Here is a 113,646-nt window from a genome sequence, read left to right on the forward strand (position 1 = left end):
TCAACCTGGGGTCCTTAGAAATCCCTCACCCCCACCTTTGCTACTATAAACACTCAACACTAACTGAGCTCGGGACTCTCCGATTACTCCAATACGTTGGACACACGGAGAGTTCGAGTTTGCAAACTTGTTAAGAATAAAGGCTCTTTGCTTTTACATACAGGACTCAGTCTCTTGGTTGGGTTTAGGGGGACTCCGTGATCTGGGCACAACAATCGTCACCATCATCATCATTATTTGCTTTTTGACAGGGTTTCTTTATGTATGTAGCTCTGGTCATCCTGGAACTCGCTCTATAGACCAGGCTGGCCTCAAACTCAAGAGCTCCACCTGCCTCTGCCTCCTGAGTGCTGGGATTAAAGGCGTGCGCCACCACCGCCTGGTTTATTATTCTTAATTCGTTTCCTGAAAATTATGCATGTATTGTCCTGATTCATTCACTTCAATATTTACCTTAAATTACTCAAGCACTGCTTCACTGAGTTTTCCTTGGCAATCGTTTCCTTCGGACGAAAGAAAAAGTTAAGCTTTGGTGTATTTACAAGTTTAAAAAAATATGAGACTCACACGAGTCACCCAGGTACTGGTAAATTTGTAAGACCCCACTCCCAGCTCCCATTTTTTTCTGGGTTTTCACTGTCAGGAACTCCGATCTGTGTTTCTAGCCTGTACCCTGGATGACTGAGAGGCCAGAAGCCCGAGAACCACAGCTTGAGAGCGTCCCGTTGCCAACTTCCGATACTGCAGCTTTGAAAAAAGTCTTGTGAGGCGTCTAAGGTCGTAGGGTGCGATCTCGGGCGAAGACACAAGAATGAGCTTGCCCACGTTGTGCCCCTTCGTAAAACTTTGCCTCGGCTTCTAGAGCTACGTCTGGAGGAGAAACCAGCAATTTCTCCGAGCAATTAACCATTTTTCCAGCCCGTCCGCCTCACACGTCCCCCACCAGACAAGCTTCCGAGAGCCCCGAACTCCGAGCGGGCCGCGAGCGTCCCAGGTCAGCCCTCCCGACCTCCGCTTCCCGCCACCGGGGCTCCACCTCCTCCGCGCGCCCGCTCGGCCGCCGGCCTCCCGGAGGCGCCCGCGCGGCCAGGTCTTGGCGCCAAACGGGTGGCGGCGCTGTCCACCCCGGCGCGCGTCCGCGTCGGGCCCGAGGGAGGCGGGGGTTCGGCCGGCGGAAGAAGGGGCGGGAGCGAGGCGCGCGTTGCTCTCGCGTGCTCTCGCGCCGCTCGCGTGACGGGCCCTGGGTGTGCGCGAGGCTCCCGCTCCGCGGGGCACGGGCAGCCGGGAGCGCGCCGCGGCGAGAGGGCGGCGGGTGCGGGTGGGCGCGAGGTGCGGGCGAGCGAGCGGGCCGGCGGGCGGGCGAGCGCGGGGGGCGCGCGGGCGTGCACCCGCGCGCGGGCTCTCGGTGGAGTCGCGGCCGAGGCTGCGCTTCCTCAGCCCGACGGAGAGCGGCAGTGTCGCCCCGGCCGGCGCACGCTCGGCCCGCGTCTCCCCCCGCGGCGGCTGCTCCTCGGCACCGCCAGCCCCAGCGCCGCTCCGGGGCGGGCGGGCGGCGGCGGCGGGACCCGCGGAGCCGCTTTGTGTGCAGGCCGACGAGGGGCGGCGGCGGCGGCACAACCACCTGACAGAGGCCTGGCGCTCGCTGCACCGTCCGCCCGCATGAGGAGGAGGTAAAGCGGCGGCCAGGCTCGCGCCCTCGGCGGCGGCAGCGAGGGAGGGACGGAAGGGGGAGACCGCAGGGGAGGGCGCGCGCCGAGGCCCGGCGGGGTCGTCCGGAGCGGCCACTCAGGCCTCGGCGGTGCCGGGTGGCGCCGGGCGGCCGAGGGGCGGCAGACGCCGCCGGGCTCGGTTGCTGAAGTTACGGAACAAAATGTGAAGTGCGGAGCCGCGTCCTCCGCTTCCTGGCGCGGGGCTCGGGCCGGGGGCGGCTGCCGGGGGTGGCGGGCTCTCTGGGGAGGGGCGGCCGCGAGGTGGGGACGCCGGGGGCCCGGGGCTCGGCGCGGCCAGGGCGTTCTGCTCCCGGGCGCCGGCGTCGCGCGTGGGTCCTCTTGGGGACCTAGTTTTGCGGCCTAAGCTGAACCCTCTAGGCCTCGCGTCTCATTTCCCGGAGGGGACCGGCCAGACGGGGACCCGGCCGCTTCTCCTGGGCCGAGTTGGGGCCTTTGGGTCCTCGCTGGTTCCTCGAGGCCACCAAACTTCCGACCTAGGTGCCCGGGGGTGCATTTCATTGTGAAAAGAGGGCTAGGAAACTCCGGGCGCTGTTCGGTACCTCCCGCGGCCGCGGCAGCCGGGAGTCCGGTGGCTCTGGGGCTGGAGCGGGTGGGGGCGGCGGACGCCTAGCGGGGTTCCGAGTCCCAGAGGTGGAGCGAGTGGTGAGGGGTTCCCCGGTCTCGGGGAAAGAAAGGACTCTTCCCAGATTAGAGATTTTTGAAATGAAAAAGAGGTTACAAAGTCGCCCCTTTCCCGCTGAACTTTGGTTTTCTGACCGATAGAGGCCGGTAGAGGACTGTGAAAGAAAAGTTATCCCCCAGGATGGACTTCTCGCAGCCGAAGCCTGCCGCTGCCCTCTGTGGCGTCGTGAGTGCGGACGGAAAGATCGCTTACCCCCCGGGAGTAAAGGAAATCACCGACAAGATCACCACCGACGAAATGATCAAACGGCTGAAGGTAAGCTTCTGGGTCGATGATCTGCGCTCCGGATGGCTGGGTGACTCGTGGTTCCACTGGACTATGCGGCGTGGCCTTTGGAGTTTTGAAATACGAAGTTTTTAAAGATAGCTTATCGTCTTCTCTCTGGAAAGTATTCCAACTTGGATAGGTTCTGAAAGGACCTAAGTGAAAGGACATTTAAAAGGAGTGTGATTGTTTACTGTTCCTGTTTATTAAGCATAAAAACTCAGATTTGGTTGCTTCTCATCTCCCTGTGATCCTTTTCATTTACTGAATATTGTGGTCTGTACCCTTAAGTGTAGGCAGTGATTTGCCCCGGAAAGTTCCTTTTGGGTTTTTCTGTAGCCTTGACTGTACTGGAATTTACTTTGTAGACTAGGCTGGCCTTACATGGTCCGCCTGCCTCTGTTTCCCAAGTGCTGGTATTAAAAGCGGTCAGTACTGCTCGCTGAAAGTTACTGTTTTTATCAACTCCAAATAAGACTGATGTGAGCATAGGCAACCTTTTTTTTTTTATAGCCTTATGTGTATTGGTGTTTTGCCTGCATACATGTCTGTGTGAGGATGTTGGATCCCTGGAATTGGAGAGTTACAAGCAGTTGTGAGCTGCTGTGTGGGTGCTGGGAATTGAACCTGGGTCCTCTGGAAAAGCAGCCAGTGCTCTTAACCACTGAGCCATCATCATCATCCATATAGCAACACCCCCCACTCCATTTTCACACTACTTTCGAATAGCTCGAAGCTTAACTATGTATACAGTGTGGCTAAATTTGAACTTAAAGTAAAATGATTTAAGTACAGACGCCCAGGAAATTTGAGGACTGTATTATCGCTATTTCTGTGAGGTTTATCTTCCTTGGTGTAAATGTGATAATCCTTAATGTCAGTGTCGTATGCTTCAATTTTGCATTGGTCGGTGTTGGGCTTTCTTTTCTGTGGACATAGATTGTGGATGGAGCCTTACCAAATGAGGGCAGTTTTTGTTAGTGAGTCAGTTTCAGGTAGTGATTGTCACTTTAGGGCAACTTACATTCACCAGGGAATATTGTAGGCATTTTGGTTGCCATAGTTGGGGCTTGTTTGGAATAGGGAGACGGGGGCAATGGGTTCTGCTAGGAAACTAACTAGTTTAGGTGAAAGATCTTAAACTTTGTAAGTAGGGCATTGACAGTGGAAATAGACAAAGAATGGGTCAGATGAGCTGTTGGAGAGAGGATCTTGTGTAGCCCTGCTGGTCTTGAATTTACCACTTTCCTGCCTCACTTTCCAAATGCTAGAATTACACCACATCCTGTTAAAACAGTGATTCTCAAATGAGGGGTTGAGACGCCTTTGGGAGTCGAACCACCCTTTCACACGTGGCATATCAGATATTTACATTTACTGGTAGCAAATTTCAGTTATGAAGTAGCAACAAAAATAATTTTGTGGCTGGTGTCACTACAACATGAGGAACTGTATTAAAGGGTCCCAGCATTACAAAGGTTGAGAACCGTTGTACTAAGATGCTTCGAAGTTCAGCCAGACGTGGTGGAAGGCCAGACAAGAAACATGGTTGACAACTTTTCTGCCTTGTACAACTTTATTTTATGTGCATTGGTGTTTTGCCTGCATTTCTGACTGTGTGAGGGTTTTGGATCTCCTGGAACTGAAGTTACAGACAATTTTGAGCTGCTGTGTGGGTGCCGGGAATTGGACTGGGGTTCTCCGGAAGAGCAGCCCGTGCTCTCGATTGCTGAGACATCTGTCTAGCCCCTTTGTGCAACTTTATTCAATGTATTTTTAGGGCCTGATTTTAGAATTGAGTATAATATCTAGTAAGTTTTGTGTGTTTAAAATATTCCTGTGGTTTCCTTTCCATTTGTTGCCATTTTGAAAGAATCAGTTTCTTTAATTAAAACAGGTCTTTTCTGTTTTCTTTCCATTCCCTTTTACTGGGGTGGGGAGGATGCATGTGTAGGCAGTGCATATTAAACCCAGGCCCTGCTCTACCTACCACCCCAGCCTAAGGCAGGTAAATCTTTTTGTTTTGGCCTAAAACTTGCTATGAAAATGAGGCTGATCTTAAATTTCCCTCAGTTCTCTCGATTCTCTCTGTCTTTGAAGTGTCACTGTGCTCAACTAAAATTTTTGTGTGAGAATGCCTATATGTCTGTGTTTGTGTGTGTGCGTACTTATGTGTTTATGTGTAGGTACATAGGCACTTTTGTGTAAGTTTGTGGAGGCCTGTGGACAGTCTTGGGTATTATTTATTACCTTCTGTCCTCTGGCCTTTGAGAGAACACCTGTGAAGTCCACCTCCTTTGAGACAAGGTTTCTGATTGTTCTGGAGTTCACCAATTAAGCTAGATTGGCTATCCAGTGGGTCTGGAGAATCCTCCTGCTAAGATTGCAATTGTTGTGTCCACGTGGAGCTTTTTATGCTGTCCTGGGGATCAGAGCACAAACTTAGATCCTTACACTTGGAAGAAAAGCACTGGTCACTTTGTTTCTCCTTAGCTCTCCAAAGTGAATCTTGGTACTTGTACTGAGAGTTTGTTAATGCTTCATAAGATTATATTGGGCAGTAGTGGCGCATGCCTTTAATCCCAGCACTTGGGAGGCAGAGGCAGGCGGATCTCTGTGAGTTCGAGGCCAGCCTGGTCTAGAAGAGCTAGTTCCAGGACAGGAACCAAAAGCTATGGAGAAACCCTGTCTCAAAAAAAAAAAAAAAAAAAAAAAGATTATATTGGGTATTTCGGGTAAGACTGAATGACTAAGAAAAATAAAGCTGTTCGATAAAATTAGAATTATACCTGTATGTGTGTGTTTTGTCCTGTTGTATTTTATTCCCTACCCCAGTTTGTTTTTTAGTGTTTTTGAGACAGGGTCTCTCTATTTGTCCCTGGCTGTCACAGAACTCATTATGTAGACCAGGGTGGCTTCCTCTGCCAGGGATGCTGGGGTTAAAGATGTGTTCCAATAAGATCAGCGACTCAACCCAGGTTTTTGACCAGTTTTGAGACAGGCTCTTTTTTGTTTGTTTTTTGATACAGGGTTTCTCTGTGTAAAAGCCCTGGCTGACCTAGAACTTACATTGTACACCGGGCTGGCCTCAAACTCAGAAATCCACCTGCCTCTGCCTCCCAAGTGCTGGGATTAAAGATATGTGCTATTACTGCTTGGAATGAGACAGTGTCTTACTGTTTAGCTCAGGCTAATCTTAGAGTCACAGATCCTTCCTTGGCCTCCTGATATGAGTGTGCTGGGATAACAGATATGTGCCACAAACCTAGAAATCATCTAGTTTTGATTAAGTGTTTAAATTAAGAATATTGAAAAATGTCCCCTGATCATGCCTTATATCCCTGCAATTCGGGAGGCAGAAGCAGGTAGATCTCTGAAGTTGAGGACAGAGTGAGTTCCAGGACAGCAAGGACTTCACAGAGAAACCTAGTCTTCAAAAAACAAAACAAAAATTGAAATAGCGAGGCATGGTCGTGTTCACATTTAATCCCAACACTCAAGGAGAGCAGGTGGATCTCTGTCATTGCCAGGCCAGCCTAGTCTACATAGCGAATTCTAGGCCAGCTAGGAGTACACACTGACACCCTGTCTCCAAAAAATAAATAAAATTAGATAAAAGAATATTAAAACCTTGAATTCTTAGGGGTGAGCAGTCTTTTTTTTTAATAAGAAAATTTGGATCCAACTTGGATCCTTTATTGTGGAAGGAGAATGGATTCCCACAAGTCCTTAGACCTTCACCTGCAAGCCATGTATATTCTCTCTCTTTTTCTTCTCTCTCTCTCTCTCTCTCTCTCTCTCTCTTTCTTTCATACACACACACAGTAAAGTGCAATGAAAATTTAAAAACAGGAAGTTATGACATACTTTTCCATTTAAAGATAAATATTAGAAGCATTCTTGACTGCAAAAGGTCAAGGACAACACTGGGTTAGCTATTCATTTATTATGAATTCTTTTGCAAGTTAGTTGATACACATTTTTATAAATTTTACTTTCTTTTTGGTTTTTTGAGACAGGGTTTCTCTGTAGCCCTGGCTGTCCTGGAACTAGCTTTTGTAGACCAGCTGGCCTTGATTTCACAGAGATCTGCCTGCCTCTGCTTCCCAATTGCTGGGAATTGAAGATGTGCATCAGTTTTTGTTGTTGCTGTTGCTGTTTAATAAAGAGAAAATCACATAGCCCAGGAGACCAGGCTGGCCTTGTATTTAAGATCCTCCTCACTCCACATCTGAAATGCTGTGATTACAGGTATATACCACCACGCTTGAGGATTGAGTCTAGTGCTTCATGCATGCTAAACTGGCACCCTACCAACTGACCCATAGCCTCAGCGAGAGATGATCTCTTCATGCCCAAACTACTCCCAGAATTCTGATCCTCTTATATCCTAGGGGTCACAAAAATGTACCACTACATGAGCTTGGCTCCATACTTTAAGAAAAAAGTGTGTTTCTGTATATAGGTGTACTGTGCCTTGGTGTGCATGTGAAGTCAGAGAACAACTGAAAGTAGTTCTCTTTTTCTACCCCTTGGGCCCCAGGGATTGAACTGAGATTGTTTGGCTTGGTTGCATCTTATTGCTAAGCACTTTTATTTATTACTGGCTCCATAATTTTACAGTTAGAAGGATCCTAAAAAATTCTGGAACCCACTCTTAGCAGATGACAAAAGTTATGTCTGTTGTATCTAAATGACTCAGTAGCTGGTTAGTGGCAGATTCAGGGCAGTGGCATTGTATTTGTTTTGGTTCTGATGTAACTTGCATCTAAGGCGTCTTTAGTAGATACGGCTAAAAATTTGTGATGTTTTAAAAAGTGTCGGGAACCAGCCTCGGACAAAAATACCTCTTACCAGGGTAGAGGCGTGTGTATTTAGAAAATATTAGTAAAGGATATGAAGACGTGAAAGAAATTAATAGAGCGGAGAAACAACGTATAGTACCGGGAGGGAGTTCCAGTGAGTGTTTAAAATTAAATATTTCAGTTTAAATGTCCACAGCATATGTGTGGAGAGGTAGGACAATTTTTAATAGTTGTTTCTCTCCATCTGCTTTTAAGTGTTCCAGGGATCAAACTTAGGTTGTCAAATTTGGCAATCGCCTTTGCTCTCTGAGCCATCTCACCAGCCCAAGAGTTGTGATAGAGAGAGGAAGAGGGTGGGCTTGCTGGCTGACTTATCTGATCCCTAGCTAAGGATGACCTTGAACTTCTCATTCTGCTTCTACCTTCCCAGGTATTCTAAAGCAGGCACACCTCTTTGCTAGGTTTCTTTAGTCTACTCAGGACATCCTCAGGTTTGCATAGTAAAAAATATATATATTTTTTATTTTTTGAGACATGGTTTTTCTACATAGTCCTGGCTGCCTCTGAAGTGCTGAAATTGAAATTGCGCACCATAATGCCTGGGCATAGTAAAATTTCAGTTTGGTGTTTCTCAGGAACTACTCTATTTTGTTAGATTTCATTACACTTGGTTTCCTTTTGTTCCCCTTGAATATACTAGGTTCATTTCTGCTTTAATAGATTGTTCACATTGTATAGCCCAGAACATCTTTTGCTATAGGTATCAGTTTTTACTAAGGGAAGTGTCTTGTGTCTTAGATTTCTTAATGGGTAGTTTTTTTGTTTTGGAAGGAGGGTTGTTGTTTTGGTTTTCCTGCTTTTTCCAGTTAGTGTTTGTCTGTGTAACATCCCTAGCTATCCTGGAACTAGTTCTGTAGACCAGGCTGGCTTCGAACTCAGAGATCTGCCTGCTTCTGCCTCCTGAGTGTTGAGACTACAGGCATGTGCCGACTCCTTCAGGACATATCCCTGAAGTTTGTTTTTTTTTTTTTTTTTTTTTGGTTTTTCGAGACAGGGTTTCTCTGTGGTTTTGGAGCCTGTCCTGGAACTAGCTCTTGTAGACCAGGCTGGCCTCGAACTCACAGAGATCCGCCTGCCTCTGCCTCCCGAGTGCTGGGATTAAAGGCGTGCACCACCACCACCCGGCCCTGAAGTTTTATTAGTACTGGACATTTGTTTCTTTGATTTGTCTTCTGTGCACTAGATCACATTTGTTCACTTATTGATTCTCACAGCGTATTCTTCCATCTTAATACCTGGTACATATACATAACAAATATTTGTTAAATGATTAAGTACTTTTCATGTAGGGGGATTTTAGTCCCTCCTACTCTTAATTTAAATTTTTAAGAAAATTCTATGCTGTGCTCACTTGCAGATGTCAGACTATTCTTGGGAGTCAGTTATTCCCTTTCACCTTGTTGCAGCAAGGTCTCTTTCTGCCATCTTGAGTACTCTGAAGTAGCTGTCCTGCAAGTTTTAAATAATTTTCCTGTCTTCCATTTTGTAGTAAGAGTACTAGAAATATGTTGTTTTGGGGGGAATTTAAGATGTTAAAAGTTCACTTTCCCCCTCTACCTTAATCTAATATAGGATTATAAATATTTATAATTTCTTCTAATTTTAGTCATTTCTCCATATCCTCTTTTGATTCTGGCCTTTTATTCTTTCATATTTATTTATTTAATTTTTTTAAAAAAGATTTATTTATTTATTATGTATACAGTGTTCTGTCTGTCTGTATGTCTGCAGGCCCGAAGACGGTACCAGATCTTACTACAGATGGCTGTGAGCCACCATGTGGTTGCTGGGAATTGAACTCAGGACCTCAGGAAGAGTAGTCAGTGCTCTTAACCTCTGAGCCATCTCTCCAGCCCTCATATTTATTTTAAATCTTGTTCCATGTGCTGGGGTTTGAACTCAGGGAGTTGTTCATGCTTGGCTAGTATTCATTACGGCCTCCTGAGCTACAGCCTCCACCCTGATGTAATCTTTTTTATTTTTAGATATATTTATTTTATGTGTATGAATATTTTGCTTGCATGTATGTCTTTGTACCATGTGTGTGTTTTGCGGCCTCTTGGTCAAAAGAGGGCATTGTATTTCCTAGAATTGGAGTTACAGATGATTGTGGATTGCCATGATGGTGTTGAGACTGAACACCAGTCCTCTGGAAGAGAAGCAAGTCCAGCCCAGCATAACCTTTTTAATGCATTCATCTAGTATGTCTTAAGGTTCTCTTACTATTCTGATTCTCTTATTTTATGGCAAGTATACTATTTAGGGAGAGTTGAATAGAATAGTCTTTTTTACATTATATTGGGAAACATGTCACTCGTCCTTCTAGGTATAATATTTGGTCTTTTTTTTTTTTTTTTGCTTTTTGAGACAGGGTTTCCTCTGTGTAGCTTTGGAGTCTGTCCTGGAACTCGCTCTATAGACCAGGATAGACCAGGCTGGCTTCGGACTCACAGAGATCTGCCTGCCTCTGCCTCCTGAGTGCTGGTTTTAAAGGTGTGTGCCACCACTGCCTGGTGTGAAGCAAATTTTTTCCCTTTGCAATTAGTAAGTAGTGCTTTAGAAAATAATTTATTAGACTACCTTGTTTTTTAACTGTTTTATTTGCTTTTCTATTGCTGGGTTAAATGACTGACCCAAAGCAACTTAGGAGAGGAAGGTATTTATTTTGGTTAGAGGTTACAGCTCATCTAGGGAAGCCAAGGAAGTAACTGAAGTAGAGACCAAAGAAGAGTTCTGCTTACTCAGTTGCTCTCTATGGCTTGCTCAGCTCTCATATATAACCCAGGACTATCCGTCCAGGAATGGCAGTGCCCCCAGTAGACTGGGCCCTTCTAAATCAGTCATTAACCAAGAAAATACCCTCAGTGTGGCAGAGACAAGCAAATCTCTGAGTTCATGGCCAGCCCTGTCTGAATTAGCATTTTCCAGGCCAGCCAAAACTACACAGTAAGACCCTCTCTCAAAAAACACAAAAAGCAAAAGCAAAGAAAAGAAAATGCCTCACAGACATGCCTACAGGCCAGTCTGATGGAGGCTCTGTTTGTGTCAAGTTGTCCAAAGCTATCACAATTAGCCATGTTTAGAAAAAGATGTCACACTGTATTTTTTGAGTTGAGGTTCAGGCTGTCCAAATTTAGCTCTGGTATCCTTTTTAATATTAATGTCTTTTTCTTTTTGAGATAGTGTCTTACTGTGTAGACTAGACTGGCATGGAACTTGTATTAATTCTCCTGCCTCTGAGATTTCTTGAATCACTTTGTCCAGCTAAAGAATCTCCCCTTTCCAAACTGAGAATTAAATCAAGGCAAGAGCTCCACTACTGTTGAGCTGCATTATTTCTCAGCTCGCGCTCCCTACTGTCTTTTTTGCATTCTCTTTTACCTCCCTTTGACTGGGCACAAGTCTGTATTGATCACAGCTCCTTCAGGAGACTGAAGTGGGACTACCAGGTTGCACTGATGTAGTCCAACTATGCTTTATGAGCTGATGTAGGTAGTGGAAATGGTTGAAGATCTTGTCATACAAGCCCACTATGCTTCCTAGCGTATATACCTCCAGCAGGATGATCTTGTCACAAAGGTAGATCTTCACCATTTTTGGCTTCTTCGTGGGTGGTACCTCCTTGGCCTTGTTCAAGCTGCTGAATACAGTGAGTGCAGCATCCACTGCAGGCCTTGGTTTAGGGGTCACCTCTGGCAGGTGCTGTAAATTATACCAACTGCTCACAGGACATGTCCAGCATAGTAGGTGAAATTGAAGAAGCTCTACTTCTGCTCCATTTTCAACATCTTGCCAGGTGCTCAGAAAATAACGCATCACCTACACCCATGCGATTGTCTTTTAAGAAGTGAGCCCTTCACTTCTTGTCTAAGGTGTTATTTATCGTGTGCTTCCTGGCCCAGATTTGGGAAGCTCTTTTATTCCGGTGGCCCTATTTTCAGTTTTAATAGAAGGTGGCATTAATAAATCAAAATCTAGGGTTTGTATTTGCCTGTAGGATATAATCCTTTAAGTTCTCAATATACAGAGCTAGGAAATGAATTTAAGTTTATTTAATCAGTAAGTCAAATGCCTGTTTGGATACCCCCGGTTGAAACTCATCACATAATTCTTCCTAGGCTTTCCTCCTTTTCATATTTAGATTTTTTCTTTTTATAAAGTAGGCCTGGTTTCTATAACATTTTCATACTACCCTACTGTACGCACAAAAGTAAATTCACATCTTTTTTTTTAATCAGTATCAATCATAAGGTTTCTTTCTTTGATTAAAAGTTGAAGAGCTAGGGATTGTGCCCAGGATCTCAGGCTCATTCTGACTCAAATACTTCCTGCCTACAAGATTTCCTTGCAGTTCATTTTGCTTTATTATTACTGTGTATGTGCATGGGCACATAGGTGCTATGGCATGTGTCAGAGACAACTTTGTGGAGTTGGTTCTCTTTGATCTTTATGTGATTTCCTGGGATCGAACATAAGTTGTGGGTGTTCATGGCAAGCAAGCACCTTTACTCACTGAGACATCTTGCTGGCCCTGCAGTTTTGTTTTCCCCATTAGAGAACATGTGAAGTACAGTGTTTCTTAGTTAACTTGAAATTGAAACTTTTAACTGCTTTCTGATGTGTGTGTGTCCAGTTATTTAGAATATATATCTTCTTGAAGAACACTCATAAATATCTTTAAAGAATGTGGTAAAACTAGGCAGTAATAAAATGAAGTTGCTTTTAGATTCATGTAAAATAATTCTTTACCAAAATGGTAATTTTGTCTATTCAGTTTTCATTGCTTCTTTAATTGTAATTCTTAATGTTTTTGTTCCATGTCCTACTATTACTATCTTATGGTTTACTTTTTTAATGGACTATTGTTTTTAGAGTAATTTTAGGTTGACAGAAAAGTTAACTGGAAGGGACAGAGTACCACTCTACCCTACTGTGATACCTTTGTGTCCAAATTATCACATCATTATCACTCAAGTTCATATCCCTATTTTTTTTTTGCTTTTTTTAAATTGATATTTATTGAGCTCTACATTTTTCTCTGCTCCCCTCCCTGCCTCTCCCGTCCCCATTTCAACCCTCCCCCAAGGTCCCCATGCTCCCAATTTACTCAGGAGATCTTGTCTTTTTCTACCTTCTACTTCCCATGTAGATTAGATCTATGTATGTCTCTCTTTTTTTTTTTTTTTTTGGTTTTTCGAGGCAGGGTTTCTCTGTAGCTTTGGAGCCTGTCCTGGAACTCCCTTTGTAGACCAGGCTGGCCTCGAACTCACAGAGATCCGCCTGCCTCTGCCTCCCAAGTGCTGGGATTAAAGGCGTGCGCCACCACTGCCCGGCTGTAAGTCTCTCTTAGTGTCCATATTGTTGTCTAAGTTCTCTGGGATTGTGGTTTGTAGGCTGGCTTTCTTTGCTTTGTGTTTAAAAACCACCTATGAGTGAGTACGTGTGATAATTGTCTTTCTGTGTCTGGGTTACCTCACTCACAATAATGTTTTCTAGCTCCATCCATTTTCCTGCAAAATTCAAGCTGTCATTATTTTTTCTGCTGTGTAGTACTCCATTGTGTAAATGTACCACATTTTTCTTATCCATTCTTCAGTAGAAGGGCATTTAGGTTGTGTCCAGATTCTGGCTATGACAAACAAAGCTGCTATGAACATGGTTGAACACATGTCCTTGGGGCACGATTGAGCATCCTTTGGATATATACCCAAAAGTGGTATTATTGGATCTTGAGGAAGGTTGTTTCCTAATTTTCTGAGAAATCGCCACACTGACACCCAAGGAGTTATACCAGCTTGCATTCCCACCAGCAATTCAGACGTGTTCCCTTTCCCCCACAACATCTCCAGCATAAGTTGCCATCAGTGTCTTTGATCTTGGCCATTCTTACAGGTGTAAGATGGAATCTCAGAGTTGTTTTGATTTGCATTTCTCTGGTGACTAAGGATGTTGAACATTTCCTTAAGTGTCTTTCAGCCATTTTAGATTCCTCTGTTGAGAGTTCTCTGTTTAGGTCTGTACTCCATTTTTTTTTTTTATTGGATTATGTGATTTTTTGGTGTCCAATTTCTTGAGTTCTTTTTGAGTTCTATTTTGGAAATCAGACCTCTGTCTGATGTGGGGTTATTGAAGATCTTTTCTCATTCTGTAGGCTGTCATTTTGTCTTGTTGACCATGTCCTTAGCTTTACAGAAGCTTTTCAGTTTCAGGAGGTCCCATTTATTAATTGCTTCTCTCAGTGTCTGTGCTGCTGGGGTTCTATTTAGGAAGTGGTCTCCTCTGCCAATGTGTTCAAGTGTACTTCCCACTTTCTCTTCTAGAAGGGAAGGCTCAGTGTGGCTGGCTTTATGTTGAGGTCTTTGATCCATTTGGACTTGAGTTTTGTGCATGGTGATAGATATGGGTCTATTTTCATGTTTCTACATGTTGATATCCAGTTATGCCAGTACTACTTGTTAAATATGCTTTCTTTTTTCTATTTGACATTTTTTGCTTCTTTATCAAAGATCAGGTGTTCAAAGATGTGTGTATTGATATCTGGGTCTTCTATTTGGCTCCATTGGTCCTCCTGCCAGTACCAGGCTGTTTTCAGTACTGTAGCTCTGTAGTAGAGTTTGACATATTTCTATTTTTGCCTTATTTAATTTTTCTTAGCCTCATTTATGTTTACTCCTTTAAAATAACTTTTTAAATTTATTTAGTGTTTGGGAGGGTGTGTGCGTACATATATGTGGAGGTCAGAAGACATCTTATGGGAGTTTCTTCTTTTGTAATACTGTGTTGGTTCTAGAGATTGAACTCAGGCAAAGGAATGTAACCACAGAGCCAACTTTTACTAGCATTTTATTTGATTTTTAAATTTAATGATTGGAGACAGTCTGATTATGCAGCCTTAGACTAGTCATGAGCTTTCTTATGTTTCTGCCTCAATGCTAGGATTACAGTTAAAACCTGTCATGCTCACCTTCCTGTCCTTTTTAAATTTTTAAATTTTGAGACAGAATCATGCTGCTGAGGCTGGCCTCCAACTAACCATCCTAGGATGAACCTGAACTGCTGCTCTGATCCTCCTGTCTCCACCTTCTAAGTGCTAGAATCACATGCATTACTGCTGTTGTTCACTCGTTTTTTGTGTATATGTTCACATCGACTTTTTTTTGGTGCTGTTTGTTTTTATCTGCACAGACTAGAGTTATCTGGAAAGGGGAACCTAACTTTGGAAAATGCATCCATCAGATTGCCAGTAGGCAAGTCTGTATTTTCTTGATGATTGATATGGGAGGGCCCAGCCCGCTAGTGGGTGATTTCACTTCTGGACACGTAGTCCCGGTTAGTATAAGAAAGCAGGCTGAGCAAGCTCCTTTGTGATCTCTGCTTCAGTTTCTGCCTCCAGGCTCCCACCTTGTTCTTGCCCTGAGTTTCCTTGATGATAGACTGTAAACTCTAAGATGAAATAAACCTTTTTATCCCCAAGATGCCTTTAGTCATGGCGTTTACCATAGCCATAGAAACCTGTGGCTGTGAGTGTTGTATGGTGGTATTTGTATTCTGTATCTTTATACTTGTATATGTGTGTACCTGGATGTCCATATATGTATATCTGCATATGGAGGCCCGGAGTCAGTTACTGTTGGGTGTCTTCCTCTATCACCCCTCCTTTCTTCCCTCCCTCCCTCCTTCCCTCCCTCTCTTCCTCTCTCTCTGCCTCTGTCCCTTTCCCTCCCTCCTTCTCTCTTTTTCTCCTTTCCTTTGAGACATAATTTTTTCACTGAATATGGAGATCACCAAATATCAAGATTGCCTGGTTAGTGACACCCTTCCAGTCCTCAGTCTTCCAATTTCTGCTGTTAAAGGTGTAGACTGCCATGCTAGCTTCAGTTTGGGGTGTGTGTGTGTGTGTGTGTGTGTGTGTGTGTGTGTATGTGTATTTGAGCATATGCACATATATGTGAGTGCCCATAGAGGCTAAAAGAGAAATTTGGATTCTCTGGAGCTGGAGTTATAGGTTGTTAGGAGTTGCCTGATAATAAGGGTACTGGGAACCAAACTTTTATCCTGGAAGAACAGCAAGGCAGCAAGTGCTCTTCTGAGTTATCTCTCAGTTGTTTCTGTCTGGAACTCAGTCTGTAGATCAGCCTGACCTCGAACTCACATCCACCTGTTTTAGCCTCCCAAGTGCTGGGATTAAAGGCATGTAAGGCATGTATACCACCACCTCCTACTGTCTCCACTTTATTTCTCAACATACTAAAACCTGCACACTCTATACTTACATATTGTTTATATTATTTTTGACTCTAAGTGGGGTTTATCACCCGGTTCTACAAATTACATTTATTTATTGTACTTGTTTGTGTGTGCACATGTGAAGTCAGAAGACACCTTGAAGGAGTCGGTTGTCTATTTTACCTAATACAAGTCCAGGACTTCGTACTCACATGGTTAGTCCTGAGAGAAATTACCTTTACCTACTACTGAATCATTTTTCCAGCCCTAAATTTGCCTTGTAATACTTTGTAGGTTTAGCTTATGTGGCCAAAGTGAACATTTAAGTGCCAATTTACTCATTTTAAATGGATATTAGCGGATTTTTATTTTTAAAAGATTCATTTTTTTTTTTTTTTGGTTGCCGAGAGACAGCCGTGGGTGCTGGTGACTGAAGTCTTACATTTTTGGTTGTGAGCCTAGTAAAATTTAATTTAATTTAATTTATTTATTTATTGGATTTTTGAGACAGGGTTTCTCCGTAGCTTTTGGTTCCTGTCCTGGAACTAGCTCTTCTAGACCAGGCTGGCCTCGAACTCACAGAGATCCGCCTGCCTCTGCCTCTCGAATGCTGGGATTAAAGGCGTGCGCCACCACCGCCCGGCTTTAAAATTTTATTTTTAAAAGATTTAAAATTTTTATTTATGTGCATGACATAAATATGTGTACCATATGTTTGCCTGGTACATACAGAAGCTAGAGTGTGGAACTGGAGTTACTGATGGTTTGAGTGGCCATATAGTTTCTGGAAACCAAACCCAGGTCAGGAAGTGTTTGTAACTGATGAGACACCTCTCTAACCCCTCTCCCAAAGGATTTTAAATACTCTTGATGAACAGCATGCTGTAAAGTAGATTGGTTGTTAAGTTTTTGAGTTCTTAAATGGCACCTGGTATTGTGTGCAGGTGTGTCATTGATCGTCCATGAAGTGCACATGAGTGCATGTGCCTTCATATGTGTAGAGGTGCCTTCAGAGGCCAGAAGTGTTGTATCCCCCTGGAGCTGGAGTTACAGGTGGTTGTGAGCATCATGCATTTTGGCCACTGAGCTTGGGGTCTCTACCGGATTAATACATGGTTTTAGCCATGAACCATCTTTTCAGCCCTCCTTTGTTCTGTTTTAATTTATGTGTAACAGTGTATTTTCTGCATATGTGTATTTGTATCATGTTCATGCAGTGCCTGTATAGGGTCAGAAGAGGATGTTTTATCCCCAGTGACTGGGTTACAGACAGTTGTTAGCTGTCCAGTGGTTGCTTGGAATAGAACCTGGGTTCTCTGGAAGAGGTGAAACCATCTCTCCAACCCCTTAATATAAAATAAGCCCCGAGTTGAGTTTTGTTTTTTCCGAGATAGGGTTTCTCTGTGTGGTTCTAGCTGTCCTGGAACTCACTCTGCAGACCAAGCTGGTCTTGAACTCAGTGAGATCCACCTGCCTCTGCTTCCCTGAGGGCTGGGATTAAAGATGTGCACCACCACTGCCCAGCGGTGATCTTGATACAAAGAAATGATTGAGAACTCTAGAAATAAACTTTATAACTCTAGAAATACACTTTTTAGATATAATTTTGTATCTCTTTGTTAAGTGTCATTTTGCTTTTCTCAGACATACTATTTAAAAGGTGGTATTATTGTTATTATTGTAATGGTTACATAGCACAGGATGGCCCAGAACTCATAATTATCAAGTACAATTTTACTAGTGATTTTAAAAAATGGTATTAAATGAAAGTAGTCTTCAAGTTATTTATTTGTGAAGGCAGAAACTGGGTCTCCAATTGTTTTTCATGCTATCCTGTTACTTCTCAGGCTACAAGTACAGCACATTAGCACTTAAAGGAGAAGTTGAAGTGGCAGTTTCTACACATTTTGCTAAAGAGATTTGACATAGGGTCTGATATTGTAGCACAAGCTGGCTTTAACTTTTGAGCACAAGCCTTCTGCCTTAGCCTAGTGATATATGACTAGAGTGTTGGGATGTGTCATTTTTAGTTTCCCTTTTTTTAAAGTGGGCGTCAAATAAAGACTTGCCTGTTTTTCACTGGTTTATTGCATTCCAGAAGTAATCATTCTTTTTTTTTTTAAGATTTATTTATTTATTATGTATATAACATTCCTTTCATGTGTGCCTGCAGGCCAGAAGAGGGCATCAGATCTCATTATAGATGGCTGTAAGCCACCATGTAGTTGCTGGGAATTGAACTCAGGACCTCTGGAAGAGCCGCCAGTGCTCTTAACCACTGAGCTATCTCTCCAACCCAATTATTATTATTTGTATAGTAGATGCGATCCCAGTTGGACTTCTGAGTCTTCAAAAATGAAATCTTTATATGACTTTATTACTTTTCTGTTCATTAGCAAACTGGTAATACTTAATGTTGTTATTTAGCAGAATATTTGGGGCAGCATATTACTTGAGTGAGAGCAGTTACAGCCAAGTATGATAGGACATGTTGGTAATTCTAGCATTCAGGAAACAGAAACTGGAGAAGCTTGGCTTTGAGGCTAGGGTGGGCTACATGCAGCAAAAAGAAAGACAAGATCAGGAGAAGAGACCTTTGTTTTGTAGTAGTTTTTAATATTTTTTTTCTTTGCATTTAGTTTGCTTGGGATGCTCAGTTATTGTATCTATAGTTTATCTTTTGTTATTATTGGCTATGTGAGTGTGTGCACATGTGTATGTGTGTGTTTTTTTTTTTTAGTTTGAGTAACAAGTTTATTTTTCAAAAGGCTTATATAGACAATAAACAAAGTAAACATTTAAAAGGTTGTAACTGCCCTAGACGCTGCTCTGTAAGTCTAAACATTTCCTCTCAGTAATCATCATCTTCATCGGAGTCCATTACTTTTCTTCTGTTGAATTTAACTGTTGTTTTCTTTTCTGTCTGTTGGCTGACTTTCTCAAGTATTTCTATTAAACCTTGTTCTGACACCTTCCCGCTTAGTTGTCCATACCGAGCCATCTGTATAAGGTAGTTCTCTACTGCTTTAGTTTTCTCAGGCTTTACAAGTGCTAAGTTACTTAACCTGGCCCGGGCTGACTGATCCAGAACTTGGGCTAAGATACTGTTTCTCATTTCTGCTTCCCTTTGTTTTGCTTCCTGTTGGGCTGCATCACCAGGATCCATCACTAGCGATGGCCCTGAGACTCGTTTCCAGCCCACTACTCCCTCCTAGACGGCACCGCGGGGGCTGAGCACCGACTCTGGGGGTGTCCTCCGCGCTCAGGGCTATGTGTGTGTTTTGAATAGGATTTCTCTCTGTAGTCCTGACTCCTAGAACTTGTTGTGTAGACCAGGCTGTCTTTGAACTCAGAGATCCCCCTGCTTCTGCCTTTGATGCTGTGAGAAACATTTAATTGCTGTCTCTTCAAATGTTTCTTCCTTATCCCCCCCACTTGCTTAATGTTGTTTGACAGTTTAATATCTATTCCATTTCTCTGTTCAAATTACCCTTGTTAATGTTTGTTGTTTTCATTCATTTTCTACTTTAAATGCCTGGATGCACATTAGAGTGGAGGCCAGATATCACTGTTTAGTATCTTCCATCTCCACTTTGTTAGTTGACACAGGGTCTTACACTGAACTTGGGGCTCATCTTTTTTTTTTTTTTTTTCCTGGAATGGCAAGCCCTTGAGATATTCTTGTCTTTACCAGTTCTCCCACCTTTCCTTCCTTGGATTATAGTTGTGTGCCACCACACCCAACTTTTACATGAGCACTGGTAATCTAAACTTAGGTTGTCATGCTTGTATTTTATCAACTGAGCCATCTTCCCAGGTCTCATCCCTCACCCCCCCCCCGCACTTTTTTTTTTTTTTTTTTTTAAAGCAGTAGACCCTGGAACTTGCTGCCCTCTTACTCTGAGATCATTGCTTTTGCATCTTGAGTGCTGGGATCAAAAGCACACACCACCACACCTGGCATCACATAAGAGCTCCCCCCCCTTATTTCTTTAATGTAAATAGGAGTTTTGTCTGCATGCATGTCTGTACATCATGTCTGTGCCTAGTGCCTGCAGAAGGCATTAAGTGCCCTGGAACTGGAGTTATAGATAGTTGTGAACCCTTGTGTGTTTGCAGGGAGTCGATCCCAGGTTCTCTGGAAGAGCAGCCAGTGCTCTTCGCCACTGAGTCATCTCTCCAGCCCTTTTAGTATTGTGTGTTATACATTAGCTGATAGCTTGCAACAGGATAATTGTACAAATTGAGAGGAGCCAGAAATGTTACAGGAAATTGACCATTTTCCAATGCGGTAGTGTATTGACCGAGTGCACTATTTTTTTTACTTTATACATGTATTAGAATTAAAAACAAAATACCTCACTTGACCACTTAAGATTTTTGAAATATTTCTACACCATCTGATTTCCAAAGACATAATCTCTTGCTTGTTTTTCAGGGCCACCTGGCTTTCTTATAGTACTAGGGATCATTCAGCTGAATCCTTACTGTGAAATTCTCTTCAGCTGCTTCATTTGCTTGAACAGCTCAAAGTGTTTGGGTGACAGTCTCAATTTCAGAGTGTGCTGTATTCTATGGTAACCAAAACCATAAATTAGCTTACCAAATGTTAAGGTGGAAGCAAAACAATTGACTACAGTCTTAGGTATAATAGTGAAAGGAGCACTCTGATTTCTACCCTTCAGTAGAGAAGTAGCAGTTTGTCACTAGTCCAGAGCATATATTACAGTTTAAAAATAGAACTTTACTGTTTCATGGGTGAAGTCACATATCTGACACTGTAACAGTAAGCCATTCTGCTGGACTTTTCTCATTAGTGGTGCTGTGGAATAGGTGCAAAGATCATGGGGTTCTAAGACTTTGAACTCCTTACCAATTAAATTCTAGCCTTGTGAATTCTAACAGAACTCTTTTTTTTTTTTTTTGGATTTTTTAGGAAGAGTCTTGCCAAAGTAGAAAATGACCTTGAACTCATGATCCTCCTGCCTCAGGATTACAGATAAATGCTATGCTTAGCAGCGCAGGGTTTTCATAGTAAAATTTGTATAAAGATATGCTACAAGTTTTTTGTCTTTGCCTCTGCTGCCACTTACTGTGATCTTGTAAAACACATCTCTACTCTAAAAGTATTAAAATAGGAGCCTTAGAATTGATGGAGTATGGGAATTTTTGTAGGACTGTCACTTTGTTTCTGTCATGTCTAAATACCAGTGTTACATGGTTATGCTTCTGTCTTTTACAGTCAAAGAAAGAATAAGTAACATATATTTGATTTAGGTCACCTGTCATTAAAAGGCTACCCTGAATTGATACCTGGTATCTGACTAAACCCAAATTGTGTCCTTTTGTGCTGTAAGGAAGGGGCTAGTTTTGGAGAGTGGAGTAGAGTGTTTATGTATGACACAGTGCGGTGGTAGGCATGGTGTATTTAACCAGTAGGAACGATCTGGGGCTGAAGATTAATGAAGTCCAGGGTGGTGATGTAGGGAAATGATTGAAATGGCTATCTTTAGCTCCACATCATTAGGCAGTAACTAAGGCAAGAGTGACTACACAATTTGATTGGAGATTTAGAATTTATACTGAAGTAAAAACCTATGTAATTACTAAGGACAAATAGAAGAGCTATAGGTAGACTTGTTCTTGAAAGGAATTGTGCAGTAAAGGATGCTAGAGGTAAAACATTTTTGAAATCTGAGTTCCAGGCTCTACTAAGGTTTGATAAAGGTGAACACTGATGAGATAAATTAATGAGAGGTGCTTTCAATAATTCAGCTGGACCACAAGTATAAATTTGGCCTTTCTGGAGCAGATCAAGGCACATGGTCTTCCTGTGAAGAGTTATGAAAGCTAAAGTGTTAATTGGGTTCTTGATCTCCAGTGAACTGGAAATCTGAATTCTTAGTTTAGGAGCTCTAGACTTAGAAATTTTCTGAGGATTTGTATTCTTGGATTCAAAATTTACCAACAATAGGAGATACAGATAAAAATTCTCTTTCCTGGAGTTCACTTTTTCTCTTGTAGAGAAGAGTTCTATTCAGTTTCTCCTTTTCACATTAAGGGATATAATATCTATACTACAAGCTACTCTATTATTTGTACCTGGGTTTTGTGGTATTATTATACTGATACCTGGAGAGATAGCTCAGTGGTTAGTGCTTACTGATCTGTTCCCAACACTCATATTGGGTGGCTATAGCCACCTGTAACTCCAGCTCCTGGGCATCTGATAACTTAGTGGCCTTAAACACCCAAGTTCACATGAACAGACCTGCACACAGGCAAATACATATATACATAATTAAAAAGAAATTTAAAATCCTTTTAAAATACTGATATGTCTTTGGGCTTTTTTTTTTTTAATTTTTAAAAGGAGTGTCCAGCTAGGTGGGGACACGTTCCTGTAATCCTAGCTCTTGAGAGGCAGTGGAAAGAGGATCAGTTCACGGCCAGCCTGTGCTACTTGAGACCTTGTCTCAGAAATAATTTTCTAAAGCTAATATAGATGTCATGCATGGTGTAGATAATTTTGCTCACTGTTCTAGGGAAATTATACCTTATTTTTGAAAACTATTTTTTTGCTGTCTTTATTTTTTTTTTAAATATTTATTTATTTATTATGTATACAATATTCTGTGTGTATGTCTGAAGGCCAGAAGAGGGCACCGGACCTCATTACAGATGGTTGTGAGCCACCATGTGGTTGCTGGGAATTGAACTCAGGACCTTTGGAAGAGCAGGCAACGCTCTTAACCTCTGAGCCATCTCTCCAGCCCCCTTTGCTGTCTTTATTTTGAGTCAGGGTCTCACTAAGTAACCCTGACTTTCCTGGATCTCTCTCTGTAGACCAGCCTGGCCTCAATCTCAGAGATCTACCTGCCTCTACCTCCTTCCCAATTGCTGGGATTAAAGCTGGGCACCACCACACCTGACTTTTTTGTGTGATCCCAGGCTGGCCTGGAACTTCCTTCGTAGTCAAAGCTGGTCTTGAACTCCTGATCGTTCTGCCTCTGCCTCTTGAACCCTGGAATTAGAAATGTGCCACTATATCCAGCTTCCTTGTGGTTTTTATTTGCTTTCCCCTGGTGAGAATCTTTTCATGTTTTTATTAGCAGCTTATATATTTTTCTTGGGTAAAAGATTAAATGCTTTTCCTGTTAACAAAATTTTAAAAAATACATTTGCTTATTTGTGTGGTGCAGAGAGGAGGGGTGTACATGTATTGCAGCACACATGTGGAGGTCAGAGGATAACTTGAGGGAGTTCTGGGGATTTCACTCAGGTCACCAGGCTTGTTGGCAAATGCCCTTACACTCCATACCATCTTGTAAGCCCTCTTTGCTCATGTTAAGTACATTTTAAAAAATCTTTTCATTATTAGTTGCAAGTTATTTATACATATACACACATGTAATGAAGCACTTAAGCGTGATTTCAATTAACTTGTAAAGTCTATTTTCTGGTTTTGAGTCTAGTTTCTCTGTTTTCCTTTATTGGTATTATATCTAAGAAACCCTCACCTTAACAAACATTTATGTATACTTTTGTTTCTAATATTTTTGTAGTTCTAATTCCTTTTTAAAAAGATTTTTATGTGTGTGAGTGTTTGCCTGCTTGTATATATGTCTTGGTTCTCAAAGAAGACAGAAGAGGACATCCTCTACAACTGCAGTTACAGATGTTGTGAACCACCATGTGTGTGTTGATAATCAAATCTAGGTCTCTAAGAACAAGTGCTAGTAACTGCTGAGCCCCAGTTTAAATTCTTGAATCCTTTGTCCATTTTAGACATTTTTATGTATTTCAAACTAAGGGTCTAAATTTAAAGATTTTTATTTTTTCCTTATAACATTTATTAAAAAGCCTTTTTCTTTCTCCATTGTTTTGGCACTGTTGAAAATTAGTTTCTGTTGAACAGAATTTTAATTCAGTTCCATTGAGCTATATGTCTTTGGATCGTACCATACTATCTTGATTACTGTTGCTTTGTAATATGTTTTGAAATTAGTTTGGGCTCTTGTACTTTGCCTTTTTACCAGGATTCTTTTGGCTCTTCTGAGTTCCTTGTACCTTATGGTCAGTGTATCAGTTTCTGCAGAGTAGATGGCCCGCCAGCTCAGGTTCCGATGAGGTTTGTGGTGAGTCTGTAGATTGGGAGCATACTGTGGGTTTTTTGTTTGTTTTTGAGACAAGGTCTGTAGCTCTGCTAGTCTAGAACTCAATCTGTAGATCAGGCTGGCCTCTACAGAGATCTGCCTGTCTCTGCCCCTGGAGTGCTGGGGTTAAAGGCCCAGCCAAAAAGATTTCTTTTTCCTTTAGTTTACTCTTCTAGCACCATTGTCAGAAATTAGGACTGTTGGACTGGTTTATGTTTGGACATCTTTTTTGTGTCAGTGACCTATTTTTTGTTGTTTGTGGTTTTAAGGTATAATTATAAATCAAGGGTTGTAATACATCCACAGTTACTCTTTTGCTTAGACTTGCTTTGGCTTCAGGGTATCTTACAGTTTCCTATGAATTTTAGGATTGGTTTTTCTATTTCTATAAACTCAGCCATTGGAATTTTGGGATTGCGTTGAATATGTGGATCACTTTGGGTAACATGACCGTTTGTTTCCCTAAGCGTGGAAAGCTTTTCTGTCTTAGGACATCTTCTCAAATGTCTCTTCAGTGTTTTAGAGTTTTTATTGTAAAAGTCTTTCTCCTTCATTAGGTTTATTTGTATTTGTAGGATGAAAAATACATTTTTTATATAATTGTTTGTAGTGTGCTTATGGAGGACAGAGCCTACTCTTCCCTTTCACTGGATCCCAGTTTCAAACTCGGGTCCCCAGCCTGGCAGCACGTGCCCTTACACAAAGAACAGTCCGTCCCTGAGAGCAGTTGGTATGAACTCCAAGCAGAAGTGGAGTGTGCTGCTTACTGGTTTGCTCAGTCTACCTGCCTAAAAATGGGCACATCAATTAACACCTCACAAGACCCCCCCCCCCCCAGACTAATCTAATGGAGGAAATTCTTCAGTTGAGGTTCCCAGGTCAGCGTGACACCTCTTTTTGGTTATTTTTTTTACAGGCACATTAACTTTAGAAATGTCCTTGCCACTGTTTGTGGAGTAGTCAGGTTCTCACTGGCTCCTGAGGTCTACTAGCTTGTTCAGGGAAGAGGGCTGGGGCGGGGTGGGGTGGGATAGTAGAAGTCAGAGTTGAGGGATGTGGTAAAAGCAAACAGAGCACTGAACTTTACATCGGAGCAGATCTGAGGGAACCAGACACTTAGTTTGCTAGTGTTTTCAGACTTTGTCCAGCTGTAAGCCATCTTGTGGAAGGGGGAAGCTGGATAATGCAGTCATCTAGATTCACCAGGCTTGGCCTAAGGGTCTCGGTTGCAGCAAATTGTACTTGGTAGTGAGGTAGCGCCAGAGGTTGGGCAATATTCTGGACTTGACTCAGAGCTCATAGTCTCCATATTAGTCCACAGGTGATTGGTCTCACTCCTTGACACAAAGGGCAGGATCACCAACAATCTTATGTCCATGGCCTACATTCTGCTGTTCCAACTTCTCAGTGGGTCTACGGCTGATCCTGTATATTGTGGCATGGTGTCCTTAGGCTCCCTGACTTGTTTCTAGATTTCTAGAATAGCTCAGTCCTCAGAAAAACAGAAACAGAAGGTCCCCTCTCTTGATGGTGCCAAGCTGAACACATTCAGAGCTGAGCTAGAGCGGTAAGTTGATTTAGTGCACCCCTCAGGACAAACCTCTGCATCTTACATATTACTACCACCACAAACTTCCTGTACTGAAATTTCAGTTTATTGGGCTAATCATAGGAATTTGGATGAAGGGTTACCTATAGGAACATGAGAGATCCCAGCAGGACTGTCTAATAGAAACTTGCAACATAGGAAGTTCTGATTTTGCATTGTTCAGTATAATAGTTACTGACCATGATAGAAATAATGACTTTTCTTTTCCTTTTTTTCTGTTTTGTTTTTTTTTCTTTTTTTATTACTTTCTTTTTTATTGATATTTATTGAGCTCTACATTTTTCTCTGCTCCCCTCCCTGCCTCTCCCCTCCTCACTTTAAGCCACCACTCCCCCAAGGTCCCCATGCTCCCAATTTACTCAGGAGATCTTGTCTTTTTCTACTTTCTACTTCCCATGTAGATTAGATCTATGTAAGTCTCTCTTAGTGTCCATATTGTTGTCTAAGTTCTCTGGAATTGTGGTTCGTAGGCTGTCTTTCTTTGCTTTATGTTTAAAAACCACCTATGAGTGAGTACATGTGATAATTATCTTTCTGTGTCTAGCTTACCTCACTCAAAATAATGTTTTCTAGCTCCATCTGTTTCCATTTTGAATTTGCAAAATTCAAGCTGTCGTTATTTTTTCTGCTGTGTAGTACTCCATTGTGTAAATGTACCACATTTTTCTTATCCATTCTTAGATCGAGGGACATTTAGGTTGTTTCCAGGTTCTGGCTATGACAAACAAAGCTGCTATGAACATGGTTGAACACATGTCCTTGGGGCACGATTGAGCATCCTTTGGATATATACCCAAAAGTGGTATTATTGGATCTTGAGGAAGGTTGTTTCCTAATTTTCTGAGAAATCGCCACACTGACACCCAAGGAGTTATACCAGCTTGCATTCCCACCAGCAATTCAGACGTGTTCCCTTTCCCCCACAACCTCTCCAGCATAAGTTGTCATCAGTGTCTTTGATCTTGGCCATTCTTACAGGTGTAAGATGGAATCTCAGAGTTGTTTTGATTTGCATTTCTCTGGTGACTAAGGATGTTGAACATTTCCTTAAGTGTCTTTCAGCCATTTTAGATTCCTCTGTTGAGAGTTCTCTGTTTAGGTCTGTACTCCATTTTTTTTTTATTGGATTATGTGATCTTTTGGTGTCCAATTTCTTGAGTTCTTTTTGAGTTCTATTTTGGAAATCAGACCTCTGTCTGATGTGGGGTTATTGAAGATCTTTTCTCATTCTGTAGGCTGTCATTTTGTCTTGTTGACCATGTCCTTTGCTTTACAGAAGCTTTTCAGTTTCAGGAGGTCCCATTTATTAATTGCTTCTCTCAGTGTCTGTGCTGCTGGGGTTCTATTTAGGAAGTGGTCTCCTCTGCCAATGTGTTCAAGTGTACTTCCCACTTTCTCTTCTAGAAGGGAAGGCTCAGTGTGGCTGGCTTTATGTTGAGGTCTTTGATCCATTTGGACTTGAGTTTTGTGCATGGTGATAGATATGGGTCTATTTTCATGTTTCTACATGTTGATATCCAGTTATGCCAGTACTACTTGTTAAATATGCTTTCTTTTTTCTATTTGACATTTTTTGCTTCTTTATCAAAGATCAGGTGTTCAAAGATGTGTGTATTGATATCTGGGTCTTCTATTTGGCTCCATTGGTCCTCCTGTCTGTTCTTATGCCAGTTCCAGGCTGTTCCAGTACTGTAGCTCTGTAGTAGAGTTTGAAGTCAGGGATTGTGATGACTCCAGAAGTTCTTTAATTGTACAGGATTGTTTTGGTTATCCTGGGTTTTTTGTTTGTTTGTTTGTTTGTTTGTTTCTTTTCCAAATGAAGTTGAGTGCCATTCTTTCAAGGTCTTTGATGAATTTTGCTGGGATTTTGATGGGCATTGCGTTGAATCTGTAGATTGCTTTTGGTAATATTGCCATTTTTACTATGTTAATTCTGCCTACCCAAGAGCATGGGAGGTCTTTCCACTTTCTGGTGTCTTCTTCAATTTCTTTCTTCAGAGATTTAAAGTTCTTGTCATACAAGTCTTCCACTTGTTTGGTTAGAGTTACTCCAAGATACTTTATGCTATTTGTGGCTATTGTAAAGTTGGGTGTTGATTCTCTGATTTCTTCCCCAGCCCTTTTATCATCTGTGTACAGGAGGGCTACTGATTTTTTTTGTGTTAATCTTGTATCCTGCTACATTGCTGAAAGTATTTATGAGTTGTAGAAGTTGCTTGGTAGAATTTTTGGGATCACTTATGTAAACTATCATATCATCAGCAAACAGTGAGAGTTGACTTCTTTTCTAATTTGTATTCCCTTGATCTCCCTTTGGTGTCTTACTACTCTAGCTAGGATCTCAAGAACTATATTGAATAGATATGGAGAGAGTGGACAACTTTGTCTTGTCCCTGATTTCAGTAGAATCTCTGGGAGTTTCTCTCCATTTAGTTTGATGTTGGCTTTTGGCTTGCTGTATATTGCCTTAATTATGTTTAGGTATGTTCCTTGTATCCCTGCTCTCTCCAAGGCCCTCATCATGAAGGGATGTTGATTTTGTCAAATACTTTTGTGGCATCTAATGAGATGATCGTGTGGTTTTTATTTTTCAGCTTATTTATATGGTGGATTACAGTGACAGATTTTCATATGTTGAACCATCCCTGCATCTGGGATGAAACTGACTTGGTCATGGTGGATGATGGTTCTGATGTGTTCTTGGATTTGATTTGCCAGTATTTTATTTAGTATATCAATGTTCATGAGTGAGATTGGTATGTAATTCTCTTTCTTAGTATTGTCTTTCTGTGATTTGGGTATCAGGGTAATTGTAGCCTCATAAAAAGAGTTTGGCAACGTTCCCTCTGTTTCTATTGTGTGGAATAATTTGAGTTCCTCTTTGAAAGTCTTGTAGAATTCTGAGCTGAAACCATCTGGTCCTGGGCTTTTTTTGGTTGGGAGGCTTTTGATGACTGTTTCTTTTTCTTCAGCAGTGATAGGTCTGTTTACTTTGCTTATCTGTAGGTTTTGATTTAATTTTGGTAAGTGATATTTATCCAGAAAGTTGTCCATTTCTTTTAAGTTTTCCAATTTTGTGGAGTACAGGTTTTCAAAATATGACCTGATGATCCTCTGTATTTCCTCCTGTCTGTTGTTAAGTTCCTCTTTTCATTTCTGATTTTGTTAATTTGGATATTCTCTCTCTGACTTGGTTAGTTTGGATAAAGGTTTGTCTATTTTGTTGATTTTTCTCAAAGAACCAACTCTCATTGAGTCTCATTGATTCTTTGTATTCTCTTTGTTTCTATTTTGTTGATTTCAGCTCTCAATTTGATTATTTCCTGTCGTCTAGTTCTCTTAGGTGAGTTAACTTCTTTTTGTTCTGAAGTTTTCAAATGTTCTGTTAATTCACTAGTGTGGGATTTTTCCCCTTCTTTATGTAGGCATTTAGTGCTATGAACTTGCCTCTTAACACTGCTTTCATTGTTTCCCATAAATTTGGGTATGTTGTGTGGTCATTTTCATTGAATTTTAGAAAGTCTTTAATTTCCCCCTTTATTTCTTTCGTGACCCGTAGATGATTCAGTTGAGCATTGTTTAATTTCCATATGTTTGTGGGTTTTCTGGAATTGGTATTGCTGTTGGCTTCTAGTTTTAAAGCATGGTGATCTGATATTGGGTTATTCCAATTTTTTTTTTTATTTGTAGAGGTTTGTTTTGTTACTGAGTATGTGGTCAACTTTTGAGAAGGTTCCATGAGGTGCAGAGAAGAAGGTATATTCTTTTCTGTTTGGATGGAATATTCTATAGATGTCTGTTAAGTCCATTTGAGTCATAACATCTGTTAGTTCTCTTATTTCTCTGTTCATTTTTTGTCTGATTGACCTGTCCAGTGGTGAGAGGGAAGTGTTGAAGTCTCCCACTATTAGTGTGTAGGGTTTAATATATGATTTAAGCCTTAGAAGTGTTTCTTTGACATATGAGGGTACCCTTGTATTTGGGGCATAGATGTTCAGTATTGAAATTTCTTCTTGATGGATTTTTCCTGTGACTAATATGAAATGTCCTTTGTCTCTTTTTGACTGATTTTAGCTTGAAGTCTATTTTGTTAGATATTAGGACAGCTACACCCACTTGTTTCTTAGGTCCATTTGATTGGTATATTTTTTCCCAACCTTTTACTCTGAGACCATGTCTGTCTTTGAGGTTGAGATACGTTGTTTTTGTATGTAGAAGCGGGATGGATTCTGTTTTCGTATACAATCCGTTAGCCTGTGCCTTTTTATGGGAGAGTTGAGTCCATTTACATTAAGGGATATTAATGACTAGTGATTGCTATCTCCTGTTGATTTAGTTTTCATTGTTGGTGATGTTAATTTGTGTATTTTTTCTTCGGAATTTGCTCTAATGAGATCATTAATTGTGTGTTTTTGTTGGGTTGGAGTTTTCCTTCTAGTATTTTGTGTAGGGCTGGGTTTGTGGCTAGGTATTGGTGAAATCTAGATTTGCCATGGAATATCTTGTTTTGTCCTTCTATGGTAATCTACAGTTTTGCTGGGTATAGTAGTCTGGGCTGGCATCCGAGGTCTGTATAATGCTTGACCATGACCTTCTGGCTTTCATTGTCTCCACTGAGAAGTCAGGTGTAATTTTGATAGGTCTACCTTTATATGTTACTTGATCTTTTTTCTTTTCAGCTCTTAATAAATTTTCTTTCCTTACTCTGTTCGTTTGGTGTTCTGTAAGCTTCTTGTATCTTCATAGGCATATCTTTCTTTAGGTAGGGAAAGTTTTCCTCTATGATTTTGTTAAATAAATTTTCTGTGCCTTTGAGTTGAACTCCTTCTTTTATACCTATTATTCTAAGATTTGGCCTTTTTTGTAGTGTCCCATATTTCATGGATATTTTGGGTTAAGCTTTTGTTAGGTTAATGTTTTCTTTAACTGATGAGTCTATTTCCTCTAGTGTATCTTCAGCGCTTGAGATTCTCTCTTCCATTTATTGTATTCTGTTGTTCATGCTTGCATTTGTGGTTCCTGATCTTTTTATCATAATTTCTGTTTCTATTATTCCTTCGGCTTGTGTTTTCTTTATTTTGTCTATCTCAGTTTTTAAGTCCTGAATAGTTTATTTTATATGTTTGAGTTCTTTTTCTTGGATTTCTTTAAGTGATTTTCTCATATCTTCCAATTTTTTGTTAGTTTTTTTTCTCCATTTAAGGTAATTTCTCATTTCATCTTTAAGAATTTCAAACATTCTCTTGAGGTTATTTTTTAGATCATTTTCTTCTGGTCCATCCATATTTGGTTGTTTAGGTCTTTCTTTTGTAGGGTCTTTAGGTTTTACTGGTGTTGTGTTGCTCTTTGTGGTGTAGCGTGTGATCTTACCTTTTCTACTCATCTTTTCCTCTAATAGGTGTGGTTGGGGCTGTCTGAGATTCTGTTGAATGATCTTCTAGGTGCTAGTCAATCCAAAGCTCACATGGTTGTTTCTTGTGGTATAGTCCATGTCACAGTTCTAGTTACCCTGTTGGTTATTTGGTGTTCTTGGAGGTAGTTCAGTGTTCCTGTGCTTTGGTCTTCTCCCTTGAAGTTTGCTGTCTCAGGCTGGCTTTGATCTGTTTCTGTAAATCTTGGTCTGGATCTCCTCCTGCAGAAGTCCCTGGCTTAGTGTTGGACCTGTTGTTGTGAAGATTGCTGGCTCAGTCAGTCCTGATCTGCCCCTGTCCCGGAACTGGCTTCGGCTCCTGGTGGAGCTTGTTCTCTCTGTGTCTTAGGTAACTGGTTCAGTCCCGCTCTGGTTTTGGTGGGTCGTAGACTCTGAGTCAGGCTGTTGGCTCAATCCTGGTCTGCCAATGTCCCAGGACTGGATTGACTCCTAGGGCTGGATTTGCTCCTGGCTTCTGCTCCCGGTGGAGCTTGTTTACTAAATAGCACATTTTTTAAATGAACTGCATCAGTACAATAGTTTAATAATAAAAACAAGCAGGGTGAGGTTATGCACACCTTTAATCCCAGGACTAGTGAGGCAGAGGCAGGCCCATCTCTGTGAGTTCGAGGCCAGTTTGGTCTACAGAATGAATTCTAGGACAGATTGCAAAGCTACAGAGAAATCCTGCCCCCCTCAAACAAAACAAAACAAAAAGAATAGAAATAAATATAACAAAAATAACCTTAAATTTTTATCATATACAAAAATCAGTACCATTGTAAAATATTTAAAACTAGTAGTTACTTTTTTAGTTTAAAAGTTAATAATCTACACTTTTATCCTATTATTCCTGCATACCTTTTTTTCTTTTCAGAGCCAGGTCCCTGAATCTAATCTCCTTTGTTCAGCTTTTTTCCTTATCATGAACAATAACAAATTGTAACCAACCCCCCTAAGCAATGACAAACATCCATAACCTACTGAATGATCAAAAACCATCCGCTCACCTCTTGGGAATGTGGGCATTGTGTTCTCTAGACTGCTTTCTGTTGTGGCGTTGGCATCTTTATGGAACCCTGAAAAAAATCAAGGTAATCATCAGGTCCTGGGGATGCTAGCTGTTGTCCAGTCTTGGTATAATGAGATAATGCAAAGCTTATCTGAAATTTTGGCTGGAGTAGTCTGTGAGGGTGGATTATCTCAGCCAGCAGACTTAAAGCTGATCTGGATGCAGACTCTGAGGAAACTGCAACAGAGGTATTCAAAGAGGTTGGATCACATGGGCCACGTATTTTCTTTGGTGTTTGATTCCCTTGCTATGAAAACACATAAACTTTTAAAGGTAACATACATATCTGCATTAACACATGTATGGACTATATGTTATTTACAAGGTAGCCAAAGATAAGTTTTTCTTTTATGTTTGAGCAGGTAAAATATACATTATTTGTCTTGTAATGTTTCTTGTTTTTTTGTTTGGATTTTCGAGACAGGGTTTCTTCGTAGCTTTTGGTTCCTATCCTGGAACTAGCTCTTGTAGACCAGGCTGGCCTCGAACTCACAGAGATCCTCCTGCCTCTGCCTCCTGAGTGCTGGGATTAAAGGCATGCGCCACCACCTCCCGGCTTGGTTTATTTCTTTATGTCTGAAGCCAGAATTTACTAGGGGTCTCCCTCAACCTTGAATGGATTCTACAGGTTTTTGTTTTCTGTGCAAACAATAGCATAACCTCTTCTCCAGTGCAGCATATTTTTTTATTTCCATTTTGAAGTTAAGCCATTTTTAAAATATGTAGGTTGGTTTAATTTAGCAGTTTCCACATCCAATGTCTCAGAAGCTATTGCTTGTTCATAAAATAATTCAGTCAGTACAACACAATACAAGATCCAGTTTCTGTCTATATTTTCTTTTTTTCCCTTTTTTTCTGTCTGTATTTTCTATCTTTATGTGACTTATCTTTTTTATAGTATTTTTTCCTTTGGAGACTTTATCTTACTATTTATAAGCTTGTTTTTATGACTGTTATTTTCATTTTTATGTATGTTGTTAAACACACTGTAACCTATTTTAGAGTTTCTTTTTTGTCTGAACCTGCTTTACTGCATATCTTCATTTTTTTTTTGTCTGAGTGAAACCTTAAACTGCTGTGCAACTTAGCTCATGGCATGCTGGCAGATCAAGCCTGTAGGCAGTGGCTGGAAGATGCGTCTTTTTTGCTCAGCCTGCATGAAAGACTGTGGTACTACAAAGCCATGTTGGCTCTATTTTTGTGTGTTTGGAGCCTTTTTTAAAAAAGCTTTCTCGGGTTCTGTGTAGGAATACATGTTGGGTGCCATGTGTAGTCAGACTTTTCTTTGAGCTGCCAGCTCACAAAACATGACAAACTTACTTATTAATTATGAAAGCTAGAATAACAGCTTAGGCTTGTTTTTAACTGGCTCTTATAACTTAAATTAACCCATTTTTATTAATTTACTTTCTGCCTTGTGGCTTTATTACCTCATCTCCTAATAGCCCATCCTGTTTGCTCTGTGTCTCACTGGCTATTCTACCCTCTTCCTAGAGTTCTCTATGTCCAGAAGTCTCTGTTATACTTCCTGCCTAGTTACTGGTCATTTAGCTTTTTATTAAACCAGTCACAGTGACTTTTAAAAGTAGAAACAAGATCGAGTCTTGCTGTGTAACTCAAAACGGCTTCCAGCTATTTCTTTAGCTCAAGTTTAGCTCAAACTCAGCATAAGTTATTTATAATTAAAACTTTCCATCAGAAATAGAACTACATGAAGCTTATAATATGGTTTTATATTATACAAAGGCCAGTAAAATTCAAGTGAAGGTTTAATGAGGCTATAAAATGCAACTTTGATTATAAAATGAAAATGATATAAAATGCTAAATACCTTATCAGTTGTGTACATGGGGTCAAAACTGTTTTAGTTAAGTTACATTTGAGTAATGAAATCAAATATGTTGACATATACCTGAAGTTACAATTGCTTGAGAATCTAAGGAGGAAATTGGGAGAATTACTTGGTTCTGCTCTGACAACTTAGCAAGATATCATCTAAATAAATAGTTCAGTACGATCACAAATGGAAGTTTTTAAGTCATAGAAATGTGGTGTAAAACAGATAAGGTGTCTGAGTAATCTACAAGTTGATTCTTGTTTTTTATAAATTTCCTTGTGACTGTGCTTTTCATGATTATGATTGTTTTTTCAGTGTGTGGGTGTTGGTGTGCATGCTTATGTGGTGGTTGGTAATGAACCTAAGACCTTTTGCTCTTCCACTGATCTAAACATCCCCAGCTCTTTTCCCAAGTTCACAAAAGGAAGGGGAGGAGGGACATCTTTAACTGATTACTAAGTATGATGGGTTGATTTTTTTTTTTTTTTTTTTTTTTTTTTACAGATGGTAGTGAAAACTTTTATGGATATGGATCAGGATTCGGAAGATGAAAAGCAACAGTATCTCCCACTAGCCTTGCATCTCGCATCTGAATTCTTTCTCAGGAACCCTAATAAAGATGTGCGCCTTCTTGTAGCATGTTGTCTGGCTGATATATTTCGAATTTATGCCCCAGAAGCTCCATATACTTCCCACGATAAACTTAAGGTAAATATATTGTTTGCAAAATACCATTACTTTTATTTTGTCACATAAGAGGTCTTTTGACCACAAGTTTCATATAATTATTTATTATCTACAGATATGACTGGTACAGAATGAGGCTTTGGAAGGTAAAGATCAGAGCTTGTCCTGATCTGCTTATATTTAACCTTCCTGTTCGTCCCCCAGAAAGCCCAGTTGGATAGATGGAAAGCATAAATAGTGGCTTAATGATAGTTTGTGAAACAGTACTATACTAGAATTTAGACAGTGAGATAATTTTCCCCTTACAGGTTATTAAGTAGTGGATATTCAGAACTGCTCGTTTTTGTGGTTCTATCTTTTAAAAACAATTGTTAGGGTTGGAGAAATGGCTTAGAGGGAAAGAGCACTGGCTGCTCTTCCAGAGGTCCTGAGTTCAATTCCCAGCAACTGCATGGTGGCTCACAACTGTCAGTAATGAGATCTGGTGCTCTCTTCTGGCGTACAGTCATAAATGCAAACAGAACACTGTATACATAAAAAATAAATCTTTAAAAAAATTGTTAAGGTGATCCATTGAACTGGTTTTATACTGTTTTTGAGTAATTCTTGGGGAAACGGTAATCTTATTATTTATGTGCATGTGCCTGCATGAGTTTATGTGTATGGCATGCATGTATATGCTGGCAGTGATAAGAGGAGGCTTTCATATTTTCTGAAATGAGTTACAGATGGTTGTAAATCCCCAGACGGATGTGCTGGGAACCAAACTCGGGTTGTGTATAAGGGCAGCAAGTGCTCTCATTACCGAGTTGTTGCCCCTTTTAGTACAGTTAGTATTGCCCTTTCATCTCTTTTGTTTCTTTTTCCATACTTTCAGTCACTTGTGATCAACCAAAATATTAAATGGGAAATTCCACAAATGACAACAGTTCACAAAGTTTCAGTTTGATAAGTTCACTGTCATGCTTTCTCTTGAGACATATGGTGTCTGCCCATGAATCACTTAGTGGCTTTCTTTGTTACCTGAGAACTGAACTAGTGTCTTATTGTTTACGTTCAAGTCATCAGTACTTAAATAATGACCCCTTTTATAACTTTGTTTTGTAACTTTTATAATACTGTTCTGTCTCATGGTTATTTCTGTTCATGTTTTACTGTGCCTTATAGACTAACCTTTATCATGGATATGCATTTAAGGAAAAAACAAAATATATGTAGATTACAAGCATCCACTGTCCGGATTACAACAAAACATGTCATTTTATGCTATACTAATATTAGTTTGAATGAATGAAAATGTCTCAAGGAAACTTATTAAGGAACAAAGCACCATCCTCAGTCCTCAGGTCAATGCCTCGCGTTTGTGCCAAATAGCTTTTCATTATCAAATTCAAAACCATGGACTGAAAACTACTTGCTTACATGTCAGGAGAAAAGAGTAGTTTTCCATGATGCAATGCAGAGACAGTGAATGACAAGTGTAGTAAGATGAAGAATGTTCTCAGATGAGTGTACAGTAAAAGTCTGTAGTTTTGCTTCCAAAGGATGTTGTTTTGTTTGTTCTAATCTATTCCAGTCATTTAAAATAATGCTGTCCCACAGCATTCAAATAAAGGGGAACTTTGTTTATTGTAGTTTGTAATGACTTTAGATATCTATCCCTCTATATGTAGATATAGATATGCACTTAGTGTATTGCAAAAATGAAAAGTAATAGTGTTTAAGCTAATAAATTTTTTACTTTTTTATTTCTTTAACAGGACATATTTCTCTTTATTACCAGACAGTTAAAAGGTTTGGAGGATACAAAGAGTCCACAGTTTAATAGATACTTTTATTTATTAGAGGTAACAATAATACTTTATTTAATAAATATGATTCCATGTAGTTACAAATTCTTAAAATTATAATGTAAAGTAAAACTGTTATATATAACTTATTTAATAAATTGTCTTACATTTCCTAAGGAAAATATCTCTATGTTTCCTCCGTCTTTAAAAGATGAAGTATATCTGGTGAAAAAAATAATTTGATATTTCACTGTCATTCTTAATCTAAAAATGAATCTTCACAGCTTCTGAAATTTTATGCCTATATATATATATATATTTGTAATAACTCCTAACTATTCAGTACTTTTCAACCTGAGACAGTTGATGCTGCCAGTTAAATTTTTAAAGATTGGACTGATTTTAATTGTGTACATTGAGTCTTTGTAGACTTCACTGTAAACAATTCTACATGTAAAAATTAAATTGTACTCGTGTGCTTTTGTGTGACAGTTCTACATGTATGTGATTAACCAGTTATTTTTATTTGTTGATTTAAGAATTTAGCTTGGGTTAAATCATATAACATCTGCTTTGAGTTGGAAGATTGCAATGAAATTTTTATTCAGCTTTTTAGGACTCTCTTCTCAGTAATCAAGTAAGTTTTTTTAAGCTTTTTAAAAAAATTTGTGTTTATTGAAGTGTTATGTACTCTAATATATAAGCTAAATTCTCTAGATTTCTAGAGAAATTTTTTTCTAAGAATATTACAAAGGGGGAAATAAATCCTGTTGTTTGAAAGCTGTGGTTACCATTTTTCAACTAATTAGTTAATTATTTCCTTGATATAGGGGCTCCTTTGTAGCTCTGAGATACCTGGAACTTAGGTAGCCAGGTTGGCCTCAAACTTGCAGTTTTCTGCCTAACCTACTGAGTGATTAAATTATTAGGATTGAGGCAGCATACCTGATGTTACACTGCCTCTTTAAATTTGCTGTATTGAACTGGTTGACTTTTCGTGTGTTTCAGGCTAAATAATATTAGAGGATCATAAAACAGTCCTTGGAGTTTTTTATCTTTTTAAATATTTAAATATTTGACAGTTGTGTACATATATACATTGATTATTTCACCCTCAGGATACTCACTTTTTTATGTTGGGCACTCCTCACCCCCCCCCCCCCCCCCCCCGCCCCGTAATTCACTGAGTCTTGTTAGTACTTCCTGCTGGATTATTTTAAGGCTTTTGTTAGCTTGTTCTTCCACAGATGACCATAGAGCGAGTTCAGCAGTACAGTGCCCATGCCACTTTGAGAAGACAGAGTCCACAGCACTCTTTCTCCTTCTCTTGTATCCTTTCTAGCCCCTCTTCTTTGCTGTTCCTTACTCAAGTCTTGACTAGGAGAGTGCAGTGAATGGTATAGGAATTTCATGTTGAGCTGGTCTCAACCAGCACTTATTCTCAACACTTTGACTAGTTAAGAGTCTGCATTATCTGTTGTTTACTTTAGAAACTTGTCTGACCAGGCTTAGAGCAACACTGACCTATGGCTATAAACACAAACATTTAGGGCACGGTTCGATCACTTGTCCATTTAGCAAAACAGCAGGAGTAGGCTCTCATCACCAATCATCCCCATGAATTTCTGAACCATGGGTTTTTGACCAGATTTATTATACTGGGCATGTATTCTCTCTTGTGGAACAGGCCTAAGATCCAATCAGAAAGTAGTTGGCTACCCTTTTCCCTCCCAGCTGTTTGCATAGTACTTTGTGCCACTATGAAAGCTAGCTATTGGGGGAAGTTTTCGTGTCAGTTCCAGCTTGATTTCTCTAACTGTCCTGCAGCCACAGTATATGTGTCTCCAGTGGTAGTGGTAGTGGGCAATCAGAAGCAATAGAAATGGTCTGTGTTATGGGATGTGGGGGCGCTCTTGGGCCTCCCCGAACAACAACTTTGAAGGAGGTTGAAAACACCTTGTTTTGAAGAAACTTAGCCATAGAAGCAATGGCATCATAGTGTAAATGGCATGAGACATTAAACAGTGAAGTACTAGGTATTTTGTGCTTCAGTGATGTGGAACAGAAGAGATTAATTAGTTCGTTCACTTACTAACTTTGATAATGTTTTCTTTTTGGATGAAGATAATATGAGTATGTATGTAACATGTATTTTATGAAAGTTTTGGGATGAAATCTAGTGCCTCAAACTTGGTAGATACTAGGCAAATGCTCTACAACTGAACTGTAGCTCTGACTCTTGAAAGTCATATATGTTGCTTGAATCAGCTTTTCATAGAATGGAGAAACTAACAAGAAAAAAAAAAAAGAATCAGTATACTTCCTGGTCAGGAAAATCCAAACTGATTCAGTCTAGTTTTTTTGTGGGTTTCTTTTGGAGGTGGTGAGAGGGGTTGGATTTCTTGTTTTGTTTTTAAGACAGGGGTTCCCAGTAGCTATGGAGCCAGTCCTGGAACTCACTCTGGCCTTGAACTCATAGACCTATCTGCCTGTCAAATACTGGAATTAAAGGTGTGCATCACCACCGCCCAGCTTTTTTTTTTTTTGTCTAGCACTTTTATTATTTGTTCATACCTAATATCTGAGATGTGTCTTAAAGTATTATATTATATGCATACATATCTTGTGTCAGTTTTAAATTCTCTGCCACATTAAGAAATGGCAGTTAGGATAAAAAGCAGTTGAATTTCATTTTATTGATTCATTGTATCCAAAAGACTTAACCTTTCAGTATGTGACTGTTGGGTTGCATGTGAATTTCTAGAAATTTTTTCTTTCTCCTTTAGTATAGTGAAGGTTTTATATTAACTTAAAGTAAACAGATTTGATTAGTGTACTAGCTAAAACATTTAGATCATAAGAGCTTCCTGTGTCATTTTACTTCCAGCAAACCATTGGAATAAGTGACAAACTTTTATGCTATTTACCGTCTTCTATATAACAAAGCCTACTAGGAACTTGATTGTATGAGAAGCCACCATTATTTTGCCCATGATTCTGCTTGGCAGTTTGTCTGGTTTGGGTTCTCTGTGGAGTCTGTAGTTTTTGTAACTGGGCACCTAAGCAGTAGATTGAAGTAATGCAATAATAAAATCACATGTCAGTATCTTTATACACTGAATAGGCTTCAGAATTATCAAGAAAGGCAAGCTCTTCAATACTAGAATTTTTGCTAATCCTTTAGTAGCTTCGGACTTATTAGCTAAGCTAGATGTATAGTCAAACCCAGATTAGATTGTTCATATGGACTTCATGAATGGAACATCATTGTAATGTGACACAGAGGAACAATCTGTGGAGATTACTCAGTTGGTAAAGTGCTTGTTGCTTGTCTTTAACATGTGTTCAAATGGGTATTTGTACACTATGAGTATCTACAATAGACACACTAAAATAACTTAAAAAGAACAACTTCTAACTTTGCATTGTAACAACATTTCATAGACTTTACTTTTGAAATTTATGATTACTATCTCCAATACTTGTGAAATTATTGATTTGTTCCCCCTATACCGTCTACAAAATCTACTCGAGCTGCATTGAAGCCTTTGTTAATTCATTTCAGGAAATTTGTTACAATATATTTTAGAACTTTTCTTCTGCTTTGATTTGATTTGGGTTTTGTACTTGGCTCCTCGAGTTTCTAGATTCTGGGCTTATCTTCTTTTGATTACTCTTCCAAACTCTCATAGGACGTTCAAAGATTATTTCCAGATTTAAGGAACATCTCACCTGTGTGTGATGATCATTAAGCACTTGAATCTTTAAGTTTGATTCCTGAATAATTTTTTGTTTACTGCTATGCAGCTCTGCAAACTTTATTCTGTACGCACTCCGCGGAGAGAACCTAACATAAGGGCTGTCTTCCCTGGGCTAGCCTGTTAGCCTACCCAGAATGTGATACTGGTTTTTTGTTTTTAGTTTTTTTTTCATCAGTGTGTGAATGAATCCCAATATCAGAACTCTGTTGTTTCTGTATTTTTCTCTGTTTTTAGTTGTTTTGGATAAAAGACAAAACATAATCTTGTTACTACATCCAGATTCAAGTAAAGTCTTAAGTTTACTGACTTGGATTGGTGAAATTATTAAAATAATTTGTTTTTGAGACAGGATCTCATTGTGTAGACCCTGACTGGCCTAGAACTCCTTATGTAGCCCTGGCTGGCCTTGAATTCACAAGTGTTTCTGTCTCCCAAGTATTGGGGTTAAAGGTGTGCATCACTAAGCTTGACCATGAATAATTTTTGCTTAGGTAATATTGACCATGAATAATTTTTTAAAGTCTTTTATCTGTCTTCCTTGTATTTTTTCTTTCCCTCTCTTGATACATGGATCTGAGGACTAAGCACTTAAGATTTGTGTGTGTTGTTTTTTTGCATCAAGCTGAATATCTATATTCTTCAAGTCATTCCACTGCCACACACAAAACATACTGAGAACTGTGCCTCAGTAGTCCTTCATAGTTGGCATTTTGTAAAGTGTGTAAGATATTTTGGAGAGTACACATGAAAGGACTGTCTTTTTAAACATTGTAGAAATTGTGGCAATCTCCCCCCCCCCCCCCCCCGCCCCCAACTTTTAAAAGCTACAAGAGCTAGTTCCAGGACAGGCTCCAAAACCACAGAGAAGCCCTGTCTCGAAAAACCAAAAAAAAAAAAAAAAAAAAAGCTTACATGTTTTCCTTCATTAAATGCTAGATGGGTCAATTCTTTAAAAATAGTTGTTGCGTCGGGCGGTGGTGGCGCACGCCTTTAATTCTAGCACTCGGGAGGCAGAGGCAGGCGGATCTCTGTGAGTTCGAGACCAGCCTGGTCTACAAGAGCTAGTTCCAGGACAGGCTCCAAAACCACAGAGAAACCCTGTCTCAAGAAAACCAAAAAAAAAAAAAAAAAAAAAGTTGTTGCTTCAAGAAAAATTTTAATCACTTAGATAATCCAGTCTTTCAATTTTGTTTCAAACTTCTGTATTTATACTATAATATGTGGTTCTATCATTCCATAGATTATACATTTTAAAGGGATTTCTTTATTGTATGTATGTGTATATAGGTAAGTGACTTGTAGAAAATACTTAATTAGAAATTAAGGTGATGTTTGTTTAGAGTACTTTATAATATGATTCAATTATCAAAGTAGACCGTTGCTGGGTAGTGGGAGAAGTAGAAATCCTTTAACACCTGAGATTGTTCGTGTTGTAATGTGGTTGAATCTAGGGCTTCATGTGCATTTAGCAAGTACTCTACCACTGAGCTCTATTTCTCAACTTTGTTCTCTCCCTAGAGAGAATCTTGCTTATTTGTTCAGCTGGCTTTAAGCTATGATTTACCCTTCTTACTCTCCTGAATGTATAGGATTAAAGACCTTTGCCCCTAGGTCCTAAGGTAATTGCTTTAAACTGAAAATTTTTATTGGCATAGTGGCACTTAGGGTAAGGAGGTGCAACCTAAGTTTGAGGTCAACCTGGGTTACAGAGCAAGACCTTGTCACCAGTAAATAAACAAGTATATGAAAGAAAACAGACCATAGTGAACTTTGTCTTTCTAGATGCCTTAATTATTTTCCCTTCTTTTTAGCAATAGCCACAATAAGAAGGTACAAATGCACATGTTAGACTTGATGAGTTCTATCATCATGGAAGGTGATGGAGTTACTCAAGAGTTACTGGATTCTATTCTTATCAACCTCATCCCCGCACACAAGGTCTGTATAGTATCAAGATACTAAAGATCAGTTTACCTAAAGAAATCAGCTATTAGCCTTTTCCTTTTACGATTTTATATAAGAATTCCTATTCTGACGCTAGAATCAGTCTACAATGTCTAAAATATTTAATAGTTTTTATTCGCTTTTTTAAAAATGTGTATGGGCTTTTTTTTTTCCTGCTTGTATATTTGTGCACTATCTGTGCGCAGTGTTCACAGAGGCCTGAAGAGTGCCTGGAGTTACAGACAGTTGTGAGGCACTAAGCGGGTGCTGGGAATCAAATTCCTATCTTCTGTAAGAGATGCCACTGCTCTCAACGACAGGCCCCAGAAATGTGGTTTTAGCTTCTTTTTGAGAGGTGTAAGATGAGAGAGATGTTAACAGGTGTTTTTTGAAACATTTTTTTTTTTTTATTTTTTTTTTTTGAGACAGGGTTTCTCTGTAGCTTTGGTTCCTGTCCTGGAACTAGCTTTTGTAGACCAGGCTGGCCTCGAATTCCCAGAGATCCGCTTGCCTCTGCCTCCCGAGTGCTGGAATTAAAGGCGTGCGCCACCACTGCCCGGCTTTTCGATAAATTTTTAACATTTAAATATATGCCATGGCTACCATCTTTCTTAGATCCTTTATTTGTTATAATACATTGGTACTTAAGGAAACAAGTAGTCATCATTTCAGAAATAGGTGATCTGGGTGTGATGGCTCACACCTTTACTACAGTCGCTTGGCAGACAGATCTCTGAGGCCAGCTTGATCTGTGTAGTAGTTCCAGGCTAGCCAGTGTTACATAGTTAGGCCCTGTTTCAAAAGAAGGTTGATCAAGGCCCTTCCCAGCCTTTCCTTGTTGTGGTTTAGGAATTTGAATCTTTGGTGATCGGTCTACAATATAACTGAATGACACCCTCAGGACTTCTTCAAATATAACTGATTAAACAATGAAATATTTAGTATTTGGGGATGGGGAGGGAGCATGCATTTAGGATAATGTGTTTAGTGAGTTCATGTTGGTTTTAGTTTAGTAAAACTTTCTATAGGTTGGATTTTTGGCAGCCTGTCATATATATTTAGAGTTTGTTTTGTTGAGTTCATTTGGCTGGCACCTTTTGTGTAAAACCTTGAATGGAATTCATGTAACTGTTTTCATATTTTGGTAAATTTAAATACATAATTGTTCAAATGATATTATTTCATCAATTCATTTGTAACTTTGCATGATTTGTTTTTCAGAACTTAAATAAACAGTCTTTCGACCTTGCAAAAGTCCTGTTGAAAAGGACAGTCCAGACTATTGAAGCATGCATTGCCAATGTATGTATCTCTATACATTTATTTCAGAACTCTGATCCTTGGATTATGTGGATTTATTATAATCATATGCAGATACATTTCTCGTGAAGATGGTTTTTTTTTTTTTTAATTTTTATTTTCGAGACAGGGTTTCTCCGTAGCTGTTGGTTCCTGTCCTGGAACTAGCTAGCTCTTGTAGACCAGGCTGGCCTCGAACTCCCAGAGATCCGCCTGCCTCTGCCTCCCGAGTGCTGGGATTAAAGGTGTGCGCCACCACCGCCCGGCCTGTGAAGATGGTTTTATTTAGATAAAATATGAAAACATACATAAATATGATCACAGTTGGAAAACATGTAGCATAAATGTAAAATGCCTTTAAACTGGCCCAATGATAGATATAACTAAAATCTAACCCCTTCTGCATCTGTATTCGCACTTGCCATATTCTCCCAAAATTGTGAAACTTTAAATTCGTTTCTGGAATTTTTTTCCTTTTTTTTAAAAATGGGTCTCATTCTATATCTCTGGCTGGCCTGGAACTTTCTAAGTAGATCAGGCTGGCCTCAGAGATCTGCCTGTCTCTACTTTTTGGGTCTCTGTCTTTATCTGTATGCATTTGCCTCTTTATGTCTTCTGGGTCATCTTTCTAAAATAGTTTCTTCTTTAATAGATGTTTACAAATATATATTTTAAAAGACAGTGTGTGTTATGGGGAGCTGGAGGGTCACAGGATAATCTGTAGGAATCAAACTAAGCTCATCAGGTTTGGGAACAAATGACTGTCTCCAGACTTACAGTGTTTTTAAAAAATTCATTGACAGCTGAACTGTGGTGGCACGTGCCTTTAAGGACAGCACTTGGGAGACAGAGGCAAATGGGTCTCTGTGAGTTCTGAATTCATGGATAGCCAGAGCTATACAGAAAAATCCTATCTTGACATGCATCTTCCCCCCCATACACACGCAAGCATGTGCATAAGTTAATTCTGTAAAGGAAAAATTAAAATTAATTGAGCGTAATTTGTTCTTTGTCAAAAAGTAGAATTTTATTTAAAAAAATTTTACTACCTTAAAATAATAATTCTTTTATAAATTTACTTATGTACATCTATTATATTCTATGTCTAGCTCTATATTTATTTAGCTTTTTATTAATAATATAAGTGAGTATAAATTGACACTTATTTTCCTTATTGCCTTGTATTAAAGGTTTTTATCAATGCTTTCCTTTACTGGTCATCTTTGAGAATGCAGTTCTATCTATTGTGGAATTACCTCCTTATAATAAAATAGGGATTATTTAAATTGTATTAAATTGTTATGTCTGTTATTAAATTAAGACTTTGGTAGGTTGCCTTGAATGTCCTGTTCTCACTTATTGGAAATAACTATCGATAGTTAAGATACACTTCCATAAGTATCATATCATGCTTATTTGTGTGTATACATATATTCTTTTATATGTATAGATGTTTTTACTACATGTATGGGGGTCAGAAGAAGGCAACAGCCAGCTCCCTTAGGACTAGAGTTACAGATGGTTGAGAGATGCCATGTGGATGCTGGAAACAGTACCTGAATCCTCTGGAAGAGCAGCCAGTGCTCTTAACTGCTGAACCATCTCTCCAACCCCATTTGTGTATATTTTAAGACTGTATTTATTCTTTTCAAAGACTCCATTGAAATATTGAAATTTTATGACTCATAATTTAGCTATCTAAAAAGATATATGTAACTTTATGATTTCTGAAACAAATGCTAGCCGGGCAGTAGTAGCACACACCTTTAGTCCCAGCCCTTGGGAGGCAGAGGCAGGTAGTTCTCTGTTTGAGTTTGAGGCCATCCTAGTGTACAGGACAGGCTACAAAGCTACAGAGAAACCCTGTCTCGAAAAACCAAGAAAAAGAAATGCTGATTTGTATAGACCCGTTTTTTAACATTTCAAAGTCTGGTTCCCAGCTGGAGAGATGATGGGTCAGTGATAAAGAATGCTTACAGAGGACCCAAAATTCTCTTCTTAACATCCATGTCTCATAACTGCATATAACGCCAAATTCAGTGAATTCAGCACCCTCTGACCTCTGTGGTCATATTCTCAGAATATATATACACAAATGAAATCTATAAAAATTAACTAACATTCTCCTATGTGTATGTATGTGTGTGACAGTTGTGACAGTTGTAGTACTTTGGATATTAAATATTCTTTTTCCTGTATTCCTTTAGTGTATCCATGTATCTCTGGTGAGGGGGTAGGTGCACACAGTGCAGTTAATTTTCTTTGGAGAAGACCAGAAAATGGTATCACATCACCTGGAACTAGAATTACAGGCAGTTATGAGCCACACTTAAAGATCTTTGGGAAGTAAACATGGCTCGTTTATAAGAGCAGTGCATTCTCTTAATTCCTGAACCATTTTTAAATTACTGACTTTTGTGTCTTCAACCTTTATTTTTATCATCTAAGTCAAATTGTATTTGGCTTTCACTAGAAATAGAAAACAATAGAACACAGAAACTTAAAGCCTACCTTAAAATATTTATCACTCAACTCAGGAAAAATAGAATTCTTTAAAATTGAAATCAATTTAGAGTTTAAATTGTGTCCCTATAATGAATTACACGTGTTGTCTAAATTTTCAGATATGTCATCCTTATTTGAAGCACAACAGTAATCATTATTTTAATTCATGATTTGATAATATTTGGAAGTTTGTCTCTTGTTTAGATGTCTATCCTCTTACATGTTAGTAATTCAATAGCAATCTGCTGTTCCTTTCAGTTGTATGTATAATGCTCATAGTTCTCTTTGTGCCTATATTTATAGAAAAAAATTTAAAAGTAAATTAACCCTTTTTATTGTAATGTCTCCTATAGTTTTTCAATCAAGTCCTGGTGCTGGGAAGATCGTCAGTCAGTGATCTGTCCGAACATGTATTTGATCTGATTCAGGAACTTTTCGCTATAGATCCTCATTTATTGTTATCTGTCATGCCACAGCTTGAATTCAAACTGAAGGTACCCTATAGGCTTTACAGGGGAAAAAAAAATGTATATTTTGAAGATTTTTCACTATTTATCTTAGTTATCTTCTCAACATCGCAGCATGTCTACTTGTTATCAATTGATAAACACAGTGACAGAGATAAAGTATTGTTGTCTTTGAAATTTACAATATTCAGTTTTTTTATATTAAATAATATCCATATTTAAGTAGATACTAAGTTAATTTTATTTATTTTATAAATAATGGATTTAATCATTTTTTGCCAAATCAGTATATTGGGATATGCCATACACTCATACATATACCAAATAAATAAGTATTATATTATACACAAACTAAATAAACGCAACATTTAAAAAATTGATAAACTATTAATATAGAATGTTTTAAACTTTGTTCCACTCATTCATTAAAATGGATATTGTCAGTTCAACATATATCTTCATGAGATAATACTTTACTTAGATCAACACACTGTATATCAGCAATAAAAAGCTGTTTTACACCTGAAGGCCATTGCAGTTCACTTGAGGAACATCTTAAAATGAGTGCTTTAGGTCATCTTAGCAGTTTTATTTTAGTAGTTATAAAGTATTACGTGGATTGAAATAAATGGATCTGTAAATTAGTCATTCACAAGATTTCCTTAGATTCTATTGTTTGACATTTAAGACGTTAATTTTTTCTTAAAAGGTTAATGTGGTTAACTAGTAAATTTTGGAGGTACTAAACATTGATATTGCTCAGCATTGTTTTATTTATTGCTTGAGAAAAGTTTTTTTTTTTTAATCCATTTTGTTACTACTGTGTTAAAGCCTTAACACAATTGTCATTTTACATTCATTTTACACAAATGTAGATATTTTTTATTCCTACTCTCCAAAAATTTTCTGAAAGTGATTAATTTGATTTTTGAATTTTCAATCTCTTTAGTAGTATTGTTCTTCTTTATCATGTTTTTTAGTCAGTGGAGAATCATTGTTAAAACTGTCTATCAAAACCTTAAGTATTCTGTATTCATGTCGCTGTTTCAGTTGTCAGAAAGAGTCTTTATGAAAGAAGCTCACTAGGGTAGGAATTACTTGTTACTTTGTCCTTTGTGAAATTTTCTAAAGTCTTAGACAATGTAAAGATTTAATAAAGTGCTTATATTTGTACAAAATCTCTATAATCAATGTGTAAATAAGTTGAAAAGTAGGCATGAATTAGCACTCTGGAAAATAGAAACAGGCCAAGAGAACACGCAATCTAACATGGAATCAGACAAAATTTCTCATAGTAAACAAAAGCTTGTGCTAGTTCACATTGTTCATCATGATAGTTGAAATATAAAATGGTTTCTCCTTGAGAAGTAAAATGCAGCTCCCTTCATTGTGTCTTTCTCTTCGTAGAGCAACGATGGTGAAGAACGATTAGCTGTGGTTCGACTTCTGGCTAAATTGTTTGGCTCTAAAGATTCAGATTTGGCAACGCAGAATCGGCCTCTTTGGCAGTGTTTTCTTGGGCGGTAAGAGAAATAACTTAGAATTTTGTATGCTCCCAGAGTCCATATGATTGAGAATACATACACCAAAACATTAGTTGATATTTGTTGGCTTTTAGGATAAATTGTGGAGCAAAGTATTTATGAGGACAGTTTATATATTCATTGTACCACTTTATGTTTGAGTGTGTTTAGTGCAGCCTGTGGGTGTATGCTGAGTATTTTTATTTTGTAGCAAAATTTCAACCTTTAGTAATTAAGGTCATCAAAATCTGTTTTCTGAATTGGAGAATATTATTTATGGTAGTTTTTGTTTCAACATGATAAGCACTACTGTTTGCAAAAATGTTTCTATAGAATTGTGCATCTTCTCCCCCCCCCCCCCCCTTTTTTTTTGAATATAGGGTCTCTATTATGTAGCTCTGGCTGTCTTATGCTCACTCTGTAGACCAGGCTCTGTCCTTGAACTCATAGATCCACCAGCCTCTTCCTCCTAGTGCTGGGATTAAAGGTGTGGGATACCATGCTCAGTTCTTTTATATTCTCTATAGAATACATCAGCTATCAGTAACCATTGTTGTTCATAAATATTTTTATATTATTTGAAAATAATTATTATATTTATATCAGTAACCATTGTTGTTCATAAACACTTTTATATTATTTATTTGAAAATAATTTGCCTCATTAATATTTAACAATCTTCTATTTAGCTTTAATGACATTCATGTTCCTGTGAGATTAGAAAGTGTGAAATTTGCCAGTCACTGTTTGATGAACCATCCAGATTTAGCAAAGGACCTTACGGGTAAGCTTTCCTTTTTATAAGATAAAATTTTAAAAAACATTTATTTATTGATCATTTGGAATTTTTTTAGAAATTATAAGTTGAGATAATGTAAGCCTTATGGCATTGGAGTTAGATACAGAACACATGTACATTATTATAATATAGTAATATCCCTAATATGTGTAGAAAAAAGGGGATTATTTAGTTTAGATTGCAATGTTTTATTATTTAATTTAAAGTATTTAATCCTACCCATTTGGCAGTAGCAAATGAAAAGCTTTTATCAGCATAGTGCTACGTATTAAAAACCTAGTTAATTGCTTTTTTTGTTTTGATTTTATTTGTATTATAATTTGTTTAGAAATTTAAAGGGTCATTTTGTGTTTTATGTTATGGAATATATATATGTGTGTGTGTGTGTGTGTGTGTGTGTTCTCATTTGACCTTCCACAAAAAAAAAACCATTTCTTAAAATGTACTCTGAAGTAATAAGCCTAGTTTTATGTCTAGTAAAGGCTACTTAGTGATGTCTTATAGTAAATTTTAATTTATCTTGTATTTTGTAAATATTAATACAGACAAAGCTTAAAGTTTTTGGCTTTTTTATCATCATTCTGAACCATGAAAATTTATGTGACTAACATTGTCTTAATTGTTCCTTTTTAATCATAGAATATTTGAAAGTTAGGTCACATGATCCAGAAGAAGCCATTCGTCATGATGTCATTGTTACTATAATAACAGCTGCCAAAAGAGACCTTACCTTAGTAAATGATCAGTTACTTGGCTTTGTCAGGGAAAGGACACTGGATAAGCGGGTAAGATCTGGGAGTTTTGCTCTTCCCTCATTTACCATGTTCAAATTGTTTGCTCTGTATGTCTGGTATTATAACACCAGTTCAGCTTTTCTTTGAATAGCAGAATAACACTAAATCTGTAGAACTATTAGTTTTTATGTTTCAAGTGCACATACTACTTTTGGAGACAGGGTCTCACTGCTGTCCTGGAACTTGCTGTGTAGAACATGCTGACCTCAGACTTGCAGAGATCTGCCTGCCTCCATATGCATAGTCTTTGCTTATCTCTATTAGCAAGTATGTGGGTTCTGAATCTTTTTCCTATTATGGCATGGATTTTTTTAAATAATTTATTTTTAGTTTATGTGCATTGGTGTTTTGCCTGCATGTATGTTTATGTGAGGGTGTTGGGTCCTCTGATACTGGAGTAACAGACAGTTGTGAGCCTCCATTTAGATTTTGGGAATTTTACCTTGGTCCTCTGGAAGAACAGCCAGTGCTTTTAACTGCTGAACCATCTTTTCAGCCTCAAGGGTATGGATTTTTCTTATAGCATTTCTGTATAAAGTAGAAATAGGTAAATGAAATAATTTGATTTTCTGCACATTTCAATTTGCAAAGGGCAAGTCATTGGTTATGTATATTTACTTATATTTGCTTAACTTAGCTGAATCTGTCAATCAATTCAGTTAAAAGAATATCTTACTTTCTAAGAAAAAATATTGTTTGCACAATGCCTGCTGAGCTAAAAGCAGAAATGGTTCTGTAATTACTTTATTTTGCTGTTTCTGTCATTGAACGCAGTTAGAAACATGGCCTGATAAGGAAAGGTAATGTTTTAAACAATGACAGTAGTTACTAAAGAGGAGATGAGTCTATCTTAAGAGCCAGACTTAACTATGTGGCACTTGCCTTTAATTTGGAGGCAGAAGCAGGGGCGTCTCTGAGTTCAAGGCCAGCCTGGTCTACAAAGTGAATTCCTGGATTGCCAGGACTACAGAGAGATACCCTGTCTTAAAAAAACCAAAAATTTAAAAAAAGAAATAAGTAAAGAAAGAACCATACTTGTTTTAGCAGCAGTTGCAGTATAATTAGAGTATACTGGTCCGACTGACATTTTTGAAGAACTATTGTTTTCTAGGAATGCATAATTTAGGTGTTTTCAGGGTATACTAGTATGTTGTGACACGCTACCAGAGGTTGTCTTTATCTTCTTAGTTTTAAAATAGTCATGTGACAGATGTTGAAAAAGGAAAGGACACTAATTTATTTAACGATGACAGTAATTAAAACTTTTGAGTGTTGGTTTTGGCGCTAAATTTTCAAGTAATGAATTCACATTACTGAATCTCCTCTTCCCCTTGACTTGCAATTACCTATCAAGGGCATAGATGGTTAGTGTGATATTTCTTCCTTTGTGAAAAATACTGCCCTTACTAATTTTTATCTCATATTTTCACAGAGGTAAATAAATTACTCTTCCTGACTGCATGATCTGCTCTATCATTTATGACACATTTTTAGTTCATGATTTTGGTCTCTTCAGTTAGTTTGACGTCCATTACGGAAAATGGTGGAACAGGAATAAATCTTAGATTTCACTGCTCACATTACTGAGTTTCATTCCATGCATTCAGTAGACTAAAAAAATTATTCAAAAACTTAAGAGAAAATACTGATTTAAAATTAGCCAGAATGTTTTCTCTCCCCTTGTAAAAACAAGGATTATTTCCCCCCTTCCCCCCCCCCCCCCCTTTTTCCTTGTACCTCTGGCTGTCCTGGAGCTCTCTATAGACCAGGATGTCATCAGACCTACAGACATCAGTCTACCTCTGCTCCTGAGTATAGGAATTAAAGGTGTTCACTATCATTCCTGGCCTTTTTCCCTTTTTCTTTTAAAGACAAAGTCTTGGGGCTGGAGAGATGGCTCAGTTATAAAGAGCATTGGTTGCTCTTCCAGAGTTTCTAAGTTCAATTCCCAGTACTCATATGGCAGCTCCCAAGTGTCTATAACTGTAGTATTACCTCTTCTGGTGTGCATACATGCATGCTCATATATGTTAATAAATATTAAATACAAACAGGCTTTCTTAAAGCCCAGGCTGACTATCACAGCTAACGTTGACCTAGAATTTCTAGTTTTATTTTCTCTACATTTGGTGCTTGGGATTCCATGTTTGCAATGATGGGAATCAAATTTGGGATTCTGGGAATGTTAAGTGAGCACTCTTCTACTGAGCTACATTCCCAGGCTCCAAACCTTTGTTTATTTTTTTTTAAAGATTTTTATTTATTATTGTTATTGGTATGTCGGCGGGGGGGTGATTCCTTGTAGGTCCCAGGATTGAAATGGTTACCATGCTTGCCAGCAAGTATCCCAACTTGCTGAACCACTGCCATTTGATGAAGTCTACAAAATGAGGAAGTTCACCAAAGACAAACAAAAATATTCTCACCAACTTTGTTTTTCCAGAATTCTTGATTCTGAACTTTGTTGTTATTTACAATTAAGCTCAAAAATATATAATTAAGAACTAAAACAGAAGTGGGGGGGAGGTAGCACACGCTTTTAATCCCAGCACTTGGGAGGCAGAGGCAGGCGGATCTCTGAGTTTCAAAACCAGTCTGGTCTACAGAGCGAGTTCAGGAGAGGCTCCAACCCTACAGAGAAACCTTGTCCCAGAAGAATAAATAAATAAATAAATAAATAAATAAATAAATAAATCAAAAACCTAAGACATTGAAGCCGTTTGTGTACAGAATATATTAATATAATTTACAATTTTCATTTTTCCTTTTATTTGCATCATTACATATTTAAAGAATTGAAGTGAATGAAATCTGTACTTTGTTTAGTTGGAGGCAAACTAAAATAAATTGGTAAATCATATAGCAATACTACCATGGAAAATTAATGAAGGAACTGGTATCTACCAACAATAGTTGTAAAAATGATTAGTAAGACAGTTTTGCGGAGCTGCTTATGAGAAGATGCACTGTGTTGCTGTGGATGACATAGTATTTACTACAGAGCCTAGTGGCTTGCTCATCTCATAAATGCTATTTTTCTAGTGGCGAGTAAGAAAAGAAGCCATGATGGGTCTTGCTCAGCTTTATAAGAAATACTGTCTTCATGGTGAGGCAGGAAAGGAAGCTGCAGAGAAAGTCAGCTGGATAAAGGACAAACTTCTGCACATCTACTATCAGAACAGCATTGACGACAAGTGAGTCTAATAGTTTGATAAAATTGCTTTTTATTTTAAAATATTTCTATATAATTTTATGTAATTTATTACTACATATAGAAATAGTTTTCTGTATATTTGTACATATGGTACTTAAATATGATTCTTCTTAATAATGTAAGTAGTGTAACAGTAGTAAAAAAAAGTCTGGACTTAGGAGTAAAGCAGGATAGAGACTAAAATCTACATCTGTCTCATCATTTTTATTTATATGTTCTTCAGTTTTAAAACTAAGGAAGTCTAATAATGAATTTAGATTGGAGATAAGAAAAGTCGGATGTGCCTATTTTCAGGAAGTAATGATGGTCGATCCTCCTGTTTTTATTACATGACAGAGTAGGCAAGGAGCTGAACTACATTCAGGAAGCTGATTAGTTTCTTGAGAATTAGCTGTCCTTGGTATTACAGTTTTCTATTAGTGCTACTTATAGTCTGTAGTTTCAGCCTGCTGAAGATTATCTGGGACAGTCAAATACCTGTGTTTACGAATGACATTTAAGAAAACAGGGCTGGTGCTACACACTTGTAATCCCAGTACTTTGGAGGCTCAGGCAAAGATTCAAAGCAAGTTTGGCTTACGTAGCAAGTTTGAGGGCAGCCTGGAATACATGAGACTTGGATTATTTAAAAAAAAAAAATGAAAAAAACAAAACACCAATCTCCCCTCCCCCAGAACTGTCAGAAAGAGAATAAACAGGACCAGTGCTGGTAATCCCAGCGCTAGGAAAGGCTGAGGTAGAAGGAACTCCCCGAGTTGAAGGCCCGCCTGTGTTACAGTGTGAGACTCTGTCACCTTGGAGTAGCATTCAAGCACTCTTGAAGAAATGTTTTATGATAGATTGTGAAATTAGCTTCAAGTATAAACTGGATACAAAGTCACTACTGAGACTCTGTGAAGGAAGGAGTAACTGTGTACTGACGCTTTTCATTATTTTGGGGCACATAGATTGGTTTAGTAACATTATACAAAATGGTTAAATTCACTTATCACCTCTTAAATAGCATAATTGTTTTTGTGTGTTTGCTTTCCATAGACTCCTGGTAGAAAAAATCTTTGCCCAATATCTTGTTCCCCATAACTTGGAAACTGAAGAGAGAATGAAATGCTTATATTATTTATATGCCAGCTTGGATCCAAATGCTGTGAAGTAAGTTACTTTTCAATGGCTCATATGTTTCCTACGTGAGTTTTTTGGGTTTTTTTGTTTTTTTAATGGGTGTCTGTGTGTGTTCGAGCGTTCATGCACACTTTTGATAATGATGTCAGTAATAGAGTTTCAAGTATTCAATTAATTGGTGTGTAAGGGTATTTAAACTACCAGCCTTGCTACATAGTGAGTTTAATTCTGACCAAGCTACTTCATCTTGACTGAAAAGAGACACACATATAAGTGGACTAGGGTGCCATTCATGGTGGTGCACAATTTTAATCCCCATGCTCAGGAGGCAGAGGCAGGTGGATCTCTATAATTTCAAGGCCAGCCTGGTCTACAGAGTGAGTTCCAGAACAACCTCAGTTCTGTAAAGAGACACTGTCTCAAAAAAGTTAAAATAAAACAAACAAACAAACAAAGAAAGAAACCTAGGGATAACTCATTGGTAGAGATCTTGCCTGGAATTCTGGCATGCCCAAGGCCTTGATTAAACATCAAACACACAGAGAATGCATAAAACACTGCAACTTCAAACTTAAAGTTGCAGGAATAGCAGAGCACATAGTAGTATCTATCATATTTGACCATGTGTAATCTGTTTAGTCTACCTAATCACATTCTTTTTCTTAATGATTGGAGAGACATTTACAGATTTGTAGCATCTTCAAAATATTTCAGTTGTTTGTGTATGAAGAAAGACCTCTTACCTACATAACCTTTATATGACTTAAAATTTTAAAATTTGGGGCTGGAGAGATGCTCAGTGTTTAAAAATAGTTGTTGCTCTTCAGAAGTCCTGAGTTCAGTTCTCAGCACCCACATCTGGCTGTCCACAACTGCCTGTAACTCCTGGCCTTTGAGGGCGTATGTTTACATGGACACATAATAAAACTGATCTGAAAAATTTTTAATTCAATATGCAATAATTTACTGTATTTAAATTTTTTAAATTGTCTATGTGTTACCTAGTGATAAACCATCTGTGATTTCATATTACATATTTAGTTTTTACATTTTTTAGAACAGTGTTGCGTAAATATTGTATCTGGTTATTTTATACAATTTGGCCTAAGTTTGGGATCTTCCAATCTATGTTTTTCTTGTTGGATTGAGATTATGCATTTTCAATAGAAATCCCATGGGCTAATGTTGTGACCCTGAGACATTTTAGCAGGTGTTATTCATCTCTCTTTGGAAGGTTCGTGGTGGAAGCTAAGGCCCCTTTCAGGTGGCTGAATCTTGCTGTTAATTGATATCTTTTGTATTTCTTTTTCTTCGCTCCCTTTCAGCAGGGCCTTTTGTAACTCAGACTAGGCTTTAACTTGCTATGTAGCTGAGGATGATCTTTAATTTCTGGTTGTAATACTGGCATTATAATAGGACACTTGGAACACACAGTTTATATAGTTCTGGGGTTGGGACCCAGAGCTTTGTGTTTGTTAAGCATGTACTCCACTGCCATCAGTCCTCCATTTATATTTATTTCTACATATCTAGACATGAGTATTGAGTCACCATAATTCTTAGAAGTGCTCTTGACAACTGGAATATAGAGGGGATTTGTGTGAGGTAGGAAATCTCTTTCTTTTCCTGTATGTCTTGACAGGGTCTCATGTAGTCCAGGCTCGTACATAGTACAGACTAATGATCTCCCTGCTTTGGCTGCCAAGTGCTAGGATTACAGGCATGCTCTACTATGCCTGGTGACAGTTCAATTCATTTTTCAATTTTTTTTCCTTTTTTTAAATATTTATTTATTTATTATGTATACAACATTCTGTCTGTGTGCATGCCTGCAGTCCAGAAGAGGGCACCAGACCCCATTACAGATGATTGTGAGCCACCATGTGGTTGCTGGGAATTGAACTCAGGACCCTTGGAAGAGCAGGCAATGCTCTTAACCTCTGAGCCATCTCTCCAGCCCTCATTTTTCAATTTTTATATGATTGTATGCATGTATGTTCAAGTGTGCATGTGCAGCAGCATGTATGTAGACATTATCAGTCCTTGTCAGGTGTCAGTCCCTGTCTTCCACCTTGTTTGAGACAGGACATTTTGTTGCCTAGTCTCTGCCAGGCTAGTTAGCCCTCAAGCTTCCAAGTATTTTTCTCTCTGTCCAGTATAATCATAGGTACACGGGGATTATTAACATGGATTACTGCTTTCCATGTATTCTGGGATATGAAGAAAGGTCTTTATTTGTATATAGCAAATATTTCCCACTGAGCATTTTTCTAGCCTAGCATTTAATTTTTTAATTATGATTACATTATATCCTCTTTCCCTTTCCTCCTTCCAACCACTTATGTATCCACCCTCCTTACTTCCACTTGAATTCATGACCTCTCTTTTTCTTTGCTTCATATTGGGGGGTATTAACACATGAGCCAAAATATATAAATACAGCCTGCTGAGTTTGATTAGCATTGTTTATATGATTTTAGGACTGATCACTTCGTACTAGATAACTAATTAGGGGGCTCATCCCTAGGGAAGACTATTTGTTACCTCTAGAATTTCTTTAGTTCATTATGGTTCTTTGTCGAGGGTAGGCCCCATGAGATTTCTTCCTTCCGTGTTAGCATGTCTATTGGTGGTACCTTGTTCAGGTCTTGTTTAGGCAGCCTATTGAGCTACTGTTAGTAAAGCTTCCCTGTCCATTGTTAAAGGTACAATCTTCCCAGATTTCCTGGTCCTCTGGCTCCTAAAAATATTTTTGCTCTTTTGTCTGTAATGTTCCCTAAGTTCTAGTTACCATGGTCATGTTGTAGATGTGTGAGTTAGGGCTAGTCACAACAGAGTCACTTACTTTTTGCGTTTTGATTGGTTGTTATTTATTGTAATGGTCTCTATCTATTTCAAAGGGAAGCTTCTTTGATGAGGGATGGGAGCTACATTTGCCTTTGGGATAAATATTTAGAATGCAGTTAGGAATTATACCAGGTTAGCAAAGTCGTGGTGTAATATGTTTGTCATAAGATTTAGGACCTCAAACCTGGCTAGGTGTCTCCCATGATTGTCTGTCTCTTTGTTGAAGGATAATGACACTAGAGAGCTGTTGGTTACTAAAGATATGAGTGCAGCTATTGCATCCTTGGGTCTGTTGTACTATCTAGTTGTGGTTCATAGGTGTCACAGCTGGGTAGGAGTATTGGTTTGCTTCCTTCCCTGGGCTGCTTGCATGGCACTTTGTGGTGCTGTGAAAGCTAGTCCTCAGGGGCTCTTGAGCAGTCTTCATCTCTCCTAGGTCTATTTTTCTGGCACTCGATAATCCTGTGTCGTTTATTTATCTCTACTCCACTTTCTGTATACCCCCCCTTATACTCTTTAACACCTTTCATTTTTCTGTTTTTTTCATTAAACCAGAACTCTCCAGCTCCCTCTGCTTAGAATTAAAGCTTCTTTCAGTCCATTTATGACCTTGGCAAGATCAAATTGATTCTTTGATCCAGGGGCATTCACTCAGTGGTGAAATGCCTGCTAAATTTAAACTTCTTTAAATTCTAATAAACTGTTGTTTAAATTTTTTATGTAGGAAATTAGAAATAGCACACTTAAGTCATAAAGTTGAATAGTTTGCAGTATTGTTAAATGTTATCTTTTCATGTTTATAACTATATACAGAGCTCTCAATGAAATGTGGAAGTGTCAGAACATGCTTCGGAGTCATGTGCGTGAACTGTTGGATTTACACAAGCAGCCTACAGTAGGTTTATGATTTTTGTTTTAATTTATATATTGCAAGTCACTATTTTTTCAGTAATATGGTGTAATGAAAGTATTTCAAGGTGTTTTAATTTCCAAATGTTGGTTCAGCTGTTTTCAAAGCTAAATTACATTCTTAGTTTGTTTCTTCTTTTTTTTTTTACATTTTTTTTTGTTTGTTTCTTGTTTTCAATATTTTAGCTCAAGCTAGCCTAAAAATCACTGTGTTGCCTGTCAAATTGCCAACAGTCTTCCGTTCTCAGCATTTGGTGGCTGGGATGCTAGTCATACATTAGTTTCTTTTCTTATTTTGGTGTCAGAACACCCGACAAGTTCAAAAGCAACTTAAGGAAGGAAGTATTTGTTTTGGCTTCCAGTTAGGGCACAGTTCACCTAACCAGGAATGTGTTACAGCAAGAGCATAGGCCCGCTGGTTATGTTGCCAAGGCTCACTGGGAATTCCTGGGCTCAAGCAATACTCCTATCTTAGTCTATGATATGACAAGCACATGCTACCACAACTTGCTATTCAGTCTCCTTAATTTTCCTGATAATATCTTTTTTCTTTCCTTTTTTTTCTCTTAATATATGTTCCTTTTCTACTAATCTTTGCTAAAAACTCTTTCTCTTTCTCTCATACATATAAACACATGCACGGCGACAAGTAAGGTCAGACTATGATGAGTTATTTAAAGATGATGAACATTGTTCAGTGTATTAATTTTTTTCCAAAATATTGTTAATACAAATGACTAGTTCTTTCATTTTTGTTTTAAATTTTAGTCAGAGGCTAACTGTTCTGCCATGTTTGGAAAACTGATGACCATAGCAAGTAAGTATGTTTTATTACCCAGTGAGCATGTAATAAATATCAAACAGGCTTTTTTTCATATATATCTCATATATGAATTTTTGCATGCATATATATGTATTATATATGTCCCTGTTCAGTTCCCTGGAGCTGGAATTACTTATAGATATGCTTGTGAGCCAACATGAGGCGCTAAGAATTGAAACTGGCTCCTTTCCAGGAGCAACAAGTAGTCTTATCTGCTGAGCCATCTCTCCAGCCACTTAAAACAGGTTATTCATTTATGAATAAATGATAAAAGATATTCCTTAATTTCGTTTATAAGAGCCCTTTGTCTCACTGTCTTTTACTGGGTCACCAATATTTATTTATTTTATAATATTTTGTTTTTATTTTTAATTATGTGTAAGTTGAGTTTGAGTCACATACCTGAGGAGTCCAGAGATCACAGATCCTCTGGTGTTACAGCAATTGTCAACTACCTGATAGGGGCACTGGGTCTTTAGCAGGAGTGGTAAACACTTTTTCTAATAACTTATTTATGTTTATTTTATGTGCATTATTGTTTTGCTTGCAAATATGTCTATGTGAGGATGTCAGATCCCCTGCAACTGGAGTTACACACAATTGTGAGTTGCAGTGTTGGTGATGGGAATTGAACCCAGGAGCCTCATTGTTCTTAACTGCTGAGCTATCTCTCTAGTCCCTTCCCCTACAGTGAACACTCTTACCTGCTAAATCTTTTCTCCAGCCCCCCACCAGTGTTTTAAAGATACTCTTTCTTTTCTAATATTTATTCTCTTCATTTTATAGAGAATTTGCCTGACCCTGGGAAAGCACAAGATTTTGTAAAGAAATTTAACCAGGTTCTTGGTGATGATGAGAAGCTGCGGTCTCAGTTAGAATTGTTAATCAGCCCAACCTGTTCATGCAAACAAGCTGACATTTGTGTGGTTAGTGAATTATGCTTTTATAATTTTTTTCTAATAACTTGGAGAAATCTGTATTTTGTTACATATATTTTTGTGTTTCTTTTAACCGTATGGTAGATGCTAAATTACTTAGTAATATATCCAAATGCAACTAAATTCTCCTTTCCCAAAGATCTGAGCCAGAGAGACTGGTCCTAGGGAATGACCAAGACTTTTTATTTAATGTGTGTTTCTTCGCTTAAGAAATGGAAAAGAATTTTCATAATGTTTTGTATGCATGCACTTCCTTCTTTTTTTTCTGAGCATAGAAAAAGTCTGCCAATAATTTAGTTATAATCATGCCATCATACAGGATTGGATTTGTAGAAGAAATAAATTCTTTTGTAGACTTCTCTCTTGCACTCCTTATTTTCTAGGAAACTAGTATGATAGAAACTTAGAGAAGAAAACTTTGTGTCTTCAGCACTTAATGCTGTTATGTGTTTGGAATACATTATGCAAAGATAGGCTTGAACATGAAGAAAAGATTAGTATTTTGGTTACTTATTTTTACCTTTGTTCTGAAAAGGATTCAAATTCACAATTATTTAAATATGTAATGAGGTATTAAAGATTATAATAGATGTTCTTACAAAGTGGTCAAGGAGCTAAAACAGTTTTTATTCTTTGTGGGGAACTAAACTGATCATTATGTGAGAAGATGTGCTGTAAGGTCCATTGGATAAGAGAGCTCTTCTTACCCAGGTGCATTCATTAGCCAAGTGTCCTGATATTTTCTCCTTTGCACTTACCTGAATAATTTGCTGCTTTAAAGATTACATGTACTTAGAATTTAGTAGTGTTGTAGGTTTCAAAGAATCTTCTCATATAATTGGATTGATACAGTTTAATGACTTAATTACCCATGCGACCATGTGGTTTAAAGTTTTGCCTATAAGGACAATGAAATGTTAAAGGACGTTTTTCATGCTTCATTTCATAGCAGGATATAGTGACTAAATTACAAGTAGAGCCTGTATTTCATAATGTGTGATAGTGTCATTTTTTTTTTTTGTAAGAACCAGTTCAGGGGCTTATGATCATGAGGTGTTTTGTTACTGATTAAAAAAGCATGAAGACCTGAGTTCAAGTGCCCAGATCCCATGTAAAAGGTGAATCGTGCACCTCATCTTAATACTGTAGAGGCGAAGACAAATAGGTCCTCCCTGAGGATTCACTGTTTTAGTCACAGGTGTACACATGCACACCACACACACATAACACAAAGCAAACCAAATACCACACACCCCTCCAAAAAAAATGATGATGAAACTATAATCAAGGGATACTTTGATTTGAGAGAAAATAGGGACTTTACTTGAATTTGATAATAAGAGCAATAGCATGAATCCCTTGGTTATACCAGAAATATATAATAGGCTTCAAAAATATATATTTATGGGGCTGACTTCATGACTCAGCTGATAAAAATTCTTGCCCCCAAACCTTAGAACCTGAGTTCAATTCTTGACATCCTAATGTGAACAAGAAAACTGAGTTCCAACTTGTCTTTGAACTCCACATATGTATGCATTCATTCACTCACACATGCACCGCGTGCACACAAGCACACACAATAAATATATGAATAAATAAATGTAAATAAATTACAGAGGTCTGTAATTAAAATATCCAGGAACGAATGCAATGAGCAGGCAGTGCATGCAGTCATTGCTTCTGGCTTTAAGAATCAGGAAGGTGGAGATAAAGACTATATTTGTCTGAAAAATAGCTTGATAGGTATGATAGTGCTTGTCTGTAATCCTAGCCTTTAGGAGGTGAGGGGAAGAAATCACCATGAGTTCATGTCCACTCTGCAATCCATAGTGAGATCCTGATTGTGTTTGTTTGTTTCTAATAAATGAATAAAGCAGAGCAAGTCAGATAGCTTGGTGCATAAAGGTACTTCCTGTGAAGCTAGTTGATTGAAGATTGATCCTTTACCCAAGTGGTGGAAGGAGACAATAGAATCCTTCAAGTCAGTCTCTTATTCCCACAAGACCTCAGTGATGTGCGCGCGTGCGTACACACATACACACACACACACACACACACACACACAAATACATATTTTCCCTTGATCATGTTTACACCATTTTAATTTATTGTTACTTTTAGTAATTTGTATTATACATGGTAGCTTGTAGTTTGGGTGACAGAAATAGGTCACTATTTTGATAGCAAACAACATGATAAGTGTTGTGATAGAATTATATATGGAAGAGCATCACAGAACCCTGGAGGAGAATAACTTAGTCTGGAATAAGTGGCTCCTGGGTTGAATCTTAAAGGACATGTAGGAACTAGATCACTATGTCTAGATCACTTTTCTAGTTTTGGGGAGTGAATAGTTCTTTGTAAAAATAGATCTATTGTTCAGTGGCAAGCTTCCACCTGAATTCAGTTCTAAAACCTATAATGAAGGGGAAGAGTTGACTGCTGCAAGTTATAGAATGAATGCACCTACATAAAACACATACACTTCTAATAATAAATAAAATGAAATTTAAATTAAAAAATAGGAGATGGCCGGGCGGTGGTGGCGCACGCCTTTAATCCCAGCACTCGGGAGGCAGAGGCAGGCGGATCTCTGTGAGTTCGAGACCAGCCTGGTCTACAGAGCTAGTTCCAGGACAGGCTCTAAAACCACAGAGAAACCCTGTCTCGAAAAACAAAAAACAAAAAAAAAAATAGGAGATGACATGTTGTCTGTGACTTGTGATTCGAAATCTAGTTTAGACCTGGTTGATATATATTAACACTGTTAAATCACCTGAAAGACCTAGAGACAATAAGATCAGATCCCGTTCTTGTCAGAGATAGTTAATATTACTGCCATCTTTGAACAAATAGAGACAATTACTTTGATTCATGAATTCACAATAGTGTGAAATAATTCTGTGTTCACATTATTAAAATTCTGGAAAAGTACATGCTTCAATTTATTTCTTCCTTCTGTTTTTTCAGAATTTAAAAATATTGCCAGACTTTTAAACATAGCACCTCTCTCCCATTTTTTGGTTTGCTTTTTTACGCTAGGTCTCCCTGGCCTAGGCTGTTCTGAAGTTCCTGGGCTTGGTGCTTCTGGAGGGTCTCTAGTACCCCAAATTTATGTATATGCCATTATATGTATGCTGCATAACCCCTTCTCATTTTAAAGTTTTTATTTTCTGTGGGTGCAAGGGGACAAGTAGGTCAAAGGAGACAGTTTTCTCTCCACTGTATGGGTCCTAGAAATCAGACTCAGTTTTCCTGCTCCACGCAAGCCCCTTTATCCTCGGTCACCTTGCTGCCTTTTTTTTAAAAAAAAAAAAAGAAAGAAATTAGGCCTGGATTGATAGTAGTTACAAGCTCATACTGCTCTTGCAAAAGACTATAAAGTTAATTTTCTAGAACTCACTTAGAGCAACCCACAACTTCCTGTAACTCTAGTTCCTGTAATCTTTTTAGAGAAATAGCTCTGATACTGTCCTCTGACTTCTGTTGGCACTACGTTCATGTGCACAAACGTACACTTACATACATACATACATACATACATACATAAACACGTAATACTAAGAATGTAATTAGGAAATTAACTGAAAGAAAGCCCAATATTCTATTCAATCATGAAATAATAAAACCATTTATAACTGAATAAAATTATTTTAAATAGAGCATTTATGTTGTTACAGTAAATAGAAATTGTATAGTGGAGGTACAAGTCAAAATCAAGTCATTTAAAACTACTTCATCCTTTCTTGTTTTTTTTTCAACTGTCTGGATTTTTTAGTGATTACTTACTATGTACATTTTTGTTTTCATTTCTTCCTGGTTTTGAACTTTTCATTGCTTTTCTTGTGAAAAATCATAAAGTGATGAAACTTAGAGTAAAACTTTTCTTTTATAGAGAGAAATAGCTCGGAAACTTGCAAATCCTAAGCAGCCAACCAACCCCTTTCTAGAGATGGTCAAATTTCTGTTGGAAAGAATTGCTCCTGTGCATATTGATTCAGAAGCCATAAGGTAAGCCATCAGATTTGTGCAGAATAAATACACTCTTATCCCAGAGCATGTTTGTGAGCTTAAGTGCTGGACCCACAGAGATCCGTTCCTTTAATGTAGGAAGTGTGTCCACCGCTCAAGGATGACTATTAACCTATATCTAATGCCTTTTACTTTTTATAAGTTCTTACAATTAGATTTATTCTGTATGTGCTAATTTTCAAAATCCTGGAATATATAAAAACAACAAAGAAAATTTTAGAGTTTAGTTAAGCATTTCAGTGTTCATGTTATTTTCTGTTATGTCTTGTTTTATCACTGTACTTGATGTATGAGAACAGAATGGCATATTGAAAATGAGAACTTGTTTTTTTAAAAAACAATTCACACATTTTACTTCTAAGAGTTTGCTATTGTAAATTTTGTATGAATGATTCTGTCTTGTAGAGATAATTGTTACTCATGTTGGTATACTTTGTAGCACTCATTGGTTCTTAATCCAGATATATCTGGATCTGGAGACCTAATTTGGTACTCAAGAAACCACCAGTTATTTCATCTGTATGAATCACTACTGTGGGTTCTATTGGAAGGCATGTTATACTGGTTTTCAAGGGTTACCATAACAAACTACCATTGGCTAGCAAGATACCTCAGAATGTGACAGGTGTACAGTAGAACATTTATTTTCTTCAAAAGTCCTTTTCCTTCTTTTCAAGATAGCCACCGACTTCTCATTGTGTTTTCAGATGGTCTTTTCCTGTGTATCCAAAATAAATCAGTGTCCTACTCTCCTTATTTTTTAAAAATAGCGGTCGTCGTAGGTTTACCTCATCCATATAATTTCTTTATATAATTATTCATTAATGCTATATCTCTAATATAGTCACATTGTGAGATACTGGTCACTAAAATCTGTGAGTTAGAGAGGAACAATTCAGCCCAGAACATCATTTTTACTATGATTAAATTAAGACTTCCTGATTGACTTTCCTCTTTGCAAAAAAGAAAACAAAGGAACAAAAGTTTGGATAATAAAACTTTTGTCCATAGTTAGTTTAAAAAACGTAGATATATTATTTCTTGTCAGTGAGTATCCTTTGATCTGTACCATTTACTTCTCACCTACCCTGCCCTTATGCAGCTTGCTGTGTCTGTGGTGGAGTGGAGTACAAACTAACGAGTACATACATGTGTGCTGGGGAATGAATTCAGGATCTTTACAATACTGAGTACACATCAGTATTTATCAAGTCACCCTGGCACTGTAGCATCACGTTGTATCAGATTAAAGATACAGTGTAGTAGGAATAGGAACTCCTGACTGTGCATATTAACTTTGATAGGGATATACAGTGACATCAGGGAATTTCACAGGCATCCTTTATGTCAGTAGGTTACTGTTGTTTGAGTCCCCGTGTTAACAAGTCTTCTGAAAACTCAGAAATTTTCTTGCCATCAGGAGGTGTTTGATTCAGAGAAGAAGAACATCTTGGTTAAGATTTCTAACAGAGTAATTTTGTAAGAATTCCAGTGATCGCCTTTAATATGAGCATTTAAAAAGCAGAGGAAATGGATCTCTCTTAGTTTGTGGCTAACCAAGATTGACATAGTTAGATCTGGACTAACCAGGGATGACTCTATATCCAAAAATAAAGGGACATCTTCCTTATATTTAGCTAAATCTTCAGAATAGTAGATTACAAATAAAAGGTTTTATGTTAGCTTTTGTAGGTTAGCTTTAAAAATAATAAAAAGCTATGTGTAAAGTACATTGTGTACCCAGTGAAGAATAAGTTACATAACCCAAACTCTGTGAGTGGGTGTGTTATTATAGAAGGTTCCAAGAATAAGCTGTACATCTGATGAGTGGTAAAAGGAAGTATAAATTATAGAGATTAACCAAGTAAGGACTTCTGAGGATATAATCCAGCTCACGGACCTTGAGTTTGTGGGTTACTTAGGTATTCTGAGCTTCAGTTTCCAAATCTATAAAAATTATAGCAATGATAATTACTACTTGTTTAAATCATGGAGAGGTTTATATGTATGTAAATATCATTCATATTAAATAATGCTTAAAACATAATTTGCCACACTTGTCTTTTGTATTACATGCTGGCTAATATTGGTAGTTTTTTTTAGGGAAAGAGAGAGAGAGAGAGCGCGCGCGCGCACACTAGCTGTTGTTTTGGAACTCACAATGCCTCCTGAGTGCTGGGATTATGGCATATGACACCACTATTTAGGTCTCTGGAGGCTGGATCTCACTATATGTCTAAGACTGGCCTAGAATGTGGAACTTGCTATATAGACCAGTCTGGTCTTGAACTTTTTAGCCTCCTGCATGTTATGATCAGGCCACCCGCCGCGAATAACTTACAGTGTAGAATTGTAAAACAATGTATAGTTTTACACTCCTTTAATCCCATCACTAGGGAAGCAGAGGCAGGTAGATCTCTGTGATTTGGTCTATATAATGAGTTCCAGGCTGACCAGGGTTACATAAACCCTGTTTGAGAATACAAAGAGAGGAGGAAAAAGAAAAAATTACGAGAGGCAGAAAATTATCCATCCCATAATTAATTAAAAATGTTAAAACTACAATAGTCATTGTAATAGTGGTTGAAATCTAGGAATGAAAGTAAAATTAAAGTGGGAAGAGGTGAAGAGAAAGAACTGAATCATGAGGAAATCATAATGTCATCAAATATGAAAACTATTTTGTAAGAGGAATAGCTAGAACGTAAGTTAATATTGGCTGAGCACGTAAAGATGCTTGCCAACAACTATAATGTTGGAATTTGATCTCCAGAATCCACATGGAAGAGAACTGACTCTTCCACACATGTGCCATGGCGTTTGTGTGCACACACACAGACACATGATAAATAAATGTATGTAAAATGCAAGGGTGTGGTTAAGAACATACACTGTTCTTTTTTTTTTTTTTTTTCCTTTTTGAGACAAGGTCTCTCTCTCCAGGACACTGTCTGGCCTTGAACTCAATATGTACATACACCAGACTTTTCTCAGACTTCACCTGCACCTGCCTCCTCCTGGGTGTTCAGAATTAAAGATAACAATACTACTCAGTATATGCTTGGAACATATGCTGTTCCTGCAGGGAACCTTGTCAGGGACCAGGACAAAAATACCACTTGCCAGGGTAGGGACGTGGGGATTAGAAATATAAATAAAGAGCACAAAGATGTGAAAATAATAAAACAGAAAACATGAAAAGTACAGGAAGGGAGTTCCAGTGAATACTGAAATCGCCTGCATTTAATATCCAATTGCTTAAAATACCCCGACCAAAAAAGGTAGAAGTAAGATTTAAAAAAAAAAAAACTACATTAACTTGATGTGAAGAAATGAACAGACCAGTTGACGGTCGTGGGCTACATCCAGTTAAACATTCTCTTGCTAGAACAAAACAAGTCACACTCACACACTACACCAAAAAATTCTGTAGGCAAACCAACCACTCCCTTGATGGAGTTCAATATTATCTCTTTGAGGGAACTGGAATCTTAGTTGGACCCTTAGACTTTTGTTTGAGGTAGAAACATGCCTACTTTTCTATTCCTGAAATACAAGGTCTGGCTATTAGCTACACCTGTTGACAATAACCTTGAGAAAGTAGAACTTTCTGAACTAAATCTAGGTGGGACGTTTGTTTGTTTGAGGTAGAATCAATAATCTTGGTAAATTCCAACTCTTTGACCTTTAGTCTAGGTGGAATTAGGCTCCATAGAACCCGTGTTTGGTTCCTACTTGTAGGACATCCAGTGCCACTTTCTGACAGATAGATGTGCCATGCAGAGAGAGCTGGGATATAGAGTTTATTTAGTGGTTTGTGGGTGAGGAGGGAAAAGGAAAAGGGCAGGAAAGGAAAGGGAGAAAGGGGGAGAGGAGAGAGAGGCAGAAGCTGTAGTTACCTCTTCTGAAGAGGGACTGAAAGAAAGCAGGCTGGAGATGGGGGGTGGGGTTGGGAGTGGGCGGGGTTGTGTCTTTAAAGTGACAGGGTACCCAGGTGACAGACCAGGCCAGCTGATTACAGCACAAGCACCTTCAAATAAAGAGGAAGTAAATTTGTGGCAAGTATGTATATTTGGAGAAGAAACTTTGGATTCTTTTAATAGTTGACTTTTGGATATTTAAAGATTTTATTTTAATTTTATTTGTGTATCTGTGTTGGGTTTGTGCAGGTGAGTAGTACCCTTTGGGACACCATGAAAAGGGTGTCAGGTCCCTTGAGCTAAAGTTAGTTATAGGTGGCCTGTAAGCTCACTCACTGAGACATCTTTCCACATCTCATGATTTTACTTTTTCTGTAGTCCATGCTGGCTCTCTATACTTGCATTTTCTTCTCAGGTGGTGATATTGCAATTGTGTACCACACACTTCAGGTTCATACTTTGTATTTAAACAAATAAATTCTTTACTACTAGAAGTAGTAATGGTAACATATGCCTGTAATTCCAGCTCTTACCATGTAGAGAAGAGACTATCCTCTGCTACACATTGAATTTAAGGCCACCCTGGGCTATGCGAGACCCTGTCTCAGCAAGAGCAAACATTGTTTGATTTCCGCGAGTGGTGTGCATTAGTCCCAGCTACTCTGAGACGGGCGGATCACTAAGACTGAGTTAAAGGCAAGTCTGAGCAATATGCAAAGACCCTATCTGATAAAACAAATCATAATAATTTGATTGAAACAGTTATTGCATCAAAGGAAAAGAATCTTTCTCACTCCATTCGTCACCCCCATCCCTAACTGTTTCTTGAGAGAGCATCTTGCTGTGTAACCTTAGCTGACTTGATGTTCACTGTGTAGCCCATGCTGGCCTTGAACTCATGGCAGGACTCCCACATTAGGTTCCCTTACAAAGCTGGAATTACAGGCAAGCACCACAACACCCGATTTTGTGTGGCATAGAGGATCAAACCCAGAGCTTGACAAGTTTGGCAGTCTATATAAAAACTACATTCCTGAATTTGTATTTGTTTTTATTTTAAATAGTATTAGTTTACTTAGAGAAAGTAACTAGACACCTATAATCTTACCACTTAGGAGACTTGAGTCAGGAAGGACCAAGAGAAGTCAGCCTGGGATACATGTGAGATCTTGTCTCAAACAAATAGATCTATTCTATTAGATACTGTGATTCTATAAATCAGTTATTATTCTGTTTTGTGGTGGGAAATATATGGAAAAGATAACTCGTTTACAGTTTCATGTTATCTACTTGCATGTTTATGAATACAGCATGTTTCTGATTAGTTACCTTTTGGTTATAATTTCTTAGAATTACTGATGCTAGTAAAATTAACACTATTTTCCCTGTATTTGTTCACTGCTGAATTTGATCTTTAAATTACTTTTATTTATTGCGTGTGTTAATGTGCACATGTAGCACAAATTTGGAGGTCAGTGAACAACTTTCAATAATCCTTGGCATCTCTAATGTGGGTCATGGATCAAACTCGGCATCAAGCTTGCTAGCAAGCACCTTTACCCACTGAACCATCTTCCTGCCCTAGTGTCTGAATTTTGTTTGGAGTGGCCATTTGCCAATTACTAACTCTCTTTATATGTAGAAATGAATATTGAAATAGCTAATATTAATAGCTTATTTTTTAGTCATTGTTGTTACTATTATATACACATTACATTTTGGGGAGGGTCACCTAAAAGTAAGCTTACCCATCAAGTGGTCATGCTACAGAAACTTCTTTGACCATTGTCTTTTTAGATTCTCTATGCTTATCATATTTCAGTTGGGATCCAGTTACTAATTCAAGCAGACTTACTAACTTACATTTCCTTCTTTTGATAGTGCACTAGTAAAATTGATGAATAAATCAATAGAAGGGACAGCAGATGATGAAGAGGAGGGTGTAAGTCCAGATTCAGCCATTCGCTCAGGACTTGAACTGCTTAAGGTATTTTTAAAACAATTTTATCTCTGTTTATTTCCAAAGATTCATAATGGCATTCCCTTCAGGATATGCAACAGCAGGCTTACTATACTTTAGATTATGAAAAAAAATGAAAATTTTCTGGCAGAAATTACGTCCTTTCTTTTATTTATTTTTTTATTTTATTTTATTTTTTTTTTATTTTTCGAGACAGGGTTTCTCCGTAGCTTTTGGTTCCTGTCCTGGAACTAGCTCTTGTAGACCAGGCTGGCCTCAAACTCACAGAGATCCGCCTGCCTCTGCCTCCCGAGTGCTGGGATTAAAGGCGTGCGCCACCACCGCCCGGCACGTCCTTTCTTTTAATGTTTAAAAATTAAACCAAAACAAAATAAAACAGACTCTCATTCTTTAGCCCAAACTGTCATGGAACTCTCATTTATCCTTCTACCTCTCAGACTGCCAGGTACTATGATTTCTGTTATTTATGTAGAAATTAGATCTTATAGAAATATTTTTTGCATCTTTAAAATAGTTTTTAATAATTTGCAAAATCATTTTACATAATACTGTAGCATCTTTTTTAAAAGATCTGTATATGGGGGCTGAAGGATGACTCAGCAGTTATGATGGCTTAGCAGTTGGCCGTTATTCAAAGGACCCAGGTTCAATTCCCAGCACTTGCTTGGCAGTTCACAACTGTCTATAATTACATTTTCGAAGGACCTGGCTGCCTTACGCGCAGACATACATGTAGGCAGAACCCCAATGTACATAATAAATCTTTTTAAATGAAATATTATTTCTGATTATTTTTTGCATTCCTGCTCTACTTATGACCATGTATGCCAAATAATCCTGAGTTATCTTTCAGAAAAATTGTATCTGAGGTCGTTGACTGACTACTGGAGTTTTTGACATCATCTGTATGATTGGGACATTTTAAAGCTATTCATGATCTCTTTTTTTGGGGGGGGGCTTGGTTCCAGATAGGGTTTTACTGTGTAGTCCTGACTGTCACTCTGTAGATCAGGCTGGCCTCGAATTAAAGTCATGCACCACCACCACTGCCCAGCATGCTATTGATGATCTTAATAAATGCAAAATAATTCAGTTACCTATAAAACAGACCCAGGTATGGCTCAAGAATTTTTACTGTGACTGCAAATAAGAATTGTTTTCAGGACTAGTGAAAGGATTGGTTCCACGTTACAGAGTGACATGGGAGCAAGACAGTGTTGTCACGGACTTCAAGTGTGTCTTTGTCTAACCACAACACTGGATGGAGCTCTCACTGAATCGAGTACAGAGGGTGAGGCAAAAATACACTGAAATTACAACAAGACAAAATAAAGAAAAGACAGACGTGTGCTGAAGAGAACAGTGGAGGTGCCAGGGATCAAACCCAGAGCCCTGCTCGTATGTGTCTAGCACAGAGTTTAATCTACTGCTTTTTGTCCAGTTTTTAAATGGATTTCTCTAGTTTTTCTGCAAGTAAAAAACCTCACTGAGCCCATTTCTGTACTTTTATGATGTATTTAATGTTTACTTTTTAAGAACATGAAGATGGACTGTCGATTTTCTACTTCTTTACTTAGCTCTTGTATCCGATAGGAGCTAGCCTCATTCCCACATTATGAAGATAATGTAGCCATTTCTCAACTTAGCTGGTATAAGTTCCTTAATGGTAGAGACTGGTTAGGGCTCGTGTCCAATACATGTTTGTTATTAAAAGTGCATAGTTATGTCTTTATTGTTGACAATTATGATATGAACTTTCTATGAGGATTTCACTTGACATTTCTATATAGATCATCATTTTGACAGCCAAAAGCTGTGTTTTTTGTTAAAAATCAAAAAACTTGGTGCTTTTATTTCAAATAAAAATTTTCTTACTTAAATATATTTATCACTCTCCATGAGAAAAATGAGCCTTTGAGCAGGAGAGATGGCTCAGCACTTAACATGTTTTTAGAGGACTGAGATTCAATTCCCAGCACCCACATGGCAGATCACAACTGTCTGACAGACACACATTCAGGCAAAACACTAGTGCACATAAAACAAAATTTTCCATTTTGTCAGAACTTCCTTTGCAAGCATGAGCACCTAAGTTTGATCCGTACTACCCAAATAAAAATGCCTAGCTTTGTAGCATGCTTGTAATCCCAGCACTGGGGAACGAGAAACAGGAGGATCCCAGAGTCTCACTTCGCAAGCCATTCTAGCCTAGTGAGCTCCAGGGCAATAAGAAGCCCTGTCTCGAACAGAACTGTGTTTCTGAATGTGATGCCCAAAGATTTGCTTGGGCCTCTATAGGCATGAGCCTAGACATGTGTACACACACACACACACGAACATGCATAGACATGATTTTTCTTTTTAAAAGAAGATATTCTTTGTTCTATGTGGCAGAAATAATCAAGAGATTAAGTGATTACATCGAAGGTGGCATATTAGCTATCTTGGGGAAATGACTTTAAGCCACCATGCATTGTTTCATTAATGCCTCATGAGTAAAAGTAACTGTATTGGTAGCTAAAATATGTAATATGTATTCTATGTGGTGTACTAACATATGTATACCAGAACATTTATTGGTTGAAAGAAATCTCCTTTTTAATAGATTAGAGCTGTACTCTTAAAGGTGTATCTATTCCTCCAGGTTCTGTCTTTCACACATCCTACCTCGTTCCACTCTGCAGAAACATATGAGTCCTTGTTACAGTGCCTAAGAATGGAAGATGACAAGGTAGCAGAAGCTGCAATACAAATATTTAGGAACACAGGCCACAAAATAGAAACAGACCTTCCCCAGATACGATCGTGAGTATATTTTCTTTTAACCCGGTTAACACAAAAGTTTATGTTTGTGGGCAATTGAATCTTGATTTCTCTTTTATGGAGGAAGATGGGGACAGAAAAAAAACTTCCACTTTCGTGCTGATTTTCTGTCTCCTTTAGTCTCTCTGTCCCCTCCCTGCCTCATTGTATCTATCACATTTAGGATAAAAGTAGAAGAACAAGCTACAACTGTTTGTTTAGAAGGAAATGAATTAAATATTTTATTACATTTATGATTAATTTAATTTTTTAATCTATATTATTTTCTTTCAAATTGACTATAAGCTCAGAGCTGTAACCTTCCTGTCCCAAAACAAAAAAATAGGAATAATTAAATAGTGTTCATCATAAGGGATATTAAATAGTGTTCGTGATAAAATATTTATTAGTTGCTTGGTAATTGATAAAGGTGACAAGACTATGGGAATAAAGTACATTCATATATTTTAATTTGGCATTTTAGGATTATACTTGTAAAGGAGGGAGACATAGAAGAACATGTTGATATTATCCATTGCATCAGATGTTCATTGTATGTTAAAATAATTCATGATAAATACGAGTAAGGTTTGTCTCATAATGTAATTAAAGAACATATGGACTCGTAAGGTTTTATTAAATTTAATTCATGTGATACAAGTCTACACTGTCAGTCCTTGTCTTCAAAGAGCTTGTGGTCTAAAAGTGATCTTGTTTATGTATCTGTACATATAATGAAAGGGTCATTATGGTTAGGCTTGTCACAGATCTGCAATCCCAGGCAAGAAGACTTTTAGGGCTGGAAAAATGGCTCAGAGGTTCAGAGCACTGACTATTCTTCCAGAGGTCCTGAGTTCAATTCCCAGCCTTCACATGGTGGCCGTCTATAATGAGATCTGGTGCTCTCTTCTGTGTGCAGGCACACAGGCCGGCAGAACATAAATATTTTCAGTAATTTTTTTTAAGGGAATTTGGGAGTTAAGGACATAGCTCAATGGGAGAATACATATTCGACATACATGAGTCCCTCCCTGGTTCAAACCCCTGTGTACAGAAAAGGAAAAAAGTTAACACAGTAGGATGTGGTTTATGACATTTTCCTCCAGACTTAGAATAGTTCTACATTTTAAGGCAAGACCTTTTTTAAAAGACTGCTGTTTCAAAAGAAGCACTGGAAAAATAGATACAGGTGGAATAGTTAACTTTAGGATCAAAGAAGGAAACCTTTTGTTCTTAAGAGGATAAAAGGAATAGACACAAAAAAGCAAAAACAGTATGAAGATGTCAGTAACCACCCTGGTAGCGCCTTTGGATACTAGCACTCTAGAAACAAAACAAAGGTGTGGGGAAAGAAAGAAAGATTAGTTTATTTTTATATCACTTCAGGCTTGCTTTTATAAAAATAATTTTATATACCTGTACTTAATCAAAATTGTATCTTCTGGGACTGGAAATGTGGCTCAGCAGCTAAGAGCACACACTGCTCTGCTCTTACAGAAAATACTACCTTTCTTCCTAGCACTTGTAATGCTTGTAATTCCAGCTCCAGCAGATCTGACTCCTGACGTTCACTGGCACCTGCACTCAAGTGTACATGCCCACATACCAACACATAAACATAATTACATATTTTAATGTATTTATGATGGATGCATCCTTTAATCTGTACATTTTTTTCAAGTTGGTATAAATTTAGTAGCTACCACCTTCCTGTCCCAACAAAGAAAAATAGAACAATTAAATAGTGTTCATCATAAAAATATTTATTAGGTCCTTGGTAATTGATAATGGAGAAAATGATCGTGAGAATAAAGTACATTTAAGTGTATTTTCTTTAGTTGTTCACCAGTTTTAATAGTAGTGAGCTTATAGATGTGAAATTATGAAGAAAAAAACAAATGGTGTTCAGGCTAGCAAGGCTATTTTAGACATGGAAATTCCTAGTTTGACTATCCATGGAGATAGGCTTGAGATGTTCATAAACATGTCAGATTTATACTGACTATCATGTTTCAGACTTTTTTTGGTTTTAGGTTGATGTGTATGACTTGTGCTCTTGAATATTGCTGTTAAAGTTAAATATTGTTAAAAGTAGACCTTTGTATTTGATGGCATCAAGTTTTTGGTATATAAAATGACACCTTTTAAAAATTGTATTGAAGTTATAACAAATGTTTGTTGTAGAGTTCTGTTGCTGTGCAGATTTCATCTGATTATAAAAGTATTTATATTTATCCTGAAAGCTGAAACTAAGGCTGGGTGTGTGCCTCCATGGTAGTGTATGCATAAAGCTGTGAGGTGTCCCCAGCATTTGGTGGTGAGGTCTGTCCATGAGGCTAGGAAAATAAAAGGAAGAAACTATTTCATACATGTACCTATTTTGTAGGTTCTTGTGAGAATATTTCCTTCCTCCACATGTTTTGCCATATAGCCAGCATTTGTTTTTGTTTTTTATTATATTTGTTCCCATATTGTTTTGTGGAAAGAATTTTAGTTTTATCTTTTATGTTAGTGTAGTGATTAAGTAAATTGGGGTTTGTTTGGTTTTTTTTCTTTTTAATGGATCTTTACCTTCAAAATCCAGTTTCATCTTTGAATGCAGTCTCACCTTTTCCCATCTGTGTTACTTTTGGCATTTTCCATATCTTTTTTTTTTTTTTTTTTAAATATTTATTTATTTATTATGTATACAATATTCTGTCTGTGTATATGCCTGCAGGCCAGAAGAGGGCACCAGACCTCATTACAGATGGTTGTGAGCCACCATGTGGTTGCTGGGAATTGAACTCAGGACCTTTGGAAGAGCAGGCAATGCTCTTAACCTCTGAGCCATCTCTCCAGCCCCCCATTTTCCATATCTTTATGTTTTAGTTTTCTCATCCTTGCTATGGCTATAATAATAGCCATAATAATAGTTCTTTTCAGGAATTAATAGTCGTTAGTTGAATTAATATGTGTTCACAATACCTCAAATGGTAGCTACACGTACACGTACTAGATGATTATTAGAAATGTTTAATTTCATTTTACCGAACTTGAATGTAACTGTGTTTACTTACACTCACTGATATCATTTCAGCTGTTTAATAAAACTTGGCTTTCTACTACTGATTTTCCATGGCTTTTTTTAAAAAAAAAAACTGAAGGGAATTATAAAAGGGTACTGAAAAATTAGGAATATCTTCTTAGAAGGTAAATGTGAATATGCCCTGGTTCAAGTAGAATATTAATTAAGGGTAGCTTGTTATTTTCCTATATTCATGAGTTAGCTTTAAAATGAAAATTATTTACTTAAAATAGCCTTTGAACAGATCTGATTAAGTAGGGGAAATGATAAATAAAAAGAAACCTAGGATTTATATGCTCCCAAAAATGACAACTGTATTATTATTTCTTGCAGAACATTAATTCCCATTTTACATCAGAAGGCAAAGAGGGGTACTCCACACCAAGCTAAACAGGCTGTGCACTGTATCCATGCCATCTTCTCAAATAAGGAAGTCCAGCTTGCACAGATATTTGAGGTATACCTACTACATAGAATGTGTTCCCGTTGGTTTGTCTCAGTCTCTGTCATTTGGTAAGGCTGGAGCCTAGGTCTATAAACCTGTTTGCATGTGTTCTTACATTACAGTGCGAGCACCTCAGAGCGCTTGTCTACTCAGCACTCTATTCCAGCTGTCAATCTAGGCTCACATATTTCATATTAGAGGATATTCTCCTTACCTTTAGTCATTTCCACTCTGGCTTATACACACAGACTGTTGACAGTCTTGCTTAAGTATCTACAACCATACCTGACGGTCTAAGTAGATGATCCTTGGGCAGACAGACTCTGCTTCAGGAAAGGCATCCCTGTTATTATGGATTCGAGATGATACGACTTCATGAACCTTTACTTTTTTATTATTCAGTGTTATTTAAAATACTTTCTCAACATAAAAATCCACCAGCATAGCAAATTAGACACAAAGAATTGGAAAATAATGCAGATTTGGTAAAAGACTGATGTCCTAATTCTTACTTCTTTTATTTGGACTTTATTTTTGCCCTTTATCTTTGTTTCGTATTTTTTCAATTTTATTATTGTCTTAATTACTCTGATATTTTACTGTGTTGAGACACCATGACCAAAGTTACTTGCAAAAGAAATCATTTAATTGGGAATTTGTTTGCAGTTTCAGAGGTTTAGTCCATCACCATCATGGTGGGGAACATGGCAGCTTTCAGACAAACATGGGCTTAGAGAAGTAGCTATACACATCTTATTTGTAAGTTGCAGGCAGAGAAATGGAGATACAGGCTTTTGAAATGTCAAAGCCCATCAACAAGGCCACATCTTTCCCAAAATATTTCAGTAACTGGGGACCAAACATTCAAACATATGAGCCTGTGGAGGCCATTCTCTCTTGAACTGCAATTAATAAACTGGTAAAATAACCAAATACCTAGAATTCTTAAAATTAATTATGATCATATCACTTAAATCAGGAAAACAGATTGACTTGTACATGGTAAAACGACTGTAGAACATCTAAATGCTTAAAACCAATTGGTGACTTCTCTCTTCCTTTCATAGCCACTCAGCAGGAGTCTGAATGCTGATGTACCAGAACAACTTATCACTCCATTGGTTTCACTTGGCCACATTTCCATGTTAGCACCAGATCAGTTTGCTTCCCCAATGAAATCTGTTGTGGCAAACTTCATTGTTAAAGATCTTCTGATGAATGACAGGGTAAGTTTCTAATTTATTTATTCAGTTTAGAGTCAAGAGTTTAAGGCTGTCTGTATATCACAGAAACATTTACTTTTGAATATCTGTGGGGTGAGTGTGCATTAAGCCTAGGTTCATGTTTTACATGTTAGATTTGAGGTGACTGATGTGCCTTCTAGGATCTAACCCTTATTGTGTACTAGTTTTAAAATTACCTATTAATATAACCTTACCCTATTAATACAACTGTTTGTCACTTTAAAATTATAGTTTCTTTTTTAAAGTTTCTTTTTTTTTTTCCATTTTGTTTTTCAAGAGAGCGTTTCTCTTTATAGCTCTGGCTGTTCTGGAACTCCCTCTACAGACCAGTTTGGCCCAGAAATCTTGCCTGCTTCTACCTCCTGAATGCTGGGGTGAAAGGCATTGTGCCACTACCCCTGACATTCATTTTTATTTTATGTGTTGAGTGCTTTGCCTGCATGTATGTCTCTGCACCATATGCAATGCTCTACTTTTCTTGGCCAGGAAAAGTCAAGGGATCCTCTAGAACTAGAGATAGAGATATCATGTGGAAATAGCATATATCTGGAAACAGCACCTTCGTTGTCTGCAAGAGTAGCAATTGTTCTTAATCACCGACCATCTCTCCAGCACCCATAATGTATTTTTAAAGGAATCTAACAGCACAGAATTAGGGAAGGTTCAAGTACAAGGCACATTTAGGCATGTCATTCTTTTTAGTGTAACATTAAGCACTCTAAACTACTTTTTATTAACATAATTCATATTTCCACCCTCGATGTTGTTTAGTTTCTTCCTCTCTTCATCCATCTGCTGCGCTAGTTTTCTATTTTGCTTTTCAAGACGTGGTCTCACTGTGTGGCCCCCGCTGGTCTGAAATTGTGTATGGAGGTCAGGCTGGCCTTAACTCATAGAGATGATCCACCTGCTTCTGACTCCCAAGTGCAGGAATTAAATCTCATATTCAGCCTTATTGTTTGTTTATCTTTTTAAAAAGAGGTGTGGCTCTACTTGGCTGGTCTCGAATTCACCGTATAAATCAATCTGGCCTCAAGCTGATAGAAATCTGCCTTACTTTTCCTCCTGAGTGCTAAATTAAAGGCATGTACCACCACTCACAAACTTTTTTAAAAAGTTTTTATTACATGTTTTTAATTTAGGTGAGGGCTGTACCACAGTGCATATGTGAGCTTGTAAAGGTCAGAGGGCATGTGATGGAAGTCAGCTCTCTCCTTCCATCATTTGGGTCCTGGAGATTGAGTTCAAGTTGTCAGGCTTGGCAGCGTCCTGAGCCTTTTCTCCCTGAGCTGTTGCGCTGGCAATCATAATAGGTTTATTATTTATCCTCCCAAATAGAAACACCCTGATGCTTATTGAGCACGGTACTCAAATTCCCCTGCATAACTCTTCAGAACCTCTACATGCTAACTCTATGAATTCAGTCTAGCTGTCTTAATGTCTATACTTGTCCTTTTATAACCTAGATTGTTTTACTTGGCATGTTTTCTAGATTCATTTTGTTATGGTATTGATCAAAATTTCATGTATTTTTTGTCCTGCTGAAAATACTCCTTTGTGTTGTCTGCATTTTGTTTATTAATTAACAATTTGGAATTGTTTTTCACCTTTTGATATTGTAATTAATGCTAATATGTACAATCAGAATATTTTCTGATCTTTTGGATAAGTAACTAAAAGTAAAATTTCTGAGTCGTGATTATTTGTTATTGAACATTTTTAGATATCACCAGACTGGTTACCATAGTGTCTGTTCATTTTTAATATTTTCACCAACCTATTCTGAAGGTTCCAGTTTCTTTACCTCCTTTTTGAATGGCTGTTTTGATTTTTGAAAGAATAAATATTAAATAATTTTTTATTAAGGGTGTGTTTATTTTATAGTATTTAGAATGGTTTCTGCGTGTTTATTTAGCATCTGTGTGTTTTTTTGGAGAGCTGTCTGCTCAGGTTCTTTAGTACTTTCAGTTGTTTTGTGAAGGGGCTAAATTGGTATTTTGAAGATAGGGGCTCATGTAGCCTGGTTTGAGCCCAAACTCTCTGTGTAACAAAGGCTGAGCTCCAGCTTTGCCTCCCTCCCAGGTTCTGGGATTACGGGCATTCACCACTACACCAGCAAGGTTTATTTATAATTCCCCTTCTTTTAATAAGTGCAGGGTAACAAAGATTTCTTCCTGTGTTGTGTACTGAGTTTATAGTTTTAGCCTAGTATGCTTTCCTTTTAGGTGGTGTTTATATTTGGTAGGACAGTTTAGCTTCAGGCTTCATTTGTCTGTACCCAGGTTTCTTAGCACCATTTTTTTAAAAAATTGTTCTTTTCTCACAACTTTGTATGTGTGCCTTTGTTAAGAATGAATTGACCTTTATAATAAAAGTGTTTTTAATAAAAAAGGTTTTTTTCCTCATTATTCCATTGCTTTGTATCAGTATTCTTACACCACGATCTTGATTACTATAGATTTATAGTATGTTTGAATTGGAAAGTATGACTCTGCTAATTTTGTTCTCCATTTCTAAGTTCTTTTATCTATATATTTTCACGTGTATATTACTCCACATGAAAAAAACAATTTCTTCAATTGTCTATAGTCAACAGGTGAGAAGAATGGAAAATTGTGGTCTCCAGATGAGGAAGTTTCTCCTGAAGTACTAGCAAAGGTAAATTTGGGTAGATCTTAATGATCTTTATGTTGATAAAGGAATGCTTGTGGGTATCCCGGGCTTTCTGTAGTGAGCTGCTTTATTTTTTACTTAGTAACTGTGGGATGGGGCAGTGTGTGTGCATGTGCACATGAGTGCAGGTCTCCTGAAGCTAGAGTGACATGTGCTTGTAAGTCACCCTATTGATACTGAGAAACCCTATGTGCTCTATTTGTAAATTCATTGTAAATTAATACTTCTCTAAAGAATTGTAGTTGCCGTTGATTTTTTTTTTTTAAAGGGTTTGAGTTGGTGCTGGGTCAGTGTTCTAACACTGAGTACAGCCCTATACTTTTCATTATGTGTAAGCCTATATTATTTTGGTTTTTTTGTTTGTTTTTTATTTTTTTATTATTTTATAATTGTGTATTTTGGTCAGATGGCTAGTAAAGTATACAAAATAATATTACTTCTTTAACTAGCTTTTCATATATGGGAGAAATAGTCTTTTAGTAAATAAGACTACAAATAATTATGTAAACACCTTTTTTTTTAATATTTATTTATTTATTATGTATACAATATTCTGTCTGTGTGTATGCCTGAAGGCCAGAAGAGGGCACCAGACCTCATTACAGATGGTTGTGAGCCACCATGTGGTTGCTGGGAATTGAACTCAGGACCTTTGGAAGAGCAGGCAATGCTCTTAACCACTGAGCCATCTCTCCAGCCCTGTAAACACCTTTTTAGTCAAGATGTTTAAGATGAACCAAACCTGATTTAGTCAACAGTTTTTGATACTACAGTGATACAAAAGCCTCTAAATAGTTATTTTTAATCAACATTGGTTTAGTGACTATTTTTAAGTTTTTAAAGATATTGGGCTGATACTTACTATACTTTTATGGAGATTCTTAGCATATGTCATTTCTTTGTATTGGAAATGTTCACAGTCCTCTCTACTAGCTACCTTGGAAATGCCAGTTAATCATTCTTAGCCCTAATTATCCACTTATGGTTATATTTGAAGTTACTTGATGCACATGCTTTTAATCCCAGACCTCAGGAGGCAGAGACAGGCGGAGCTCTTTGAGTTCTAGGATAGCCTGGTCTGTATAGTTCCAGGGCAGCCAGGGGTTTGTAGAGAGATGCTCAAATAAACAAATAAAAATTTATTTTGGTTTTTTGAGATGGGGTTTGTCTGTATAGCCTTGACTGTCCTGGGACTTGTTCTGTAGACTAGGCTGGTCTTTGACTCCTGGCTGCTGGGATTAAAGATGTGCCACAAAAATTACTAATTCTTTCCAAGTACATTGCTGTACCAGTTAGCACCCATTCCTCCCTCCTCACACTGGCCTGGTCTCTAGTAACCACTGTAGTAGTGTGAACCATTTGTCTCCTCTGTTGGAGATGCAACATGTACAGCTCTGGGAAAAGTGCATCTTCAGGTTGAACAGAGTGATGTTCTTTCTCAGTGTTACTCTCTCAGTATCTGCTGATCAGGATAAGTAGTGTCATTAATCAAATTTGTTGAAAATAATCTTCTCCTAATTGGAATTTTAAGTTGCTTTCTTTTTTTAGCATGTTAATATTTTATAGGTACAGGCAATTAAACTTCTGGTAAGGTGGCTGTTGGGTATGAAAAACAACCAGTCTAAATCTGCCAATTCAACTCTTCGGTTATTATCAGCGATGTTGGTTAGTGAGGGTGACCTGACAGAACAGAAGAGGATCAGGTGAGCTCTTCCTAGTTTCCTTGACCATAAAGTTGGGCAAGAGTTGCCTACTGTTCTTTTCCTGACTGATACTGAGTGTTAGCCTTGCACTATAAGCTTAGGAGTTATCTCTGTTGAATACATTAAAGAATGTTAGCCTTTTTTCATCATTTCCGAAAACTATGAGTGTCTTCTAATAGACGTATAATCATCTCAGTGTTAGTAAACATTCATATTTGGTGACTGATCAAACAGTTATTTGTTGAATTTCTGCTTTTTGTTTAAATTTTTTTTTGTACCTACCTCTCCCTACTCCAGTGCTAACAACAAAAGCCACAGTCTTACAGGTGTTAGGCAAGCACTCTCCCACTGTACTCCCAATCTTTTGTTTTGTTTTGTTTTGTTTTTTGAGACGGGGTTTCTCTGTAGCTTTGGTGCCCATCCTGGAACTAGCTCTTGTAGACAAGGCTGGCCTCGAACTCCCAGAGATCTGCCTGCCTCTGCTTCCCAAGTGCTGGGATTAAAGGCGTGTGCCACCACCGCCCGGCTTTGTTTAAATTTTTTATGTAATTTTATTTTTGAGACTTTTTTTTTTAATGGCTTTGGAACCTGTCCTGGAATTCACTGTGTAGACCAAGCTGGCCCCAAACTCACAGATCTGCCTGTCTCTGCCTCCCAAGTGCTGGGATTAAAGGGAAGCCCCACCACCACACACCTGAATTTCTACTCTTTGTAACACTATGAAAAGTGTAGCTAAGACAGATGACCCTGTAATGTGATTGAACAAGTGGAATGGCTTAAAGATATTAAAATGGCTTTTAATAGTGGCTCAAAAAAGAGGGGGGGGGGAGTAGAAGCTTTCCAATAAGTTCAAGGAATGTTTATAGATGCAAAAGGGGGGAAAATGGGTAAATTAATTTTGGCCTTTCAGTATAGTGAAATTAGTGTCTCTTTTTTGTTTCTTATTTGAGGAAATTGTCAGGTTCCTTATTTCTTTCAAATACTTTATATCAAGGGCATCAACAAACATAACTCGTGATTTTTACTTAAATTTACATGAGAGGACAGACACGGCTATTTTTTATTTCATGAATTCGGTATTTATTAAGTACTGTTGTGTAAAACTGCACCGGTTCTGTTCTGCGCTCTACTCATTACACGCTATGGTCACTAGGCTGAAAATTTAAAGACACACACACACAGAGAGACAGACAGGCAGACAGACAGACAGATGGGGCCACAGGGACATCCTTGATACAAGAATGCCCACTTTATTGTGCTCTGGGGCAGCTTATATAGGGCTCTGGCCACTCCCCAGCTCTCGGGATCTTTTATCTGCAGATCCATCAGAGCAACTGCAGGCTGCTCAGAGCAGAGGAAAACAGGTTGTTCACAAGAAATTCAGGGTCTCTCTGGTGGTCCACAGTCCCCAACACTGTTGGATACTAGGTACTGCTGTGTGTGTGTTTTTTTAAGATATGTTATTTCCTCCAAAAACTATATAATCTGCTCATGAAAGTGTTATATATGACAACTAGTTCGTTATATTATGTTTAATGCTTTGATAAATTGAAGCAATATGCAAAAATAAAATAAAGCCCAACTTTCTCATGGCGAGTAAGCCAACAGAAGGAGCTAGTTTGTCAGTAATGAAAATTTTGGCATACCTTTACAGTGTACTGAAATGCCTTGTAATGAGGTCTCTTAACTCAGTGATACATAGGCACAATCCTCACCGGAGCTAAATGTTAAATATTGCGAGTTGACCTAGAAAAAAAATGTTTAACTATTTGGAAATCTAAACTAAGTAACATGATATAAATTTAAGTAATACCCTTTTCTCCATTGAATTGAAAATAAATATTTTTGTGTAGTGGGAATTAAGAAAATGGATTCTGTACTTATTCTCCTCTGAGTTGGTACCATCCTTGTAGAACTCTGAAACTTTTTATATCTTTGCTTTTAAACATGTTAATACTGACATATCCACATTCATGAAACTTGATAAAATAACCATTAATATATATATATATATATATATATATATATATACACATACATAGTCTAATCTCTTGTCTTTTCCTTTGAAACATCTGGTACTTTATAATTGTCTGCCTATTTTACTTATAAACTGTGAGATTAATGTAGAGTCATAAATATGTGTATAAATATATGTGACAATAGTTTTAAAGTGATGATTGGCTTCTATTTGGTTTGTTTAAATCAAGATTTCACAATTAATAGTGTAATTGACAAGGGATTCAGATTGTGACGAAATAGCTTTTCTTAGCATTCTAAGTAGTTTGTTTGGTAGAATAAGAAGACTTGCTTTGTTGAATGAAAGTTTGAATGTAGACCATGGGTAGAAACCATAGTTAACTGGAGCCTTTCCTCTAGGTTGAGTCCATAGACACAAAGTCAGTGCCTTTACATACATATTAAGTTACCTACTATCTGTTTCACACTCAAGAAACAATCAGAATTTTATGTGATAATGATGTTTATAGAAATGTTTGTTTTTTGTTTGTTTGTTTATAGTAAATCAGATATGTCTCGCTTGCGGTTAGCTGCTGGTAGCGCCATAATGAAGCTTGCTCAGGAACCTTGTTACCATGAAATTATTACCCCAGAACAGTTCCAGCTTTGTGCACTTGTTATTAATGTAAGTGGAAAACTTCTTTCTTGACTTCAAAGTTGTCCTTGTCTTCAAAGTTGAATGTGTTTACTTTGCTTTGAGTACAGACTCATTTGATATGTGAATATGCATAATAAGAGATTATTGCTATTGTTTCATAGTAATCATCATTTAAAGTGCATCTGTATGTAAGCCAATTTTTACCCATCTTGTGTATCTTTGTTTTTGTTCTGATACAGGATGAGTGCTACCAAGTAAGGCAAATATTTGCCCAGAAGCTTCATAAAGCACTTGTGAAGTTACTGCTCCCTTTGGAGTATATGGCGATCTTTGCTTTGTGTGCCAAAGATCCTGTGAAGGAAAGAAGAGCACACGCACGCCAGTGTTTACTAAAGAACATCAGCATACGCAGGGAGTACATTAAACAGAACCCTATTGCTACCGGTATGTATATACTTGATAGTTGTCCTAGTTAGGGTTTCTGTTGCTGTGAGGAGACAACCATGACCATGGCAACACTTACAAAGGAAAACATTTAATTGGGTAGCTTACGTTTTCAGAGGTTTAGTCCATTATCATCATGGTGGGACATGGTGACATGCTAGCAGACATTTTGCTGGAAGGAGCTGAGAGAGGAGTAGAAGGTACATCTTGATCCTGCAGACAAGAGGAATTGGGACATTGGACATAGCTTGAGCATATATGAGGCTTCAAAGCCTACCCCCACAGTGACACACTTCCTCCAACAAGGGTTCACCTCTTAATAATATCACTTCCTATAAGATTATTAGGGCCAATTACGTGCCAACAACCACAGTAGTTCACAGTGTACATCAGATAGAGCACTCACATTTCTTTGAAGTTTATCCTAAAATGGTTAACTTTGTAGAATGTTGTCATTGTAGCTGTAGTATGTGTAGAAACTGAAATCTTGTATTGGAGTCATATTTAGCTTTAAATTGTTTGTGATGGCAAGCACCTTTAATCCCAGCATTTCTGAGGGGCAGAGGCAGATGGATCAGCTTACTCTACAAAGCCAGATCTAGGACAGCCAGGGCTGTTACATAGAGAAGCACTGTCGAGGGAGTTGGGGGATAGTCCTGGGAACTATATTTTTTTATGCAGTCAGCAGTGTGGTTTAATTTGTTCATATTACTCAGATATTAAAGTATGTGCTTGCCGGGCGATGGTGGCGCACGCCTTTAATCCCAGCACTCGGGAGGCAGAGGCAGGCGGATCTCTGTGAGTTCGAGGCCAGCCTGGTCTACAGAGCTAGTTCCAGGACAGGCTCCAAAGCCACAGAGAAACCCTGTCTCGAAAAAACAAAAACAAACAAAAAAACAAACAGAAGACCCTACCTCAAAAAAAAAAAAATCAACTAAAGTATGTGCTTTTTTCCCCTGACTGTTCCAGTCATCTGCTATATAATTTGTTTATTCTTTGGCTTTGATTTCTTGCAGGATAAAAGTAAAAATATTACGGTGTCATCTGAACACACATTCCTTTCTGTTTGTAAATATCTGAGAAAAAAATAGAAGCAAATGGTTAGAATTCAAACAATGAAGGAATTTATAAAAGCTGTTTTCGTTAACCATGATTTTTTTCATTTTAGAGAAATTACTATCACTACTGCCTGAGTATGTGGTTCCATACATGATTCACCTGCTAGCCCATGATCCTGATTTTACAAGATCACAAGATGTTGATCAACTTCGTGATATAAAAGAGTAAGTTGTGTGTTTCAGACATTCCATGGGAGCATCATGAATTTTCTTTTTTATATAATTTATTTTAATTTTTTGTTTGTTTGTTTATTTATTTATTGGTTTTTCGAGACAGGGTTTCTCTGTGGTTTTGGAGCCTGTCCTGGAACTAGCTCTTGTAGACCAGACTGGTCTCGAACTCACAGTATTTTAATTTTTTGTGTATTGGCGTTTTGCCTGCATGTATGTCTATGTTGGGGACTCTGGATCCCCAGGAACTGGAGTTACAGACAGTTGTGAGCTGCCATGTAAATGCTGGGAATTTAACCCTGGACCTCTGGAAGAGCTGCCAGTGCTCCTAACTGCTGAAGTCCAGCCCCTGAATTTTTCTTAATTTATTGTATATTTTTTAAAATGTTACTTTAGAATTATTTCCATTTAACCATCCTTTCCTTACTCTTTTGTTTGTTTCCTATTTATAGATACTCATCTTTCTAAGTCCTGAAATAGATTAATAATTTATTTCAGATTTTATGCTTTAGTTTGGTAATTTATAAAGCTGTGATGAAAATTTATCCTCATGGATTAAGAATTTATTTATTGGCTCGTATACCATTTTTCTTGGAATGTGCTAGTTGAGGGGGGGAGGGAAGGAGGGAGAGGGAAAAGAGAGAGGAGAGAGTGAACACCCTACCTACCTAAAATAATAATCATTAGGACTGGTGATGTGACTCAGCTGGTCGTTTATGTTCCCTAGTATATATGAAGCTCTAGGTTAGAGCCCCAGCCACACATAGATCAAGCATGGGAGCATATACCTAACCTTTCTTTTGTAGCATAGTGTGGCCTCAAACCAACTGTATAGTGAGAGAACCTTGGCCTCCACTTCTCAGGTGTGTGCGACCACACCTAATTTGTGTATTGCCAGAGATAAAAGTCATGGCTTCATCCCCATCCCCTCACATAAAATGCTATCAAATTAATTCTACATTTTCAATGGAATATAGCAGGTACTCTAATCTGTAAATCGTTTTGGGAACTTGGCGAAAAACAAGCTCTGTCCATATATTTTTGCCAGTTCGCCAAGTGATGCTTGTGTTTTGTATGATTTGGGGTTCACTTGTCCTTGGAAAACACTCATATCCCATCATCACAGGTTTTGTATTAATGAGTGGGCAAGAAGAGAGAGCGGAAGTGATTTTACGAAGCTCCGCTATAAAGAGCTAAGCTTCTCTGTAAGATTGACTAATCCATTAAGCAAAAAAACCATTTGTTCTGTTCAATGTGTTTTCCACTTAGGTGCCTGTGGTTTATGCTTGAAGTCTTGATGACAAAGAATGAGAACAATAGTCATGCCTTCATGAAGAAGATGGCAGAGAACATTAAGCTGACCAGAGATGCCCAGTCTCCAGATGAGTCCAAGACGAACGAGGTAAGACAGATGTCAGGGTGTGGATATCAAAGGAAAATACACTAACCGACTTGCCCGACAGTTTAGATTTTTTGTTTTCTCCAGATAGGGTTTCTTTGTAGCTTTGGCTGTCCTGAAACTTGCTCTATAGACCAGGTTGGCCTTGAATTCACAGAGATTGGCCTGCCTCTGCCTCCTGAATACTGGAATTAAAGGCAAGCACCACCACTACCAGGTTTGGATTTTTTTGTTTTGTTTTGGGTTTTTTGGATATTTTTAATGTATATGAGTAGGTTGCATGCATGAATGTATACCAACTGTGCCTAGTGCCCATGGAGATCAGAAGAGGGACCAGGTCCCCTGGAACCAGAGTCATGGATGATTATGAGTTACTATGTAAGTGTTGATAGCCAAGTCCATGTCTGCAGTAGCAACGCGTAGTATTAACTCTTGAGCCTTCTCTCCAGCCCTGGTTTTGAGTTTCTTTTTAATGCCTATACTCACAAAGTTTGTTTTTCTGGAAACCGTTAAATTGTACAAAAAAATAATAATAACCCCGAGGAGGGTACAGACTAATAAAATATACAGCAGTCTTGTGTTAGTAATGTCTTTCTAATGAGAGAAAGTGGATATGCCTTTGGTTTACCTTCTTTACTGGGATTCTGAAGAATGCTGAGCAGAAACAGGAACTGTTCAAGGAGCAAGGGGTCACATATCTTTCAACCTGAATTTATATATCTGATGGAATTGGTACTTGTGATTATTATGTAATCGTGGAAGTTATGTAATTGTCTTTATTTTTTTTTTATTCTCTAGAAACTTTATACAGTTTGTGATGTGGCTCTGTGTGTTATAAATAGTAAAAGTGCTTTGTGCAATGCAGACTCGCCAAAGGATCCAGTCCTCCCAATGAAGTTCTTTACACAACCTGAAAAGGTAATTTTCTTCACTTTATTTTTCAATCACTAAAGATAATTGAATTTTTACCATCAACTCCAGTGATGAATAGTGTATAGTTTTAAGGGCAGATTTAACAACAACAACAACAAAAAAAAGCCTATAAATTTATTGAGAAATGGAAGCTTGTTATTCTTCTCTAGGTAGTAGAGTCCAAATGAAGCTTTTTGCTACTGCTCAGTCGTGCATTCTGGGTATGACAAGAAGCTTTCAGGTTTTAAAATTATTTTATTAAAATAACTACTTGTATGTTTTCTTTCATTGTATGTATATTTGTGTTTTGAGCTTTACATTCAGGACTACAAAATGCTAGGCATAAAGCTCTACAGTGAGCTTCATTCTCACCTGTACAGAAGGGACAGCACTTGAAAGGCCGAGGCTGGAACATCATTAACTCAAGGCCAGAGGAATAATGGGTGGATAGATGGATGGATGGACACATAGAAGGCCAGAGGAAGGATGGATGCATAGATTGATAAGATATAAGATGATTGAATATTTGCCTAACATATTAAAGGCATGCTGCCATGTGCCTTGAATGTCAGCAAAGCAAGTTCCAGGACAGCCAAAGCAAAGAAAGAGAGACAAAGAGTCCTCATAGGTACATTAAGCCTCTCATTCAGTTCTATCACAACTGCATGAAGGTACATTTCCTAAAAGAAAAATGTATACAGTACTATATAAGGCCATTTTTGTCCATACATACAATGTTCTTTAACTTTTTTTTAAATGAAAATAGTAAGACATTCCTCTGCAGCCCTATGGGCCACCTCTGGTCCCGGTCGTCATCTCCCCCCCCCCCCCCCCCCAGATTATGTTTTGTTGTAACGCCCACACTGATCTTGATCTTGTACTCCTAAGGGCAAATGATCTTCCTGCTTCTGCCTCCCAGGTACTGGGGTCGATGGTATTGCTACAGATATTTGTTGCTTTACTAACACGATTGTACTTTATTCTTAACTTCCAGCATATGTAATAGGGAAAGTCAACTCAAACTTTTGAGTTGGTCATAGTACTTAGTACACAGCTTTAATCTCAGCATTGGGAGTCGGGTTGGACCTCTTGTGAATACAATACTAATCTACATACTGAGTTTCCAGGGTCACCGGAGTTCTTCCCTCTCCAATCCCTCACCCCCCAAAATATAGCATAGATATAGATAAACATAATTTAGTAAAACATCATTGTTTGCAGTTGATTTAACTTTTTTATTGACTAATTGGTATCAATACTGTTAGGGAATGTTATGTTTACTTATTTGTTTTGTGGTGTGTTTGTCTTTGTAATTTGAACATAGGTCTTAACAGTTCTAATAATTCCTGCTTTTTGACCTGTTTCAGACTGGCTTTAAGCTTGAGATCCTCTTGCCTCCACCTCCCAGTAACTGGGAATATAAGCATACATCACTGTACCCAGCATATATTGTTAATATTAGAAGTTAAGGATAATCTAGGATAAGGCTGGCATGGTAGCAGGAGGATCAGGAACCAGCAGCTGGGCTACATGAAACTGTTTTTAAAATTACAGTGCTAACAAATACATATTGTCTACTTTATCAGCTGAAAAGTAGATTTTATACTATAGTAAGAGGTAGTGATAATACGTTAAACAATATGAAAAACTAGAAATATAGTTTATTTAAAATGGTGAAAGTGATTTTCACAGGAACTGCATACACATGGTACACTTACACAAATGCAGGCAAAACACTTATACACATAAAAATAAAAATAATCTTGCTGGCTGTGGTGGTGCTCACCTTTGTTCCCACCACTGTGGAGGAAGAAACAGGAGGATCTCAGTGAGTTTGAAGCCAACCTGATTTACATAGTGAGTTCCAGGACAGCCAGAACTGCTTAAAGAAACCCTGTCTCAAAACAAAGAAACAGAAGTTTGAAATGTTCAAAGGTTGAGGATGTTATTTTGTGGGAAAGTTTTCCTGGGTTCACTACAAAGGGAGAAGATGCACCTCCTGCATTTATCCAGGAACAGCTGCGTAAGGACAGTTGCTGCTTGTAAAACAGATCCTGAAAATACTGTTTAGATGATAAAAGTGTTCCATTTTGTTGTTTTGGTTTTTTTTCAAAATAGGACTTCTGCAATGACAAAAGTTATATTTCAGAAGAGACAAGAGTGCTTCTGTTAACAGGAAAGGTACTAACACATCTCCTCTTGGGAGCTTTGTTCAATATGTTTCTTGTGCCTTTTTGCCCCCAGATTATTAGGGATGCATTATGGGTTTGTATACCATCTGTGTTCTCAGATATTTTTCTGCAGTTAGCCACTATTCAGAGTCATTGCTGTATACTCTTAGCTCTGGTGAAAAGCTTAAAACTATTTAAAGTTCATAGTGAAGAATTTTATAAATAAAAATGAGTAGATAAGAAAGATAAATAATTTGAAACACTGATACAGTAGATAGTCATCAAAGTAAGGTGATGTAAGATTACATATTCAATTGTCTATTTCTACGGTAAATGCATCGTTTATTTCCATATGTTTTAGAGGCTTGCATTTTGTTTAAATTAAGAAATAAGAGATAGTAAATATTACCTCATTATTAAGTGAGGATAATCCATATGTTTTTGCTTATTTTAAGAGAGCCAAACACGTTTTCTAGATTTATCATAATAATTTTCCAAGAGAACAACCACCCCTGGCTTAAACATTAAAACATATATCTTAGCTGTTTATAAATTTTTAGGTATTTCTTTCTCTAAAGTGTTTTTGTTGTGTTGTTTTGCTTTTCCAGCCAAAGCCTACTGGAGTCCTAGGTACAGTAAACAAGCCTTTGTCAGCAACAGGAAGAAAGCCTTATGTTAGGAGCGCCGGCACAGAGACTGGAAGCAATATCAATGCCAATTCAGAGCTGAGTCCTTCAGCCGGAAGTCGTTCAAGGCAATTTATTTTTCTCTGAATACATTTTGTTCTCTTACTGCTTGGCTTACGTTTTAACTTATATCCAAGGCATTAGATCATAGGATGAGGTTCTGTGGAATATAAAATAATATTCATGTGTTTTAGGATTTTTTTTAATGTTGAGACTCAACAGTGTACTGTATCTTTTCAGAAACAGGGTCTCACCATGTAACTCTGTCTATACTGGAACTTGATGCCTCTGCATCTGCTTCTCTGGTGCTGGAATTAAGAGTTGTGCACCACTACACCCGGCTTACAAACAAAGCCTTGTTTTACACTATAGGTTGTATACTACAAACTTGTGGCAAGCCTCTTTGCCTCTGTACTAGAATTGCAAACTTAAATACTAAGACTTTTAAGATTTTATTGTTACCTGAAATTTAAGACTAAAATAGTGTTTAAATCACATCACAGCACATTCAAAAATAGAAATTCTGGAAGAACTATAGTTTAAACCAGTGGGGACTCAACCCCTCCCTGGCAAGTGGATTCATAGCAATACAGTCTATTAATAAGTAAAATTATTTTAATTCTGCTTTGAGATAATGCTTAGAATGATTTCTTTTGGGGGGAATTATTCCCCCCTGCGGAGACAGGATTTCTCCATGTAACAGTCCTGACTGTCCTGGAACTCGCTTTGTACACCATGGTTTCTGGCCTCGAACTCACTGAGATCCACTTGCCTCTGCCTCTTGGATGCTGGAATTAAAGGTGTGTGCCAACACTGCCCGGCTTAGAACAATTTCTTGACTTTTTTTTGTTGTTGTTGTTGGTTGATTATAGTCAGTGATTTATGTCTTTTGCTATGAATGTTAAATAAAAATGTTATAATAAAGTAAATGAAAGACCTTTGTTAGTTTTTGTTTGCCTGTTTTTCTACTAGGGAACAGAGTTCAGAGGCATCAGAAACTGGAGTTAGTGAAAATGAAGAGAACCCTGTGAGAATCATTTCTGTCACACCTGTGAAGAATATTGATACTGTAAAGAATAAGGTAAATGTTTCTACATTTGTTTGTAGTGCTGGGGGCTGAGGCATGCACAAGTTAGGGCTGGAGAGATGACTTAGCAATTAAATACTAATGATGTTTCAGAAGATCCAAGTTCAGTATCCTATACGACAACTCACAACTGTCTATAACTCCACCTCCAGAGGATCTGACACCTGGCCTCCATAGGCACCAGGCATACATATGATACGCAGGTGTACATGTGAGCAAGATATGCGTAAAATAAAATTTAGAGTATATAAACAAACAGTTTAACAAGTAGAGTTTTCCTTTAGAGATTTTTACTACACAAGGTTGTGGTAAGAAAATTATAGACAGCAGGCTAGTGCAATACCACAGTTTATATATGTGTTTAATTTCATACTCAACTGTGCTTTTGCTCTTTTAAAGTGATTTTTTCTATACCCAGCCTCTTCGTTTTGTAGATGATTATTTATAGTAACACACTTTTCCACACTGCTACTCCAAACACTTTAAAAGAACAAATTTGAGAATTGGGCGGGGTAGGGTCTGATGAGAAGGAGATGGATTCCCTGGGGCAGGAGTTGCATTTGGTTTTGAGCTGTTTTGAGGCCAAGTGCTAGGAGCATAAGTCAGATCTGATTTTAATCCTGGCTCTGCCACTCACTGGCTTGTATGTTGATTGAGATTGCTTTACTTCTGTAGCCTTCCATTCACTTGTAAAATGAAATTAGTTGCTTAGTAGGAATGGCTTGAAACAGAGCATGGTAATAAACAACACAGGAGCTCCTTCACTACCAAAATTCTTGGAATGAAACCACTAGATCTGCTTCTTACGGGATCCGTGTACAGAATTAAGTAAACTGGTCATAAAGAAACTCATAAGGTGCCTTACTGCTATAGACATTGAGTCATATATGCTTACAGTAATCAGATGCATTCATAGGGCCTTGTAACTTCACTAGCCATTGGGCTCCTCCCTCTATATGTGTGTCTGTATTTTTGTATGTTATGCTAGATAGCAAATGCAAGTCATGGTGCCTGCTCAGCATCGTTTTTTACTGAGCTATAACCCTAGGCAAATTGAACATGTAACTTTTATTTCTGAATGGTCATAATTTTGCCCTGAGTGATTTAAAATGGTAAACTAAACCTTTCCTTCTCCTTTTTACATTTTCAAAGAATGTTCTTAAGGGTACCTTGACGTGACTTGGTTGTACTTTCAAAAAGTGTGTCATCATCAGTTCTCTTAGGTCAATAGGGTGATTTTTCCCTCAGTTCTGTCCTTCATTTCTCTAGTATAGGCACTATAAATATATAAGGGAATTTAAAAAAATGTTTTTATTATTTACTGTACATGTGTATATGTCTCTGCATATGTGCTTGTATCTGAGGATAGGTCATCCCTCCAGAGCTGGAGTTACAAGCAACCTGATGTGGGTGCTGGGAATTGAATTCAGGTCCTCTGAAAGAACAATACATGTTCTTAACGACTGAGCCATCTCTCCAGGCCTGGAATATTTTTTGGTGACCAATTTCTCATTAAAATTGATACGTAAACCAATGTACTAGTCTGCATGAAAATTGTACATGCACATGTATATGCATTATTGTTACTTGTTTTGGTAAAGTGTTGTTTTGAGATCATGTCTTAATCTGTAGTCCAAACTGCCCTGGTACTCACTATTTAAACTCCTGAGTTCCTGGCCATCCTCCTGCCTCCACCTCCCAAGGACTAGGATTGTATATGCCCCTACCCGCAACGTGGATATGAATGTTTACAAATCAGTGTATTCGCTCTTGTTTTTTGTGTGGTAAATTGTAACATGGAGGATGAGAACTGGATGTATTCAGAGAACCAAGATTGCTTGTATTCAGGTGAGGGACGGTATTAGAACTGCCTCCCTCCACATTTAGCTTTTTACTTGCTTTCCTTACATGTGTATATGTATGCAATTCTCATAGTGAGTGTGACCTTATGGGTAGTTTGCTTTGTAGTACAGGCTGACTTCAAGTTGAAATCTTCCTGCCTTAGCCTCCCTAGTGTTGGGATTATTATACAATATTACCACCATGTTGGTTTGATTTTGGGCTTAGCCTAGTGATAGAGGACTTGGCTATATTTATATAAGGCCCTGAGTCACTCCAGTTAATACAGACATTGGCTGTGTGATTGGCACACCTTGTTTTCCCCCAGAATCTCCATGTTTCTTCAAAAGGACTTAAGCATATCCCTGTGGTGTTGCAGTCCATGAGGACTACTCTTGGCAAGCACTGTGATGAGCCATCCTCTCAAGGGAAGACTTAAAGTCACACTAATGCAGTGGGTGTGACACTGACTTCTGGAATTTACTTCGTGATATTACCCCTGCTGTTCCCACTCATTCTAGAAATATTTTTTTCTGAGAAAATTGAACTGTTGAAAAGCTATTTTTTTGCATGATGATCATTTTCTTCTATTTGTTTTGGCTGGTTGTTGGTTTTTGCTTTTTGTCTCAGCATATAATCCAGGTTTATCTGGTGTTTGCTGTGTGACCCGTGCTGGTCTCAGACTTGTAGCCAGGTCCTGCCCCAACTTCCTGCATTCTGGGATTATAGTGTGTGTCAAGCCTAGCTTTTCTTTCCTTTTTGTTAATTGGAATTATATAGTTAAACTTAACCTATTCCTAAATGTCATCTGTGCGAAGGTCAATTTTATTCTGCCTGTCATTGCCCATTACACCGGTTTGGATGAAATGGGTTTTATTACTTGTAACATTTTACACGAGGTAATATTGAATTTTAAAACAATTTAGGAGAAGGTGAATTAATGATTGAATTTACATAAAAAAACCAGCGAATGGATTCAAGTTAGAACAAAACAGATTATTTGAGAGGCAACAGAATAAAGCCTTGTTGATTTATGAAAATATCCCTTCCATGAAAAGTGATACATACGGAGAATGTCCTTAGTAAAAAAGGAACTAACATGAAGGGAAAGCAAGTAGACTTTCTTTACAGCTTACTATTCTTTTGTGTCCATGTGTGTCACATGTGTGCAACTCCTAAGCAAGACAAAAGTGGGTATGGGGTTTCATGGAGCGGTCTCAGTCAGATTTGTCCTGACCATTGGATACTCCCTCATCTACGTAACTTGTGCAGTAGCTCATCGTTGCAGTGAGTTCAAGAGTTCAGCACTTCCCCTCATCTTTCGTCCATGTAGTCTTTCTGCCCCCTCTTCTGTGATGAGCACTGAACCTTGGTGTAATGGGGGCGAGAGAGTGTGTCCCATTTGATATCAACAAGTACTCATTTAGCATCTTATATCCCCACACAACTAAGGTAGGCTCCAGGCACACTCCTTATCCTCTGGGAGCTTACTTTTCTAATGGAATGAAGCAATTCATGAGAAACCCTGGCATCACAGCTCCTGTAAAATGGTTTCAGAGGGACTCTTGATACTGCTCCACTCATAAAAGCCATTGCCACTTAGCTCAATGATCTGAGTTCAATTTCTAGGTCCCACATGGTAGGGGAGAGAACTGACTCCTGCAAATGGTTCTCTGACCACTATTCATATGTTGTGGGATGCAATATGCACACACAAAATAGATAATAAAATGTAATAATGGGTACTTTCAGGGAGCTGGAAAGATGAGTCAGTGGTAAAGAGCCTTTGGTGCATGACTAAGACTTGAACTTGGCTCCCAGTACCCGTGTAATGATCCAGGTGTGGTTTCATATGGACCTGTGATCCTACCCCCACCCCCCACCCAAGTGAGCCAGGAAGGACAGTAGGATTCTTGGAATTCGCCATCTACCAACCAAGCCAAACATCACAAGCTCCACATTTAGGGAGCAACCTGGAATAAGGCTAAACATTGAAGAGGAAGACACAGTGTACTTCACACACATAAATTGGATCCACATGCACACAAAATTAAAAACTGAATTTATTTTTTAAAATTTATAATCTTTTCTAATATGCTCAGGTATTTATGGAATTGGTGTTAACAAATTTGTTTTTGTGCTCTTTTAGGAAATTAATTCTGATCAGCCTACCCAAGGCAACATCAGCAGTGACCGAGGAAAGAAGAGAATTGTAGCAGCAGCTGGTACTGAGAATATCCAACAAAAAACAGATGAGATAGTAGATGAGTCAGGACCTCCTGCGCCTTCCAAACCCAGAAGAGGACGTCGCCCCAAATCGGAATCTCAGGGCAATGCAACCAAAAATGATGATCTAAATAAACCCACTAGCAAGGGAAGGAAGAGAGCTGCAGGCAGCCAGGAGAGCCCTGGGGGTCTGGAAGCAAGTAATGCCAAAGCGCCCAAGCTACAAGATGGAGCCAAAAAGGCAACACCAGCAGAGAGACAAATTGATTTACAAAGGTAATGTACCTCACTCATCCTCACCATGTCAAGGACCAGGGAAAGTGTTGACAAAGTATTCAGAGTAGGAAAGAACATGCTTCCCCACATTGGGGAAATAGAACACATTTTCATTAATTGTATTGTTACAGAAAATATATAAAAACTGAAAGTGATGGTACCCCTCTGTAATCTCAGTCCTGTGAGGCAGAAAGAGGAGCTAATGAGTTCACCACCAACCTGGGCTATGAAGCAAGGTCTTGTCTCAAAAGAGGGAAAGAGATCAAAAATTAAAGTAGTTTTTAAATTACTACTTTGAAGAGAATAACATTCTGAACATAATGGATAAGCCTTTAGGGCATTATGCTTAATTAAATAAACAGTTTCTAAAGGACATGATGATTCAGGAGTGTTTTTGTATTTTTTATTTTGCTTGTTTGAAGCCTGACAAGCCTTGAATTTTGACAGTCCTGCCACCTTAACCTCTTGAATGCTGGGGTTGCAGATGTGAACCTCTGTTCCTGCAGCTGGGGATTAGCAGCCCCTGTGAGGTTTTTTGTGGTAGTGACTCTTGCAGACCGAGGAGACAGACCTTATGTTGATGAAGTTTCGGTGGAGGGCTCCGGGAATGCCCTAAAATTGGGTGGTTAGGGCTACTGTACTATAATGTGAATATACAAAACTCTACTGTATTCTGAAAATAGTTTACTACATAGAAATCTAAGGTGATTTTATTTTCTTAAATGCTGGGGAGTGGAATCATTTTAGATTTTGAATTTTATGGCATTTGCATGTATATAATAATACCTAAGAGATAGAAACCAATTCTAACACAAAATTCACAGTTTTTCTTATTTTGCGTGTGTGTGTTTGGTTTTTCAAGACAGCCTTGGCTGTCCTGGAGCTCACTTTGTAGACCAGGCTGGCCTCAACTTCACCTTCCACTGCCTCCTGAGTGCTGGGTTTAAACATGTGCGCCACCACTGCTGGGCGTGTTTCTTTGTTTTGAGACACAGTCTCACTGTAGACCAAGCTGGCCTGGAGCTGACTTTGTAGATCATTGCTTAACTGTAGGCATCTTAGGCCTCTCATGTGCTGGTATTGTAGACATGAGCTACTGGACCTGACTTCTTATATGTTTATACACAGATCCTAAAAAATACGAGCTGAGAATGTATCTCAGTTGATAAAGTGTTTGTGTGTCACGGATGATGTCCTAGGCTTCATTCCCAGTTGAAGGCGAAGGCGTAAGTCAAAAACAATCCCACACCAGTTTAGAATTATGATTAATAGAATGGTTATTTATTTAAAGAGGAAAACACTTAGAGATCACCGTCCCAGACAACAGCCCTCTGCGCAATCAGGAAGGGAGTCTAGTTGCTGGAAGCGGAGAAGGAAGTAAGAGAGGGAGAAGGGAAGTGACTGCTTTTTCAAAGGGAGAGAGACCACGCCCCAATGGGCTGGTATCTCAGCAGCTATTGGCTGGAGGAGCAGGAGGACCTCCCACAACACCCAGTACCATCGAAACGGGTGTGGTGGCTTAAAAGTTTAAGGTCACACTTGCCTGGTTTGAGACCAGTCTGGGCTACATGAATAAGACTAATGAATAAATAATAAAAAGGTAGCTTCATGGAATATTTTTAGTGCATATATATTCTTGACGACATTCTATCACTTGATCATGTGTGTAATTTATCAGTATTTTGTAGCATTTCATATTCTTGGTTTTCAGATTAGGGTTGTGTAAACCCTTAGAGTAGCTAATGCTATTACAGTAATGATTGGTGCTGAGCTGAAGGTGTGCGCGCATGCATTGAAGCTCAGCAGCTCTCCAGAGCATGAGGCCCTTTGCTTATGTGAATGATGAAGGTATGATTAAACAGCAAGCACAGTGCTGAAATCCTAAAATACTGTACTTTAAAGATGAAGTTGTCTTGATTCTGCTGCTGTTTGTGCTTGAGGACGTTTATTTGCATGTTGTCCATTTGCAGCTCGTTTGTGTGATCCTTCTTGTGAAGATGAATATATCACCATAGTTTTATTAACTGTTAGGTAAATATCAAGAATTTAACATAATCACATTTTTTTTTTTTTTTTTTTTTTTTTTGGTTTTTCGAGACAGGGTTTCTCTGTGGCTTTGGAGCCTGTCCTGGAACTAGCTCTGTAGACCAGGCTGGTCTCGAACTCACAGAGATCCACCTACCTCTGCCTCCCGAGTGCTGGGATTAAAGGCGTGCGCCACCATCGCCCGGCTAACATAATCACATTTTAAGCTAGACGAATTTCCTTCAGAGCACATGCAGAGAAAAGCCCCTACTTTAAGTTTTAGTGAAAAGAAATAGTTTTGGAAATTGGAAAACTTAGAGTAGTTGGAACACTCAACAAGAAGAAACAAACCATGGTGAAAGTTGGTTAGATTTACCTGTAAAGCAGTGGTCATGACCCCTTTGCCAAACAGCAGCTAAATGATTGTTTATAATTAGCAACAAACTAATTTTATGGTGGGGAGTCAATTCAACATGAGGAACTGCATTAGGAATGTTGAGAACGACTGTTGTAAAGGGGACTCGACATGCTTGTGTGTCTATGTGTGTATTAGGAAAAGTTGTCTCTAGTATATGTGGTCAGCCATATAGTAAGGAAGTGTGGCCATTGCTTTAAATAAATCGCCATTTTCACCTTAGTAGCCTGTTAACACTGATGGCTACAGATGTATTCCTTTTTTAATTAGTCATTTTAAAATCTTTCATCCTGTAAGCATTCAGGACCCTATTATTTCTTCCTTTCTTGTTCCCTATCCCCTTTACCTTACGTTATTTATTTTATTGGAACTGGTCTCAACAGCTCAACTTTTGTGTTGGGTCCAAGATTTGTTGCTTGAAGAATGATGTTTTCCTATTTAGTTCAGTCTGATAAAACCAAAAATAAAGGCCAGTGGTGGTGATGCACACCTTTAATCCTATACCTGATGTAGAGGCATGGTGGAAGCCTATGACTTGAAGGCCAGCTACTGCTCCAACTTTTTATTTTAAAAAAAAATTTAGAAACAACGGACTGGCAAAGATAACTCAACCTATAAAAGCACTGGCCACCAAGTCAGACTCCAGGTCCACAGAGTGGAAACAGAACTAACTGTAACATGGCCCTGACACATCCCAGAGCAAACGTAATAGACTTTTAGAATTTTTTTTTTTTAATGTGTATGGTTTTACCTGCATGTATGTCTGTGAGGGCATTATATCCTCTGGAACTGTAGTTACATACAGTTGTGAACTGCGATGTAGGTGCTGGGAATTGAACCTGGGTCCTCTGGAAGAGCAACCAGTGTTCTTATCCACTGAGCCATCTCTCCAGGCTCTATAATAAACTTAAAGATAACAAAATAAAAGACCAGCACAAACAAAAAATACTAGTAAATATTACTGATTCTTAATGTTCTGCTTATACTGAAGGCAGATTCTTCCATGACGAAGAAGCTATTAATAAAGCAGTGGTGGTGACTAGTGTCCATCTCGGGTGGTCCCCAGCATCGCATTAGCTAGGCATGGCCACACAGGCAGTGGTTCTCCCAGATGGAGGCAGAGCATCAGAAGGTGAAAGTCATCTTGGCTGTGAATGGATTTTTAAGCCATCCTGGTCTATGTGAGAACCTGTCTAACAAATAGGCAAGACAGTGGGCAAACAGCCTTCAAACTTACAACCTATGGGAGATTTAACTGTTAGAGAGGTATGATAGTGGATGATGGTTTTCTTTAGGTCCGTGTCTGCCTGGCATACTAAGTGTGGGATCTTGGGAGTTTTAGAATCTTGGAATTTTGGTCTTTCTTAAGCAGACGGATTTACTGGTTTGCTCTGCAGTGAGAAGACGACATAAGCTCCTGCCATACAACTGTTCCATTGGTTTACAGGGCTGTCAGATATTACCCCAGCTCAAGCCTCAGCCTCCTGAATTTGCAGATTATAGGGCTGTGGCTATAGCTTGTGTATTAAGTTTGATATAAATATACTTTCAGTAAAAAGTAAATTTCTTTTTAATCTTTGGATTGGTTGGTTGGTTTTGTTTTCCTAGGTTTATTACAAAATTATTTTTGTTCGTACAGCCCAAAAATCAAGACTTGCTCCACTGTTTATAAATTTACTGTCCAATTTCTAGTTATAGTTTTTCTCCTATAATTTCATTTTTAAAAGGATTAATTAAAAACCTGCAGTTCTTCAAGATGACTGGCTTAGCTTTTGCAAACAAATAAGCGCTGGCCACAGCACTTGGCAGCTGCGCAGAGACTCATGTGTTGGCACTGTGTTTTTCTTTAGCTTCTGGCTTGTTCCCTAAAGCTAGTGAAATTCCAGCTCTGAAAAGTTCTAGTTCACAACTTTAGACTGAAAGTATGAAATACAGTAGATGGTTCTTTGGGGCTCGTCCTTCCATGTGTTCTAACTTTGTGTTCTTCTGTTCCTAAGGTAAAAAGAGAACTTACTTATACAGGGAGGAAATGAAGGCCAAACAGAAGCAGATTCCAGGTTCTGTAAAAACTTGGATTCAAATGTCCCCAAACAGAAAATGAAGCTCACTTCAAATACACTCTCTGCCTTGAGAACTGAAAGAAGCTAGCCTTCCTTTTCCACAGCCACAGTCCTCTGGTGGGCGTGTACAGCAGAGACTAGAGAGAGGCTGAAAGCGTCTCCGTTCTCCCCTCCCCAGACTTTTCCTGGGAAAAGTCAATAATTAAGCAAATTGCTTAACTCTTGGTTCCAGTTCCTGTATATCTGGAGCTTAAAGGCATAATAACCATTGTTTCCATGCTGCAGTTTTCATGAAAGAGTGGAGATGTCCTTACACTGACACTGAGAGCACGTCCATCCTCACCACAGGAGAGCAGGTGTCTACTGAACTGAGTTCTTACGGAGATCACATGGCATTTTCTTTGTGTTCCTTTTGGAAACTTATGTATTATTCTTTCTGCCTGTCTACTTTTCTGCAAAAATGAGATGTACAGATTTCTGTTCCCTGCTATGAAAAGTAATATCGTGACAATTTTATAAATGTTGCTTTCTGGTTTTTATCAGAATGAGAAAATAATTAAAATTATTATTGATTTGCAAGTCGTAAACACTTCATATTATGATTTCTCCTGTTTTAGTTTAATATAATTTGCAATAAATGTACATATTGTTTCATAAGGAATATCACTTTTAAATGGTTTTGCTCCTATGATTATGTTGGAATATTGGGATTTTTAAAGGAGTAAAGACTGTCCTGGATTTGGTTTTATAATTTTTGTCACCAGATTTTTATTATTAATGTAAAAAAAGAGTTGTTTTTTTTCCTTTTGTTTTGTCTTTGTTTTTCCTTTGTGATAGAAGTAGGTGGACACTGGCAGCTTTGTAAGAAAACAGAGCTTAGGGTTGCTGTCAGCTTTCAGTTCCCTGCTGTTAGGAAATAAGCCTTTTATTTTTGTCTGATAATTGGGGCTCAATTTTTAACTTTAATTTACAGACAACTGTTACATCAATGTTCTGTTCCTTGGCATTCATTGTTCAGCATAGATAATGTGTGCACCATTTGTGTACACATAATCATATTTCATTTTTGCATAAAATAAATGCTTCTAGATGTCCTATGGAAGTCTTCAATCTTTTTATCATGCTTTCATCCGTTAGGAGTTTTTATGTGAAAGGGCTAAAGTCAGAGAAGCAAAGGAAATGATTCCAGTCAACTCTCAGTTATCTGTGTAAAACAGGTTATTCTTCAAGTGAGCAATTTTGTAGTCATCTTAAACATAAGAATAACAAAGGCATCTGCAAGAATGGTTGAGGAGAAACTTGAAATTAACTTTTTCTCATCCTCAGAGTTTTTGCCTGTCTCTACTTTCCCCACTTGGATTGTGCCCAAAGTCCTAGCAGAATGTAGCAGAATCATATTTGTATTATGACTTGGTCTCGATGGGATATATAAAATCATTGAAGTGTCAAAATTTTCTCCAGAATGAAATTCATAGATGATATATCACTTAGGTTCTCATAGATAATTGAGAGTGGGCTATAAATTGACTGGGTGAAACTTGGGTTTTTTCTTTTATGTATTGTAGCTCTTTTACATGTACATGTTTGGTGTCAGAAGATGCTAGAGAACAGTGGATACCAATGACAACATTTCTTGAAAGGGCATAAAAGCCCTACTCTTCCTGCTGCCTCTCCATGACCTTTTAGAAAAAACAAAACATTGCCTCCAATAGCTGACAGAGTATCTATGCATACGGATCAGTAAGGTCCCTCAATCAATCAGTGCTATATTCTATTTAGAAGAAATCTGAAGTTCAGACAACTTGATTCTTAGGGCCACCGATTAGTCACAAGGTGCAAGAAGGGAAGGTTCCTGGGTGTTTAGTATTTTAACAGCACAGCAGGACTGTCCACACTCATTATGGCTCTCTGGAGTTCTGCAGCAGGACAGTTATTTCCAGGGTCTGCTCCTCATGGGTGTGTAAGCATGAGGACTAGATCTCTGGCTTGCAGGGAGAGGAGAGAAAACTCTTCAAGGATTAATCCCGAGGGACTCAATTACTGGAAATGTGTCAGGTTTTCTTTGAAAAGGAAAATGTAAAATCTCTTAGGAATTTGGTATTTACATCTCAGAGAAATACAACACAAAAGTGCAGACTTATATTTGAGAATTACTGTTAACCCTTTGTGTCTAGTTTGAAGCTTCTTGTATTTGTCTAAAACTACAAGCCAGACTTTTGTATCCTTTGATAAAAGTGTGTATAATGTAAAGTAGTTTTGCATATCCCTGTGCTGCACATGGGCTGGGTTTTTAGAATTTTTTTAAAGACTTTAAGCAGAACCTTGTAATTTGTGTAAATGACAAGTGTAAAATCCTTCCATAAAATGCTTACAAATATGCACTGTTTCAAATAAAACCAAGAAATGCAGCATTATATAGGAGTGTGGGAACCTGAATATCCATGCGCCCTGTGTCAAAGGTCAGTGAGACATGGTTGCTCACTTCCCATTCAAGCCTCTGATGGAGCTTATAGTGACTGAAGAAGAAAATGCTGGACAATCATTTCTGAAGGATCTTTGGAAATTTTTCTAATGTGTTCTTTAAGCTAAGAACGTAAGAAGGAATGATCTTTGTTCCCTCCTGTTGTGTGGTAAATGTGTCAAATGGTTTAATAATGGAGAGTGAGCACATCACGTGATGGACAGAGTAGAAGATGGACAGAATGGGAGATGGGACAGACCATCAGACTAGCTTTACATTTCACCTCTATCTGATCCTCCCCATATTTAACCCTTGATATTCATAGATTCTATAACTTGATCAAAGAACTAAGGTGAAGGATATTTTCTAGGGGGTGTACTTGTGCTGTACTTCTGACCATTGTTCCACAAACAATACAGTATCATTTAGCAATTTAACAAAAATGTTACGGTATTTAGTGTATCATTACTAATACCACCTGAAATAGAAGGGAGAGAAGATGTCCGTCATATGTAACCACTACACCCTTTCATGTTGGTCTTGAATATTTACAAAGGTAAGAGGGGGGGAAGCTCTGATAATCCTCAACCAATCTCTGTGCTGAAGGAAAGATGTATTGACCCAACTGCCTGCCAGGTAATACGGCCAACAGAACTTTCTAAATTCCATCCCTTTGTACCTTTCCCTTTTTTTTTTTTTTTGTCTTTGTTCTTATTTGAGTGTTTTCCTTGCATGCCAGTATTTTATGTACATGCCTGGTTTAGAAAGGAATGTTGGTCCCAGCACTCGGGAGGCAGAGGTAGGCGGATCTCTGTGAGTTCGAGACCAGCCTGGTCTACAGAGCTAGTTCCAGGACAGGCTCCAAAGCCACAGAGAAACCCTGTCTCGAAAAACCAAAAAAAAAAAAAAAAGAAAGGAATGTTGGATCCTCTGGAAGTAGAGTTGATTGTGAGCCCCAATGTGGGTGGGTGCTGGGAATTGAACCCAGGTCCTCTGTAAGCTTATAATCTCTAAGCTCTCTGTCCAGCACCCTGAACCCCAGGTGGTCGCATGCCCAAACTGTCCCTTGAACTTACAGTATATAGCTAAAGATGAATTTGAACACCTAATCCTCCTGCCTCTACCCCTCAAGAGCTGGGATTGCTGTCCCCACCCAAGCCTTAGACTTCTAGTTACCATAACGTCAGGTTTTCACAAACTGTAAGAATAATAGCCTGGTTGGTTTTCTTGCCTCAAATTCTAGCACAGACAAATGTCTCATTTCTCTAAAGTTTTTGGGCCAAGGTGATAATCAGGACTCCAGGTGGGGTGTGTTTGCAGATCATGTTTCCTTATTACTACCTGTTGCTAAATAGTTGCCATTGTCCCTTTGCACCTAGTTGCTCCTGTCATTATCTAGCAAAGGCCATATTATTCCATATATATATTAAACAACACAACATTGATTGTTTCAGAAGGAGCTTGAAAGAGAACAAACTGGAGTTTTCTATACTTAGAAGGGGCAGCCTAGTGCAAGGGCAGTATCTGTGGCATTGGATAATCCCAGGATGATCTCTGAGTTCCAGGCGAGCCATGGCTATCATAAAAAGAAGAGGAAGGTAGTTGGGAACTGATGTGATAGTAAAGTCATATATAGTATGATAAGGAACATGCAGCTTATTCTCTATTTCGTTAAAAACCATTTTGTGCAAACATTTGTCTTAAGAAATAATATAACTGCTATATGGAAGACAAGCAGTAGAAGCTAGAGTAGAGATATGCGTGTCTCTAGACAGATACCCTGAGACTAGAGGGATAGGGACAGCACTGTGAGTAGCAGGAGTTGGTCCACTTTTATTTAATGCAGGATCTCATGTATCTTGGACTGTAACTGGCTAGCTATATATCCAACAATAACCTTTAACTTCAGGGATCCTCCTACCCTCCAGCCCTTTCACTGGGGTTATAGGTCTGCACCAACACACAGCACTGCAGTGGAGGCCAGAGTTTAATGAGGCCTTGTCATGACAAACTCCTGAGAGCCATACAGTTTTTCCGCAGAGTAAAGATTGTGGTAGTAAAGATTGATGTGCAAATTAGTGTTATTAAATCATTGGACTATATGCTCATATTTTTATCCAATTTTATTGAAGTATAATTAGATATGTATGCAGTAAATTACATACTGTATATTAGTAGATGAATTTCTCAGTAAATCTTAAAAGCACATAAATGCAGATAACACAATTTTTGGGATTCATACATGTTAGACATACTAATTCTCTCTGTCCCTGAGCTACGCCCTAGCCTTCACACATCTCAACACACAAGCCAAGCTCACATTTATGCTTTAGAGGTATTTTGGAAACCATCTGCTTACGCTGTGGTCTGGTTGCATTCATTGATTAAAAGTGCCATGTTTTTTCTTTTCGTTCTTTGTTTTTTCTTTTTTTTTTTAGATCGGGTTTCTCTGCTTAGTTCTGAATGTCCTGAAACTCACTTTGTAGACCAGGCTGGCCTTGATCTCCCAGAGATTTGCCTGTGGCCAGCTGGACTTAATTAAAAGCATTATTTTTTTTTTTTAAGAAAGTTTATTCCCTTAGTAATGTGTGTTCCACTCCTGGCTTCAGTTTTCATTGAGTTGGCAATTCATGAAGAGCAATATTATTGGTTTCCTTACACTTCAAATAAGACTTTTGCATGTTTTCCTATAATTGTAACCTCTTTGGTTTTCTGTTCTTCATAAATAGAATAATTTCTACTGCCAGTTCTTGCAACCCTAGTGTAGTGCTGTTCCTGGTAACTACATGACAGCTCTTCTTTTCCTCTACCATGTTGAGTACTCTGGTCCTGCCCCTAAACTAGAGGGCAGCTCTTGGCTGCTGGACAGCTACCATTGTAGCTCTGTCTACCTTCCTCTCAGAAGTAATAACCTTTCCTTTACATAGTTTCCCCACTTGGGTGAATTTATTGTTCATGTTCCTCAAAATCCCAATGAAAGGCCAAGATTGAGACCTTGAATATATGGAAATACCCTACACTGGCACTCCAGCTGGGAATGGAACCAGTAGTTAGAAATTCTTTGTAGGGCCTGGAGCGATGACTCAGCAGTTAAGAGCACTGGCTGCTCTGGCTACTTTTCCAGAGGTCCTGAGTTCAATTCCCAGCAACACAGTTGGCAGCTCACAACTGTAACTCCAGTTCCAGGGGATCTGACATCCCTACGCCAATTCACATTAAAAAAAAAAAAATTAAATCCTTTGCAATTAAGAGAGCCACTGTGAGCCATCTTGAATCCTAGCACTCTGGACAAGACTGAATCTGAGGCCAGCCAGAGCTGTTTCTGAACAGCAATGAGGTATTCTGCATTGAGACTGGAAGTTTCCATAGACAAGAAATGGTGTTTAACTTTCAGATTTCTCGAATTCCAATTTGTTTTTTGGTTGTTGCCAATTACTGTGAGACAAAATGTGCCTATAAACATTATGCTGGCAAAATGACCCTTTCTTAAAAATTTGCCATGTTTATTCTAAAATTATTTTTTGCATTTTTTAAATGTAATTATTTTGGATTGTATTTGCTTGGTAAGTTCTCACTGTGAGAGCTGTTATATAGCCCAGGTTGCCCTGTGCTCAATACTTTATTCTTGGATGCGCAGTCAGTGGTTATTTTGTGATAATCCATGTAGCCCAGGCTCTCCTGAATTCTGCCATCACATGAATGTACTGCTGTAAGTATATTTCAGGCAAGTTCCAATTTCAGGATTTCTTTTCTTACCATACTGATCATGGTCATCAATACTTGATGCCATTTTCATTTCTGGTTTCCATAGCTATTTGTTTTTCCTTTTCTTGGAGCTGAGTCCATGGCTTTACAAATGCTGGCCAAGAGCTCACCAGCTCATCCCCAGTGACGTATTTGTTTGCCTTATGACGCTACAGTCATACCCAGGGCCTTGTAAACTTGAGTATGTGCTATACCGCTGGCTCCCAGCCCTCTGGTGGAATTCTGGAGTTAATGTTCATATGTATGAACTTAGCTTTCTCACTGGATCCCTTTGAGCAATACTTTGATGAAGATGATCTTCCCTCTCTTCTCCCTCAGGTCTGACTGTCAGCACTGGAGAAGCTATGACTATGGGCTGAGGCGGCAGCTCAGATGCTAATGTACTTGCCTCACAAGTGTGACTTCAATACCCAGCAGCACATGAATGGGCTGGCTGTGACAGCATGATTGTAATGCTAGTGCTGGGGAGAGCTAGGGCTTAGTGCTCACCTAGCCTAACCCAGCCTCCAAGCCCCAGGTCTCAGGAAGAGACCATCTCTAAAAACATTCAAGGTGAATTCATCTCTGGCTCTCATGGCCAAAATACATGTGCACCCACAAACACATGTACAGACCAGGGAGCTACCACATTCATCCTCATTTTCATGCTCTTCCTGTCATCTCCGAGGATCCATATCTAAAGGAGTTTTGATCCTAAGTTTTCTAGTAGGCAGCAGGAAGCCCAACTTTCAGCCAAATCTCACCCTAGGGCTGCACCGTGCAGCAGCTGATGTGTCAGACTCTGGGTTTACTTGCCCTCTGCAAACAGGTACAGTCTTCCCATGCATTCGCTCTCTGGTGATCATCGCAGAAAATCTGGACCAGCTTTTTGTTTTAGAGGCAGGGTCTCTCTAAGGCGAGCTGGTATTTTTGGAACTCACTGTGCAAATCATGCTATTTACCTACATAGATCTTCCCTGCCTCTATCTCCTGGTGGCTGGGATTAAGGGTGTGCACCACTACACCTGGAGTGAAAATACTAAATCCATGCTGCGTCCTTTAAGAGGAAAATCACAGCCTACATACTTAACCAGTTGTGAAATAAGACAACCCCACTCAATGGGCTGTTCCTAGCTACCCAACTGCTCATGGCCTCTGCACAGTGCTGTTGGAACATGACTAGTTTGAGACATGGTCACATGTCTTGTAATCCAGGCACCTGGGAAAGTCAGAAAGATGACCAAGTTTTGAATCCAGTGTGGTCTTTATAGTAAGTTCCAAGCCAGTCTAGGTTATAACATGAAACCTGAGCTAACAAAGATGGGGGGGAGGGGGGGTGAAACGAAACCCACGAACAGAAGCAACTATATAGTAGAAGCTCAAGAGAAGGCCAAGTTGGCAAATTTAGGAGGTATGTTTGTCTAAACAGCATAGTACTGGTCCCTCACAAGGGCACCACTAGTTCCATCACAAATGGAAAAGAGCCAAGGAACAGCCATGGGCACTGGGGCCAGGTGCATGGTGAGGGTGGTGTTCTCTAAGACCCATGCTAGAGCTCATCACTGCCCCCTGCAGGTGCTGCACCACGGCGTAAAGATCTCTTGAAAAGCCCAAGGGTACCAGTATTTCTGCTGTGGATAGGTGCCAGTATATTGTTTGCAAGTTACAGCCACACTAATTGATGCTGTTTTTGTTCTGTTTTAGGTTCTTTGTCTAACTTGAAGGGCAATGGATTTTCACAACAATTCTAGCGCGAAGATGCTGAGATCTTTTCTGTGAGAAAAGATAGAGCAATGAACCAGAAAGGGTATCTCACTTGGTTTTCTGGTGGTAGCCTTGAACTCTGGTGATCCTCCCCCCCAACCTCCTGAATACTGGGCCAAGTTATTCAGATGTGGGTTTTTGGAAAAGAACTGAAAAGGGTAGTGAAGAAGAAACCCTGACCAGCAGGAACTAGAAGTATGAAGGCTGAAGAAAGCCTTTGGTTTTGGTGAGGGTCAGGGTGCACAGGTGTGGAAGTGGAGCCCAGAGCCTGGCACATACTTCAGCTACCTCTAAGTTCCTGTGCCAGCTTGCTTTCACCCATCATAAATTCTACTGAGGACAAAAGTAGAAATCTCAAATACACCTGGGATGCTTCCCTGCACCCCACAGACCCTATGACCACTGCCTCCTGCTCCCCTGGCACCATCTCCCTGCCTATCCTCACTGTCTAGTTTATACCTTGCTCCAGTTGATCTCGTTGTCTCCCACAACAGCCCTCCCTGGCAGAGTCAAGGCAAAGCACGGGGCACTGAGGACAGTTCTAAAGGGTGACTGCTCAGTGAACATTAGGATCGGAGCTCGAGTCCCAGCACCACATTCAAAAAAAATTATTCAAAAAAGGGGGGCTGGGCATAGACACATCCATGTAATCCCAGCATTGGGGAGAAACCGGGTAGTGACAAGGCAGGGACCAAAAAGAGAAAGATCCTCAGTATCCAATCATCTCCATGGTGTCCCAGCATGCAGTCACATCAGACACAGAAACCCTTCAGTGCTTTCCCCTTTCGTCTTTTGAGGCACGGTCTTGTACAGGCCCCAGGTTGGCCTGGAGCCCCTGATCATGCTGCCTGCACTTGCCAAGTGCTGGGGTTGGAGCAATGTGCCACCATACTGGATATCTCTAACATTTCATCTCATTTTACAAATGAGGCAAAACGCTAAACATATTTACCTAAAGAACCGGATCAGAAAAGCCCTGGTCTTTTATGATAGTATCTAACTATATAGCTCTCATGAGCCTGCCTGCCTGCGTCCTGAGTGCTGAGAGCACAGGCATCCACCACCAGACTTGGTCACCTTAAAACTAAGTTTAAAACCCAGGACATACCAAGACCATCTAGAGTCTTCACGGTACCATGCGACCTTCCAGGACTTGTGTGCATGTGTAAAAACTGAACAGTGCTGCCTCAACCACCAACTAAAGTGGAAAAGTCTGGGCCAAAACTATGCCAGACAATGCCCCAAGTACAAATAAGCAAATCTGACTAAAAACCTAACCCTTTGCAATTCAAAGACTTGATGCGACTCTCAGAATCTATTAGCACATGCACCATTGCGAAGAAACTGTTGAAAGCATTGTTTCTGGCTCTTGTTTAATGTGAAGGCTTAATTCCTTGCCCAGAAATAATACATAAACCATGTGTGCAGGGGGTGGGGAGATAGGACATGCATGCATTTATTTTTCTAAGAATTCCCAATAAGGGGGGAAATTCAACATCTTTAAAAATGTGTTTATTTTTTTAAAAATTCAGTTGTATACAAAAGTGTTTCGTAGTTTTTAATTCTCAAGACAAACACCATCCCTCCACCCACAGCCCACCCTGCTTCAATGGTATATCTGGTAACCAGCCCATTTTCCCCTTACAGGAAGTTGATGACTCAGAACAGACCCTCCTACAGAGTTCACCATCACTAACAAACTGTTTAGAGATCTAAAGAAGCTAACAAGCAAGGTTCTTTCCCGGTGAGGTTAATGAAAATCCCTAAAATGGCAGTAACTTCCAGCAGACACAACAAAGCACCATCAATTGCTGAAAGCTAAAAAATAGATATTTTCAATAATATTTCATTTTCTATTGGAAAAGTCTTTAAATTACATTAAATAAGTCTCTTTTCCCCAAAGAAATTGTCTAGCTTCTATTATGATGCCTGTAAAAGGTAGGTGACGGTAAGAAGACATGACCGATCAGCAGCAGCACAGTGCAAGGACTGAATCCACTTGCCTCTGAACTGATCAGACAGCAGCCAAAGGTGACACAACCAGGGCACCTTTCAGGGAGAACTGCAGGCTTCTGAGGCCCTAGCAGTATAAGAGAGCCGGAAGAACAGGAAGGGAGGAGGCACGAGCACCCGTTCCTTCCACAGCGCATCTCTGCTGTTCATGGCAGCTGCAAACAAGAGTGTCACAGCAAGTGTAGACACTGGAAGTCATGCGACAGTGAGAACCTGGAGTAGGCTGATGGGTGTGCATTACTGAGCCAGGAACTGGAAGGTGGAAATGCAACTCTTAAGCATCAACTCCTTGGAACTAGAAAAAGTGATTAATACAGAATCATTTTGTCAGTCCATGAAATAAAGTTAACTGTAAACAGACACTTTCCTTTTTCTTCTTCCTATCTAAACACTGTTTCTGTCTATGTACAAAATATACCTGACTCCACTATTCTCTGCCCAAATTCATCTGAAGTCCTGATACCACCAAAAACTCATTCTGGTGTTGCTCCAATGGCTCCCGAAACACCCCATTTCCACTGCAGTTTAGAGTTCCTAACAAGCATACGCTTACAGTTGAGCTCTGCTTTCCACACTGCTAAGTTTGCTCAGCATCCTCACCAGTAAAATAACATGCTACATTTTGTAGTGCATAACGAGCAAACCCTGCTGCCAATTCCTTCCTGCAGACACATAAGGATTTTTGCATAGTGTTAAAAGCCACCAACAATCAGGAATACAAAAAAATTCAAAATAAAGTGTTTTAATCTCGTTTCATAGGCTATACTTCTCAAAAACAAGATATTTGATTCCAAACATTTACATATATTTGAAGGTGTTACGTGTTTAAGATAAGAGACATTTAAGATCACAAACTCAGGGCAGCTGGTTAGTACCAGTGCCTGAAGTCTCTACATCCTGTGCTTGCAGTCAAACCTTTCTGTGATCTATCCCAACATGCTTACAACTAAGTTTTCTATTAAAGTTAGGCAGAGGTTCAGGAAAAAACAAAACAAAACAAAACCTTTAGAGGGTCAGTGACTTGAAGTAAATCTGCATGCTCTAAATGTTCAGGAAAAAAAAACAAAACAACCTTTAGAGGGTCAGTGACTTGAAGTAAATCTGCATGCTCTAAATGAGAACCCACTAAAATTACTGGGGAGAAGCGATGTTCCTACAAGGTTTGTGGAGTTCTGGCTGACATGAAACTCACAAATCTGCCTGCCTCTGCCTCTCAAAAAGTCTGGGACTAAACCAACACCCAGAAAAAAATAGTAACTTTTTAGGACTTTTTAAACTGACAAATTCTCAAACACAGAAATATAAAAATAATTTCACATCAGGGTACGTTTTACTAAGTCTGAATTTTTAATATTCTGCTTAAAGTATTTAGTACCAGAATAAAAAGCCTAAGTTTGTTTTTGATGAACTAAAGCTATCAGTTGTGAAATGAAAACAAATAAAGAGGACATCACAGAAATACAAAAAAAAAAAAAGCTATTAACACATTAAGTAAAAATGAGGAAAAAGCTCAACCAGTCTTACTTATGTAACCCAGACAGCCTTGAACTTAAGTGTATTTAGCACATACATGATGGGGCCAGTCTAGTCTGCAACCAAAAAAGAAAGGAAGGAAGGAAGAAAAAAACCAAAGCAGGGCTTAACTGCAAAGTAGGTGATGCATGGCTCCAGTCATCTGAGTTCTCATCCCTGTCTGACCAGACGATATGGGCAAAGAGTAAACTCCAAGATATCTAAATATTAGTGTTACCAAGCTACCTCCACTTAAAAAAAAAAAAATCTTTCTAATCAATAATGGAGCTAAACTTTCCATGATTTCACACAACCCATCTAATCTCAGAATATAAAGAAAAGTACAAAGTTTAAGCTATTTAAAATAAATAAAAATCTTGTTTCCTTTGGCATCTTTAGGACATAAACTACAGCAATAAAAGGTGTGGCTGCAACAGGAAATGTGTGTATCTGCAAACATGGAGAACATAGCAGCCTGAGTTTAGTGCATGGCCCTAAGAGTCACTGCTAACTGAGAAAGCCTTAGAAGCTGCTGGAAGACCCTTCACATCTTCAATGTCATAGTCTAGTTAATGGCTCTTTTATTGCTTGTAGTATCAAGAATATTGAAAAGTCAAATGAAGTTATGCTGAGTTAACAGGTTCAAAAAGTATTTTCCAACTACTATGACTACAAGATGAAGAACACTCCCAGCACTCGGGGAGCAGAGACAGGCAGATCTCTGTGAGTTCAAGGCTAGCCTGGTCTATACGAGCTAGTTCCAGGACAGGCTCCAAAACTACAGAGAAACACTGTCTCAAAAAAGAAAAAAAAAAAAGAGATAAGAAAAGAAAGTGAAGAACACTTCAAGAAAACAAACCTTTTAGAATATGATTTTCAAGAGAGCCTTACTTTAATTCAGTCTGATTCCATTACATTTCTGTCACTTATGCATTGGTCCTCAGATTTATATTTGTATCTCCTACGTAACAACTGCCTACATATTCACTTGAACCTTATTAAGATGGTTAAATTAAGTGTCTGAGTCTGCAAAACCAAGAGTCTTTAAACTTTGGAACACAGAGTGAGAAGTGACAGCGAAGAGCAGAAGTCTATGTACAGAAGGGAGAGTTTCAGTTCTCACACTGTCAAAAACATCATAAAGAAAGCTAGATTCCTATGTGCATCTGAAGTATGTACAGTGAGACACCGACAGCTTCTGTGTGTCAACACGGGGAGTGCAAGAGTGACTCAAGTGTCTGACAAAAGCAAACTCTAAAGTCCCAGTTAGACTTGACACTACTGAAAACAGCTGACTGCATCCTTCAAGTTTCCAAAGACTTCATCAGTTTAAACATGTCAAGTTCAATTTAAAAAAAAAAAAAAAACCTAAGTAGGGTCCTTTATTAAGTCTGGGAGTACTGCAACATCAAGTATTTAATTCTTTTATAAGAGAAATAAAATTGGCAGCCCCATTTTTACATTATTACTTACATAGTAAAGCACTCAGACAAAACATTTCAAACCTATGACCTAAAACAGAACAAGGGACACTTCCTCAGTACGTTTCCCACCAAACACAGAAATTTA

General features: G+C 38.5%; 1 protein-coding gene across 1 annotated transcript; it reads left to right on the forward strand.

The window, feature by feature from the left end:
* The first annotated feature begins 1,183 nt into the window (after positions 1–1,183).
* Pds5a (PDS5 cohesin associated factor A) lies at positions 1,184–102,991 on the forward strand. Its single transcript, XM_041671205.1, has 33 exons — positions 1,184–1,670; positions 2,493–2,667; positions 34,356–34,559; positions 36,299–36,385; positions 36,868–36,965; positions 41,901–42,027; positions 43,255–43,335; positions 46,191–46,331; positions 47,712–47,827; positions 48,517–48,611; positions 49,266–49,411; positions 52,463–52,614; positions 53,670–53,783; positions 57,414–57,495; positions 58,278–58,326; positions 59,119–59,258; positions 63,169–63,284; positions 69,107–69,212; positions 71,851–72,011; positions 75,409–75,532; positions 76,588–76,746; positions 79,354–79,422; positions 81,004–81,140; positions 83,658–83,781; positions 83,994–84,198; positions 85,367–85,481; positions 86,757–86,889; positions 87,685–87,804; positions 89,917–89,979; positions 90,578–90,723; positions 91,628–91,736; positions 95,731–96,083; positions 100,521–102,991. The coding sequence occupies exons 2-33, from the start codon at positions 2,533–2,535 to the stop codon at positions 100,522–100,524; spliced, it is 4,011 nt and encodes a 1,336-aa protein (XP_041527139.1). The 5' UTR covers positions 1,184–1,670; positions 2,493–2,532; the 3' UTR covers positions 100,525–102,991.
* Positions 102,992–113,646: the final 10,655 nt, after the last annotated feature.

This window comes from Microtus oregoni, unplaced genomic scaffold, assembly GCF_018167655.1.
Source record: "Microtus oregoni isolate MIOR12 unplaced genomic scaffold, Mior012 000021F_ref0000039, whole genome shotgun sequence".
NCBI classification, from domain to species: Eukaryota; Metazoa; Chordata; class Mammalia; order Rodentia; family Cricetidae; genus Microtus; species Microtus oregoni.

Excerpts from the sequence above, each read along its gene's own strand:
- Pds5a (XM_041671205.1), top strand. The coding sequence starts at position 2,533 with ATGGACTTCTCGCAGCCGAAGCCTGCCGCTGCCCTCTGTGGCGTCGTG. Across the intron at positions 48,612-49,265 it reads TTTAGCAAAGGACCTTACGG|AATATTTGAAAGTTAGGTCA; the intron begins GTAAGCTTTCCT and ends TTTTAATCATAG. Across the intron at positions 89,980-90,577 it reads TGCTTCTGTTAACAGGAAAG|CCAAAGCCTACTGGAGTCCT; the intron begins GTACTAACACAT and ends TTGCTTTTCCAG.